Source organism: Aquarana catesbeiana, linkage group LG03, assembly GCF_042186555.1.
Source record: "Aquarana catesbeiana isolate 2022-GZ linkage group LG03, ASM4218655v1, whole genome shotgun sequence".
NCBI lineage: Eukaryota > Metazoa > Chordata > Amphibia > Anura > Ranidae > Aquarana > Aquarana catesbeiana.
In genome coordinates, this window is record NC_133326.1 from 547,288,224 (window position 1) to 547,423,880 (window position 135,657).

Sequence of the window (135,657 nt, forward strand, 5' to 3'; positions counted from 1 at the left end):
CTTTCAGCGCTGTCACAATTTAAATAACAATTGCGTGGTCATGCAACACTGTACCCAAACTCAATTTTTATCATTTTGTTTACACCAATAGAGCTTTCTTTTAAACACCACTGAGTTTTTTATTTTTTGCTAAATAAACGAAAAAAAAAAAACCTTTAAAAAAAAAAAAATAAATAAAAGTTTTTTTTTTTTTTTTTTTTTTCCGTGAGTGTTTTTATTTATTTATTATTTGGTTTCTGTCACATGAAGAGTGTCATAAACCTCAGCCTCAGGAATTCTGAATTTTCAGTATGAAGCTAAGACCAAGAAAAGACCACACACTAGCAGGAGGAAAGTTCAAAACTAACCTATGTAGTATTTTACAGAAAGAATAGTGGATGCTTTGAATGCCCTTCAGCAGAGGCAGAGAGTCAGTTAACAGTAAGTGAATTTAAAAATGCTTAGGAGAAACCTAGATCTGTGCATAGGTTTGAAAAAAAAACAATATATATAAAAGAGGAGACCCAGTGTTCTTTTTCTGCCATCACTTGTTTTCTCTATGTACACGGCTAGCATATCTTGATGTGTCTGCACACAGCTGTAATAACTGTTTTTGCCCCAAAAACCAAACTATATTTTTGCTTCCACAGAGGTGAAGAATGTAGCCATCAGAAGTCGGAGGATTTGAAAATGCGTTGATGAAATGTGCCAACAAATCTGGAGTTTGTTGGAGAGGATCCAAGTTCTATGACGAAGATTTTACCTTTCAATACTTGACTAAGTGTTGTTTGTTTGTAGCTAGCTGTGTAGATTGTAGAATATGCTTAGGAAAAAAATAATGTGCGTTGTTTTGCACGCATCACATTGCAAGCCACATTGTGCATTGAAACTCGTTGTGAAAAGCACAGGATGGGTCAGCCATGTTGTGGGACACCAGCAACACTCAGGTGCTTTTTTGTATCAATAACTTGTTTAGGGTCCACATTATACATTTACATTTTGTAGACAGTTTATGGCAAGACTTCATAGACTACCAGTTGCTGACCTCCATCTGAAAATACTAATCCCCAAAGTCATTAAATTTAATAGTCGGAGAATTCAAATTTTCAAAGGGAGGTCAGCAACATTTTCATTGTGACTGGTTTCCTTTTAAAGAAGGTGTTCCAATAGGGGAAGGGATTTTCCAACATACATATGACTTCCTGTCCAGAAAATAGAATCACCTGGGAGCCCCCTTAGGCCTAAGATGATAAATGGGGCTCTCAAGGGAACATCACAAGTCCGTTATCTCATCTTCTGTTGTGTATGGGGATTGTCTGTAGCTTTAGTTCAGTGAATAGTCTTTGTTAAGGTTAGTGGAGCTTTGAAATAGGTAGCAGTGTTTTTTGCTTAGATAAAATGCGCATTTCATGTATTAGAAGTGGTTTTATATGCAGAACATTTGTTTTTTAATCATTCAACTGTTAATTAAAAATGGGGGGAAAAAAAATTACCTTGAGTTTTCTGAAATGTGCCTTTTCAGTCGTGTATTCAACAAAATTATCTATAGATGTAATGGTGTGCTGTGGAAAAAGTAAGTACACCCATGGCATCAGAAGCTGGTATTGTCCCCTGTAGCAGAAATTACTTCTTGTAGACATTTTGTATAACTGCCCACCAGTCTCTGACATCAGCGCATTGAATACTTTGACCACTTCTCCATGTAAAATTATTTCAATTGCAAGATGTTTGTGTGTTTGCTTGCATGAACTGCCCATTTCAAAATTTCCCTACAAAATTTCAATAGGTATCAAATCGGGGCTTTGACTATAGTCCTCCATTTCTTATATTTGAGTCATTCTTTGGTGGATTTGCTAGTTTGGGTCTTTTTACACCATAATAATCAGAAGCATTTTTGTTTTAATTTTAACTTTTGGACAGATGGCCTCACATTGCTATGATGCAGAATGTATAGTTGATTGGATGACTACAAGCCTCTGAGGCCCTGAAGCAGCAAAGCAATCCAAAACCATAACATTACCACCATAATATTTCACACTTGGTATGAGGTTCTTCTCCTGAAATACTGTCTGGTTTGCAGAAAACATGTTTACTGTTACTGTGCCCAAACAACATTCTCTTTGATCAATCTTGAGCATTTTGTTCCAGAAGGCCTGGTCTTTGTCTGTATGGCAACCTGTAATTGTGTTATAATGTTCTTTCGGACAGCAACCGTTATATCTTAGCACCTCTCATGCAGGTTGATTTGGTGCATCCGCCTTCTTATTGTAAATGCATTCACTTCAGCCCACCTGTTGCAGTTACCTGAACACCCCGCAATTCCATTTTGGGGTTTTTGGAAACTTCTTTTAGCATCAGATGGTCAGCTCTTGGGTTGAAGTTGCTGGGCCTGTCAGTCCTGGATTAGCAGGTGTTTTGGAATCTATGCCCCTGTATTTAATTTTCTATGTTCTATGATTTTTAGTTTTAATGTTTCGGAAATCTTTTTACATAGTTGGAATGATTGAATAAAGACATCAGTTCAACCTGTGTGGGTGTGTGTGAGTATATGTCAATAATAAACCCCATATCCCTGTATGTTGCAATCAATCTGCCTGCAATTTTACAGCGCGGATGTGTGAATGACAAATTGCGGGACTTGCATTTGAGATGCTATTCATTTGAATGACACCTCAAATCGCGATGCAGGTCTGCTGCGATTGTTGCGCGATAATTTGCGGCAATCTGCATTGCGGGAAGCATGACGCGCCAAAGTAGCGCCTGAACTTTTTTGGGGCGACATTCTTCCTGCAATGCGGATTGCCACACAAATTATTGCGCGCCAATCACAGCAGACCCGCACTGCAATTTGAGGTGTCATTCAAATGAATAGCATCTCAAATGCAAGTCCCGCAATTTGTCATTCACACATCCGCGCTGTAAAATTGCAGGCAAATCAGCCCACGATTCAAAACTCTGTAGTGTGAATGCAGCCTTAGAGAGCTAAGTTCAGAAGGGTGAGGTGCACATCGGTCAAAGTAACAAGTGCAAGCAATCAAGCCCTCCCAAAGACTTATATTATAGGAAACGACAAAAAGGGATTGCTGCACAAAAATGTTTTAATGAAAAATGTAATCAAAATATCCAAAATATATAGGCCATCATCGTAACAGTTTAGGGTTAATGCAGATCACGCCCTTCTTCAAAACATGGTGCCTGTAAATGATGACATACATGGTACAATTTTTTTTTTTTTTTTTTAACAGAAATTTTTTATTAAACAAATCAGCATTACAATACAAGAATTTAGTACAGTCATTGCGGTGAGAATAATAACAGTGAGATTTACCCTTAAGCAATAGCCATTATTTATCATATATTCCAGATGTGCAAACGTCAGAGGTTTCACTTAACCATACCTCTCAAGGCTCAAATCATCATAAATTTTTAGATAGTATAAAGTGAATAGCCCAATATTCAACCAAACCTGGTAGGGGCGGGGGGGGGGGGGGGAGGAATGGGATGAAGGGAAACGGGCATAAGAAGAATAGACGTGAGATGTAGGATGTCCTCCACTATGTTTCACGTCCTGCTTATGGGGTAGGGGGTTCAGGGTCTCTGGAGGCATCGACCCAGGATGACCAGATTTTATCAACTTCCCCGGGCATTGCCTACTTTCATACGTCAATCTATACAGGGGGAGTACCTTTATTCACCGACCTTATCCACGAGGCCAGGGTAGGAGGCTCTACCATTTTCCATCGCAGTAGAATTTCCCGCCTAGCATAGTACAATGCGAAGGTTAGACACAATTTGCTATACCTATCACCCTCAACATCTTCCAGATGGCTGAGCAATAGTATTTGAGGATCCATCGGTAAGTTTGATCCTATGACATTGCTCAGTGTGGATGCCACTGCTGACCAAAAGAGTCGGAGTTTGGGACAAGACCAGACCATGTGCCAGAAAGTACCCACTTCCTGTCTGCATCTCTGACAATTGGGATCTCTCTGAAGGTAAATGCGCGCCAACCTCTGTGGGGTAAAATACGCTCTGTGTAGGAACTTGAATTATATGAACCTATACTTTGCAGCGATCATGGAAGGAATGTAGGATATTAAACACTCCTTCCATTCCTCCTCTTCTAAAGAGGGAATATCAACCCTCCACTTTTCCCAGGTTTTAGTTAGTTTGGCATCGTACTCCACTGTCAGGTATAGGTATAGTGTAGAGAGGGGTTTCCCCATCACGCTGGAAATCAAGAGCCTTTCAATAGAGTCTGGTTCCAGAATGAGGGGGGGCAGGGAACTGAGCCTCAAAGGCGTGCTTCAGCTGCCAGTATCTGAATTGGAAGGAGGCCGGAATAGCAAAGGATTGCCTAAGGGCTTGGAAGGTCATGAGCCTGCCATCCTTGACTATATGTTTTAATGTAAGAATTCCCTTTTTTGCCCAGAGAGAGGGGTCCGGTAAAGTGTAAAAATGAGGGAGCATAGGGTTACCCCACAGGGGCATGCGAGGTTAAATGTAGTTGGGCTTCCCATATATTTTCCTAGCCTCCTGCCAAACCCTTACAGTGGTTCGCATCAGGGTTGTCATGGACAAACTGGCCCTGAGACCACGAAACGGGAGATTGCTCAAGGCAGCAAAGGAACCCAGAATGGCTGCCTCCAGAGTGACCGCCGGATTTTGCGTGGGCTGGGAGAACCACCACCGAATCGTGACCAGAACTGCAGCCCAATAGTAGATTTGAAAATTCGGTAGCGCCAATCCCCCCCCCCCCGAAAGTGGGAGATATAAGATCTGCTTGGCCACTCTGGGTGGCCTCCCAGCCCAGACAAAGTGTATCAGCAGGCTCTCCAGCCTTCGGAAAAAAGTCCTAGGGATGGGTATGGGTGTATTGCGAAAGAAATATAGATATTGGGGAAGGTAAATCATTTTTAGCAAATTGACTCTGCCAACAGAGGTCAGTGGAAGGGAATGCCAAGCAGCGCACCTAGCCGTAAGCTGTGTCATAAGTGGACGCAAATTGTTGTCCATGTAGTCTTGGACTTTACCGCTAATTTTTATCCCCAGGTATTTGAAATCATCCACCCATTTGAGCTGCGGGTGTGGTACCCTAGGGGTCGAGGGATGAAGCGGGAATAGGACCGACTTGTCCCAATTAATGCGAATCCCCGAATACCCACCAAATCGATTAATCAGATCGAGTGCAGTCTGCAAAGAGGACGACGCATCCGCTAAATAAAGCAGAGCATCGTCCGCGTACAGCGATAACTTCTCCTCAATGGGTCCTACCTGAAGTCCCCTTACCCCAGGGTCGGCCCTCAACAATATAGCCAGGGGCTCCATCGCCAGAGCAAATAGACCCGGGGAAAGGGGACACCCCTGTCGCGTGCCTCGAAACAATTGGAACTTCCCCAAGAGGCATCCATTGGTACGTATTCTAGCTGAGGGGCCATGGTATAGCATGCGGAGTCAAAAGCCTTCTCCGCGTCGAATGAGGCCACCGTCCCGTTAGTCACCTCGTCCGCCCTGTCTATGTGAGTATGGAGGCGTCTGATATTAATGTCAGTTCCCCTGCCGGGCATGAAGCCTGTTTGATCCCTATGGATGAGAGCGGTAATTACCAGGTTAAGCCTATTGGCCAATACTTTTGCTAGTAATTTTGCATCCACGTTCAGAAGGGATATAGGGCGGTACGAGGAGCACAACGTGGGGTCTTTCGTTGGCTTTGGGATCACCACAATGAGCGCTTCGCTCATTGTGTCCGGGAGTTTTCCACGGCGCGACGACTCAGAGAAGAGGACCTGTAGTTTATCAACTAGTTCTGAAGCATATTGTTTATAAAACTCCACAGGGATGCCATCGGGTCCCGGAGTTTTCCCTGTCTGCATTGATTTAAGTGCCCGTAGTATCTCCAAGGACGTAATTGGAGCGTCAAGCTTGTCACGATACGGTACTGTAAGGGTTGGGATATCAATGTCGTCTAGGTATGCCCCCAGATCCACCCCTCTATAGTCTACCCTGGACCTATAGACGGATTCGTAGAACTCCGCGAAGCAACAATTGATCCCTTCCGGTGTGTGGATCAGCTGTCCCGAGGAGTCCCTAATATGTGAGATGCTCATTCCGCCCGCCTGTTCCCTAGAGAGCCAGGCTAACAAACGGCCTGACCGCTCTCCCTGCTCAAAAATCCGTTGGGATTGAGCCAACATTTTCTTATGAGTAAGACAAGTACGGAGACGAACCGCCTCCTTCGTCATAAATTGTAGATGCGAATAGTGCGCAGGGTCTCGGGTACGAACAAAAAGAGCCTCCGCACTACTCGCCTCCCTCTCAGCCTTTACCAAGTCTGCCCTACGTTCCCGTTGGACTCTAGCAATGATGGTCTGGTAATGTCCCCTCGTCGTGGCTTTAAAGGCATCCCACGCAACTGCGGGGTCAGCCGAGCCCACATTTACAGCCCAAAAGCCAAGCAATTCCATTCTAAATTGGGAGTCTACTGCGGTGTCTGAAATCCAAAATCTGGAGAGCCTCCATATCCTTTCTACTGAGCCTAGGGAAAGATCCAATGACGACAACAACAAGGGTGCATGGTCGGAAATTCCCCTAGGCAACATTTGTATGTTTGTGACCCGTGGGAGGACCTGGCTCCCTGCGAAGACCAAGTCTATGCGGGAAAACGTTCTGTGAGAGGCCGAGTGACATGTTTATGGCCTAGATTGGGGGTGACGCCACCTCCAGACATCAGTCAGGCCATAGGTGCCCGCCCACTCAGCCAACCCAGGGCAATGATGTCCCGCAGGAGTTAGCCTGTCTAAATCCGGGTCAGGGACCAGATTAAAATCACCCAATATGACATTGTTATCAGAGGCAAAGTCGGCCATCTTACCGGTGATCTGATTGAGCACCAGCAAGGAAGCCGGGGGAGGCAAATATAAGCCCACAATAGTCCACGTTAGAGAATATATTTTAGCATGAATAATAACATACCGTCCATCAGGGTCCAGGGCCAAATCCAAGAGCCGAAAAGGAAGTGACTTCAATACCAGTATAATAACACCCCTAGAAAATGTGGAGTGCGTGGAGTGGTAGTGGTGTCCCACTACCTAATGTCCTGTTAGGTGTGTTTCTTGGAGCACACATATATGTGGGTTATAAGATTTAATGAATTGGAACACCAGGGAGCGCTTGACCGGGGAATTCAATCCCCTGGTGTTCCAGGAGATGATGTTAAGCGAGGACATGACTACCGGGAATGTTAAGAATGTTAGAATCAATGGAATTCACGGCTCTCGGACTGGACCCCGGGACCCGAACCGGACACATCTGTAGACAGTGCAATGCTGATGAGTCAATTATTTTAGTACAAATAACAAACAAAAACAAAACCAAACTAAAAAACAGATAAAGGATACCAATAACTAAAGTAAATGAAAATAGCCCCAATAGGAGAACTTGCCCCACCCCCCACCCCACCCGACCCCCCCGAAACTGAGGCGGGTTTCAATCCTGAACTTATTCAGCTCGCCGGCTGCAACGGGGTCCGTGGAAGAGGCGAACTCACCCCCCCTCGAGACTTCACACGGGGGGGGAAGCAGCATTTCAAGTGGCTTACACACTTGAGAGCTCCGCTTGTGATACAGCAGGCTGTGAGGACTTAGAAAGTCAGATGAAGGGAAATATCCCATAGTGCAACCCCACAGTAAAGTCGATCCATCTTTGGGTGAGGATACAAAAATTTCCCAACACCCCTCAAGAAAACAAGCAAGTATAAAGGAACTTCATATTTCAACGGTCTCCTGACCAAGTTCTTTGGCAGGGGCATTATCTTAGAATTTACCTGGAAGGGATAGTAAGCGTCTCCTCCCAAGTCTGTCCACACCATGGATTGAACTGGGCATAACCTGTGCAGCGAAGTAAGTCATCCATGTGGGAGTACGTGTGTTACCTCAGACCTGGGCCAAGGCTATGGTGAGTAAACAATGAGAGGGATCATACAGTACATACCAGGTAAACCGTCAATGGATCTGTGGTAGCGAGTCCAGCCAGGCTGAGGCCTCCCTTGGAGAGGTAAAGAAACGAGTTGTCTCGCCATCCTGGACTCTCAAGCGAGCCGGGAAGAGTACACTAGCGAATGCTGCGTGATTGCAGAGCCGCCTTAACTTGGTCAAAAGATTTCCTAAGTTTCTGGGTCTCTACCGAATAGTCGGGGAAGATCATCAACTTCGTGTTCTGGAATCTGAGGTCCCCAACGTTTCTAGAGGCACGGAGAACTTCGTCTCTATCTCTGAAGTTGAGTAGACGGAGAATGAAGGTGCGGGGGGGGATCCACGGAGGCCCCGGCTTAGGCGGGATGCGGTGTGCCCTCTCCACCGTGTAGTAAGGTGACCAGCGGGCCTCAGGTAAACGGTCACAGAGCATACCCTCTATGAAGGAGGTAGGGTTGTTCCCCTCTGCCCCTCCGGTAAACCAACAATGCGAAGGTTATTACGCCGCTTCCTGTTCTCCGCGTCCTCGGCTCTATATTCAAGGGCCTTTACTTTAGTTTGGAGCGTACGGAGTGATGCCCCATGTTCCGCAATGGTGTCTTCGGAAGTACTCAGTCTTTGCTCCGTCTCAGCGACTCGCGATCTGATTTTATCTATATCTTGGCGAATTAGACCCATATCCAACTGAACTGCTTCAATCTTTGTTGTTAGCGTGGATTGGCAGGTAGCAATGGCCGCCATGACATCCTCCAGCCAGGGGGGCCGAGAGTCATCCGACTCCATAGTGTCTGTGTGCGGAGCTCTGTGGGTGCTGCGTGTGTTAAGGGCCTCCGGAGGAGGACAGGTGGGCGCCTGGGGGGAGTCCGGCTGCGGTGGGAAGGTCAACCTCTTACCCCCTTTATTATATTTTGCGCTAGAGTTCCTGCGCCTCATTCAGGTGTTGGTGGCCCAGATCTGGGCAGTATTCAGCAACTGGTTGTGGGAGCCTGTCTGCAAAGTCAGGGGTGTTCAGGCAGTGGGTAGGGTAAAGCTTGTGTCTCCTTAACAGTCCCCCCCCCTCACCTGCAAATGAATGGCACAGGAGCTGCTCGCTTCAGGCCTACACAGGCCCACAGGGATGTTCAGCCCAGCCACCTCACTTCACAACCTGGGTGAGAAGGATGTGGGCGCTCCAGGATCTGTTCCGGTTCCCAGCCGTCACAGGGCCTCCTCCACCAGGCCAGCAGGATCCAGCACTCCTCCAATCAATCCGACGGCCCCGGAGCTCCAGGAAAGGCCGCGTTCGTGGCCTAATAAATCGCGGGGGGGGGGGGTAGAGAGTTCAGGCCCAGAGCGCGGCCTAGATTCAGGGGATTCCTGGCTCGCCATGTGGCCCATCAGGAAAGGCCGCGGCTTTGGCCTAGTCGCCCGTGATAGGCCGGGAGCGCGCGGCGGGACTCCAATCTCGCGCCAGAAACCCAAAATGCTCCTCGGCAGAAAGTCCCCGGTCCCCCCCCCCCAGTCAGCAGGGATGAAATTGGTGGGTTATTAAGGTCGATGCATCCAGATTTCACATACGGATCAGCGGAGCTCTCTGAAAAAGCAGCCGCTCACAGCGCCATCTTGGCCACGCCCCCTACATGGTACAATTTATATAGAGCAAATACATCTGCATACTATTAAATAATCAACCAGCCTGTCTGGAATCCATTAATCACTCGATCTGAGACACATTGTAGTAAAAGTCCAAAATCTATTATTCAAAAAGGATCCTGGAATGAAAAAAACAACAGGTTTGACTGTTTTCCACATTTCACAGAATATATCAATCGATTAAACTCCTGAATAATAAAAAAGAACAAAAAGAGACTAACAATAATAATCTTATTGATAATAAAGGGGATAATACATGTGTGTAAACATATGTGAATGTGCGTGCCTAAAGATGCACACACATGCACATATGTGATAAAGTGCAATCGATCAAAAATTACACACATGATTTATGACCAAAAAAAAAACAACGTAAAACGAGGAAAAAATAAGAAAAAAGTAAGAAAAACTATATACAATAACTAAAAAAATTAAAGCAGTAAATACAGATCAAAATCTGAATTTAACCCCTTAGGTTGAAGGGTATCAAGCTGATGTATTCAATGGACTTCTTTCTTCTTAAGCTCTAATTCTCTATTGCCACCCCGTCTATTTTTTTGGAACCCCGTCAAACACTATGAATCTAAGTTGGGAGACTGTATGGCCCTTATCTACAAAATGTCTCGATAAAGGCAGTTTCTCTAGTTTGTCCCTGATGGAGTACTTATGTCTCGCAATGCGATCCTTCACTTTCTGTGTGGTTTCCCCCACATAGAGGAGACCACACAGACATTTAATAATATAGATAACATAGGTAGACTGACAGGTGTAGTAATCTCTAATGGATATATCATAGCCCTTTTGGGGATAAGAAAAACCTTTGCCTTTCATCATGCTAGAACATTGTATACACCAGAGGCAAGGAAAAGATCCCTGGTTTTTAGGGCCCAGAAAAGTCACACGGGGGATAGGAGGTGAAGACTGATCTGATTTTACCACTCTCATAAATGCTTTTACCTCTGCGATACGATGACAGAGAGGGATAGTAAAACTCCGGCACAGATGGATAGCTGTTCTTTAAAATAGACCAGTGTTTTTTATAAGGCAAACATCAAACAGTGTAAGTGCATCCCTGGGCTACCTATACACCAAATGAGACTTATCCATACTATATGTGTAGCAATACACTGGTTGATCGCATATCATTGGAAATCACCAACGATACCTCTAACACATTTAAAAACTAGAATTAATAATATAAATCTCATGGAAAAAATATTTCACACAGTACACAATACGTATCATTTATACGATAAAAAAATGGAACCCATGGTTTAACCACTCCAATCATTTCTTCAATTCAGAATAATGATACCTCTCAGAGACTTCAATAAAGATGATATTTTACGATACTAAAGCTATATTACTAATTTACATTTAATAAAAACTTCTTTCAAATATTGAATACATTATGACAATATAACGTATTTGTAATTTTCTTTAATATACTTTCATGACATATGTAAACAACTTTTTTGTACCAATGTTTTTACACTCAATAAAAGTTTGTAAACAAAAACAGTGTAAGTGCATCCTGTATATTAATAATACAAGTGCAAAAGTATGCTGCTGCATATGATGTTTTTTTGGAGGGTTTAATAACAACACTTTACCCCCAACATGTCATGTGAATACTAATCCAACCAAGATCCACACCACCAAGAGATCTGGCCAGGGACACTCTACATCCAAAACCTCTACAATCCCCTCAAAAATCAGCTGCATCCTTTATATAAAAATATATTGTTGAAGCATATAAATGATACATTTTATATTAGTGCTGTGACTGATTGTTCCTTGAGGGGATTGTGAGTACACACTAATAATATTGACATACAAAACCTCCTGGAAATTATTTTCTGTGCACTCAGGGAGCCCCTAACCCCAGGAGTGTTGTCTTTAGTGTCACCTCTGACCCCTGCAAATTTAGGTTTCTGCAAGCACGTTGAACTGTATGAAACCCTGTCGGTGCCACAGATCTGAGTCTGTGCCTAAAGTGCAACTCTAGGCTATTTATTTTGTTTCTTAAAATGTGTGCCCCAAGCAGTGTTAAAGAAAAAAAAAGCTTAAGGTGCAATATTCATCGCCAAAATGATGCCACCCCCTGCAGTACCTCTTCTCTGCTGTAAGATGTCCCCAGTCTTACAGCTTAAATGATGCCCTGTGTCATTTATTCTTGAAGATGGAGGGCATACTGTGAAGGTTGTCAAAGAGCAACCCCTGAAGGGTGCACCAAGAGAAGAGGGCAAGGCGGAAGAGGACCCAGGAGCTAGAAAATGTAAGTGTAAGAAAGGTGATTCTAAATTAAAATTAAAAAAATATACAAGGGGGTTTTGATTTGGGTGATGATTGAGGGAGGAAGGGAATGGGTGAACAGAGTTAGGCTTTATGTCAAGGGCTATATGGGACTAGGGAGTATATGCTACAGGCATTGGCAGAACTTTCACGGTTGCAGCAGTCGCATTTGCAACTGGGCCCTGCCGTTCTTCCGCTGTGGGGGGGCCCCAAGACCCGGCATCTCCCCTGCACCTCTGGCTGTCTGTTTAGAATGCAGTGGAGGGGAGGTGGGAGGTGATGATCGGCAGCTCTATGTTGCCCGTGGGTGGCGGGATCTCCCTAGGGCTAGTAGTTCTCTTCCCCAGTGTATACAGTTTCACTCTCCAGTGTACAAGTGATTCGCTCTGCTTGTACACTCTTGCTAATACATGCTCGGGTCAGAGGCCCCACCCCTCTCCACGGGAAGAGAACTACTAGCCCCAGAGAGATCCCGCTGCCCGTGGACACCATAGAGCTGCCGATTGCCGCCTCCCACCTCCTCCCAGGTTGGGGGCACAGAGATGTGCTGGGGGTTTGAGGTGCACAGACAGCGGAGACCAGCCAGGTAAAAGGGGAACCTCTGGAAGGGGGTTGGGAGCTGCTGTTTGGGGACCCTGATGTAAGGAGGGGCTTTCTGGGGACACTGATGTAAGGAAGGGGCCCTCTGGGGACACTGATGTAAGAGGGGGGGCTCTCTTGAAACACTGATGTAAAGGGGGGGCCTCTCTCTGGGGACACTAATGTAAGGGGGAGGGGGGCTCTCTGGGGACACTGATGTAAAGGGAAGGCTCTCTTGGCACCCTAATGTAAGGGGGGCTCTCTGGGGGCCCTGATGTAAGGGGGGGCTCTCTGGGGACCTTGATGTAAGTAAGGGCTCTCTGGGGACCCTGATGTAATGAGGGGGGCTCTGGGGACCCTAATGTAAGTAGGGAGGCTCTCTGGAGACCCTGATGTAATGAGGGGGGCTCTGGGGACCCTGATGTAAGTGGGGGATCCACACTCAGATATGCAACGATAACATATATATATATATATATATATATTATATTATTATATACATGTGTATGCCCATCCAAGTGTATGACTTTCTTTACTTCGCTGCTATGGGCTCTAGCACAAGATCTTTTGTAGACCTAGCAATACCCCTGGTGAGGGCCTTTCATGGTTTCTTGCACTGGGGCCCTGAAGATTCTAGTTAAGTCTCTGGCTACAGGTATAGGACACTTACAGGTGCCTCATGATGTCACCCTTTGAGTCATGTTTTTAACCCCTTCCCGCCGAGCGTACGCAGATGTGCGTACTCGGCTTTCCGGGGTTATACCGGGATGATGCCCGCAGCTGCAGGCATCATCCCAGTACTGTTTTTTTAGAGCGGGTGAGCGGCTTTCCTGGTATAACAACCGATGCGGCTAAAAGCCGCTCGGCTGTTATACCGGAGGAGCGGGAGGGGACATCCCCCCTCTCCCGCCGCTCTTACCGGGCCTCCCATTCCATCAGGAGGCCCGGTGACCAATCGGCTGCCTCTGGCGGCTGGGAGCGGGCTGGAATGAAGCCGTGGGCGGCTTCGTCCCAACCTCCTAATCGTAAACACGGAAGCGACGTCATGAAAACTTCCAGTTTACTCGGCTGCCAATGGCGCCTGTTTTAAAAAAATACACAGTATTCAGAATCGCCGTTTTCAGCAATCTGAATACTTTGAAGTGCAAAGGAGGGATCGGGGGTCTTTTAGACCCCCGATCCCTCCATAAAGAGGACCTTTCACCACCTATTACTGTCACAAGAGATGTTTACATTCCTTGTGACAGCAATAAAAGTAATCAAATTTTTTTTTAAACACAATTTATAAATATAAAATAAATAAGAAAAAAATTTTTTTTTAAAGCGCCCCCGTCCCCGCGAGCTCGCGCAGCAAAGAAAACGCACACGGAAGTCGCGCCCGCATATGTAAATGGTGTTCAAATCACACATGTGAGGTATCACCGCGATCATCAGAGTGAGAGCAATAATTCTAGCCCTAGACCTCCTCTGTAACTCTAACCTGGTAACCATAAAAAAAATTTAAAGCGTCGCCTATGGAAATTCTTAGGTACCGTAGTTTGTCGCCATTCCACGAGTGCGTGCAATTATAAAGCATGACATGTTTGGTATCTATTTACTCAGCGTAACATCATGTTTCACATTATACAAAAAAATTGGGGTAACTTTACTGTTTGTTTTTTTTTAAATTCATGAAATTGTGCCTTTTCCCAAAAATTTGCGTTTAAAACACCGCTGTACAAATACCGTGTGACATAAAATATTGCAACAATCGCCATTTTATTCTATAGATTCTCTGCTAAAAAAAATATATATAATGTTTGGGGGTTCTAAGTAATGTTCTAGCAAAAAATACGGATTTTAACTTGTAAACACAGAGAAAATTGAGTACTGTCCGTGATACTTTTTTTATTTGCACTAACATACAATTTTTCAGGACAAGCTTTCGGGGTATGTCCCCTTCTTCAAGGTCCAAGCAGTACTGATTCACAAATTTTTAAGCAGAATGTTAAAGAAGAAGAAAAAAAAAAAGAGAAAACCAAACACATACAAATCAATGGTAATAAAGATAGCAGTTAGCAGATAGTTTGGTTTTCTCTCTTTTTTTTTTTTTTTTTTCCTTCTTCTTTAACATTCTGCTTAAAAATTTGTGAATCAGTACTGCTTGGACCTTGAAGAAGGGGACATACCCCGAAAACTTGTCCTGAAAAATTGTATGTTAGTGCAAATAAAAAAAGTATCACGGACAGTACTCAATTTTCTCTGTCACAATTGCACTAATACGGCTACAATCAAATCAAACTTGTAAACACCCAATTTCAAAAATAGGCTTAGTCATGAAAGGGTTAAACCTTATTCGCATGACAGGTTCCCATAAATAAAAATAAAAAATTCCCAGTGCAGTGGAATCAGCTGACAATTCCCCAAAGTTGAGCAAATCATCTGTACAGCTTTCATATCTGATTCGGACACAATTTATTAGTCTCTACGAAAGGAGTGTTTGCATTATCTGTAACAAAAGCAGATGGGAATCTGAAAAGTTTTCTATATGCTGTTTTTTTTTTTTAAGCTGCAGTAACCTTTTTGGAATATCACTTTTATTACTGCACAGCTAGAACGGTATTAAAATATTTCAGGAACTCTGCTGCCATCTTGTGGTATATCACTAGCTGCCAGTGAACTGATAGTCTGCTGCATACGAAAGCCCTGTACACATGGGTCGAATGTCGAGAGACAATGGCCGGTTAAAAAAAAAAATGTCCGACATTTGGCCCGTGTGTATGCTGGTCTGTGCTGCATGCTGAAAAACCAGCAGCCGATCGACTCCCAATCAGCACTCTCAGCCAATGGCAGAGAGCGCTGATTGGAGTGTTCTGGCGGGGGGGCCGTCCCCCTGTCAGAACACAATAGCTCAGCGGGGGGGATAGTTAGCATGGTTAGTACAGCGGCTCCGTCCGGAGCTGTCAACTTAAGATAGTATACAATGTGGTTGCCCCTGGTCTCCTTGTTTGCTAAAAGTCATTAAATAGGGTCTCCACAATGGAAAAAAAAATAAGTCGGCTGCTACAAATCCTGTAGTTGCTGACTTTTAATAACAAGACACTTACTGTCCAGGGATCCAGCGCCAACCTCATCCCTGCCAGTTCTTCACTAGCCTTTAGGTTAAGGTGACCAGATTTTTAAAATGAAATCTGGGGATATATATATATATAGATATAGAGAAAGATATATATATATATATATATATATATATATATATATATATATATATATCTATCTATCTCTATCTATTTTTTTTTTTTTTTTTTTATTGGCAAATAGTAAACAATTTTATAAGCATATTTTCCTCAAATGATATATGCAGTGTATGTGGTATGTGTTTATGTAATGATTGTATGATATATACGTTATTTCTGGAAATCATTTCATACTACCGCCATAGCATTATTATACCAGCCCAGCCGCATAACGTCATTTTCTTGTTTTCATAAAAGGGAAAACCATGCATTTTAAAGTGTATTTCAAGAGTGTATTATACTCACCAGTGTCCATCAATGCAGCCTGTTCAGTGCCCGACAGCTCTGCCTGTTCAGTGCCCATAAGAAATGCAGCCTGTTCAGTGCTCATAATAAATGCAGCCTGTTCAGTGCCCGGCAGCTGCCTGTTTAGTTCCTGGCAGCTCAGCCTTACCTAGAGGAGAGGAGACTGATTACGCAGAGCGGGGATCTCCTGTTTGCCCCACGTGGCCGCTGTCCTCAGACAAAGTCCTGCCTCCTATGATAGACGTCACCAGTGTGCTGCCTATCATAGGAACCAGCCCAGGAGATAGGACTTTGTCTGACAGCCGTATAAGCGTGAGATCCCCGCTCTGCCGCCTCACCAGATTGACATTTCACAGCCCAGGCAAAAAAGAGAGTAGGGTGACCAGATGTCCCCGGCCCTGCAAAGCGGGGACAAAACCGGGGACAGAAATATGGCCTTATTCCATTGTTGCGGGAGTAAGGGGAAGTAAATTACCAGTGAGGTTAGAAATAAATGTTGAAACTGATTTCCAAAATCTACTAAGATATTTGCAACTCCATAAAATATGATAAAAGGAACCAGTTTGTTCATTGCATCGCCAGCAAGTTGAGGAGAGTGATGGAAAGATTTTGGAAAGTTTATATGGTGTAAGGCAGTGTTTCTCAACTCCAGTCCCCAAGGCGCCCCAACAGGTCATGTTTTCAGGATGTCCATTATTTTGAACAGGTGATTTGATCAGTTTCACTGCCTTAGTAATTACCACAGCTGTTTCATCTGAGGGAAATCCTGAAAACATGACCTGTTGGGGTGCCTTGAGGACTGGAGTTGAGAAACACTGGTGTAAGGTACCATCTGTTTAATATCTTTTGGGCATCATCCCAATGTTCAATGCAAGATGATGCCTTAGTGCCCAGAATAAAAAATAAGGATATAGCTTTAATATCACAAGCGTATTTGTTCAGTAGGTACCTCCAGAGTATTGATAGGATATCCATGCTCGATTCCGGGTCAAATTCCTTTAATCTTTCAAAATGTCTACGTTTTTTTTAGCACCAACTCTTTATAGGCTAGGGGTAGGTGAAATCCAATTATTCACCGAGATACGGGCTCTAGAGTAGTCCAGCACTCTTAAGGGCACGGGAATTTTAATTAGTTCACCTAGTTCTTTTGATAATATGTGTTTCCAAGCTATCAACGTGGATTTAATAGTGATGAGTTTTGGTATTACGACTTTAGGAAGCGAAGCATACGCTATAGCTAATGCACACGTCATTGCCTTTGGTGACTTCTTTTTCAATATTCACCCAAAGTTTCTCATCTGAATTAGAAAACCAAAATTTCATTTGATCAAGGAGTGGCGCATAGTAATACTGTTGAATATTTAGGAGACCCATTCCACCTTTATTCTTAATAGTGGTAAGAATTGAGAAGGCTACTCTAGGTTTTTTTTATCATTCCAAATACATTTTTTAAGCTTTAGATTCACTTAGTTGAAAAATGTATTGTTCACCTAGATGGGGAGAGAGTGGAAATAATAAAGAATTTTAGGGAGGGTCTACACTTTAAAAGCCACTATTTTCTTACTATTTTATTACTTTTTTGGAGATATATTCATAGGCAGGACATAACATTTATTATTATTATTTAGTAGTATGAGATTTTCACAAAGGATTCTAATATATTTTGCACATTGGTTTCAGAGAGGTTTCAGGATTAGATAAGGAAAGTATTATATCATCGGCGAATAATCCTAGTTTGTGTTCAATATTTCCCACTTTAATACCTGTAATTGATTCATTAGAACGGATTAGTTCTGCCAAAAGGTTCTATTACCAATGAAAATATTATAGGCGAAAGAGGGCAACCCTGTCTTGTGCCATTAGAAAGTTTATGGACAAATTTCATGAAGTGAATACTTTAGCAGAGGGCTTCATATAGAGGGACATTATGGCTGAATGAATGAAACCTGTAAATCCGAATTTCATAAGCGTTGCCGATAGATAGCCTCAATGAGCTCTATTGAATGCCTTCTCTGCATCTAAAGCAAGAAGCAGAGAAGGCACTCCACTATTCTCCGTCTGTTGAAACAAATTAATCATACGCCTTGTTCCATCGGGGGCCTGCCCACCTTTAACAAAGCCCACTTGATCCAATAAGATAGGGAGTAAATTTCCAACAGTCTACTAGCTAGTATTTTAGCATAAATTCTAATGTCAGAGTTTAATAATGATATTGGCCTATAATTGGCTGGTGCAGTAGTATGCTGGTACCCTTGATAATCTAAATGAGAGACATTTTTAATTATATAAAATTTTTTAAAAATTTTTTTCATTACTGGGGGCATATATAATATCCCATTAATGTGTATAGCATAAATATCTTTATATTAGGAATTGATGCTTCCTGTGGTACATTCATTTTTATTGTACTTCATCACCATTCTTTCAATGGACTACTAGAATGGGTTGATCTGACACATTACTGAGCAGAACATCGGATTCTAAGTGCATTTTAACATTGCAGAAGGCAAAGTACACCTATAACCTGTGAAAACCAGAGTCCATCTTACTGATCTGGTTAATTGTTCATCATTCCTGCTCTTTATAGAGCCTTGTAAAGAGGCCATGTGATGTGAATTGCCTGTAAAGAGCTGACAATGACACTGGTATGCCAGCAATAAAGGTCAGCCCTGTGTAAAAATCCAATAACTGAGGCTGGAACTGGATTGTAAAGACAACAGAAGAGACACTAAGGCTAGGTTCACATCTAGCCATTTCCTGTGGGACGCCTTTGCATGGGCACAGCAGCCCATTTATTTGAATCCTTAGGAAACGCAACAAAAAGTTCCCTGCACCTTTCAAAACCACAACCTTACTGAACTCACATTGTGCTTTGCACCAATCGGTTTCATGCACACGAAAACCCACTACATTTTCAGATGCATAGGAGTGCCATTAAGAATGAATGAATAGTGTGTTTTGCCTGCGGGTGCGGGAACGTATTCAGTACACACATATTCCCACACCCACATAACTGAACCTAACCTAAACACACCAGCCAGCCTGAACCAGCCAGCTAGCATTGGATAGAGCAGGAAAGGGTTAAAACATTTTTGGGACAATTACCTGCACCCGTCTTGTAGACACAACACGAAATCACAGGAAATATCTCTCTAATGTGAAGAAACCCTATCTACAGTAGGACAGTTGTCACCAGAACAGGTGTCCTTATTGGAAAATTTCCTCTCTATTCCAGTTCCGGTGACAATTCGACATTCTAGATTTCCCATCGCTTTCTGCCTTCCCAGCAGTAACACAGACAGCAATAAAAACCTACCAGAGGGGCTAACCCTTCCCCTACTAGATCCTCCTATTTCTCTAAGCTGATAGAAGAGGGCAATCATAGACACCAAATCAGGCTGGGTTCACACCTCCGATGGATGTGGCTCCCAGCAGGGGTCTGGTGCGTCCTTGTTCTCCATTTCAGCACCAAATTTTTGCCTGAATTCGGCCCTGGACTCCTGCTCCTGTGCAGCTACGTCATCCTACATCAATGAAGAGGCCCGAAGATTGGCACTTGGGGAAAAAGATGCTCACATCAGTGAAGGATACCTCATGGACTTCAGATGTTAGGGAGGAGGTAAGTATACTGACTTAAAGCGGAGTTTCGCTAAAAAATTTTTTTTAGATGTCAGCAGCTGCAAATACTGCAGCTGCTGACTTTTAAAATAAGGACACTTACCTGTCCCGGGGTCCAGCGATGTCGGCACCTGAGGCCGAACCGTCCCTCGATCCTCGGGTGCTGCTGCCGCCATTCTCACTGAGGGAATCGGGAAGTGAAGCGTTGCGGCTTCACTGCCCGGTTCCCTACTGCGCATGCGCGAGTCGCGCTGTGCGTCTACACTGGTCCCCGTTGTGTTGTGGGAACTATGTATTTCCCACAACACGGCGGGGGACTCTGCGGCTAGCTATAACCGGAAGTGGGTGCAGATACCTGTATTATACTATATATATTATATCAACCTGTCATGTGTTCTATCTCTCTTCCTGAGAAGAAATCCAGGACAAGGGGAAGATCCCACTTGGAAAATCTCTGCTTTCTCTGAGGTCCGAGCCTTATTGCTCCTCTGAAGAACTGCCTAGTAAGAGGGCGTCTAGCCCAGGATAGGCCTGTGAAGGCAGAAGTTGCAGAAACAGCTGACTGACAAGGAAAGAACCAGGCCCAGCTGTAGAAAACCTAGGATATCCTGTATCTTTGGGTTATTGCAGGAACCTTCAGTGGTGATCATGTAGTCTGCAAATTTTGACCAGAGCCTTTGGTAGACTCTGTTGGTACCTGCTCTTCTGGCATTCAGCAACATAGAGATAGCCCAGCTTGGACAACCTAGGGCCTCCAGCCTTCCCCTCTCAAAAACCAAGCCATCAGGTGCAGATGGGCCGGGTATGGATGTAGAGTCGTCCCTTGTGACAGGAGATCTGGCCTGGAGGGCAGAGGAACTGGGTCCCAGAAGCTGAGTTGCAGCAGCAGAGGAAACCATGGCCTGTTTGGCCAGTACGGGACTTTTGCCACTATCTCCGCTTCTTCGCACCTGAGTCTCAACAGAAACTGGAGAATGCCAGGAACCAGGGGAAAAGAATAGGCCCTGTGAAATCTCCACTGGTCCATCAGGGCATCCACCCAGAAGGTCTGGGAACAATGACACCTCATGTACCACCTCTTCAATTTGGAATTGCACGGGGAGGTAAACAGGTTCACCGCCATGATGATTCCCAGTGACAGGACCCAATTGAAGACCTCAGTGTGGAGAACCCATTCGTTGTTGTCTAGAGATACTCTCAAAAGAAAGTCTGCCTGGACATTCTGATCTCCAGGGAGATAGACAGCTGTCAGATTTGTCAAGTTCACCTGGGCCCAGGTCATGATAGGCTCCACTTCCTTCAGCAGTGAGAGACTGCGAGTACCTCCCTGCCTCTTGATGTAGGAAACTGCTGTTGTGTTGTCCAGTCTTAGGAGGACTGAGGCTCCTGCGGTCAAGTGGTGAAATGCCTGTAGAGCGCAGAACACTGCCTGGAGCTCCAGAATATTTGAGACTACCCCTCGGGATGGATAGCTCCATTTGCCTTGGGCTACCTCTGCCAGGCAGAGAGCACCCCAGCCTCTGTTGCTGGCATCCGTTGTGACCGTAATCCAGGAAACGGGTGCTATAGAATGACAGTTGAGGAGATTCTCCCACTGCAGCCACCAAGGGAAGGCTCTCCCGGCAGGGTTATCTGCATGAACGGTGTTATCCAGACAGAACGATCTCAGGATCCCGGATCCCACTGCTGGAGGAAACCCTTCTGGAAGGGCCGCATCTTCCACTGTGCCCATTTCACCATAGGCGCTGTGGCCACCATGGTGCCGATGATCTTCAGACACTGTCAGGCCCTGAGATGAGAAGAGGACATTGTGAGATGAATTCTGTCCCAAATCACCTGAATTTTCTCCAGGGACAATGAGATGGTGTTCTTTAGTGTGTTGAATTGAGCCCCGAGGAATATCAGGGACTGTGTAGGTTCTAGGTGGCTCTTTTCCCTGTTTAACAGCCAACCAAACTCGGTCTGAGATCAATGGAGTAACAGCAGCTCCCTGTCTCGAGAAAGTAGCAGTAGGTCGTCCAGATAAGTGATGCAGCCCGATACCTCTGATCCTGATTAGTGCCACGACAGCCAATAAGAGCTTTGAAAATACCCGAGGTGATGTTGTAAGCCCGAATGGGAGACATGTAAATTGAAGGTGGACTTGGTCTACGGCAAATCGAAGACACTTCTGTAACTCTTCTGCTATCCGGGCATGAAAATAGGCGTCCTTCAGATCTATGGACACAAGCCAGTCGCCTGGCTGAATTGCCTGACAGATTGTGAGCAGCATCTCCATCTTGAAATTTCTCCTTCTTGAAAGAATTCAAGTGGGTCAGGTCTATGACTGGCCTACAGGAGCCATTCTTTTTCAGGACCATGAAGAGGGGCGAGTAGACCCCTTGAAATCTTTCGCCGGTTGTAACTTGTATGGCGACGCCCTGAGCCACTACAGAGTCTGTGTATGACAGAAGGACTTGCTTTTTCTCTTCTGAGTGAGGCAAGACTGTGGGTACAAACCAGAGGGTGGGTGGAATGCTGAATGTCCAGGCATGTCCTGAGGAGACAGTAATCTTTGATCGAGGCTGCCCAGAAGTGTTGAAAATGGAGTAAACGAGCCCCAACTTGCTCCGCCTGGACAGGCCCTATATCAAAAGGACTTCGAGGCTTCATGTCCACCGGAAGATGCTCCCTTTGAGGATTTTTGGCCTGAAGGCTGGTTTCTCTTCCAGTTCTTCCTGAACTCACAGCCAGGTCTATAGCGGCGAGCGTTTCTTGCACAATCCAGGTCTTGCCTGGGTTGAGCTCTTCTCTGACCTAGCAGGCGACGATCCTGGGGTAAGAACCCTGACTTGCCCCCCATGGTATGGGTGATGGCACTGTCTAGCTTGTTCCCAAAGAGAATCCTGCAGCACGCCTGCTTAGGAGGCAGGATCAGCTACCCACACGGGCGCAGCCACAAGGCACACTTAGTCGTGACTGATGAGAGCATGACTCGTGCCACTAAGTGAATTATGTCAAGGGCGGCTTTCCCCAGAAAGACGGATACCAGCTTTAGTTCATGTACAGGTGAACTCCTGACCTTCTCTTCAGAGACGCTTCCTAAGGATGCATCCACTTCATCCGTCCAGGCCTCCATCGCTTTGGACAGGGCTGCAAGGGCCAGGGCTGGTTTACAGGCCATACGTGCTGTCATATAAATGCGTTTGAGGTCAGTATCTATCTTCCGCTCCAAGCCATCTCTGAAAGAAACAGTGTCCTCCAGTGGGAGCGTGACGTGCCTCACCAATCTCATTAGGGCTGGGTCAATGAGATGTTTCACATCCTCGCTCTTGAATGGGTAAATTTTTGCTATTTTAGTAAGTAGCAAATTTTTCCTCTCAATGCCACCCCATTCATCTGTAATAATTATGCCAAATTCACCCAGGAAGGGGAAATTTGGGCGCTCTTTCTTGAGGTGTTTGAAATACTTCCTCTGCTTAGAGGGTGCTTCCACTGGCTCTTCCCACCTCAAAGCTTGTTTGACTGCTTTGACCAACTGTGGTACTAGGGTGAACTCCGGTGAAACCCGCACCAGGGTCATCCACCTTCTCCTCACTGTCTGAGGCTTCACTTGTGGCTATGATGAGAGGGACCCGGACTCTCGGGGTCGTCCCCCGCAGGGGCTGACGCTGTGTCAACAGAAGGATTGATGGTACGACCGGAGTCCGTTCTACTCAGGGATTCCTGGACCACCCTTCTGACCAGTGCTTCTACTTGTTGGTCTCCACCTTCTTTCCCTTACAGCTCAAGTATAGCATGGCTCACAGAGGGATTGACCCTCGGGGACTTGAGCCCCACATCCCCAACAAGCTTTCTTTTCAGAGCGGCTGGAATGGCGGTGAGAATGGTGCCCAGACATAGCTTTAGGCTCTTCCCTGTGACATCCAGATCTAGAGGATGATCTATGGCATCTGTAACTTGACTAATGCTCCGTACACACGAGCGGATTTTCCATCGGAAAAAAAACTTGAGTGTTTTTTCCGACGGAATTCTGCTCAAGCTTGCTTTGCATACATATGGTCACACAAAAGTTCTCTGAACTTTCGACCGCCAAGAATGCGGTGACGTACAACACTACGAGCCGAGTAAATTAAGTTCAATGCTTCCGAGCATTCGTTGAATTGTTTCCGAGCAAGCGTAGGAATTTTGCGCGTCGGAATTTGTACAGACGATTGCATTTTCGGATAGGAACTTTTCCTATCCTAAATAGAGAACATGCTCGCAATCATTTTCTGGCTGGAATTCCACCAGCAAAAGACCGATGGAGCATACACACGGTCGCATTTCCCGACAAAAAGCTCTCATTGGAGTTTTGCTGGTGGAATTTCCGATCGTGTGTACGCGGCATTAGAGTGACGGTGTTGTGACCTAGGGTGGTCTTTATCTTCGCGTGCCGCATGTTGGTGTTTAGACCTAGAAGGGCTGAGAGGAAAGGAAGAGATAACACGCTCCTGGTGAATATTCCCATACAGGCAGGATAAACCAAAAAAAAAGTACTTTTTTTTTTTTAAATCAATCGTATCTGCAGCGTAAGGGTTGGCCACAGGGGGGCGATGACACATTCATGGCAGAAGGTAAACAGGGCTGTAATGCAATCAGACCATCAGACAAGGAATATGGAACAGGCAGCAGCAGCTAAGCCTGATTACCTACCTCAGCTGTAGAACCAGAGATGCCTGGGAAAACCGCCCTCTAAGCCCACAGTCAATCCCAGGAATCAGCTGCTCTGACAGCTGTTTAAATCTGCCACCTGATGATGACGTCACCATGCCCCGCAACGCACCTGTGCCGGGACCATCACCGCCCGGTAGCAGGCATCCGCCATCTTGCCAGTACCGCGCATGCGCGAACCAAGCCTCCACCCCACTTGCGGCCAGCGGCTGCACAGAGGGCCCTGAGGACTCAGGAGCGGCGGATTGGAACGCAGATGCATTCCAGCCGCCACAGCAATGGGCACCAGTGTTACTCCTGTAAAAGAAAGCACAGACAACAGCTGCCATGATACTAATACTTTACCACTATCTGCACTATCGTGACCAGACCTGGAACTGGGAGCTGATGCTGTACCCACTGCACGACCGGGGCGTGTGGTAAGGAGGCCTCCTGCTAATAGCTGGGATGTTTGGCCATATTGCTGTATGCCTGCCAATGGCCACACTAGTAAGCTCTTCGTGGCATCGCAGATATCACCCGTAGCCACCCTGCTCATAGCTAGGGATTGCTGGACTCAAGAGAAAGCACTGCCATAAAGAGATTGCGTGCACACCACCAGGCGTGAATCGCAGAATCTTCATAAAAGGTATGACTTCATTATGGTCCTAGGAGGAGGACAAAAAAAAGAACACGGCCTCTGGCTAGGAGCAAAGATTTATGGGAGAAGGGTCCTATGAGGTATGAGAGGTGGGATTAACCCATACGTAGGCTGTCATGGAGTCTGTCAGGAAAAATCATTTTCATTACACACCTTATTTGAGACCCAGTGGTGTCATCAAGGGGGCTCTGTGCTTCTCTATACAATATAGGCAGATCATAGCTGGTGGGAGGGGGGCAGCAGGGTGCTGTACATAACTTCTTGAATACATTATAGCACCCTGTCTCAGTACTTCTCCCAAAAACTCTCAACCCTGATGCCACAGTAAACTGGCTCTTGGGAGGCGTTATGCAAATATAAAAACTACTTAATGGGCGGATATCAGCCTGGCAGAGTGGGTGTTCCTAGGCAGGTGTTTGCATACATGCCACCATAGGTGATGCTGAGCCTCCATGATTGAAAGAGCTAAAATCCAATAAATGAAAGGGGCGAGCCAGACAAAATTACACCAGCCATAGACAGTTCAAACCATGTATGAGCAAGGCTGATTGTACCCAAGTTAATCAATTGATCAACATGGGTACAACCAGCATGTCAGCTTTTTCTACATATAGTAGGGATGCACTGATAGCATTTTTTTTTTAGCAACGAGTACCAATACTTTTTTTTTTTTTTTTTTAAGTACTTGCCGATACCAATTACCAATACCTATTTCTGGCATTTGGGGAGATCAAGATGAGGAGGAGCCGGGAGGGGGTCTCCATCATCAGCTCACACAGCACATGGAGGTGCCCACCAAAATGGTCACTACAGCCTGTCAGCCTTCCCAAATTGAGGGGGAAGGAGAGCGCGAAGTGCCGAGAGAGAAGGAATGACCAGCTGCACATCTACCTCCCAGGAGGGCTGAGCAGTGGAAAAGCTGATGAAGGAAGCGTTCCTGCATACCCACACTCCCCTGCAGAGGTACATCCAGGCTGTTCCTTCCTCCATGCATGGTCGACTCCACAGGTTTGGCTCCTTCACAAACACTGATAGCTAGAGGTTGTGTTTACATTCATCTGTCAGCAGGAACCCCCCCCCCACCGCTGACAGATGAATGAGTCATTGGTTGTTAAGGACAGGGTGGCCCAGCTCCTTAAAGTGTTACTAAACCCACAACAGTTAAATCAGTCTGTATATGCAGTAAAGCATGCTTGTTATACTCACTGTGGCACCTAAGGGGTTAATCCTTTGCATTGTGTATAAAGGCCGTTTGATCCTGTCTCTCTGATCCTCCTCTTCTTCCAATCTCCAAAAAATAACCTGATATTTACAGAGCCAGGGGACAGGCTGCATATGCTCAGTTTGGTGTGTACTGCTAAAGAGTTTATTTTATTTTTTTTTCTTGGGAGAGTGCATGTGATCACTCGGCCCAGGGCCAATCAGCACTGTCCAGAGACAGGGTCAGGGGAGAACGAAAACTCCTCCTACAAGCTTTACTAGGAACTGATACAAGTCTGCTATATACTGCTGATGAGAAAAAGTAATTATCAGTTTATATATTTAATAAAATATTTGCATTTCCATGTTCTGTGTACTGTGGGAAACCAAATATAGTGAATGCAGGTTCTGGGTTTAGTAAGACTTTAACAACCGATAATTGCCACATTCTTTTGTGTACATTTCAGTTGTCAGTGGCAGAATCCTGCTGACAATTGAGCCAGAAGGTATCGGTGAATTTTCACGAGTAACGACACTTGTGTAAATTCCTAGTATTGGCACCGGTGCAGTCCTAACATACAGTTATTGCCAGCGGCTAACAGTAATCATTGTACTCTGCCGACGGAAATGTTCCCTGCACCCTCCGCTGGTGCAATACAATAGCGCAGCATTAGGCATTCCCCCATCAACACTGACTGTGTTGATGGGGTAGTTGAGCGATTTTCTTTCCTTCCACCCATGGTGGAAGGAAAGAAAATCATATAATTTATGGCCAGCATTAGGCAGAAAAGGAAAGGGTTGGATGATGTTGCATGTCCTCCAGCCAGGAAAGAGGTAGGCTCTGACTTGCTGCAGCTTTCAATGCACACTGAAAGCTCATGGTGTACAGTGAAATATAATGCAGTATTTGAGGGACCCATAAATCAACAAGCTTGACTGAGTGATCAGGGCACATTTGTGGTATATAACAAGATTGGTCTATGATATGTTTTTGTAGCTTATGTTGATAGGCATTTAAATGGCAAACATGTTTGGCATAAAAAGCTGCATTTGACCTGCATTGCCTGCACCTAAGACATGCTATGCCCAAAGAAGCACAACCCAAAGCAGGTCAAGCGTAGCCTCCGGACTGCCATGTTTACCACCTAAATAAAGTCAATGGAATTTTCCTGACCTGCGTTTGTCACGCTTTCCAAACACAAGGAAACAACGCCCATTGACAAGAGCCCTTAACGCGAGCAACAGACTCCTCTGTGATCAATATTTCTATCCTCATCACAGACTGAATTTTTACTGAGGCCTGAGTGCAGCAACCCATAGAAACCAATCAGAAGTGTGTGACACACATAGCCACCCTCTAGAATCCCAGAGTAGACCTAAAGCCAGAGCTAAACCAAACTGAAAGAAAGTAGAGTCTCCTGAGACCAGAAAGGATTTGTTCTCTTTGTTTTAATTCTCTACAATTTACAATGTGGTACTCCATAAAATAAGTGTTTTCTCTTGTTAAAAATAAAATAGAGATCTTTGCAGCAAACTTTCCCAGAACATTGGCAACTCTCATCTCTCCCAATGTGTGCAAGACATTTCATCAAGAGGATTGAAAAAAAAATAAAATCTATAAAAATTGTGGGGTGGGGAATAGTCAGCATGTCTTGTGATTGACAAGGAAAAAAAACATTAGAGGCTCGCTCATCCTCTCCAACATAAAACCCAAAACTCTGGGCTTTCTAAGCTAAACTAAGGCCTGTGTAAGGTTGGCTTGATTTTCAGCTCTGTGTGTTGGGGAACTACAACTCCTAGTGTGCCCTCAGTATCTGGTGAGCTGCAGACTGCTTACAGCAACCTCCTCGGAGATTCAAATTGCATGGGGTTGGTTGACACAGTTAAAGCCCTTTGAGGCAGGATTATCGCTTCTACTAGGTTATAATACAACAAAAGAAAGGAAAAAAAAAATAAATTTGAGGCTGCAGCGATCTGCAGAAAAGCATAAAGAGGAAAATGCATTATAGAAATATAACTAATTATGTGCATTTATATTGCAGTGTCAATTTATGTAGCACTGTACATACTGCATATTCACATCAGTTCCTGCACCCTCAAGGAGCTTAAAATCTGAAGACCCTCTCTTACATACAAGGGCCAATTTAGACAGAAACCAAACATACCAGTAAGTCTTGGGAGTGTGGGAGGAAACCAGAGTTCCCTATGGAAACCCAAACACAGGGAGACTCCAAGCCGATACTACCCTGCTTGGTATCTGAACCAAAGACCACAGTGCTGCAAGTGCTGGTAACCACTAATCCACTGAGCTGCCCTTTAAAAGATACATAATAAAATCAATAATAAAAACACCCATCACCTAGGTACGTGTCTATATCACCACTAAAACGATATACTAACCCAGATATTGATCAATAAGTGGAATATTGATCTGCCCTTGTTTGTCTTTTACTCACAGTGACATATTTTCCTCTTCATGATTTTATGTACGTTGCAGTAGCCCCAAATTGTGTTTTTTATTTTTTTTTAAAACACACACATTTCCATACAATTTTCTAGCATTATTTAAGAAAGCCTGGTTACGTCTCAGCGGGCTTTCTTTCAGAACTAAAACGGCACCCATGTAGGGACATGTGTGTGCCACTCAGTCCTGGGGTACTGTAAGCCCAGCCTGTGTGATGACATGCCGAGCTTGCAGGAGATGGACAGAATGACATACTGTATATGTTAAACTGTTTGCATAATTATATATCCAGGGGCTCAGACTCTTATTTTTGGTCTAAAGTCACAATTCATTGACTGTTTTTATAATCATCTCTGAGGCATTCAGGAATCTCTTTTCAGGAATTTTAAAGTGGAACTTTTAATTTTATAAGCCTCCCCTGCCATGAGGAAAAAAAAAAAAAAAGCCCGTCAAGCTTTCCTTATACAGTACTTCATTCTGTCCATCTCCCGCTAGCTCAGCCTGTCATTTACACACCCACTAGGGGAATGTCATCACACAGGCTGGGCTTAAAGTACCCCAGGACTGAGTGGCACCCACATGTCCCTACATGGGGCGCTTTTAGTTCTGAAAGAAAGCCCGGTGCAACCAGCGATGGGGAACCCTCATGAGACGTCACCAGGCTGGCCTAAATAATGCTAGAAAAGGGTATGGAAATTTGTTTTTTATTTAAAAAAAAAAAATCTGGGGGAGGCTTTGCATGGAGAGGAATCCGACATGCTTGGAGTTCCGCTTCAAAAGTTGAATGACTTCCACCTCAAATTTGATGCATTGTTGCAACGAGAATGACTACCTCTAGTGACAATCTGCCACCATATATTTTATGATGTTCAAACAACACTTGCTTTTTGGCATGGAATTAGATTCCTGCTAAGGCCTCACAAGCTAAGCCTTGTGAAGACAGAATAACAATCTTTTTTATTCAGATTAAGTGGGCATTGTACAAAAATAGTATTATATCTGCCCCCCTTCCCATCCATATATCTCTGGCTATAACTTTCTGTACCTAAAATCAGACCTAAGCCACAGGCCATTCAAGACTTTTCCTCTATTAAATATAATTTTCTTCCAACTTTTTGGTATTTAAAGATGGCCACTAGCAATATAGTACTGAGACACTGTGCCGCCATGTTTTTGTGCCACAGTGCTGAAAGTATACAAAATAGGCCTGGCAGTGATGGTTGCAGCCATAGGCAAGCCTGTGCGGTCAACAGGGGGATTATTGCCGATAGCAGGGAGGTCTTGTGTAATTCAGAGGAGCCCCTTGCTGTATAAGAAATTTGCTTTTTATCTTTGTACTGGCAGGGGAACGAGCATCATAGGCATACAAGAAGGGACACTGGTCACAGACTTTTATTAGAGGGAGAAGCAAAACTTCTGTTAACCTGGCCAGGCTACTTCTTTCTCAGCGCCACCACCATACCCACAGCTACTGCCAAAATGGCCACAGCTGCTGCTCCCCCATACAGCAGGATTGATTTGCCCTCAGGAAGTAAAACAGGTTTCTCTTCTATCTTGGGTGGAGGCAGAAGGGGGGAAATGGCAGCTTCGATTTTTTCTGCCTCTGATGGAGGGGTGACCTGGATCTCCTCTTTGGATTCCTCCAGAGTGGCTGGGGGCTCCTTTTCTGAAACTCCCTTTATGGTTATATCCACTTTTGGGGGTTCTGGTTGTGTTACAGGAGGAGGGGGGATCTCTTCTTCAGTTGGAGGGGTTGCAGCATGAGCCATCGTCACAGCTGCAGGGGCATCCAGTATTTCCCTCTCCTCAGCTTCTTGTTGCTCCAGTCTTTGTTCCACCACAGCAGCCTCCTCGATGACTTCCGCAATCTCCTCCTTCTCCACATGGACAATGTCAGAGTTTGACGAGTTGTTCTCGCTGCGCTCCTCTGCCCCGCCATTGCTGTCCAGGCTCTTCAGCTCCTCAGGATCCATCGCCACCTGCTGCCAGGACTCAGGCCCCAGGGAGGTGGGAAGGCTCTCTGTGTGCCAGGAAGAGGAGACAGCCAGGCTCTCAGGGGGACTGACCTGCTCAGAGTGGTCACTGGTAAGAATGTAGATGTCGTTGCTGTCCTCGGCTATTAGCCCCGGGACATCGTCTTCCTCAGTGTCCAGGCTGAAGACTGTGCCCTAGAAACACACAGAAAACAATAAAAAATACTTATTAAAAAGCTTTAGTTCATTGGAAGAACACTTGTTGATTAAATAAAATGCCACCAAAATGCCCTAGGCACTTTACTACAATTTACAAATTTATGTTACAGGTCAACTCCACCCAGGCTAACTCAAGTCCTTAAAAAATCTCCCAATATTGCCCAACTGATAGGAAACCAAACAAACAATGGCGTCATCCTCGTCTAGATGGAGATATAAAATAAACAATTTTATGAGACTGACACCTTTGTTAAGGGTTTTTGGGAGGGGCAAAAATACAAACAATTGCCAGGAAATCTCACCACTGGATGCTTCCAGCTATTTAAGGAACCTGATCGAAATGTAAACTTTACAAAACTAAAAAAAAAAAATGTGTGAATTTGGCTGGAGATGGCCTTTAACCCAACAGTTTCCACTAAAACTGAATTGTCAAGTTAGGAAAAAGTTGACCTTTACACACTCCTGGATTATTAGCATACATAGATACATTCCTTTTAAGACTCTGAATCAGACTTTTTTTGCTGGTTTTGGGGCTATGTGGGTTGAGTGTAATATAAAAACTCTTTGGATTTTCTCAATAAGCATTGCTACTTCTACTGCCTTTGAACCAGCCTGCGGCCCCAGAGAATGGCAGGGGCTTCCAAGACAGACATTAAACTCCATAGAGTAGCTTTACTCTCCACTTTAGTGCTGGAATTGCAGATTGTGAAATGAGACACATTTTGGAAACCATCAGATGCGGCATTATCCCAGGCAGAGATGACACATTAATAATGATGAGATGGCCTCTTCTCTCCCTGGACCCAGCTGAAGAAGCGATTATGTGTTTTTTGGTGCCTCTCAGGACTGTTTGGAGTTTCAGCACCAGTAATTGTTTACTGGTTTTGTTCATCAGCCTGCCGCAGGGACCGAGGAGCATTAGAAGCTTGAAAAACCTAACAGGAACTCACAGCAATATTCATAAGAGGGAAAAAGTAATAGTTTTATTATTAGTCAGCAGTTTGCCTAAGTGTTATTTGTATGCAAACAGCTACAAAATATAATTTTTGAAAGATCGCGCACCTTTCCACTGCAAAGAAATACACTATATGTGTGAGAGCCTGATCATTACACCTACACTATATGGCCAAACATAAGTGGATCCCCCTCCAAATGACTGAGTTCAGGTGTTTCCAGCAAAGGGGACTGTTAATGCTTCAGCAAATACATTATAGACACTTGTGCTCCTCCAACCTGTGGTAACAGTTTGGGAAAGGCCCTTTTCTGTTTCAGCACAACTGTCCTCTTGGTTACAAAACCAGCTCCATAAAGACATGGCTTAACCAGTTTGGAGAACTCAAAGGGCCTGCACAGAGCCCTGACCTCAGCCCTACTGAACACCTCTGTGATGAACTAAAAAACTTCAGTCAAAACTTCTCATCCAACATCATCTGCATTTGACCCCATCAATGGGCACAAACTCTCACAAACGTACTCCAAAGTTGTGTGGAAAATCTGCCCTCAAGAGTGGGCTTCAAACTTCATACTAATGGCCATGGTTCTGGAGTGGGATATCCAATAAGCTCATATAGGTTTGACAGTCAGGTGTTCACAAACCTTTAGCCATAAAGTATATTTTCTAATGTTGCCTGCATGTCTAATCTCAGGTACAAGAGAAGAAACCTGAAACTTAGAAAAGGATGAGTGGCCACTTTCAGAGGCTAACAGTGGGACCTCCGTGCCACTGTTCCAGACTCCGCTGCTATTCACCTAGAAGTTTTGGCTGTTCCCATCCATATGTGTTCTAACTCCTCATTTTACATTCTTCATATTATGAAATAAATAAAAACCTAAAAAGGGATGGTGGAAAACCCTCATAATGGGCCCAGCAGTAGTGCATACACATGGAACTCCACACAGGGTTGGTAGGAGCTCATAATGGGCACAGCAACTGAGCAGACCTAGAAGCTCAACATAAGGTTGGTGGGAGCCCCTTTGAATGGGCAAAGCAGGTGTGCAGATTCAGGAACTCAGAAGGATAGTACCAACCCCTCACAATGGGCATCCAGAAACTGAATAATTTTTTTGCATTGACTGACCCTTTAAACATGTCAGACGGGTTTGAGCCAACACAACATAGTAACGATTATTAAATTAGGTCCCCAATTAAACACTGGGTGGACTACTGACATGCTTGTCTAAATGCTGCTGTACATTGCTGTGTCACTATGGTGGAGTGCTGTATTTTCCACTATACCCCACCCCTCCCCAGCACTAAACACTCAACTAAGCTACCACCTGACAACAGGTGAAGGATGGAGAAACTTCTACACTGTCACTAACTGAAAGCTCAATTAAGAGCCGGTTCACACTAGAAGCGGCACGACTTGCAGGTCGCCTCACCGGGGCGACCTGCACACGACTGCCACGGCGACTTGCAAAACGACTTCTGTATAGAAGTCTATGCAAGTCGCCCCCAAAGTAGTACAGGAACCTTTTTTCTAAGTCGGAGCGACGGAACGGTTCCATTGTACAGAACGGGAGGCGACTTGTCAGGCGGCTAGGTCGCCTGACAAGTCGCCCCCGTGTGAACCAGCTCTTACAGTGGGGACGGAAAGTATTCCGACCCCCTTAAATTTTTCACTCCTTGTTATATTGCAGCCATTTGCTAAAATCATTTAAGTTCATTTTTTTCCTCATTAAATGTACACACAGCACCCCATATTGACAGAAAAACACAGAATTGTTGACATGTTTGCAGATTTATTAAAAAAGAAAAACTGAAATATCACATGGTCCTAAGTATTCAGACCCTTTGCTCAGTATTTAGTAGAAGCACCCTTTTGATCTAATACAGCCATGAGTCTTTTTGGGAAAGATGCAACAAGTTTTTCACACCTGGATTTGGGGATCCTCTGCCATTCTTCCTTGCAGATCCTCTTCAGTTCTGTCAGGTTGGATGGTAAACGTTGGTGGACAGTCATTTTTAGGTCTCTCTCCAGAGATGCTCAATTGGTTTAAGTCAGGGCTCTGGCTGGGCCATTCAATAACAGTCACGGAGTTGTTGTGAAGCCACTCCTTCGTTATTTTAACTGTGTGCTTAGGGTCATTGTCTTGTTGGAAGGTAAACCTTCGGCCCAGTCTGAGGTCCTGAGCACTCTGGAGAAGGTTTTCGTCCAAGATATCCCTGTACTTGGCCACATTCATCCTTCCCTCGATTGCAACCAGTCATTCTGTCCCTGCAGCTGAAAAACACCCCCACAGCATGATGCTGCCACCACCATGCTTCACTGTTGGGACTGTATTGGACAGGTGATGAGCAGTGCCTGGTTTTCTCCACACATACCGCTTAGAATTAAGGCCAAAAAGTTCTATCCAGGTCTCATCAGACCAGAGAATCTTATTTCTCACCATCTTGGAGTCCTTCAGGTGTTTTTTTTTTTTAGCAAACTCCACGCGGGCTTTCATGTGTCTTGCACTGAGGAGAGGCTTTCTTGGGGCTTATGGCCGAGTGGCCCAGACTGGTGGAGGGCTGCAGTGATGGTTGACTTTCTACAACTCTCTCCCATCTCCCAACTGCATCTCTGGAGCTAAGCCACAGTGATCTTTGGGTTCTTCTTTACCTCTCTCACCAAGACTCTTCTCCCCTGATAGCTCAGTTTGGCCGGACGGCCAGCTCTAGGAAGGGTTCTGGTTGTCCCAAACGTCTTCCATTTAAGGATTATGGAGGCCACTGTGCTCTTAAAAACCTTAAGTGCATCTGTGCCTTGCCACAATTCTGTCTCTGAGATCTGCAGGCAGTTTCTTTGAGCTCATGATTCTCATTTGCTCTGACATGCACTGTGAGCTGTAAGGTCTTATATAGACAGGTGTGTGGCTTTCCTAATCAAGTCCAATCAGTATAATCAAACACAGCTGGACTCCAATGAAAGTGTAAAACCATCTCAAGGATGATCAGAAGAAATGGACAGCACCTGAGTTAAATATATGAGTGTCACAGCAAAGGGTCTGAATACTTAGGACCATGTGATATTTCAGTTTTTCTTTTTTAATATAATAATAATAAATCTTCAAAAATGTCAACAATTCTGTGTTTTTCTGTCAATATGGGGTGCTGTGTGTACATTAATGAGGAAAAAAATGAACTTAAATGATTTTAGCAAATGGCTGCAATATAACAAAGAGTGAAAAATTTAAGGGGGTCTGAATACTTTCCGTCCCCACTGTATACTAAACAGCTTGTAATTTAGTTCTGTGGTCTTTTAAAAAGAAGCAGTGACAGAAATCCATATTCAAGCTGGTTTGGACATAAGAACGTTAGCAGTTATCGCCCTTCTAGCCTGTGCAGGGCTTCTGTATACAGTCAGATGGTTATATAACAGTATGTCTGAGTGGTTTTGCAGGAGGCAGGGACTGTGTAAAGCATGGCTGGATAATAAATGCCATCATTCTTCTGTGCCACAAGTCCTACATTCTGCAGAAGAGAAGACTCAGCAAAGAGAATTTTCCAGTGCAGAAACCCAGAGCAGCAAATCAGAACTCATGTTTTCCTGGTGTGACCTCAGCAAAGTGAATTGATTGGTTGCTTCAAAATTATTGTTCTTAGTAACTAGTAGGGGTGCACCGAACGGAAATTTCGGTGCCCAAACCGAAAATGAATGATGCACTAGGCCGAAAAAACAGTTTTTAAAAAATATTTATGTACAATTGTATTGTATTCGACCTTTTAATTAATATCATCATCGTTGGCCATTATTGGCACCTTTGATGCAAGAAAAGCTCAAGAAAATTCAGTCCACAGTCTGATCATCTCCTCAGTCTCTAACCATCTCTTGTATCATGTCCCCAGTCTCTAACCATCTGATACAAGAGATGCTCAGAGACAGCAGACATAATAAAAGGAGATGTCAGAGATTGCAGACATACTACAGGAGACAGTTAGAGACTACAGACATACTACAGGAGATGGTCAGAGATTGCAGATATACTACAGGAGATGGTCAGAGACTACAGACATACTACAGGAGATGGTCAGAGATTGCAGATATACTACAGGAGATGGTCAGAGATTGCAGATATACTACAGGAGATGGTCAGAGACTGCAGACATGATACAAGAGATCAATGCAGCCTCACCAGTGCCCGTCAGATGCAACCTGCCAGTGCCCGTCAGATGCAGCCTCACACGTGCCCGGATCAGAGCGTCGATCTGTGTGTGTCCTGGAGCTGTGAATTGAATTGCCCGGGCCGCAGTAACAATGTCCCGCCTCCTGTGATTACGTTACGCTGATTCAATGTCCCGCCACTGGATCAGTGTGTCGTCTGTCACAGGAGACGGGACATTGTTACTGCGGCCTGTGCAATTCAGCTCTGTGACACATGAAGATGGCTGCTCTGTGGGAAGGAGGAGAGGACTGGGGCGAGCCAGGAAGACGCCCCCATAATATTCGGCACAAGGGGGCCCCACCCTGTTTTCGGCTCTATTATCTGCAATATTTTCCTATGGGCAATGTGCTGAAAACACCATTTTCGGCAGTTTATTTTTGGCTGCTGAAATTTCGGTGCATCCCTAGTACTTATCGCTAATTACTGAATAAGGCCGCAAAACAGAACATGATATGTACGGCCTAAGAGAACAATGAAATACTAGCAGTATAACTACAGAGAACTGTGTTCTTCTGGGGAGAAATGCAGATGTGCTTCATCAGGAGTGATTACATCTACCTGGAAGGGTTATACAGACGAATTACTTAAATTTACATATATGATGTTAGCTCCATGTTGAAGTAAATCTACCATAATGAAAACATGAAAGCTACTGCAGAGAGGGAAAATTAATTGCCCCATTAGTAGTGTGGGGTTGTGACATCAGTGGCAGGTGGATGAAACCCCAAGGGAGGAGCCCAATGTGATGGTGTGCCCCCTTATGTCCACAATGCAACCTTCCCAAATCCCAGATCTGAATACAGCCTCTGGTGTACACGGATCCCGTGTCTGTATAAAATCCCCTGGGATTAAACACCGTACAGATAACAGAAATGGCACAACAGTTGACAGCACATTGCTTCTGGAAATTCGGACATATTGGCCTATTAACGAGTGAACATTCAGCTCTGATAAAATAAATGATAAGCAGGCTTAAGAGAAAGCACCATAACGAAAATAAGGTTATCAGCTGATTTCATTCAGGTGTATAGCTAAAAAAAAAAAAAAAACCCTCAGCCTGTACATTCTAAGGGGTTAACGCACAAGCAGTATGTGACCACCTTGGGGATGGGCGTGTGAAAGCGCAGGGTCACTGATGCAGAAGACATGGAGCTGGCATAAACCAGCCCCAAGCAGCTATCACCAGGAATGCCCAACCCCATTCAACACTTTTTAGAATAAAGTGTCACTTTCTCTTCATGCTATTAAAGGCCAGCTCCTGACTAACGTGAGAATAATACACAATAAACAAACTGATGGGTCATGGCCTACCTTACTGTGGGTCTCCAACTCTCATTCTGGTATGCATCGTCTGCACCAGGCTGCCCTCTCATTTAAACTGTCCCAATACAGAGCCAGTGAAAAGGCTGTAAAAGTGTGCTCTCTGATTTCTGCACTGCCACCTCTCTGCATCCACTGAAGCTTTCTATAGACACACTGAAGCATGAGAGGGTGGTTGCACAGTACAGTATCCTTCCTGCCCAAATAAGTAAATTCTATAAATTGTATTATTATTATACCTGTAGGCAGTGGCGGCTGGTGCTCAATTTTTTTGGGGGGCGGCAAACAAACCTGGCCCCCTCACTCGCACTACCCCTCCCACTGGCGCTCAATCGAACGAACAAACTGGAAGACGGCGATCCGTGGCCCTACCTTATCCTTAGCTGTCAATCTGGGCGGCCTCCTCTCGATGTTGCTGCGGTAGAGTTGCAGGGAGGACGACGATGACGAGGTGGTGGTTTTGGTGCACTGCTGGATCCAGGGTAAGGCTCCTGGAAGAGGCTGTTGCTGCCCCTCCACCTGCTTCTCCTCGCTGCACCTGGCCCGCAGCTTGCAAAGGGAAGAGCTGTAGCCGTTGCTTCTCCTCCCGGCTGAACAGAAAGAGGGTCCCGAGACCCGATTGGCTGGGAGTCCTAAGACTCCCTGGCCAATCGGGTCTCAGGAACTGCTTCCTGATTGGCCAGGAGGAGAAGCAGGAAGACATTAGCGAAAATTAATTTGCTATTGTCACACAAGTGGGTACGAGCCCACCCTTTTTGAAGCCAATTAGAGCCTCAGACTCTAATCATGGGCTTCAAAAAAAACACCCACATTGAAATCCATGCATTCAGCACCCTGTATGCCCGCGTTCTGCCTTGTTGCTACGACGTGAAAACCGCTGATTGCTCACTTCCAGGATTGCAGGAGTGAAACAATTTTGTGTCCTAGCAACAAGGCAGGACATGGGTGTTGCTAACTGGCAGTTTTTTGGCCAAGTTTTCTAGGAGGCCCAAATGGCTTACAGGTATAGTAATAAAGATACTCAACATTTTACAAAGTTGTACAGTTTTTTAATACCTACTGGGGCCCCTTGACTTCTATTTTCTAGAAAAGGTGAACTTAGCCTTTAAACTGTCTCGTCTGACTAAGTGAGGGCCACATGGGTTCAGCTTTGCATCCCAGGAAGAGGTTGCATTGTCCACCATACCCAGAACTGGGTATTTACAGAGGGCTTTGATGGAGCAATGGATAAACGGCGGAGCATGGAGAAGGTGAGCGTTAGTGGGTGTGGTTATCCTTACAAGAACACCTGTCACTTCTTCCCGAATTAGCAAAATTACCTTCCACATGATTCCCAGCTGCCTCTATCTGGTCTCAGATGGCTCAAGATTCCGCCATCACCTGCAGAACAGACTGTTTGAAGTCATTTAAATAATGAGAGCCTGCAAAACTGCTCAACAAAGTACTTATTCATGTTAAAGGAGGCTTAGAACATCCTTCAAAACAGGAATACCAGGGCAGAAGAAAATGGACAGGTGGGAAGGTACCTGCCTGTACTCACATGTATTTTTCCATGTCCAAGAACCACTACAATATTCAGCAGCAATGGCAGTACATGTCCATATTTGTGATCTTACCGTCTCTCCCTGACCACTGCAGGCACTGTGAAAAAATTCACAGCAAAAGCACTGAAATTGCTCCAAGCAGGTCAGCTATTCCTGCTCCCCTTCCCAGCAGTGACTCAGCAGCTCAGCTTCCCTCTCCTACATGTGAATACCTACCTTCCCTGCTCCGACAACCAATAGCGACTTAGCAGTTCAGTTCCCCCTGCCCCCCCCCACCAGTGACACAGCAGCTTGGCTTCCCCTCCCAACAGTGACACAGCAGCTCAGTTTACCCTACCCACCAGTGAACTTAGCTGCCTAGCTTCCACTGCTCCCCCGCCAAATAGTGACATAGCAGGTCAGGTCACTCTGTTCCCCCTTCCAATAATGACTTAGCAGTTCAGTTCACACTGCTTAATTTTCCAGCAGTGACTCAGCAACTCAGTTCCTCCTCCCAGCAGTGATTCAGCAGCTCAGCTCATACTGCTCCGCTCTTTCTACAGTGTCTTGGCTGTTCAGCACCACCGTTCCAACTCCTATTCTCCACTTACATTAGCAAGTAAAAGGCTTGTGACTCACAACTGGGAGGCATGTGCGCTGAGCTGCTGAGAACTTGGATGATTTCAGTGCCACTGCTGCCAAATTTGAGGGTAAATTTCTTTACAGTGCCTGCAGCTACAGAGGACAGTGAAGGCGTGTTGTAAGTCTCCCTTACTGCTTGCTAAGAATGTGTAAATATTTGATTGCCCATAGATTTGACCCATTTCTACATTCATTAAGGTTTGTGTAGATGGATATGAATGCTGGAAGCGCAGTCTCAGAATGGTCATCCACACTGCTCAATCAAAGTGAACAGTAGTGAGGTGTCATGGGAATAAAGCTTGAAAGTCAAATCACAAACCCGGCCTGCAAGAGCACTGAATGGATCATAACTGATAATGGCAACAAACTCCAGAAAATCTTCACACAATTCATTATTGTGTACGTTATTGTTTTTGAATACAGTTTGCTTTTTTTTCCCGCAATGAGAAACAAAACACCTGTTAACAGAACAGCGCTTGCGAAAAACACACATAAAAACAGTGCACTTAAAGGATCTGCTTTTTTTTACTTGGAGCATGAAAAGAATTGCACTCCTGCAGACTTGTCAGTGTATTTGTCTGCCCACACCTCGTATGGGCAGGCAGATTGACAGGAAGAGACCATGAACTACCAGAGTGCTCAACAACGCTGTGGTAGTTCATTGAGAACTACAAGCCGACAGCCACGAAGGCTGTCGGTACTTGTAGTTTCCCATTCACAGAACTCTGACTGAATGACGTGGACGGGGAGGGGGGGTTGGAGCCCACTTTTTCTTTTTTAATTGTGACAGCAAATGGGGAGAAGATCCCCCGCTTGCTGTCACTAAAGACAGCGGAGGGGGCAGCGGCTGCAGAAATGGGAACAGGTTACCAGTTTAAGCCTTTAAGCGTGTCTCTAGTTCACCTCCCAAAGAAGTAGGACCTTCCCTAAACCCCCTGGGATGCAAGGCTCCTGACAGGCGCAAGACACACTTGTGGTCCACCTAGCCAAAAGGCCTGGCAGACCCCCTCCTCTCATTGTCAGCCAAAGCCAACTCCCGAGTTCTAGGTTAGGGGCTCTCCCGGAGAGAGGACCCCCCCCCCCCAGTTCAGGGGAAAAAGGAACGTGATGGCCACATATCTCTCTAGATTTCAGGGTAGGCCTTAGGACCAACACCATCCATCCAGGTGAAAAAGAACACAAAAAAAAGTGCAAGTTTAACACATGGAAAGAAAAAAAGTTATAAAAAAAAAAAATAAATGCCAGTGCAAGTGCATTGGCTAGGCCTTGTGCCCTGGTAACAAAAATTGCCCCAGTCTCAGCCAAAAGCCCTAGCCCAAGAGGTGCAGTGCAGAAAAAGCGACAGGTGATTTGGCCATATGCTTGATCTCACCATGGGTTTCCCCAAGCTCAAGTTATACTAAAAGCACCCATAAGGCAACCAACTACCAGGGGCACCGATACCGTGGCTTCTCTGCCTTCCCAGCTGATGACTTGACCAGGCAGCACCATTCAAATCAGGAGGCACCGAGTCCCTCAAGTACATCACAGCGAAATTACTGCCCCATCTTATCCAGTGCCCTAGTTTCTGTTCCTACAGGGCAAATCTTCAGAGGCCCCATCATACTAGCATGGATACCATACAGCCAGCCATTCCTACCAAAAAGCCATGGCGGAGCACCCCTACTGGACACTGATAGGAACAGATACTACGCTTGATCTTAGCCAAAAGGCCAAGATGAATATTGAAGGGAATTGTTAGAAGTTCTGTTCAGTTGCTGTCTGTATCCCCATTGGGAAACTTTTCCCTTACTTCCTGAAATTTTCCCTTAATGGGGACACAGGCAGCAATAAAAACATGAAAGAGGTTCTAACCCTCATCCCTTTATCCAAAACTTAAAGTGCTCTTAAAGTCACTAATCACAAATCCTTGAATCCCCTCTGTTACAGAAAGATATACTGTATGCAGTATCTGTGTATCTTATTCCAGAGCACTGCTGTGCACTCACGTGACCTCCATGTTCGTTTGTCATCTGATTGTTTGTCATTCAGCCCACTGGCTGAGCAAAAAAAATGAATACAACTAAATCGGCTATGGCCAGCTTGAGAGCCCAGCTTCACTCACACCCTAGAATTGTGAGAAAGGCTCAGGCTCATCTCCATTTAATTCTCAAAGAATGCAACAGGAGGAGTGAGACCTCTGAGGGGCAGAATCACGCTCAACACTGAGGCCTATCGAAGGAGTTTTAGACAGTTTGACCCTTTAACTCTATTCTGCCCTAGAGATAAAATATGTAAATAATTTCAGACCCCGTCAATTGCTGTCAGGAATACGAGCCTCTGCTTGTATAATGCAGAATTACCGTAAACCCTTGAAAACAAGAGCAGCCCTGCAGGTTAACCCTTTAACTAGCCTGCGCAGCAATGAAAAAAAGGAAATGCGCAGGCATGAAAATCAATGAAAGCAGTAAACACTGAAATATCAAAGTTCCTAATATATATGAAAAACGCACAGTGTTAACGTTTGGAACATTAAATCCCCAGTGTCCTTAAATGATAAACCAATATACATTTTAATTGCATCCCCAAAAGAAAGATGTTTTTGTTAAAAAATAAATAAGCTGATGACATGTTAAAAATCACAATCTACAGTATTTCTGGTCTATCTATCTATATATAGAAAAGTTTTTAGGTTAAAGATTCAAGACAGATTGCGGTGTATAAGCAGGCAAATTATTATCTATGCCAGCCTTTCTTAATCTTTTTAACATGAAGGAACCCTTGAAATAAACTTTCCAGGCTCAGGGAACCCCTACTAATGATTACTATATCTACAGCTCACAGTACATTAGTACGATGGTCATTGGGAAGGATGATCCTTATATTTGTGAATAATCTCCCCTTACAGATGGCTAAACAGATAATTGGTGTCAGGGGTTACTTAAATGAGAAGCAGGACTTGCCCATTGTTTAAGGAACCCCTGGAAACCTCTGGAGGAACCCTGGTTGAGAAAGGCTGATCTATACTATGCACAGGAAACTGCAGGCGATGACAGAAATTAGCTATTACTTTAGGATCCCCAGGATAAGTTGGCTTGATTAAAATTTTGCTATTGGGATTTAAAGCCCTCAAATATTGCCCTCATGCTGCTTATTATCAATTAAGTAATAAACATCTCAATACAGGGTGGTAAGGGGTTAAATGCTGCAGGTGACAAGGACACTGCTAGCAGAGACCGCTGGACTCCCCCCTACTAGCCAGCTGTACATTCCCTATAATGAGAGAGACCCTTACCCAGTGAGACAGCTGCAATCTTGCAGTTCCCAGTGTTGAGAAGACCGTCACATCTGCTCTGAACTAGAGACTAGTGGAGTGCACGGGACGGGAGGCGCGTGCATGGATCACACAACATGTAGGGGGCGCGCAGAGCGACCCAGTTTTGTTTAGACTCTGACTCGGCTGCAGGGCAAAATAGCAAACGCATGCCAAAACAAAGCTGGGGAAAAAAAAAAGGAGAGAGAGCGAGCGCGCGAGAGAGAGAGAGAGAGAAAGAGAGAGAGGAAGATAAGAGGGACATATTAAATGTAAAAGATGGGAGAGAGTGAGTGAAGTAGACAAAAAATAGAGGAAGAGATAAAGAGAGCACGAAAGCACAAACAAGAAAGCGTGCAAGAGAGACAGAAAGAAAGAGCGCGCAAGAGAGACAAAGAAAGAAAGAGCGCGCAAGAGAGACGAAAAAAGAAAGAGCGCGCAAGAGAGAGACAAAAAAAGAAAGAGCGCGCAAGAGAGAGACAAAAAAAAAAAAAAGAAAAAGAGTGCGCGCGAGAGAGACAAAAAAAAAAAGAAAGAGTGCGCGCAAGAGAGAGGCAAAGAAAAAGCGTGCGCAAGAGAGAGACAAAGAGCACGCGCAAGAGAGACACAGAAAGAAAGGAGCGCGCAAGAGAGACATAGAAAGAAAGGAGCGCGCAAGAGAGACACAGAAAGAAAGGAGCGCGCAAGAGAGACATAGAAAGAAAGGAGCGCGCAAGAGAGACACAGAAAGAAAGGAGCGCGCAAGAGAGACATAGAAAGAAAGGAGCGCGCAAGAGAGACGCAGAAAGAAAGGAGCGCGCAAGAGAGACACAGAAAGAAAGGAGCGCGCAAGAGAGACACAGAAAGAAAGGAGCGCGCAAGAGAGACACAGAAAGAAAGAGTGTGCGCAAGAGAGACACAGAAAGAGTGCGCAAGAGAAAAAGAGAGAAAGGAAGAGGGAGAGAGCAAGAGCAAGAGAGAAAGAAGCCGGGGAGAGAATACAAGGTACTGATCAATATGTTGTGAATCTGATACCCATCATGTGACGGTCCCTAGCATAATTTCTGTATTAATTGACGCGCTGCAAAAAACTAACAGCAGCTTGGAGAGCGACAGAAAGCTGGCAATCAAAGTCTGAGTCCTACCATTCCCACATAAAGCGAGCTGCAGTTTTAGTGCTGGGCTAGATTTTCTTCGCAGCTACAGCCCATTTACCGGCTTTTACTATAGGCAGAAATAAAACTAAAGCTGCTCATAGATGGATTAATATTTCGATCCATCTATGTCTATTCATGTCACTATTCAATCTAACAATCAACTTCTATCGAAGAAAACTGGTGGAAAAATGTTCTTAATCAGCCAGGAAAAGCCGTTTATAGAGTCCCGCTATAAGAATACAATGGCACAGTGGGGAGGATTCCTCCATCCACTTCACATGTGTAGATAGAGGAATTTGTTTGTTTTGGTTTTTTTTTTTAAATCAGCCCTCTGGTTGATCAAAACAAAACGAGGCATCTATGGCCAGCATATCCCTGAAGACTAGGGGGGATTAGCGGCCCCCTGGATGAGAGGGGTTTGGGAAGGAATTCTAATATTAACAAAAGTTAAATCCTTAATCTTACACATTAACGGTTCCCAGCCAGTGACTATACCAGTAAAGGCAACCCCCTTTTAGTTCGCCATCACTTCTGCCCAGCCAAAGCAGAGCTTAGCCCAGAAATGGAGGAGAGGGGTTTTCCTGCACAGAAAGCAGCATAATCCCACCACCCTCAGCTCAATGTCAGAAAGCCACATTAGAAACCGATTGAGGGATATTGCCTATTAAACATTAAATGCCTGCTAGAAAACCGAATCTGTCCATCGCAAAGGATGAAAATATGAAAGCCAATAATTTCCTGCAGATCAGATTCACAAGCAGCTCTGGACCGGACAGATAGCTGCAATAGATGGGCAAGATAGCCCATAATGCAAAGTACAGCCAAACAGGCCAAGTTTGTGCACATTAAAGTTGGAGATCTAGTCCTAAAATCCACATACACATTAGTGAAGTTGTCCTTTAAATGCTTCCTTCACCCCACCTACCTAATGGCGTAAAGGAGGAACTGCAGTCTGCTCACATAATTTGTAATAAAAACATCTTTGCCATTCTGAAGCTTCCCTCCAACCACTTTGCATATTTATACTGTAATTCTGTACTTGCCAAATATGCTGCAGAAATCTCCCTTCACTGAGTCTGGCTGCAACCATTGTAACTGTGGGCAGCTGAAGCTGCTGCCTGTTCACTTTCTGGATTTACAGACACACAGAGGCACACCCCCAGCTTTGCAGCTCTCATTGGCCCACTTATGACTCATCCCCCCTCCCTTCTTGGCAAACTCTCACAGAGTGAGAGAGTGAGAGCGTGAGAGCATGATGTCATAAGCTTAGGCCAGGGGTGTCCAACCTTTTTTCAAAGAAGGCCAGATTTGATGAAGTGAAAATGCGTGAGGGCCGACCATTTTGCCTGACATTCTTTAAATCATTAAAATTCGGTCTAAGTGTGTTCGTTCGAGCACTAATACACAGCCCAACAAGAATTCACTTGCCTTTGTGGCTATGTGTGGTGAAGAGATGAGCTTGGGCGTGTTATTTGGATATACCGTATTTATCGGCTTAAAACACGCACCTTCACTTTAAAAAAGGAAGTTTCAGGAAGAAATCTTACATTTTAAATAAAGAACTGTGAAGCAAAATAAGGGTCAGTGACCATCAATGCAGCCTAATCAGTGCCCATCTGCAGCCTCACAAGTGCCATGAATGCAGCACCCGCCATATTGCCATAAATGCAGCACCCGCCATATTGCCATAAATGCAGCACCCGCCATATTGCCATAAATGCAGCACCCGCCATATTGCCATAAATGCAGCACCCGCCATATTGCCATAAATGCAGCACCCGCCATATTGCCATGCATGCAGCACCCGCCATATTGCCATGCATGCAGCACCCGCCATATTGCCATGCATGCAGCACCCACTCCACTGCCATGCATGCAGCACCCACTCCACTGCCATGCATGCAGCACCCACTCCACTGCCATGCATGCAGCACCCACTCCACTGCCATGCATGCAGCACCCACTCCACTGCCATGCATGCAGCACCCACTCCACTGCCATGCATGCAGCACCCACTCCACTGCCATGCATGCAGCACCCACTCCACTGCCATGCATGCAGCACCCACTCCACTGCCATGCATGCAGCACCCTCCCCACTGCCATGCATGCAGCACCCTCCCCACTGCCATGCATGCAGCACCCTCCCCACTGCCATGCATGCAGCACCCTCCCCACTGCCATGCATGCAGCACCCTCCCCACTGCCATGCATGCAGCACCCACCCCACTGCCATGCATGCAGCACCCACCCCACTGCCATGCATGCAGCACCCACCCCACTGCCATGCATGCGGCACCCACCCCACTGCCATGCATGCAGCACCCACTCCATTGCCATGAATGCAGCACCCACTCCATTGCCATGAATGCAGCACCCACTCCATTGCCATGAATGCAGCACCCACTCCATTGCCATGAATGCAGCACCCACTCCATTGCCATGAATGCAGCACCCACTCCATTGCCATGAATGCAGCACCCACTCCATTGCCATGAATGCAGCACCCACTCCATTGCCATGAATGCAGCACCCACTCCATTGCCATGAATGCAGCACCCACTCCATTGCCATGAATGCAGCACCCACATTATCTAAATGCAGCACCCACATTATCATGAATACAGACACATCATCGCCGTCAGTGCAGCCTGATTCATGTCCATCTGCAGCCTTGAGGAGACAGGGAGGGGGTGGGACGAGCGCCGACAGACATACAAAAGAAACTCCTGTTTTCTCGGTGGCCTCTTTAATTGAAAGTCCCGCCTCCTGTGATGGACCATAAATGCAGCACCCACCGTATTGCCATGAATGCAGCACCCACCGTATTGCCATGAATGCAGCACCCACCGTATTGCCATGAATGCAGCACCCACTCCAGCGCCATGAATGCAGCACCCACATTCTCTGAATGCAGCACCCACATTATGAATACAGACTCATCATTGCCATCAGTGCAGCCTGATTCATGTCCATCTGCAGCCTTGAGGAAACAGGGAGGGGGCGGGACGAGCACCGACAGACATACAGGAGAAACTCCTGTTTTCTCGGCGGCCTCTTTAATTGAAAGTCCCGCCTCCTGTGATGGACAAAACAGTTATCCAATGGCAGCGCAGGAGACGGGACTTCCTTTTACACAGGACGCTGTGTAAACAGGAAATACTCCTGTATGGCACTCGTCTCGTCCCCTCCAAGGCATTTATATCTTTTGTGGCCCCGGCGCTTGGGGATTCGTTGAGGGCCACAAAAGATACATATGTCAAAATTACCAGGTGGGCTGGACATGCCTGGCCTAGGCTTTTTACCAGACAAAAAACAGGAACTGGGCTGTATAAGGTATTTACTGGCAGAAAAAAAAATGTTTTACTATCCAAAGTAAAAACAACAAAGGCAGAAGATTTAATAGATGGAAAGATAAAAAAAACCACTGAAGTTCCGCTTTAAAGAGTAACTCCATTTTTGTTGAGAAGAAAAAAAAAAAAAACTAAAAAACAAAAACATTCCCCTCCTGGTGATCTATGCACATTGCAGAGATTTTAACAAATTTTGTTTCAGATTCCTAACTTGTGATTTCTGAAGAAATAGCGGTTTATCTGTGTCCATGTGGAAAGTGAGTTTTATAATTAGCAATCAGCTGCTGCTCTTGCAGAGCTCTGAGGAAAGTTGCAGGGTCTGCATTCCTTTAGATGCGATTTCCCTTTGGGAGTATCTCACAAAAAATGCAATTTTTGATGCAGGGAATGTCCGAAATCTAAATTGTATCTTAGTGCAGACTTCTGGGAAAATCAGTAAGCCAATTATGCAAGCAGGAAATTGCATATCTGGGAGGTGTTCTGTGCAACATCTGTGTACAGAACGCCTCCAGGTTGCCATATTGCATTGCATTTTACATAAAATTACAGCACTGCAGATTGAAAAGGAAAGGTAATTTTTAATAAAATTCAACAACATGACTTGTATAGCAATTTTATATACCTTTTTTTATTTTCTACTTTATCCCCACAAAACTAAAGTTACCCTTTAAGGGTTTTTTTTTTATTCTCTGTATCAAGGTAAAAAACAAAAAAAAAACAAAAAAAACTGCTGTGCCACAGGATCCCCCCCTATACTTACTCAAGCTCCATTTTCGATCCAGCATTGTGCCCAAGAGCATAAACTCTCGGCTGTCTCCCTCCTCACTGGGCTGATTGCCAGCTCCCACAACAGTCAATAAAATCTTGTGACTGGAGTGTGTGTTGGGGGGGGGGGGGCAGGATCAAGCTGCGCCATCTGTGTCTATAGGATCGAGCCCACAAGAGTGCCTCCATAGGAAGCTGCTTGTACTTCCAGCACTTGCATGAAGAGGTGGAGCCAAGAGCACTGGTGGGGGACCCCAGAACAGGAGCATTGGTGCTGCTCTGTGCAAAACCATTGGACAGATCAAATATGACATGTTTCATTTTTTTTTTTAAACAAAAAATAAATGAAGATTTACAATCACTTTAAGGCTGCTGTACACAGCTCAAATTTCTAATAATTCTTGCTGAACTGGCCAAAATTTGAGTTCTGGATGCCCCGGGAAGCACCACCTAGCTCTAGAAAAGTCAATTGTTCAACCGTCGAAAGAGCTAGGTGAAAAAACGGTTGTCCGAACAGCACCTACATCCAATCAGATACAGGCACAGTTTGGGTATTCTGATGGAGGGTGGTACCAGCTGTCAAAATACAATAGACAGCAGGGGAGATTTGTATATCCACACTGTTAGCAGGCTGAAAAAATGTTTAAAAAACAAAGTGTATGGCCTGTAAGTGTAAGTATAGGCTATACCCTCAGCCCTGCTCCCTCTTCACTGTATGGCCCTGCTACCCCACTTGACAGTCTGCAGAAAATGGTTTTAATATCATCAAGCTGGGCTCAGCCAGTCCTATGGCTGGTCCCAACTCATGGAAGCCATCCAGAAAAGTATGGCTCCAGCCAAAGGAAAGAATGTCAAACGGTTTACAAGCAGCTGAACACAGCCAAGATGTTTTCTGCAAAGTTTGTGTGGAGTTAGGGCAGTGCCAGAAGCTGGGTATACACACACAGATTATTTTCATTCAATTTATGGGCTGAACAAAAATAATCTAACAGATTCCTCCATACACACTATAAAATGCAGACGCTGTGGCAATCGTATTCGGACAGCTGCAACCAGAACCTGTAAAAATAAACGAACAGCAGCTGCATTTGATTGGGTGTAGCTGCTGTTTGGCTGACAATATTCTTCTCAGCTTCTTTGATCTCTATTGAATGATGTCCGACCAGGCCACCCATGAAGCAATTTTGGGCCATTCCTCAGGATAACAAATCCACATAACAGATTACACTGCCTAGAAAAAATATTCATACACCTTGAAATTTTCCACATTTTGTCAGGTTACAACTAAATGTATTTTATTGGGATTTTATGTGATAGACCAACACTAAATGGAAAGAAAATTATTAATAGTTTTAATTTATTTTTTTTTACAAATAAATATGTGAAAAGTGTGGCATGCATTTGTATTTAGCCCATACTTTGTAGAACCACCTTTCACTGCAATTACAGCTGGGTAGGTCTCTACCAGCTTTGTACATCTAGACAGTGACATTTTTGCCTATTCTTTTTTGCAAAATAGCTCAAGCTCTGTCAGATTGGATGGAGAGTGTCTGAACAGCAATTTTTAAGTCTTGCCACAGATTCTCAATTGTATTTAGGTCTGGACTTTGACTGGGCCATTCTAATACAAGAATATGCTTTGAATCTAAACTATTCCATTGGATCTCTGGCTGTATGTTTAGGGTCGTTGTCCTACTGAAAGGTGAACCTCCACCCCAGTCTCAAGTCTTTTGCAGACTCTAACAGGTTTTCTTCTAAGATTGCCCTGTATTTGGCACCCTCCATCTTCCCATCAACTCTGACCAGCTTCCTTGTCCCTGCTGAAGAAAAGCATCCCCATAACATGATTCGGCTATCACCATGTTTCACTGTGGGGATGTTGTGTTCAGGGTGATGTGCAATGCTAGTTTTCCGCCACACAGCATTTTGCTTTTAGGCCAAAAAGTTCAATTTTGGTCTCACCTAACCAGAGCACCTTCTTCCACATGTTTGCTGTGTCCCCCACGTGGCTTCTCACAAACTGTAAACTGAACTTCTTTTGCTATCTTTCAATAATGGCTTTCTTCTTGCCACTCTTCCATAAAGGCCAGATTTGCGGAGTGCATGACTGATAGTTGTCCTGTGGACAGATTGTCCCACCTGAGCTGTGGATCTCTGCAGCTCCTCAAGAATTACCATGGGCCTCTTGGCTGCTTCTCTAATTAACGCTCTCCTTGTCCGGCCTGTCAGTTTAGGTGAACGACCATGTCTTGGTAGGTTTGCAGTTGTGCCATACTCTTTCCATTTTCGGATGATGGATTGAACATTCGTGAGATGTTCAAAGCTTGGGATATTTTTTTTATAACCAATCCCTGCTTTAAACTTCTCCGCAACTTTATCCCTGACCTGTCTGGTGTGTTGCTTGGCCTTCATGATGCAGTTTGTTCACTAAGGTTCTCCAACAAACCTCTGAGGAGTTCACAGAACAGCTCTATTTATACTAAGATTAAATTACACACAGGTGGACTCTATTTACTAATTAGGTGACTTCTGAAGACAATTGTACCACTCAATTTTGGTTAGGGGTATCAGAGTAAAGGAGGCTAAATACAAATGCACGCCACACTTTTCACATATTTGTAAAAAAAAAAAATTGAAAACCATTTATAAATTTTCCTTCCACTTCACAATTATGTGCCACTTTGCGTTTGTCTATCACATAAAATCCCAATACAATACATTTACGGTTTTGGTTGTAACATGACAAAATGTGGAAAATTTCAAGGGGTGTGAAAACTTTTTCAAGGCACTGTAAGTGTATTCTGACAGAGGGAAATTCTCCCCACTGTAATGCCCTGTACACACGGTCGGACTTTGGACATTCCGACAACAAAATCCTAGGATTTTTTCCGACGGATGTTGGCTCAAACTTGTCTTGCATACACAGGGTCACACAAAGTTGTCGGAAAATCCGATCGTTCCAAACGCGGTGACGTAAAACACGTACGTCGGGACTATAAACTGGGCAGTGGCCAATAGCTTTCATCTCTTTATTTATTCTGAGCATGCGTGGCACTTTGTCCGTCGGATTTGTGTACACACGATCGGAATTTCCGACAACGGATTTTGTTGTCGGAAAATTTTATATCCTGCTCTCAAACTTTGTGTGTCGGAAAATCCGATGGGAAATGTGTGATGGAGCCTACACACGGTCGAAATTTCCGACAACAAGGTCCTATCACACATTTTCCGTTGGAAAATCCGACCGTGTGTACGGGGCATAAGAATACAAAGGCTCAGTGGATGGGGTTCCCCCACATCCACATCAATTGTGTGGATGGGGAAATCAAGTAATTTTCTTTTGTTCAACCAGCAGGCTGAACAAAAGACAAAGACTTGGTGTACGGCCAGCCTAATATAATAACTGACAGTGTGCAGTGAAATCTGGGTAAGCAGTTTCAGTACAAGAGAGGAGCCTGTACAACTGTGCAAGACTGCAGGGAAGGCTGGAGTTCAGCTTTAGGTAGCAGCGATGTCACACCAGGACAGAGACAAGGCCAGAGGGCTTGGGCACCTTACAACATCTGCACAGAGAGGACAGACCGGGGAAATGAAAACGCACTTAAACTCTCCATTTCCTGAAGGATTACCTTCCATGCAGTGAAAGCAGATGGATGGGGACGCCTGTAATCCTGCCATCTAATCTGCAGGGAAGACAGAGGACGATCTGCCAGTGAGTACACAGCCAGAGTTCAAAGTGCAGCAGACACAACAGAGAAAAGGGCGACATGTGACACATTCAAAGACAGTCAGCCATGCAGATATTCTGGCCTGCGGAGGGACACTTCAACAAAACAAAATAAAATGATTAAACTGTGTATTAACACTTTTCAGTATTGAATGTTATAGAGCTGCTCCCTTTCTGCTTCTGGTTAAGTTATCGCTTGAAAAAAAAACATTGCAAATCTATACTGAATTACAGTTCTCCTTTCGAGGGGCTCCCCTTAGAAGCTAAGCTGATTTGGGCATGGACCCCTTTTGTGTCCTTTATCCCAACTTGTTTAAAGGTTACCAAACAGCAGAATTTTTTTTAAACGTTTGTATGGAAAAAAAAAAAAAAAAAAAAAGTTTGTCAGAGCAATCAATATGGACTTATATTATTGACTCGACAGATTTCAAAAGAAAACCATGAAACATGTTGTTCGATTGCCATGCCAATGTTCTACATTCTGCATACAATTTCAGGATGCACAAGCACAATACAGCAAATACAACACGTTTTTTTCTGAGCAAACCACATTCCATTACAATTTCGTTCACCCAAGAAGAAGAAAAACAAAAATCAAAAAAAAAAAAAAAAAAATCATCCTTCTTTGATTTTTCTTGTCAATTAACCACTTCAGATCTGGAAGGTTTTACCCCCGTCAAGACCAGGCAATTTTTGCTATTTAGCACTGTGCAAAAAACTCCCCACAAATAGAGCTCTCTTTTGGTGGTATTTGATCACCACTGGGTTTTTTATTTTTGAATATATAAATGAAAAAAAAAAAAAAAAAAACATTTTTTACATTCATATAAAACATATCCAATAAAAAAAAAAAAAAAAAAAAATAATCTAATCTAATTGCTTCAAAAATTTAGGCCAAAATATATTCTGCTACAGGTCTTTGGTAAAAAAAAAATCCCAATAAGTGTATATTGACTGTTTTGTGTGAAAGTTTAGTGTCTACAAACGATAGTATATACAGTGGGGACAGAAAGTATTCAGACCCCCTTAAATTTTTCACTCTTTGTTATATTGCAGCCATTTGCTAAAATCATTTAAGTTCATTAATGTACACACAGCACCCCATATTGACAGAAAAACACAGAATTGTTGACATTTTTGCAGCATTTATTAAAAAAGAAAAACTGAAATATCACATGGTCCTAAGTATTCAGACCCTTTGCTCAGTATTTAGTAGAAGCACCCTTTAGATCTAATACAGCCATGAGTCTTTTTGGGAAAGATGCAACAAGTTTTTCACACCTGGATTTGGGGATCCTCTGCCATTCCTTCTTGCAGATCCTCTCCAGTTCTGTCAGGTTGGATGGTAAATGTTGGTGGAAGGAAATTTTTAGGTCTCTCCAGAGATGCTCAATTAGGTTTAAGTCAGGGCTCTGGCTGGGCCATTCAAGAACAGTCACGGAGTTGTTGTGAAGCCACTCCATTATTTTAGCTGTGTGCTTAGGGTCATTGTCTTGTTGGAAGGTAAACCTTTGGCCCAGTCTGAGGTCCTGAGCACTCTGGAGAAGGTTTTCGTCTAGGATATCCCTGTACTTGGCCCCATTCATCTTTCCCTCGATTGCAACCAGTCGTCCTGTCCCTGCAGCTGAAAAACACCCCCACAGCATGATGCTGCCACCACCATGCTTCACTGTTGGGACTGTATTGGACAGGTGATGAGCAGTGCCTGGGTTTTCTCCACACATACTGCTTAGAATTAAGGCCAAAAAGTTCTATCTTGGTCTCATCAGATCAGAGAATCTTATTTCTCACCATCTTGGAGTCCTTCAGGTCTTTTTTTAGCAAACTCCATGCGGGCTTTCATGCTTTCATGTGGCTTGCACTGAGGAGAGGCTTCCGTCGGGCCACTCTGCCATAAGGCCCCGACTGGTGGAGGGCTGCAGTGATGGTTGACTTTCTACAACTTTCTCCCATCTCCCGATTGCATCTCTGGAGCTCAGCCACAGTAATCTTTGGGTTCTTCTTTACCTCTCAAATCAAGGCTCTTCTCCCCCGATAGGTCAGTTTGGCCGGACGGCCAGCTCTAGGAAGGGCTCTGGTCATCCCAAATGTCTTCCATTTAAGGATTATGGAGGCCGCTGTGCTCCTAGGAACCTTAAGTGCAGCAGAAATTTTTTTGTAACCTTGGCCAGATCTGTGCTTTGCCACAATTCTGTCTCTGAGCTCTTCAGGCAGTTCCTTTGACCTCATGATTCTCATTTGCTCTGACATGCACCGTGAGTTGTAAGGTCTTATATAGACAGGTGTGTGGCTTTCCTAATCAAGTCCAATCAGTATAATCAAACACAGCTGGACTCAAATGAAGGTGTAGAACCATCTCAAGGATGATCAGAAGAAATGGACAGCACCTGAGTTAAATATATGAGTGTCACAGCAAAGGGTCTGAATACTTAGGACCATGTGATATTTCAGTTCTTTTTTAATAAATCTGCAAAAATGTCAACAATTCTGTGTTTTTCTGATGGGGTCCTGTGTGTACATTAATGAGGAAAAAAAATTAACTTAAATGATTTTAGCAAATGGCTGCAATATAACAAAGTGAAAAATTTAAGGGGGTCAGAATACTTTCCGATATATATATATATATATATATATATATATATATATAGCGAATATATAATTTTTTTATTTATTTATACTAGTATGGCAGTGATCAGGAACCTTAAAAGGGACTGTGGGGGTTGGGGGGGGGACTGACACCACCAGTGACACTAATACAGTGATTGGTGCTAATAATATACAATGTCACTGTACTAATGACACTGGCTGGGAAGGGCTTAACATTTAGGGACAATCAAAGGGTTACCCGTGTGCTTAACAATGTTTACTGTGCTGTTTTCAATAACCAATGTGCTAATTTGCAGGGAGTAAAAAAACAACACATCGCTGCTGTCTATAGAGAGCCCTGTGTTGTTTACCAATACAGGGCTCTCTTCCGTCTCTCGTTCAGCAGATCAGCAGGTTCTGCCCATAAATCATCGTGGAAATGCAAATCACCTATATTTAGCAAGTGGTTAAATGTTACAAAAACTATTTTTCTTTCTAACAAAATTCTACTGGCTTATGGCCAGTTTTAGTCTGGAGTTTGTCATCTGCACAAGTTTATTAGATAAAACTGAACTCCAAGCGCTTCAAAATGAACATAACTCCCCCTTCGGGAGTAACAGTTGTTACTCCTGAAAAGGGGAGCAATTCTCCCTCCAAATCCTGTTGATTTTTAACTAGTCTTTTTTTATTTATGTAACCTGGATGGATCGAGTTCCTCTAGTTTGCACCCCAGGGACCTACTTGTACATTAAAGTGGTGTTCCGGCCAAAATTATACTTTTTAAATAAAAATAGCCATATAATACACAAGCTTAATGTATTCTAGTAAAGTTAGTCTGTAAACTAAGGTCTGTTTTGTTCGTTTATAGCAGCAGTTTGTTATTTTATAAACTTACAGCAGGCTTTGGCCATCTTAAGTGTGTGCATCTGAAGCCAGACTGTATTTCTTCCTGGGTCTCATCCTTGCAGATCTCGCATATGCTCAGTGCAGCACAAGCAGTGTAATAGGTTTCAGGTCAGGTTTCCATAGCAACGGCAGTGTCAGAGGAAGTTGCCGCCCCTTCCCAGAAGCCATTGCAAACAGGAAATGATGCAATGAGCCACGGCTAGGGAGGAGGAAGTGAAAAATGAATACAGCAGATATACAGTAGGTGCTGAGAAAAAAAATTTAAAAATATCCAATTCATTTGCAGTGCACAGTTTAGTGAGGGATGCTGGAGAGTTGTAAAAGTGGGTGGAACTCCACTTTAAAGCAGAAATATGGCAAAAGCTCCTTTGGTCACACTTCTCCTGTGAGTCACAGGAGTGCACTTAGTTCTGCGCTCCTTTGATCCAGATTCAGCACAGATGCCTGAATGGCAGCTGGCTCAGCCTCTCAACGTGCCAATGAGAGCCTGAGGCAGTTACTTCCACCCTCCAATGAGGAGTTCATTACAGAAAGATGCAGAACTGCAACAGTCAATAGTGTTGCTGCCCTGCTAGTAATGAAGCATACAAATACAGTGCAAATCATAAAAGCAGCTGAACAGAATTTACTTACCCATCCTCCTTGCTGGATGATGTAGTCAGAACACATTTCCTCAATATACGATACTCCAAATTGTACAAGATTGTTTAGCTGACGATCCCCACGCCTTGTGAGCTCCAGCAGGAGGCGCTGTAAGAGGACCAGAGGGACCAAGACCTGCAATACGACAACAGGTGACATTTCATTATACTTTCCATAATCAGTTGCAAATCAAAATATCAAATTACATTTTACACTGAATTATAATAAAAGAGGGAATATGGACAATCAGGTGTTCCCAGAAAAAGGATATGAAAGAATCCCTGTAATCTCACATTCATCTGCCTTGAGAGTAGTTGTATGGTTCATGGATGGCCAAAGCACCAGTGACAAACCAGATGACAGCTATGTAATGACATTGAATACAGGAAGAAGTCCTTAAATATTTTTCCTGTGCACCCAGCAATTGACACTGTCAGCTGCTTTTCACATTTTCCAGGCTCTTCTTGGCTACTTTGCTTGACTCCTGTTTACAGGGCTCAATAGCTCAACACACAAGTGAATGAGTCAGAGCAAGGTCCATATCATACAAGTAGCAGTGTTCCTGAAAGGAGATCACTAATTGCTTAGTTATCTCTTTTGGAAAGCCACCAGGGAGCTTTGGAAATACCAAGTGGGTGTATCCTATATATGTCCTCTTCTTACATAAAGACAAAAAAAAATATGTATGTATGTAAGTGTTGAAGGTGAAGTACACACGAACCAAATGTGGCAGTGCTGAGCAATCTCTCTCTCTCTCTCATATATATATATATATATACATACCGTAAATAATTGACCTGTGCAAGGGTCTGATTGCTCTGAAAAGGAAACAGTATTTTTAAAATAGCTTACCTGTTAAATCATTTTCTTTGAAGTACATCACAAGGCACAGAGCCATAGTAGTTACTATGTGGGTTATAGGTCACCTTCAGGTGATGAACACTGGCACACCCTAAGACAAAAAGTGCACTCCCTATATAACCCCTCCCACTACTGGGAGTACCTCAATTTTGTAGCAAAGCAATACACATGTATACCAAGAAGGTAGGGATCTCTGTTTCCCCAGATGTACTTCAAAGAAAAGGATTTTACAGGTAAGCTGTTTTAAAAATCCTATTTTCTTTTCATACATCAGGGGACACAGAGCCATAGTAGTTACTATGTGGGATGTCCCATAGCAATGCCAACTGAAGGGAGAGAGACACAACAAAAGTAGGGCACCAAGAGACTAGAGGACTTATACTGCAGCCTGCAGTACACTGCGCCCAAAGGCAATATCCTTATGACCTTTTACATCTACTTGATAGAATCTGGTAAATGTATGGATTGAAGACCAAGTTGCGGCCTTGCAGATCTGAGCCATGGAGGCTTGGTGATGCACTGCCAACCCTGGTGGAGTGCGCTTTAATATGAAAAGGAATTTTCCTTTTTAAACCATAAGCTTGAACAATCACTTGACGAATCCATTTAGAAATGGTAGATTTCGACGATGCCTGTCCTCTTTTAGGACCATCTGGCAACACAAACAAAACATCTGTTTTACGAATCTGAGCAGTCGCTTTTAAATAGACCTTGACCGCTCTCACCACATCAAGAGAATGTAGTGACTTTTCTTCCACAGAATGAGGTTCTGGAAAAAATGAAGGCAGAAAAATATCCTGGTTTAAATGAAAACTTGACACTACCTTCAGTAGAAAATTAGGATAAGGACGCAATACAACCTTATCCTTACGAATAATCAAATATGGCTCTTTACAGGAAAGAGCAGCCAACTCTGATACTCTCCTTGCAGAAGATATGGCAACCAAGAAAACTATTTCCCTCACCAAGAGGATCAAGGGAACATCTTGAATTGTAAAGCCGACAGGGCTAAATTTAAGTCCCAAGGGTTCAGGGGTGACTTAACTGGGGGATTAATCCGCTTTACCCCCTGGATAAGGTTATGAACCAGAGAGTGTGAAGCAAGTGGTCGTTGAAAAAACACAGATAAGGCGGACACCTGGCCCTTGATAGTGCTCAAGGCAAGCTTCATTACTGATCCCATCTGTAGGAACTCAAGGATCCTACCTATGATATATTTCCTGGGGTGTCAACCCCTGGATTCACACCAGGAGACATATGCCTTCCAGACTAATATATGGATTCTGGAAACCAGCTTCCTAGCATTAACCAAGGTAGAAACTACTGAAGCTGACAGCCCATGGTCCTTTAGAATGTGGGTCTCAATAGCCAAACCGTTAAATTTAGCGTTTGTAAGGTAGGATGGAACACCGGACCTTGCGAGAGAAGGTCTGGCCACAGGGGCAGGGTCCCCTACTGCCATCCTTATGATCTCGGCAAACCAAGATATCCTGGGCCACGCTGGGGCCACCAAAATCACCTCCTTTCCCTCTTGCTTGATCCTGCGTAGGAGATGCAGAAGCAGCAGAACAGGAGGGAACGCATCAGATCCCTTGTCCTTGACACAAAGTTATCGATCTTGTTGTTGAACCCGGACGCAAACAGATCCACGTCTGGCACTCCCCTTTTTTGGCATATTGACAGAAAGATGTCAGGGTGAAGGGGCCATTCTCCCGGGAACAATTGTTTGCGACTCAAGTAGTCTGCCTGCCAATTCCCCATCCCTGGAATGAAAACTGCTGATAGGCAAAGGATGTTGTTTTCTGCCCAAGACAGAATATGATTCACCTCTCTCTGGGCCGCACAACTTCTCGTGCCCCCTTAGTGATTGATATAAGCCACAGCTGTGGCATTGTCAGATTGGATCCCGACAGGATAATTCCGTAGTCTGAGCGTTCAGGCCTTTAGGGCCAGGTGTACTGCCCGAATCTCTAGAATATTGATGGGCAAGGTTAACTCTGATTTGGACCACTTCCCTTGGACAGACGCTTCGTCCAGGACTGCTCCCCAGCCCAAAAGGCTGGCATCTGTTGTTACTACTTTCCAGGCAACCGGTAGAAAGGATTTTTCTTTTTGAAGATTTTTGGATATTAACCACCAATTGAGGCTCTGACGCACTTTGGCGGATAAACGCATCAGGAAGTCCAAAGTTTGGCCCTTCTTGTTCCAAGTGGACAAGATACTGTTTTGCAGCAGTCTTGAATGAAACTGTGCATAGGGAACGGCCTCGAAAGAAGCCACCATTTTTCCCAATAAACTCATGCAAAGATGAATAGAAGGATTCTTCTTTGTTTTGACCAACTGAATCAGTTCCTTTAAGGAACCGATTCTTTCCTGGGGCAAAAATACCCTTTTCTGGACTGTATCTATGATCAGCCCTAAGTACTGCAATCTCCTTGGTGGTTTTAAGGAGGATTTTTCTAGGTTGAGGATCCAACCTAAAGTAATCCAGGTAGCTGACTGCGGTGACCAGACTTTGGTTTAAACGGGTTACCGATTGATCCATCAAGAGTAGATCGTCTAAGTAGGCTAGTATCATTATACTTTGATCCCTTAACCTGGCTAAAGGAGGAGCCAGGATCTTCATAAACACTCGAGGTGCAGTAGCTAGCCCGAAAAGGTAGAGCTACAAAACTGGAAATGAAGTTTTTCTACCTCGAAGCATAGAAATTTCTGGTGAGCAGGGAAGAGTTTAGATCTTTGAGATCCAGAATGTCCATTTGGATTTAACCAAACCCCAACCTCTGCTCTTACATGGGGACCACCTTGACCACTTTTGCCTCTCTGCGACAATTTTGCAGCCAGCACAAGTTTTTTTTTTTCCGTGTTGGAGGACGCCAAGACCGCGCTAAGCCTCACCCTCACCTCGCATCACGCCCCCCTCCCCCTCCTTTCTCTTTCAAAAACAGTTTTCCTGCGCAAGCACGGACCTCCAATCCAACGGGATCGGCTTGTGAGTGAGGGAGGGATGGTGTGGAGGAGAGCTGGAAGCCGCCCCGTGTAGGGGCGGTGAAAGAAAAAATGGCATAGCCGATAGTTTTCAGTTCTCCCTTATACTCAACCTCGTGAAGAGCTCAGCCCAGGTGGGGGTGTCTGGAGGAAGCAAAAACCCCCCAAACTTATTGGAGGTCTGCCTGCTGGCTGGAGAAAAAGTCTGCTGCTTCTGTGACACAGCGTGATCTCTGAGCAAAGCATGACTTTTCCCACCACAGGGTTTTCTGTGGTAAACCAACAGACCCAATCTTCACCCTTCACAGCGGGTTCCGTTAAACCTTCAGGAGCCAGGGGATCCTCGAGGAAACCCACAATCCTGGACCTGCAATAGCACCACCGGCAGTAAACTTTATGGCCTTAATACCAAAAAGTACTGGATTCCGGGGTCCAGCTCTCAAAAGAGAAGCATTCACAGGCAAAAACCTTGTTTCTTCGGACACGAGGCCCAGGTACCATTCTATTCGCCCAGAAAGACACCTTGAATGGATCCGTCTGCATAGCTTGCCCCAGCAAGGGGCAACAAAAAATGTTTATGAAAAAAAAAGAGATTATATATATTATATAAAATTACTAAAAATAAAAAAAAAAGAAATCAAAGAAATAAATATAAATCAAAATCAAGAATTCAATCCATTGGGCCATAATGAATTTAAACAGTGTATCCATTGAACTTCCCGCTTTCTAAGGGTCCCCATTTCCTCCACATCTGTTCTTACGTATACCATCTATAACCATGAATCTTAATTGAGAAACAGTATGTCCTTTCTCAGTAAAATGTTGGGCTAAGGGTAATTTGTCTAATTTATCCCTGATGGAACACTTACGTCTAGCAATCTTTCACCTTTTGGGTGGTTTCTCCCACAAATAACCCACATGGACATCTGATTATGTATACAACATAAGATGACTGGCAAGTATAATGGTTTTTAATGTTAAATATTATAGCCTCTATGTGGATGGAAAAAGGATTTCCCTTTTATCAAGCTATCAAGCTGTTACATTGAATGCAACACAAACAGGGCAATGAGACAAAATTACGTGGTCCCAGAAACATTGTAAGAGGCGAGGGAGGACGATACTGATCAGATTTAACCAATCTGTCATATCGTCCAACCTCGACGGTAAGAAGGTAGGGGAGGACACTGAAATTCCTGCACTGAAGGATAACCGTCACGCAGGATAGACCAGTGTTTCTTTAATATATTTTAAACCCTAGTGGAATAAGGATGAAATTGTGAGATGAAATGGAGACGTTGAGTGTTACTATGTGCGGATCTGTGACTAAGCAGACTGTCTCGATCCTTTTTAATAAATTTCTTGGGATAACCTCGTAATTTCCCCTCCATCTCATCCAATCCGATTCTCATTAAATCTCGATCACTAACAATCCAGGACACGCGAACCAACTGGCTGCGAGAAATGGACTTGTTGGATGAAAGCTAGAATATAATAATAGCTGATTACGATCTGTAGGTTTTGTGTATAAGTTACTGACTATGTGCTGGTCATTAGGGATGGGTGACCGGTTCGGGCCGAGCATAAGTTCTGCGAACACTGAACAATATGCTGTGTTCAGGGCAAATTCGAAAGCCGCCAGAAAACCATTAAAGTCTATGGGACATTAACATGAAAAATCAAAAGTGTTAATTTTAAAGGCTTATATGCAAGTTATTGTCATAAAAAGAAGTGTTTGGGGACCCGGGTCCTGCCCCAGGGGACATGTATCAATGAAAACATTTTTTTAAAAAACAGCCGTTTTTTCGGGAGCAGTGATTTTTTAATGCTTAAAGTGAAACAATAAAAATGAAATATTCCTTTAAATATCGTGTCTGGGGGGTGACTATAGTATGCCTGTAAAGTGGCGCATTTTTCCCATGTTTAGAACAGTACCACAGCAAAATGACATTTCTAAAGGTAAAATTGTCATTTAAAACTGATCGCGGCTGTAATGAATTGTAGGGTCTCGGCAATATAGATAAAAATCATTGAAAAAAAAAAAGAAGAAAAAGGAGCATGGGTCCCCCCCCCCAGTACATTACCAGGCCCTTTGGGTCTGGTATGAATATCAAGGGGAACCCCGAACCAAAATTAGAAAAATAAATAAAATAACAAAATAAATAAATTGCATGGGGGTCCCCCTAAAATCCATACCAGGCCCTTCGAATCTGATATGGAAATTAAGGCGAACCCGGCGCCAAATTTGATGTACCCCTACCATTTCACAAAAAAAGTGTCAAAATGGTAAAAAAAACACAATAGCCGGTTTTTGACAGTTCCTTTATTAATAATGTCGTCTTCTTCTTTCCCCTCCTTCTTCCTCCGGTCTTCCTTCGGTTTTCTCCTTCTTCCTCCATCTTCTTCTTCCCCCGCTTCTTCCTCCGGTCTTCTCCATCTTCCTCCGGCTTCTTCCCCGCTTCGTCCTCCGGACGATCCGCTTCAATGGGAGGCTCCCGCCATGTGACACTTCTGTGCTTGCAACAGTTCTTATATAACTGAGGGCGGGGCCACCCGGTGACCCTGCCCCCTCTGACGCCACGGGGACTTCCCTAGGCGTCAAAGGGGGGCTGGGTCACCTGTTTACGTAAAGTTGTAAATAGTCTTTTTTTTTTAAAAGAAAACATTTTCCTCCAAAACGATCGGCAATAATTGTATCAAAAAAGGTAATATGTGTGGATGTATATTTATTTGAGTGGATCAAAAGTCAGCAGGCCTCTATGCCCTAATCATAGGGCATGTCATAGGCGACATGCAGAAACTACGTGGCCGGGTTACTGAGACCGAGCAACGTATTAGTGACCTAGAAGACACCATTAACGCCATCCTGCCCAAACTTAATACATATGGGGGGAAGATTGCCACCCTGGAGGATAAGGTCGATGACCTCGAGAACAGTCTCCACAGGAATAACCCACATCTGGTTGGTCTCCCGGAACGTGTGGAGGGTCCTGATCCCGTAGCCTTCCTTGAAAGCTGGCTCCAGCAAGAATTTGGCCGCACTCAACTATACCCCTGTTTTGTGATTGAGAGGGCCCACAGAGCCCCTGGGCACCCCCCTCCCTGAAAGAGGCCCCCCACGTACTGTGGCGATTCGTCTCCTCAATTACAGGGATCGTGACTCTATCCTGGGGGCTGCCAGGAAGAAGGGAAGTCTTTGGATTAATAACTCTGTGGTGTCCCTCTTCCTTGACTACTCTGCGACAGTCTGTAACTGAAGAGCCAGTTACCAGCATGTCGAGCAGAAACTCTGGGAGCAGGATATCCAATACTCCATGCTGTTCCCTGCCACCCTCCGGGTTACCTACCAGGGGAATGTCGAATTTTTCCAATCCCCACAGGATGCCCTGGCCTGGTGGGAATCACTACCCCGCCCTCCCAAACCACCTGCCTGATGGAGGTTCGCATGTTTTGCTGGAAAAGCTGGATAACCCGAATCTTCTTTCTCCCCTGGCCCATTCCTATTATCCTTTGTTAATCACCACTGAAGTACTACTAAGCGACAAGTATGGTTGATCATACACATCTCCTGTTAGGAGAGTACCTGGCCCTCAGTTTTGAGCAGGCCTGAGCTGCCTTGGGGTTCACCCCCCCCTTTGATATTTGTTGAACACTGACTACCTTTGTTTTTCTGACGTCTCTCTTACTTCCTGTTGCCGGCCATGCGCCCCACGCATGGTACAAGTTTTGGGTATAGGCCCTCTCCCCTTTTTTGGAGCTTGGCAGGGGTAATGCTACCCTTACTGGGTAATGTTACTGTACATAGTTTTACTGTTGTGTGTATGATGTACGTGTGTTTTTATGTTTTTGTAGCACTGCGACCCTCACGACCTTCTGTAGCTGTGACCGGGGATGGAGAGCCCTCCAGAGGCCCCTTCACTCCCCCCCTTCCGTGCCCTAGTGGTTTCTACACTGATCCTATGTCTCAGGTAAACGTTTGTTCGTGGAATGTCCGCGGACTGAACTCTAAAATTTAAAAGAGCTTCTATTTTTGAGGCCCTGAGGCACAGCAAAACGCGTGTTCTGTGCCTTCAGGAAACTCATCTCATGGGATCTAAAATTGTCTAAAAAATGTCAAAAAACATTGGGTGGCCCATAACTACCAATCTACTTATTCTAACTATGCGCGAGGGGTTGCGATTTTAATCTGTAAGGGGTTACCTTACTCAGTGTGCATTTTGCCTCTTTACCTAGTTGTCCCATGCTCATCCTTGGGGATTTTAACTCTGTGTTGCAGCCTGCCTTAGATAGGATGAAACCTCTACAGTCTGAGTCCAAATTATTTTGTGTGTGGTGCAGTGCCTATAGATATGTAGACATATGGCGCTGGAAATATTCTAATGACAAAGTGTTCTCCTGCCAGTCCAGGTCTTATGCAACCCTCTCCAGAATAGACTATGCCCTGGCCACCCCATGTCCAGTCCATAGCATATTTATCCCAGACGGCCTCTGATCATTCTATAATACAGGGTTTGACTTTGGGCCACAGACCGTTGTTCCGGGCCTGGAGACTCAGTCATCTCTGGATCTCCACACTGTAAATGTCCGAGTCCATCCCAACTGACATGACCAATTACTAGTCCTTTAACACTGACTCTGCAGCCGGGGGCCCTGTCTGGGACCCCTTTAAGGCGGTAGTCAGGAGCTCATATCTCACGCATTAAACGATACAGATCCACCAGGTGGGCAATGCAGGAAGCTCTCCAAAATTCGTTGGAGGAGGCACGTAGCCCGTCATACTGGTAGCCCCTCCTCAGACTAGAGGTATGCTGACAGACGCTCATCAGGCGATCCAGCTTCATATGGTGGATTTGACCAGGAAGCAACAACTATACCTCTCTGCTCGTATTTATGAGCATGGGGGGGGGGGGGACGGTAGGCTCCTTGTGTGTCTTCCCATACAGACCTTCAGGATAGTTAGATTGCTGAAATTCAACTCCCGGACAGGTCAACTACTACTGACGCTCTGACCATTAACCAAACCTTTGCAGATTTTTATAGTACAATATACGAAAATACATCTATCCCTTTAGAACAAGCCTTTCTAGGCTTCTTTGAATCACTTGACTTTCCAGCACTTAGTACCCCCAAGCAGCTTTCCTTAGATAAGCCTATTACGCTGGAGGAGGTAACTACGGCCATACGTCTATTACCGACCAATAAAACTCCAGGCCTGGACAGACTCCCCTCAGAATGGTACCAGACACACATAGCATAACTGGCTCCTAGGCTCCTTAAGACATTCCAATACACTCTTAAGCTGGGAAAACTTTCAGACTCTGAACGAAGCACTTATAGTGGTCATACCTAAACCTAGAAAGGACAAGCTCCAGTGTGGGTCCTACTGTCCCATATCCCTATTAAATAACGATGCCAAAATCCTAGCAAAAATTCTTGCCCTTAGACTTCAGATGGTCATTCTATCCCTCATACCGCCGGACCAATTCGGCTTTATGCCTGGCAGGAGCACATTTGACAACATTCATAGATTGTATTTACATATATAATTTGCAGCACAAGCGAAACATGGTGGATTGGTCCTATCCCTAGATGTGTTAAAAGCTTTTGACACAGTGAGCTGGCCCTTCCTTTGGGAAGCTATGGCATGGGTGGGAATTGGTCCACACTTTGTTCAGTGGGCCCGCTTATTATATGCGGACCCAAGGGCCAGAGTCCGCACCATAAGGATATCTCTGAACCATTTTCCTCGAAGAAGGGTACCAGGCAGGGGTGCCCTCTCTCTCCACTTCTGTTCGCACTGGCCATTGAGCCGTTGGCCCTGGCGCTGCGACAGACGTCAGAGATAGGGGGCATCCGATCTAGTCTATTAGAGAAGATCTCTCTCTACGCGGACGATGCCCTTATATATTTGGAAGGTAGAGAGAGCTCATTTAATAAATTGTTGTGTGTTGTGGAGGAGTTTGGCGCGGCTTCGGGACTACAGGTGGGTTGGGAAAAATCTCAGGCCTTTCTTATAGGCCCCCCTTTCCCATTGATTATCTACAAAGGTCACATATGCAATTGACGTCCTCCTTTAAACACCTAGGTATTCAAATACATGCTGATATCTCTAAATACGAAGAACTTAACGTCACTCCTATAGCCAGATAATGGATAGGTTCCATACCTGGTTGTCATTGCCCCTTAATCTAAATGGCCGCATAAACATATTTAAAATGATTTTTCGACCAAAATTCCTCTATTGTTTTCGAGCTGCCCCGTCTTTTTCACTAAAAAGTTTTTGGAAGAATAGACTCCACCCTTTCCACCTTTGTCTGGAATGGTCACCAACCTCGTATAGCCAGGTCCTCCTCACAGGCGGCAAAGGCCGCGGGTGGCCTGGCATGCCCAAAATTTAAGAAATTATTTCCTTGCTTCCCAACTCACCTATGTCCATGCTTGGTTACACTCTGACACCCTGACTCCCTGCCACGGCACTTTTGTTGACTCTTTGGACCTCCTACCTCTCTAAGGGACGAAATCCATAGATCGAGGAGATTGGGTGGTTTCAGATTCTCCAGTTGAGGTTAGTTTTATGGCCTGGGGGGGGGTATCCGACACAGTCTTCTCTGGGTATCTCACCACAGGAACTCCAACCTCCCTGAGCTCCTCGGTCACCTGGACTCGACATGGTGGAGCCGATTTGGCATTACACACCTAATTCATATAGTTGAGGAGAATACCTTACTACCCTTTGATGTACTCAGACTTAAATATGGCCTGGACAATAAATTCTTTTTCAAATATCTTTTACTAAGACACGCCATCCGGGCACAGTTTGGGTCATTGACCATTGAGCTCACGGAATTGTCTATTGAAGACCCCCTGTCATTCCCAGAAATTGCCAAACTTGTGACGACCTTTTATGGTCGCTTCCAGCTGGTGGGAGCAGATCCTTTCCATAACTCTCATCGCAAATGGCTATTGTCTATGCCTGAGCTTTCTGAAGAGGACTGGGAAGAAGCAACCAAGATATGTTTTCAGGATATAATTAGCACTGCTGACCTACTGGTACAATTTAAGTTTATACACCACCTGCATTACACCCCAGCTAGGCTGGTCCGGATGGGTCTGGGACAGGATATTGCATGTGCTAGATGTGAAATGATTGCTGCCGATTTCTTTTATGTCACAAAATCAAAATAAAACCTTTATAAAAAAAAAAAAGAGAAGAAGGATTCATGGTTATAGATGGTATATCTAAGAACGGAGGTGGAGGAAATAGGGAAATTAACCCTTAGAAAGCAGGAGGTTCAATGAATAGAGGTCGACCGATATGGGTTTTTCTCTGGCCGATGCCAAAGCCGATATTTAGAAATCGCAGTGGCCGATGGCCGATATATGATGCCGATTTTTTTGGGCCGATATATTAGGCCGATTTCTTTTTTTTTTTCCCTTCATCGCATAAAATCTAACAGTTAGACCCCTTTCACACTGGGGCGTTTTTCAGGCGCTTTTGGGCTAAAAAATAGCGCCTGTAAAACGGCTCCCCTGCAGTCTATGTGAAAGCTCGAGTGCTTTCACACCGAGACGATGCGCTGGCAGGATGTTAAAAAAAAAGTCCTGCAAGCGGCATCTTTGGAGCGGTGTATACCGCTCCTCCACCACTCCTGCCCATTGAAATGAATGCGCACCGCTGCCGAAGCGCCTGCAAAGCGTTTCGGCAGCAGCGCTTCAGGGGCGCATTTAATCCCTTCTTCGGCCGCTAGCTGGGTTATAAGCACCCCGCTAGCAGCCGAATAGCGCCGCTAAAATGACGGTAAAGCGCCGCTAAAACTAACAGCGTTTTACCGTCAACGCATGCCCGCTCCAGTGTGAAAGCAGCCTTAAGTAATAAGTGATACAGAAAATTTTTTATATTTAAACATTTATTAAACAAAACAAACCTCCAATCAGTTCACTTGTATGTATAATTTAGATTAAAAAAAAAATAACTAACTATCTTAAATATTAAATACACAAAAACAGGTAATCAAAACTTTTGGACGAAAAAAAATGGGCTAACTTTACTGCTTTTTTTTTTTTTTTTTTTATTTCATTAGTGTATTTTTTCAAAAAAAATTGCGTTTGAAAGACCGCTGCGCAAATACCGTGTGACATAAAATATTGCAACAACCGCTATTTTATTCCCTAGGGTCTCTGCTAGAAAAAATATATATAATGTTTGGGGGTTCTAAGTGATTTTCTAGCAGAAAATACAGGATTTTTACTTGTAAGCAACAAGTGTCAGAAAAGATTTAGTCTTTAAATGGTTAAACTGAGAACTTCTCCACTGAGTTCAGTCTATTGATAAAAGAACCTGAAAGAGATACAATGTATCTTCTTATCAGACTTGGCAGGCTGCCCAGAGGAGGAGAGAAGATAACTTCAGAAAACTTGCATTGACTTCTATTACAGAAGTCATTTGCAAGTCCCGCTGAAGGTATAATCGGTTTTTTTTATCAGCACAATCGGCCGATGCCGATTAAGTAAAAAAAGCCAAATATCGGCCGATATATCGGTCGACCTCTATCAATGAATACACTGTTTAAATTCATTATGGCCCAGTGGATTGAATGCTGATTTATATTTATTTCTTCGATTTATTTTTAGTAATTATATATATTAATATCAATGACAGCTTGAAGTCTTTTGTGGTATTTGTGGATGAGGCTCTTTATCTTCTCAGATGGTAAAGCTGCCCATTCCTCTTGGCAAAATGCCTCAAATTCCTGTAAATTCTTGGGCTGTCTTGTATGAACTGCACGTTTGAAATCTCCCCAGAGTGGCTGAATGATATTGAGGTCAGGAGACTGAGATGGCCATGCCAGAACCTTCACTTTACTCTGCTGTAGCCAATGACAGGTCGACTTCGCCTTGTGTTTTGGATCATTGTCATGTTGGAATGTCCAAGTACGTCCCATGCGGAGCTTCCTGGCTGATGAATGCAAATGTTCCTCCAGTATTTTTTGATAACATACTGCATTCATCTTGCCAACAATTTTGACCAAATTTCCTGTGCTTTTGTAGCTCACACATCCTCAAAACATCAGCAATCCACCTCTGTGCTTCACAGTAGGAATGGTGTACCTTTCATCATAGGCCTTGTTGACTCCTCTCCAAATGCAGCGTTTATGGTTGTGGCCAAAAAGCTCAATTTTGGTCTCATCATTCCAAATAACTTTGTGCCAGGTTTGAGTCTGGTCTCTGTGCTGTTGTAACTGGGATACTTTGTGGCATTCGCATAGTAATGGCTTTCTTCTGGCAACTAGACCATGCAGTCCATCTTTCTTCAAGTGCCTCCTTATTGTGCATCTTTAAACAGTCACACCACATGTTTTCAGAGAGTCCTGTATTTCACCTGAAGTTATTTGTGGGTTTTTCTTTGCATTCCGAACAATTTTCCTGGCAGTTGTGGCTGAAATTTTAGTTGGTCTACCAGACCGTGGTTTGGTTTCAACAGAACCCCTAATTTTTCACTTTTTGATTAGCGTTTGAACACTGCTGCTTGGCATTCTCATTTCCTTGGATATATTTTTATATCCCTTTCGTGTTTTATACAGTTCAACTACCTTTTTCTGCAGATCCTTTGACAATTCTTTTGCTTTCCCCATGACTCAGAATCCAGGAACATCAGTGAGGCACTGAATGAAAGATGCAAGGGTCTGTCAGGAGTCCAGAAACTCATTGAACTTTTAGCCCAGGTTCACACTGAGCTGCGGGAATGAAGCCATGCGAGTTCAGCTGAACTCGCATGATTTCACTCCCGCATGTCAGTCCCGATTTTGGCTGCGATTTTGCAGACAACTGTGTGGGCTTCTGCACAATGAAAACCCTGAAATCGCAAAAAGTAGTACAGAAACTACTTTTTGAAATTGGTGAGGCGCCGCAAATGCAGCGTAACATTGATTAGGACAGTGCCATTGCCAGCATTTGCCGCCGATTTGACATGTCAAATCGCACCAATGTGAGCCAGGGCTTATATATATACACATATACACACACACACACACACACACACACACAGACACACTAATTACAAGCAAACAGATCACAGGTGAGGATGGTTACCTTTAACAGCCATTCAAACCCCTTTGTGTTAACTTGTGTGCATGTTATCAGGCCAAAATCACCAGGGTATGTAAACTTTTAAACAGGGTCATTTGGATAGTTTCTGTTGCCATTATGATTTAAAAAGAGTAAACACAGTTGATTGATAATAGATGGCTTCAGCCAAACACTAACCATGAGTGAAAAATGTTTGTGTGTTACCATTCATATTCTCTGAAAAAATGGGCAAGAAATCATAAATTCTGCCAGGGTATGTAAACTTGTCAGCACAACTGTGATAGATGTTTATTAACTTTTTTTTTCAATGTGACATTTTATTGCCTTTCCATATTTACATTTCTCATACATATTTTTATTGGCTCTCTGCATATCCTGTGACTGCATGTAGCATACTATCCTTGCAGAGTAACTGCAAAGCTAAAACTATTTGCAGGAAAAAAATCACCTAGAAAGCATTTAATTCATTTTTAGCAGACTGAAAAAGCTGCACTAAGAGAGCAACAGGAAAGTACAATCACTGTACAGAAGGTGGAAAGAAAATGTATTTGTTTAATAAGGGATTTCAACAGCTTGCCATAAGAGCGTTATCAAATGTGTCTATGTAATAACCAACCTTGGATCACTCCCTTGTAAGTAAATATTTACAAATTAATAATAATAATAATAATAATAGAGATTTCTAACCACTTGTGGACAAACTGGATGTACTACACACTCCCCCACAAACCATCATGGAAGCACACAGGGCTTGCGTAGAATGTCCTATCCTTCCACTTAGCTGCAGCCCCACCTCCCTCCTGCCAGCAATTAACAACTCAAAATGATAGCCAGGAGTTGCTGTGTAAATAATACAGCTGCAATAGCTGCTGTGAAAAATAAAACAATTTTTGCAAAACAATGTCACCAAAAGAAACATATGCATTTATGCTTTTTTTATCTTAGATAATGAAATGGCCCATAGCAGAAATGTACAAGCTGCATTGGTGTTTAGTGGATATACAAGTGTGAAAGCTGGAGGTGCCTAAGACATGAATCAGAACAGTTGTTTAAAGATTAAAGATTATTAATGATATTCGTCAGGGCCAGTCCTCTGCCTGAAGCTTGGGTGGATTACTACAGCAGAGATTGGGCACCCCAGACAGCCTCCCACACCCCAGGACAGGTGAACTGAATATGTTTCCACCAGAAGGGCAGATCATTTGCAAGACAAACGAGTGAAAATCAGTCTTATTACCACGTTAACCACATAATTCTCTCAACACACACCCCCAACTGCATCCCGGTGTCTTACCTTGTTCCATCCAGTGGCGTGCAGAGCTGCGGCTTCTGCCTCCTTCTTTAACAGGTCAGAAGTCAAGTTCCTGCAGGGATGAAGAAAAGAGATCACCAATCTGATCTTGTATATTCTCTGGCTGTACATTCACTATTTTTTTCTGAAAGCTGTAGTGGGCTGGCAAAAAATTAAATCTGAAAACATCAATCCAAAAGCAATGGAGTTGCCTTTAAACTTTATACTCTTTGCCCAACCTGACTTTTTCCCCAGGTAATTTAAAGCTTAAAATTTGGGCCCTTTATTCCAATTGCCTAACTCCAAACTGTTTTTTTCTAGTGTGAATAGAATGGTGACGAGTTAAAAACTCTCTTGGGTTTTAAAATCTGTTGGTGATCCCATTTGGGGGTCACATTACTTCCTGTCACTGTGACACCTATACAAAATATGGGCGGTTGCAGTTGTCACTGGGACAGAAAGACACAATTAAACTCAAGAACAAAAAGTAATGTAAAGCAGCTTACAAATCCCTGGAAGTGATGTCTACATTGTTTTTTTCCAGGCCAAGGACATTTTAAACAAGTACAGGAAATACCCATTGATCCTGCCAGAAATGCAATGTGCTTGTCACTTCCTCTAAGCCTTCTGTAAACGATTAGCTTTTTTTTATTCTGGACAGGCAAAATACTCTCTTTTGGATCTACTGGTTGTTTGGGGCATAGAATGAGCCCCTGCTTGGCTACAGGCACCTGGTCAGCCAAGGGGTAACTCAATATGATGGGGCTAGGAGTGGCGAATACATATAATCACTTAAGAAGTCTAGCCTGGGGGACAGCCATGGCTCTCTTGACAGATACAATACAGTGATGGAAGTGTGTCACTAGGCAAAAAAATAAGGAAATGTAAGCTGCATTATATTAAATGTTTTTGTTTTGGGTTCATATATTAAACATATTTAAATGATCGGAACTGCCAGTGCTACTAAATAAGACAAAATGTTTTGGTTTTTTTTTTTTGTTTGTTTTTTATATAGTATGAAAAAGAGGTGGAGCCATTTACTTTTTATTATGTTCCGTGTCCTTCTTCACTAGTTTTCCACTCATGTCATGTTCCGGAGACAAAAGTGAAGGACACAGAAAAACCCATAACCAAGAGGTGGGGTCCCGCTTTAACATATTTTACCTGTGTAAAGCTTTATAAGCATTTGTCAAATCTAAATGCCCAGAAAGGCTGCTGCCATCGACTGCTGAAGAGGGAAATTACCCCCATCACAGGACTGAAAGCAATGAACTCTGCTGCACCTAGATTGTCTTAATGATTCAGCACTGTCTAATTGCCATACTAAGCAGAATGAAATGGGTGGAGCAAACTTCATTACACCAAAGGCATAATTGTAGCACTGACCTCTGACTCACCTTGTGAAAACTACAAGAGGGGTAAGGCAGGCCATACCCGGTGCAAATTTCTTTCCTGCAATCACGGGTTGCAGGAAAGAAATTTACACGATTTCCCCATCAACACAGACAGTGGTGACAGGGGAAACACTCCCGCCGAGTGGGGTGAGGTGGGATAATCGCAAGAGAATCCAGCAGGCTGGTTGTACCAAAGTTGATCAATCAACTTGGTACACTCAGCCTGCCTATTAATGGTTCAAATCATGGCCAGTTCCTGTTGAACCAGCCGAGATTCAAACAGTGTATGGCCAGACTTAGATCCAAAGAAAAACACTAAAATGACCATTTAAGCAAAACTACTATTTGTTAGTATTCTTAGATTCACAGATGCAAGTAGTGCAACTATATTCACCCGCTTAGGAGGTTCTGGTAGGCTTGGTCCAATTGCTCTGGGATCTCAAGACACATCCTCTCCGCTAGCTGTGCTAGACAGTCTTCAATGGTGCTCTCAGGGCTAGCAGGACTGAACACCGGGGAAGTGTGCATGTCAAAGCCAGTGCTGGGGAAGGCTGGAAAGAAGTACAAAAAATGTTAAGGGCAAAATCGTTACCTTACAAAAAATACAATTTTGATACTGCTCTGGAGATTACCCCAATGGTCTCTACTGGTTTACTGGATTTGGTAAAGAGTAAAGCTCCAACCACTGCCTCCAGGACTTTACCCATGACTTTTTCATTCAAGACAGGCCACAAGTCTGAGTTGGAAGAAACTGGACCCTCCGCCATCTTTCTACTGGAAAGGACTGGTCAACGCCTCAGTGCATTTTTATAAAGCCACTTAAGAGCATTGAGCTTGCCCAACTAAATTCAAAGTTGAGCAGAGAGCTGCTGACTACCAGTCATGCTGAAGATGGAGAACTGAGTGATCAGCTGTGTTTGAATGCTCAGTTCTCAGTTTTAGCGGTGGTGGGGGGACAGCTGCAGTTGGGATCGGTTCTGCAGTCATCTAGGCAAATATGGCTGTTTGTTTTTTTTTTTTTTTTTACATTCCCTTACTTCTTGTATTAATATTGTTAAAGAATATGTAAACCCAACATTTCATATTCCTGATATGTGCCTGCTGTACCATGTACTTTGTATTGCTTCCTTTGTGTGAAATCCCTGGTCTCCCTGCCAGTCCCTCTGCTTTCCTATGAAAAACTGACCACACTAGGCATGAGAGCACAGCGTGGCAAGTTTTCTGTAAGTGCTGGGAACTCGGCCTGCTCTCCGCTAATGATTAGACTTGTGCTGGGAAGACCAGTGTTCTGCTGTTATTCCTACCCTAGCTGTCTGAGCTCCTTATGCAGTTAAGAATAAAGGGAATGTGATCACTTATGAAAAAGGGAGAAAAGGGTATTTATAAATTCTTTTAAATCTATACCTAAATGTTTTGCTTTTCATTTCAATTTTAAACTGAATGGTTGTTTTACAAAAGGAGGGTTTACATATTTTGGAAAAAAAATAAGAAGAAAGAAAATTGGTAAAATAATGAAATGCTCTTGATAGACATATGGTCTGAAATCTTTTTTTAGATGGTGCATATCCACCTAGCTGTCATTTCATTTTTTGGTTACACTACCTACTGAGTCCCAGACATGAACATGTTCATTGGAAGTAACCTGCATACTGTATAACAAAAAAATCTTTATCAGAGCACTGCTGCTCTACTACGTGGAAAGGCCAGTGGATAGCCTTAACAGGCAGAAAACTAGCAGATTCTAGGCACTGCATCACAATTATTACAGGTTGACACTAAAACTGAACTTCAGGCAAACTACTAAATACATTAATAGTCAATATATCCCCCCCCCCCCCCCCAGAAAACAAACCTGCAGATATCTCCTCCTCCAATCTTTTCAGCTCCTCCTCTATCTCCGTCTTAACTTTGTCCAGATCATCTCTGGCAGATAGTGGGGGCGCATGCTGCTGGGTGTCTGCAGTGGAGACCAAGGCAATAAGTCAAGACAGGAGGGGTGTTCTCAGTAAAAGGACTGAAAATATAGGATAAAAACCAGCAGTTAAAGTGAAGTCTCTCTTTTTTTTTTTTTCTTTTTTAAATAACAAACACTTTATACTTACCTGCTCTGTTGCAGTGAATTTGCACAGAGCAGCCTGGATCCTCCTCTTCAGTGCTCTTGGCACCTCCCTCCTGTCAAGTGCCCCCCACAACAAGCAGATTGCTATGGGGGCACCTGAGCCGAGCTGCAGCTCCTTGTGTTTAATCAGACACGGAGCTGCAGTTCGGCCCCGCCTCTCTCTCGATTGGCTGGCTAACTGACTTTGATTGACAGCCAAGGGAGCCAATCACGCTGCTGCTGTGTCTCAGCCAATTAGGAGGGAGAGTCTCGGACGGCTGAGGGACTCGTGAACATTGCTGTACAGAGATGGGCTTAAGGTAAGTATTAGGGGGGGCTGCTGCACACAGAAGGCTTTTTCTCTTAATGCATAGAATGCATTAAGATAAAAAAAAAAAAAACTTTCTGCCTTTACAACTCTTTTAATCAGAATTAACTATGGGTAGAACTAGGCAATCCAATCTAAAAGCAGTAAGCCTTTTAGGGTTAACCTGTGCAATTCCTATGTTATTGAGATTTTTTTCTTTTAACCTTAATGCCAGTTCAATCTTGCTGAAGGACTGATTATCTAAGAATCTACCAGATTGTTTTAAACTATTCCTACCAACCCAACAGTAACTGACAGCTGAAGCTTTACTCCAGCCTTCCCTTCAGTCTTGGAAAACATAAATCGCGCTAAACATATAAAAATAGATATAAAAAAATTATATATAAAATAAAAGTGCTCTCATGCACCAAGCCTGTATATAATAGGCCCTCCAGAACGTGTCAGGTGCACCAACTGTCCTCGGTGTATTGGGGGTGATAAAGGGATCTCCAGAACCGCCCAAGGGCCCTCATAACATTTCAACACTTCTCATTTCATTCCAAACTCATGAATGGATGTATATGGCATGGAAAGATAAAAAGTGCTCCATAGTGTAAACCTTCAAGTTTATTGAGTATAAAAACAGTATTGCACTTACATAAGCAAGCAGAAAAAAAACGCCTTGATGTCTGGTGCGCCGGCCAGTAGCACACAGACCAACCCGTCCTTCTGGAACCGACAGTGACAACACGAGGTGACGTCAGCGCGTCGCTTCACCCTACGCGTTTCGTAATAGGTTATGTCGTCCAGGGGCACCCTTCAGTCTTGCATAGTTGTACATGCTCCTCTCCTGTGCTGAAATCACTTAAGCCTCGTACACATGGGCCGAATGTTGGGCGGCAGCCGCCGTTTCAATAGAAACTGGCCGATATTCAGCACATGTGTACTCCAGCCGGTCCAACAAAAGCCATCCGCTCAGCCGTCTTTTGTCGGAGGGGCATGACCGAAAAAGGTCTGCTGATCAGCTCCCGTTTAGCGATCTCAGCCAATGGCTCAGAACGCTGACCGGAGTGTTCTGGCAGGGGTGCTGTCCCCCTATCAGAACATAATAGCACAGCAGGGGAGATTGCTGTATGCACATCGGATGTTAGTACAGTGGCTTTGACCTGAGCTGTCAGTTTTTTTTTTCTTTCACCCCGCTGTGTTGAACCAAAAAAACTAGCAGTGTGTATGAGGCTTTACTCTGAGGAGCTCACAGCATGCACTGATTGGATTTTAGTTCTTTCAATCACTGAGGCTCAGCTTCACAAGTGGGCATTATCTAGGGTGATCTGCATGCAAATGTTGTCTGCTTATAAATATCTTTTCTTCCAGACGGATACCCACCCATCAAGACATTTGGATATCTGCATCTCCAAAGAGCCAGCCCACTGCTTGCATCCTGAGAGAAGCACTGAAGCAGAGTGCTATGATTTTTTCAGGAAGCTGTGTACAGCGTCCTTCCAGCCCCTTCCACCAGCCATGAACTGCCTGCATTCCACTGAGAAGCAAAGAAACCCAGTAATGATTTCACCAAGTGAAGGTGACCATCCCCACAGTGCACAGTCCGGATAAGGTTATACCGAGGTTGCACTGATCCAGATGCACTGCTTCTATTCTTGTATTAGATGACAGGGAAGAGTGGATTAAAGAATACGAAGAGAAAATAATAAACTAAGCTAAGAGTGATTTCTCTGTAAAGGTTGAGGGGACAACTAAGTGAGCATGTCCTCAAATGCTTCCCAGTATCCAATCATGTAAGGGTACCAGCCTACAACCATACTCAAAGTCTGTGTCCTATATTGAATGATTAAGATTAGATGAAACCTGTTTTGTACCCGTCCTGACAAAGATGCAGCAAGCACAGAACAGCTGTTGGGTCCTCGCACCTCTCATGACTCTCTGGAATTTCTCTCTACTGTATTGTACTTTTTGATGTTTAGTAGGCCCAAATCTGATACCCAAAGAACCAAACATCAGCCATGTTCCATTCCCTAGCAGAGCTAAAATAAGAGAACGATACTCTCAGAAGACTGGGCAGGTCTTGTGCTCACAGTTCCAGCTTTTCATGAGAGCTTGATTTTACCCGACAACCTGTCGGACAGAATTAGAAGCCAAGCGGAAAACACGGGAGAGAGCAGAAGCCGCTGCCGTGCCATGCACAGTGACGTTCACTAGTTACTGGGCAGGCCTAAATATCTGTAGAACCAGCCAGAGACGCTGGGCGGAGCGCCAGCTGTGCACGCGTCGCTTACACAACCCAACATTTTACAGTAACGCCTTGTCAGCGTGGGGCCACAAGAGACCTTAATCGAAATTAGAAAACGAGTGGATGGACCAGGACTGAAACCGATCCATGGTATAAAATGAGGCGTAAAGTGGAAGTGAAGGAATGCACATACTGTATGCTTTATAATGAAAACATTCAAAGTTAAATGTTCTGTAAGGAGTTCCTCTTACAAAAAAAAAAAAAAAAATGTGCAACCTGTAATGTTCTTGCTCCTAATTGTGTCCCCTAAGCTATAGGGCAGCTTTATGCTGAAGAGCATGCATAGACAAAATTGGGTCAGGAGTGGCGCTGGATCCTAATGTCATTTAAATTCCCAAAACACTAGCAGCCATTATAGGTCTCAGACAAACCAGCACAGACCAAGTCTTCATAAACTGGTGTCCTTTTTACCCACTAGGGAGCCTTGGCTAAAACTGGAACTGTAAAAAAAAGAAGAAAAAAAAGTGGAGTGGAGCAGAACAAGAATTAATTGGTGAAGTTGGTAGCCAACGTGTTTGAAGGGTTTCCAAAGCACTCTTCTTCAAGGCTTCAGATAAAGACAGTTCCTGGCAGATTCTGAGGCTGTTGAACTTTTTTTCCATTCACAGGTGTGACTTGTCATGCGACTATGGGCATCAAAAGTTGCATGACAAGTTGCAGGCCATTCTTTTCAGTGGCCCCTGTTCAAAATCGGTGGACTTAAAATCGCAGAAAGTTTGAAAAGGTGCTGCACTACTTTGGTGCGACTTTTGATGCGAGAGTGTAAGGTCGGATCAAAGTCATACTCAGTCCCTCTAGTGTGAAAAGAGCCTAAAACAAAGTAGATAAAAAGTACCAATGTTACTTTGTATTTCTATTTCCTGTCTGTAGAATGTTTATTAACACTGTGCGAGATGGTCCATTTTTTTTACAGTAGAAGTTTCTACAGCTGTTGTATTTACACAGCAACTCCCAGCTGACATTTTGACAGCTTGAAATTGGCAGCAAGTGCATGCGGGAGGGGATGGGGCTGAAGAATAGGGCTTACTACACACATCTTGTGTGCCTTGATGACGGTTTTTCTGCATTTGCAGAACATTCAGTAATCACAACTGGTTAAGGCCCATATGAGCAAAACCTGTTAGAGGGAGGAGTCCTAGCGGGCCATGCAAGCCAGCTAAGAGTAAAACGTTTTACAGCTCTTCAATGTGTGTAGTCTCCACTTTTGTTTTCTGGATATACGCTAAATACTGTATATGTAACTAGGTTGGCGAAAGCCAAGGGGTTTACCTGCACCTGTGCTGGGAGTGACCTAGGGCAGATCAGTGAATTTTTGTGCACGGTGTTGCATGTTAACAATTTACATAAGGGCAGCCTATTTATTTGAACAGGCTGCTTATGCATCACAACGAACCTTAACCCCTTGGCGCCTGTTCCCGCCGGCCCTTTAAATGTTTGAATGTTTGGAGACCGCGGTGATTGGCTAGCACAGCGATCGCATGATCAAAAGAAGCTTTCCTTGAGCTGCCGGTCACTGTGCCGGGTGCGCACTCTATGGACGCTATCGCACGCAAATATGCGGGCGCTCAGAGCCAATGCCCGGCCGCCAAGAGGCTGCATATTCACATGCGGTGTTAAACTAAGAACAAAAAAAAAATTTACATATTGCAGCTTACCAATCATGGGATGTGGTGCCTACATTAGTTTTCTTTTTTAAGCTTTTTGCCCTCTGTTCTCATCTGGGGATACGGCCAATAACACATCTACTCTATTAAAGTGCCTACACTCTGGATGAAAGAGCAACAGAAACACCTTTGGAAAGCAGCATTGTTAATCTGGGGTGAGGGAAGTGTAAGATGCACTAACAGATTTAGATACACTAACACATTGAAGCCAAACTTCAGCTAACAATTTTTAAGCAGTTACAGCAACAGTTTTTTTTCTTTTGGGATAAAGGTTTTACATAAATAAAAGCATTGTAAGCACCCCTGTCAGTGGTAAATGGTTTGTATCAGCCTTATAACTGCTGCCGGACAGCTTGTTCAGTTGCAAAATAGCATACTTACTGGCCAGGATGACATGGTGAAAATAAAGGAAATTAAGTTCAAAAACGAAAACTTAGTCAGCCATCACATCTAAGAATAGGTAAGCTGCAATGCAAGTGTATGTTAAAGTAGAACTTCACCCAAAAAAGGGAAGTTCTGCTTTAAGGCCTCCTCCCCCACTCTTATATCACATTTGGCAATTTTTTGGGTGGGGTGGGGGTACCTTATCTGGTTTTGAAAGGTTCCCACTTCCACTCGGATCGCCTAGGGGATCAGAGCAGGGGTTCTCCTTTCCCCCTCCCTCCTCGCAGTCTTCTGGGACACATCACAGGTCACAGAGGACTATGGGACCATTCGCAATGCTCAAAGTTGCTCGCACATGCGCAGTGAGCACCTAGCTGTTAAGCCCCAAGCTGTCACAGCCCGGCTCCCACGGTTAAGATGCCAGCGCCGGGGACCGAAGACGATCCCCGGCGCTCCTTTGGGTGAGCACAGCGAGGGATCCTGGAAAAGGTAAGTGTCTGCTTATTAAAAGTCAAATTGATTATGCCAGGCATGGAAGCAGATCCATGCTGGTATGATCATTTTGGACATCTGTTCCTCTTTGTAAGGCTGTGAGGTCACAAGACCACACAATAAAACCATCTTTAAAAAGTTATAAAGCATTTGTTTATTAAAAAAATGCAGTTCTCAAGTCAAGCCTTATTGTCATTCTACTACACGTGAGGACATACGGTAGAACAAAATGTCATATCTCAGAGGACCATGGTGCTACATACGAATTAAACATAATTATAAATATACAAAAGCAAAAAAACACAAGAACTTAAAAAAAAAAAAAAAAAAAATTAAACAATTCATATTTCCTGTATCACAAAGTGCTATTGGGCAATCACATATACTTTAAAATGGACCAACGCATGGTAGTGTGCTACAACACAGATGTGTGCTGGCTTAGCAGGTTGAGGTTCCACTGATAAGGCACCACGCTACTTTAGGTGTGTTGCTGTGCATTTTACTGTGGCTCAGATGTCTCAGCAGTCTATACCAATTTTCAGAACAAATACATACAGCATGCTGCAAGAGATTTTTGTCCTCCATGTAGAGCATGCTGGGACCAGCAGTTCTAAAGACCCCAATGAGTCACTGCTTACAATGTCATCTACTTACCAGCTCTAGTTGTGGGGGGTACTTCCCTCGTACCCTCTTGTGAGGTGAACCCCAGGTAGCTGAGCACAACGTACTTAGTTTCATAATGGAATCCAACAGGCACTGAGGATGCTGACGCCATGGGCTTGGAGAGAGAGGTATGCGGGAGAGCAGAGGTCCTGCATGGGAACACAAAGGGAATTTTCAAAGAGCTGTTATTGTCACATTTGCCTGAAAGTAAAAGTTGGATGCAAGTTTCACATTTTACACCGGTCAAGTTATATTCCTTGTCTATTGCATATCGACCTGAAAAGGCTCATGGCAAGTTTCAGCATGAAGTGTAAATTTTACAGCAGTTACCCCTGCAGCAAAATAAGACACATGCCAGCTAAAACCAAAAAAACGCATTACGGGAGCTTCACAGTAAACTGTTTTTTTTAATATTCATTTATTATTATAGTGGTTAAAAAATATACATTCAGAATAGCATACTACAAACTAAATATTCCATACAATAACACTTTTGCAAGAAATGCGTAGTCATGGACCAGAAGACTGTAAAGGAGGTATAGATCGCTGTCACAGGAGTAGCACACACACAGTAGCAGGGAATTGTATTGATTAATGCAGAAAGTTTGGCATTTAAGTGATCCTCTTAGGTTACGAAAAACAGGCAGAGAGGGACCGGGGCCCCGGATTGATTCTGGTCTGATAAATGCATGCTGACCCCCAGGGATGCATGTATGTATCAGACCAAAACCTGGACACCCCGGCCGTTTTGCACATCTTTATTAAATTAGGATAGCCAATAAAGTACATCACTTAAACTCCTACACCTAAACACTTTCCAAAACTAAACTAAAAAAATCTGTCCTCTAAGGACAATGAACCATCAGCAAGACTTTAGGAAATACAGCTGCTTTTATTATTCAGAAATATTTTCCATTATCATCTAAAGACGGTTCAGTTGGCAATGTTCCTCTATATAATTACTGGACAGCAAGTCACATGTGTGCTGGAAAACATTAACTTCATTTACTCTGATGCTCTATAGTCAATTAAACACCGTCAACATTCTTTTACCTTGTGCTGGGAAATTGCCTCTAATTCTTCTTTACAATAAAGCCTTGCTTTCTCCTACCAGGGCCAGGCTTAGGCTAAAGTGGCACCTGCCTTGGGCACAGTGGGGAGGGGTGCAGCTGATGCGGGTGCATTTCTTGCCTCTGCTTTGCCCAGCCAAGTCCTGCTCTGTGCAGTACTGATAGCTCAACCTACACAGTGCACATTACAAAGTGGGATTTATATTCTCCTGATTAGTTGTGCACCAAAATGAAAATTTTGTTTATCGAAACTGAAAATTCAGGATGTACTTGGCTGAAACCGAAATGGACCCCTTTTTAAATATATATATATATATATATATATATATATATATATATATATATATATATATATATATATATATATATATATATATATATATATATATATTTATTTATTTTTTTTATAAATAATTGTATTATATTCAATATTGTAATTAATATCATGAATTTAAATATGAATTTATTGACGGCCATTATCGGCACCTTTTTGAGGCTTGCTGCATTTTTGGTGCATATTTAGTCAGTAAAAAAAAAAAAAAAAAACGCACCTTCCCTTTGAAATGCATTGAAAACGCAGCAAGAATGCATCAATAATTCCACAGCTCACAACAGAAAAGGATTGGTAGCACTCGTCACAGCTTGTGCAGATAGATTGGGGACAATGGGCTGTGTCACCAACTGCTGTGGTGGCATCATAGTAGGCAAGCTCATAGGAGGTACACCAGGAGGCACCGCCGTAGCTGGGAGGCCACTCATTCCAGCAACAGGCTGCATTCCAACCACTGGTGACACATTGGCTATAGGAATTCCTGGGGCTAACGGGGATACTGACACCATTTTTGATGCATCACACGACCAATGAAAAATACACCATAAGCAAGGTAAAATTGCAGGCGGTTTCAACAGCCATTATGGGCACTTTGTTTTCTTTCAGGACAATGCTGAAAACCCTATTTTTGGTTATAACTTTCGGCAGCCGAACTTTCAGTGCATCACTACTCCTGCTAAACAGCTGTCATAGGACTTCAAGGATTACACAGGGAGAGCAACATTCTCCTAATAAACAGAACACAGTGCCTGGTTGTCACAGAGCCCTAAGAATTACACAGGGAAAACAGCATTCTCCTGATAAACAAAGCACAGTGCCCGGCTGTCATGGAACTCCGATGATTACACAGGGAGTAGTTAGTAAAAGTAGCACACTGTACACATATTACACATAGTTTAACACACTTCTAATCCCCCTAGATGTTAAACCTTTCCCAGCCAGTGTCATTAGTACAGTGACAGTATATATTAGCACTGATTACCAAATTAATGTCACTGGTGATATCACTGGCAGTCAGTTCCCACCCAGCATCAGATTGCCCATCACAGTACCTTTATTGGGTGCCATTCATTTTCAATGTAGTGTAGTTTTGCTGCGATTATCACGGGGCAAAGCGCAATGTGTGAAGCTTGCCTCCCAAAATAGGAGCAAGAGCTCTTAAAATCCTACTAAAATGAGGGCAAAGGGATCTGGTATGGGTGACGGACACAACATTACACTGGAAGTCATCCGTATCTGAATTAGTTTCACATCGACATCCTCGCCAAAGGTGCCAGAGAACCTTCCCCAAACAATGTCCCCTACACACCAGCCAACAGTGGAGATCAGGAGCGCAATAACTACTAAAATGAGGGAAAAGGCATTTCGTATGGGTGACAGACACAACATTACACTGGCAGTCTGTCCCATCTAAATGAGTTCCATACAAGCTCCCCTAGGTCAGTAATTGACATCCAAGAAAATGGCATGTCAACCCCAGTACTATTTTGTAGAGCCAACGGTCAGCTCTCTCGTGACTAACTAGGCGCTGGATTGCCATTACAAGCCATCCTTCCCGCCGCCTTCTGCGGCTTACTCTAGCTCTCCAGTCCCACCTGGAGACCCAAGCAACCAGCTGGCACGTCTGTTGGTTAGTCGGCGACCCATACAAAGCTGGGATTGTCTTTGATCAGGTCTCCACTATGATAACCTGGAAGCAATGACATGACATCATTTCAGGGGTTACCTGGATGTCAATGGCGCCATTTTTTTAAATTTGAAAGTATTCTTAAACACAGATCTTGGTGTTTTGAATGCTTTTAAGGGCAGAAGAGGGACTTGAGGTCTTATAGACCCCAGATCCCTCCATAAAGAGTACCTGTCATGTGCCTTTTGCTGTCACAAAGGATGTTTACATTCCTTGTGACAGCAATGAAAGCGCTAAAAAAAAAAAAAAATAATAATAAAATAAACTTTAGCGCAACAGTGTAACAAAAAAAAAAAAAAAAATTTTAAATGCACAGAGGCAAACATGCGCGTCGGTCCCGCACGAACACAAACAGCGATCGTCCCACATGTGAGGTGTTGTTGCAAACACCAGACCTCCTCTGTAAATCTAAAGTGGTAACCTGTAAATGCTTTTAAAGCTTTGCCTATGGATAGTAAAATGGTGTGTGCAATTTTAAAAGCATCACGTCTGGTATCTATTTACTTAGTGTAGCATCATCTTTTACAAAAAATATAAAAAGGGTTATGTATTGTGTTTTTTTGCATTCAAAAAAGTTATTTTTTTCCAAAAAAATTGTGTTTGAAAAACCACTGCGAAAATACCTTGTGACATAAAAAAATTAAAAAAAACCCGATTGCTACACGTAAACAAAAAGTGCCATCAGAAGGACTGTCCAAAGCAGTGATAAGATGGCTGAAAAAGACAGAAGGAGATTCGTAGCACTGAGACAAAAAAAAAAAAAAGGTGAAAACAGGATTTTATAAAAAAAATAAATAAATAAATAAAAACCTGCCAATGGTTTATGACACACAGAACAAATCAAATGTCATCTGCTTTTAGTTTCCTGCGCAGTGACCGAGCTTCACAGAACTTCCAGGGTGACCTGTTGCACCACCCAGGCGAGGAGCTGAGACGTGACACCCTCAATGGCAGAAGGGAAATCGTTCACCTTCCTCCGTCAGCAAACCCCACAGAGGACACGACCTTCAGTGACTAGCGGAGCCGGTCTCAGGTTTAATTATGGCCCAAAACATTTAAAGACCAACGTGCTGGGCCACTGAGGACACCACCACGCTGTGCGCACAAGGGGGCTAATAAAAATCTGAAACAGAGCAGAAGTCTCAGATGTCATTTTTCAAATGCAGGCTAATTCATGGAAGAAAAGATCTGATTGGTTGCTGAGAGCAACAGGGAAGCATTTCTTTCTGGCTTCTGTATATTGGTCTTGTTCACCTCAAGTGATGCACTTCACCCTCTCTTAAGCCATCGGAATATTAATATTTTATTATTAAAAATAATAAAATATTTATTAATATGCAAAGTGGTTGGAGGGAAGCTTCAGAATGACAAAGATGTTTTTATTACAAATTATGTGAGCAGACTGCACTTCCTTAGAATGCATGAAGGTAAAAAACCTTCTGACTTTACAACCACTTTAACCACTTCAGCCCCGGAAGGATTTGCCCCCTTCCTAACAAAGCCATTTTTTGCGTGCGACGTTGTACCAAAATAAAATTTATGTCCTTCCCCCCCCCCCCACAAATAGAGCTTTCTTTTGGTGGTATTTGATCACCTCTGCGGTTTTTATTTTTTGCGCTATAAACAAAAAAAGAGCGACAATTAAAAAAAAAAAAAAAAACAATATTTTGTACTTTTTGCTATAATACCCCCTAAAAAAAAATATTAAAAACTAATTTCTTCCTCAGTTTAGGCCGATATGTACATATTTTTGTTAAAAAATAAATTAAAATCGCATATATTGATTGATTTGTGCAAAAAAGTTATAGCGTCTACAAAATAGGGGATAGATTTATGGCATTTTTTTTTTTTCACTAGTAATGGTGGCAATTTGCGATTTTTGATCGGGACTGTGATCTTGCTAGGGACCATTGACATTTATAAAGTGATCAGAGCTAAAAATAGCCACTGATTACTGTATAAATGTCACTGGCAGGGAAGGGGTTAACACTAGGGGGCAATCGAGGGGTTAAATGTGTTCCCTCACTGTGTGTTCTAACTGTGGGGGGATGGGAGTGACTAGAGGAGGAGACAGATTGTTGTTCCTACTCAGTAGGAACACAGGATCGATCTCCATTTTCCTGACAGAATCGGGATTTGTGTGTTTACACACACACACACACACACACACACACACACACACACACACACACACACACACACACATCCCCGTTCTCGTTCTGTCACAAGCTATCGCGGGTGCCCGGCAGCCATCGTGCCCGGGCAATGGCTTTGGGGACACGCGCACGCCTGTAATAGCATCTTAAAGAGCCAACGCACATCTAAGGCGATTTGCGCAGACATGCCAACCTGACGCAGTATAACTGTGGCGGCTGGTCGGCTAGCGGTTAATGATTTATTAAGGAATACAGAACTGTGCTATTTTGTATCTTTTATATCTGCCTGGAGTTCAGGTATAACAAACTTTGATTATTTGCTCCCTTTTGGTCTATTGAATACACAGCTGAAAACTTTTCTTATATCTGTTCCATAATTGCAAAGAAAAACCTGTTGATCCTGCCAGGAATATTGCAAGCTGAGGACTTCCTGTGCTGCATTCTTATCAGTTACATTTTTTCTATCTATCTCTGTGGACTACAAACACTCTCCTTATGTTATGGAAGAGAAGAGAAGGTACCAATGGTGCTCCTCCCTAGGTACAGTGCAGTGAACGAGTGTTGTCACTCTAGGACAGGAAGTGTGTTACTGGCAGGATCATCGGGTGAGAAAAAAGGGAGAAAAAAGCCAGAAAAAATGTAAACTAATGCAGCCATCACATCTAAAATGCTGGTAAACTGAAATTTATGACATTTTAGTTTTTTGGTTTTAGAAACACTTTAAAATATTTTTGTATAACTTCTCCCAAGAGCCAGCCCAATGCTAATTCAGGGTTCTTGTGGGGAGTACTGAGGAAGGGTGCTGTGATATATTCAGGAAGCTATGTACAGCACCCTGCCAGTTCCTCCCACCAGCCAAGATTTGCCTGCATTGCAGAGAGAAGTACAGAGACCCAGTGATGATGTCACGAAGCCCAAAATAAAATATGTAATGAAAAGGGAAATTAATTCGTTCATTAGCATGTTGATGGAGAGGGGGGGGGGGACAAAGAAGACAATATATAAAACAAATTAATCACTTCAGCCCCGGAAGAATTTACCCCCTTCATGACCAGAGCACTTTTTGCGATTCGGTACTGCGTCGATTTAATTGACAATTGCGTGGTCGTGCAACGTTGCTCCCAAACAAAATTGACGTCCTTTTTTCCCCACAAATAAAGCTTTCTTTTGGTGGTATTTGATCACCTCTGCGGTTTACAAACAAAAAAAGGAGCGTCAATTTTGAAAAAAAGCTATATTTTTTACTTTTTGCGATAATATCCCCAAAAAATATATTTAAAAAAAACATTTTTTTCCTCAGTTTAGGCCGATACGTATTCTTCTACATTTTTTTTTTTTTTTTTTTTACCAAAAATATCAAAATAAGCGTTTTTTGCTTGGTTTGTGCAAAAGTTATGACGTCTACAAAATAGGGGATAGTTTTATTGCATTTTTATTACTTTTTTTTTTTTTACTAGTAATGGCGGCGATCTGCGATTTTTATCGTGACTGCGACATTATGGCGAACAGATCGGACACTTTTGGCGCTATTTTGGGACCATTCACATTTATACAGCGATCAGTGCTTTTAAAAATGCACTGATTACTGTGTAAATGTGACTGGCAGTGAAGGGGTTAACCAGGAGTGGGCGCTGCAGGTGTTAAGTGTGTCCTAGGGATGTGTTCTACCTGTAGAGGGGGATGGGCTAGCAGTGACACATCACTGATCACCGCTCCCGATTACAGGGAGCGATAATCAGTGTCCTGTCACTAAGCAGAACTGGGAAATGCTAGTTTACATCAGCATTTCCCCACTCTTCCTCTCCGTGAGACAATCGCAGGTATCTCTGCAGACACTGAGTCCGTGGGACCCGCGGTCGGACTCACAGAGCTCGCGGCGTGTGCGCGCCTGCTATGGGAGCCTCGTGAGGTCACGTACATTAACGTGATTTTGCGCAACGGAGCCAACCTTCCGCAGTAAAACTGCAGCGGCTGGTTCGCAAGCGGTTAAAGTGATTGTAAAGTCTCTTTTTTTTTTTTTTTTTTTTAGGTAAAAATGACAAACATGTTATACTTACCTGCTCTATGCAGTTGGTTTTGCACAGAGCAGCCCAGATCCTCCTCTTCTCGGGTCCCTCTTCGGCTCTCCTGGCCCCTCCCTCCTGTCGAGTGCCCCCCACAGCAAGCAGCTTTCTATGGAGACACCTGAGCCGAGCCGCATCATCCTGTGTCCATTCAGACACGCAACCGTGGCCCGGCCGCCTTTCTCTCCTCATTGGCTCACTGACTGAATGACAGCAGCGGGCAGCAATGGCACCACGCTGCTGTCTCAGCCAATGAGAAGGGGAGTCCCAGCCAGCCTAGTGTCTCGTGCAACACTGATGGATCTAGACGGGGCTCAGGTAAGTATTAAAGGGGATGCTACACACAGAAGACTTTATCTTAATGCACAGAATGCATTAAGATTAAAAAAAAAAAAAAAAAACCTTCTGCTTTTACAACCCCTTTAAACGTCAGGTTTAACCTCTTAATCCTTACCTTCATCCCAACATCTAAACCTTAAAGTGAAATGCCCCTTTTTATTTTTTTGGGGGTTTAAATAGGCGTTAGAACCAGTGTTGTACTTGCCTTGTGTCCTCGCTGGGCAGATTTTCCCTCACTTCCTGCCCCAGTGACCACAGAGGAAGGGAGCAGAACCTCAACCAAAGAAAAAAAAAGAAGGAGTAATCTTCCTCACTACTCAGAGGTGGTTTTGCTTCTGTGTGACCTTGTGGAGAGATTCTCCCCTCATTTCTCATCTCTGATTGTCTCCAGACAATTACATGAAAGAAAACACCACTTTGCTTGATAATGAACTCTTTATTAGGTTCTGAAATATTTATACTGGCTGAACTGAAAATGAATGTGAAATGTCTCCTTATTCTATGACATCGCAGCCTTGATGGAAAACTAAAATCAGGTTTTTGGTGGGAGCGGCTATGTAGCTCATGGATGGGAATGGGAGGTACCTAGGCGGATCTCGCTCTGTGTGGTTAGAATCACTGAATGAGACCAGAGAGATCAGGGTGATCGTCACCCATGTGATCATGAGCACGCTAAACGTCCGTTCACACCATGAACCGCATTCCTCTACAATTCACATGCGATTCAGTGCAGTGCCAATTGAGCCCATTGGATTTGAATGGCCTCCAAATCGCACGCCATTGCACCAAAGTTCTGCATGCACCAATTTTTGAACCGCACTGCACCTGATTGTATGGTACTTTTGTACCTTGCAATTTGGTGCTGCCAAACACACTGCATTGTTGTTAAGATTACACTGACAGCCACTGTAGAGGGCAACGGTAGTTCAATTTGAATGTGCTGGGGGAAAGCGCAGGTATTAGTGCGAAACTAGGCTAAAGGTGGCCATACACTATACAATCACCTTTAGATTTACCAAAATGTATTTAATAGAAGGACACATCGAGTTGATTTACTAAAACTGGCGAGTGCAAAATCTGGTGCAGCTCTGCATAGAAACCAATCAGCTTCCAGGTTTTTTGTCAAAGCTTAACCCCTTCAATACCAGGCACTTATACACCTTCCTGCCCAGACCAATTTTCAGCTTTCAGCGCTGTCACAGTTTGAATGACAATTGCGCGGTCATACAACACTGTACCCAAACTAAATTTTTATCATTTTGTTCCCACAAATAGAGCTTTCTTTTGGTGGTATTTGATCACCTCTGCGGTTTTTATGTTTTGCTAAACAATTAAAAAAAGACCGAAATTTTTGAAAAAAATAAAAGTTTTGCTTTTGTTTCTGTTAAAAAATTTTGTAAATAAGTAAGTTTTCTCTTTCACTGATGGGCACTGATAAGGTGGTACCGATGAAGTGGCACCAATGAGCGGGCACTGACGATGGGCATTGGTAGGCGGCACTGATGGGTGGCACTGATATGCAGCACTGATGGGCATTGATAGGCGGCACTGATGGGCACTCATGGGTAACACTGATGAGCACTGAAAGGCGGCAAAGATGGGTTCTTATGGGTGGCACTGATGGGCAATGATAGGCGGCACTGATACGCATCCCTGGTGGCACTGGCAGTGGTAGGCATTGTGAGTGGGCACTGATTGGCAGCTGCCTGGGCATTGATTGGCAGCTGCCTGGGCACAGATTAGTATTTCCCTGGGGGTCTAGGGGGCATACCTGGTGGTCCAATGTGGATGGCTTCCCTGGTGGTCCTGGGTGGGATCCAAGGGGGGCTGTGCTGATAAACAATCAGCACAGACCCCCCCGTCAGGAGAGGAGTCGATCGGCTCTCCTCTACTTGCGTCTGTCAGACGCGAGTCTCTTCCTATTTACATCGTGATTGGACACGGCTGATCATGTGGTAAAGAGTCTCTGTCAGAGACTTTACCTAGATTGGTGTTGCGGGATGATCGCCGCAATGCGCGCCCCCGGGGGCGCGCAGCGGCTCAATATCCTGCAGACGTCAGTCAGGGTATTGAAACCACTTTGCCGCCGTCATTCTGCTATATGGCGGATGGCAAGTGGTTAAAGGAGTTGTAAAGGCAGAAGGTTTATCTTAATGTTTTCCATGCATTAAGATAAAAAACCTTTTGTGTGTAGCAGCCCCCCCAGCACCCCCCTAATTACCTATCTGAGCCCCTACTCTCTCCAGCTATGTCCATGATCCCCTCAGCCATCCAGGACACTCCTGAATGGCTGAGACAGAGCAGCGGCGCCATTGGCTCCTGCGGCTGTCAAAGTCAGTCAGCAAATCAGGGGAGAGAGGGAGCGGGGCCAGGTCGGGGCTCCGTGTCTAATGGATACAAGGAGCTCTGACTCAGCTTGGGTGACCCCTGTAGCAAGCTGCTGGCTGAGGGGCACTCAAGGGAGGGAGAGGCTAGGAGCAGAAAAGAGGGACCCGAGAAGAGGAGGATCCAGGCTGCTCTGTGCAAAACCAACTGCACAGAGGAGTAAGTATAACATGTTTGTTTTTTTTTGTTTTTTTTAAACGAGCCTTTAAAATAACTTTAAAGGATAAGTTCGCCTTTGGGAACATGTAACATGTCCCCACTCTGTTGCATTTAGTGACAGCAAGCGGGGGATCTTGCATTCGCTGCCATTACTTTAAAAAAAAATGCTGACGTGTGGGCTCTGCGCACCCAGCCGTGTCATTTAAGGAGTTCTGCGAATGCCAAACCACAAATAGCGACAGCCTTTGTGGCTGTCGGCTTAAAGTTCTCAATGAACTACCAGGGAGCTGTTGAGCGCTGATTCTTCCTGTCATTGTGTAATTGCTTGCGTGTATGACAGGGGTGTCAAACTCAATTTCGTTGTGGGCCGCATCAACATTATGGTTGTCCTCAAATGACTGGTTGTATCTGTAAGGCTAGATGTCCAGAACACCCCACTCCCTCTTACATCAGATATTAAGAGCAGTGCCAGGACAAGGGGTGGCCAGGAGGGACGGCTGCCCTGGGCACTGTGGTATCGTCTGAAGTGGACGGATGCCACAAGGAGCATCAGGGGAGGAAGAGGAAACATGGGGTGGTATCAGGGGGTAAGTATTGTTCTAGGAGGGATTTTTTTTTTTGGGGGGGGGGGGGGGGGGGGGGGGGGGGGGAGTTGCTAAAAGTTGTGATTTCTGGGATTTGTGCTAGGAGGTGTGAATTTTTTTTTGGGGGGGGGGCAAAGATACGTGCTGGAAGGGCAGAGTTTAGGGGGGGGGGGGGGGGTTGTACTAGAAGGAGAAGGAATTTATGCTTAGGGGGTAAGCATGCAGATTAGCGCTCAGTGTTTACATACTGTACATCATAGAAGCCAATTGTAAAATCTGGTGCAGCTCTGCATGGTGTTCACTCTCCAGTATTAGAAGATCAACCCCACCTAGTCTATCCAATCTAGCAGGCCCTTGTGCTACATGAGGGTAGATCCAAATCAGATTGGAAGTTGCAGTGACACATACTACAGACCAAAAAGTGCTGCACCTTCCATATGCTATGGTTACATACAGCTTACCAGAGCATGTACATTGCTTTACCATCCTGTCCTTACATTTACAAGGTTTACAGTTGTAAGAATAAGCATTTGTTTTTTTCCCCCTTTACAGCAGCCAATAGCAAAACAAAAGAAAAAAAAAGCACAAGAAAATACAGCGCAACCACAAATTGTCTGTACTAGGCAGCAATCAATATGATTATTTTATTATGCTCTAAGTATTGAACTGATCTCCCATGATGCTGTGTTGAATTGCAGTGCCATGGATAAGTGACAATAGAGAGAATACGCTGTGTAATGCTGTATATTCTCAGCTTTATTCAATTCTGAAACTTATGCATTTAACTCCTTTGCCTGGACTGAGTCATGCGTAAGCTCAACGGAACACAGAGATTGGCTCTGGAACAAGCCCACAGTAGTGGATTCCTGTGTAGAGGTACAATAAGTAGTTAAGTCATTCTTTTACCATTTATTTCCATATCTGAAAGGGCAGGAGGGGGGGGGGAACGAACGGCGCTACAGGGCAGGAGGGGGGGGGGAGCGAACGGCGCTACAGGGCAAGAGGGGGGGGCGAACGGCGCTACAGGGCAAGAGGGGGGGGGCGAACGGCGCTACAGGGCAAGAGGGGGGGGCGCGAACGGCGCTACAGGGCAAGAGGGGGGGGCGCGAACGGCGCTACAGGGCAAGAGGGGGGGGCGCGAACGGCGCTACAGGGCAAGAGGGGGGGGAGCGAACGGCGCTACAGGGCAAGAGGGGGGGGAGCGAACGGCGCTACAGGGCAAGAGGGGGGGGAGCGAACGGCGCTACAGGGCAAGAGGGGGGGGAGCGAACGGCGCTACAGGGCAAGAGGGGGGGGAGCGAACGGCGCTACAGGGCAAGAGGGGGGGGAGCGAACGGCGCTACAGGGCAGGGGGGAGCGAACGGCGCTACAGGGCAGGAGGGAGCGAACGGCGCTACAGGGCAGGAGGGAGCGAACGGCGCTACAGGGCAGGAGGGAGCGAACGGCGCTACAGGGCAGGAGGGAGCGAACGGCGCTACAGGGCAGGAGGGAGCGAACGGCGCTACAGGGCAGGAGGGAGCGAACGGCGCTACAGGGCAGGAGGGAGCGAACGGCGCTACAGGGCAGGAGGGAGCGAACGGCGCTACAGGGCAGGAGGGAGCGAACGGCGCTACAGGGCAGGAGGGAGCGAACGGCGCTACAGGGCAGGAGGGAGCGAACGGCGCTACAGGGCAGGAGGGAGCGAACGGCGCTACAGGGCAGGAGGGAGCGAACGGCGCTACAGGGCAGGAGGGAGCGAACGGCGCTACAGGGCAGGAGGGAGCGAACGGCGCTACAGGGCAGGAGGGAGCGAACGGCGCTACAGGGCAGGAGGGAGCGAACGGCGCTACAGGGCAGGAGGGAGCGAACGACGCTACAGGGCAGGAGGGAGCGAACGGCGCTACAGGGCAGGAGGGAGCGAACGGCGCTACAGGGCAGGAGGGAGCGAACGGCGCTACAGGGCAGGAGGGAGCGAACGGCGCTACAGGGCAGGAGGGAGCGAACGGCGCTACAGGGCAGGAGGGAGCGAACGGCGCTACAGGGCAGGAGGGAGCGAACGGCGCTACAGGGCAGGAGGGAGCGAACGGCGCTACAGGGCAGGAGGGAGCGAACGGCGCTACAGGGCAGGAGGGAGCGAACGGCGCTACAGGGCAGGAGGGAGCGAACGGCGCTACAGGGCAGGAGGGAGCGAACGGCGCTACAGGGCAGGAGGGAGCGAACGGCGCTACAGGGCAGGAGGGAGCGAACGGCGCTACAGGGCAGGAGGGAGCGAACGGCGCTACAGGGCAGGAGGGAGCGAACGGCGCTACAGGGCAGGAGGGAGCGAACGGCGCTACAGGGCAGGAGGGAGCGAACGGCGCTACAGGGCAGGAGGGAGCGAACGTCGCTACAGGGCAGGAGGGAGCGAACGTCGCTACAGGGCAGGAGGGAGCGAACGGCGCTACAGGGCAGGAGGGAGCGAACGGCGCTACAGGGCAGGAGGGAGCGAACGGCGCTACAGGGCAGGTCACCTTAAAGCTGAATTCCTGGATAAGAAAATATTGTCTAGATACCTTCTTGCGTTTTCTTACTGAAATCTTGGCGTGCTTTGTGTATTTCTTCCAGATCTGTTCAAGAACTTCCTGTAATAAAGACCGGTCACTGCTGCTCTCTCCTTGTGCAGGGTGACTGGTTTTGTCTCCGCCCCTTCCTGTAGTTTCTGCAGGTGGCCTGTAGTGGGTGTAGCCTGCTGGGCCCCTCCTACAGCTCTGCTCTCTGCACAGACTATGTACAGCACTGTGGTGATGTCACTGCTACTTTCATAAGGTAATATCTGGCCTCACAAAGGCATAAAAATGAACACAAAGTAAATATACATCCTATCTGGCTATTGAGGATTTATTTTAATATGATTTTTCTTTTGTGGCTGGAATTCACCTTAAAAGCCTTACAGTCCCTTCTTGCAGTAACCATCAACCGTGCAAGCTCAGCAACAGTTACTACAAGGCACCCCCAGCCATACTAGAGAAGGGAAAGCAATCTGTAGTCATACGGTTCCCCGACTACCAAGAAACAGGATTGGTGGAAGTTAACCTTTGTGTCTGGAATGGGAGCGGTTCTGCAAAAGTAACAGCACTGGGTATAGAAAGCAAACAGGCCGAGCAGAAAATGTTTTAAATCAAACTGGACAGTGAATTTAGCTTCTGTCTGCAGAAAAAGAGCAGCAGGGGATTAGCTTAGAATAATAGGGCCCCATTTCACCCGCCACGCCTGCCTATTACACTGAGCATCTGAGACACGGAAAACTGGAGAAAGGAAACCAATTCAAATGCGGTTGTATCGCTGGGTTTGCCTTATTTGCTACATATCGGGACAGCACAATGAAAAAGAACGTTTGTTACTTATCAAATTCCTTTCACTGGAAATAAAGAATTCTGAAGGAACTACAGAGAACTGTAGACACATGGAACCCTGTGACAATAAGCTTACATAGCAGTCTTAAATTCCACAACACAAAACACCTCCTTTGAAAACCAGACAGGCTCTTCTTAAAATATAGCTGGTCATACACTAGGACATTTTCTTACAAACGTTCATACAAAAAACCTCATCAGTACGTTCGATAATGCCAACAGGGACTTGACGAATGCCATTCAAAACTACCTCCGTTTCGCTTTCATTTAACATTGGATTTTGAGAAGTATGGAATTTCCTGAAGGAGAACAACATGTGCTGCTAGAAATGTCTCAAAGAAAATGTAAATAACACTGCGCTGACCCAATACAAAAAGCAGCTACATAAAATATGACCAATATTGTAAACAGAAATAAAAGTGAAATGCAGCGCTAATAATGATGGCAGATGGTAAAAAACACGTCAGAAATGGTGATCATTACCAGTATACACATAACTGAAAAGCATGAAACATAGTCCAAAGGTTTGAGTATTGGACGGGATGTAGTAAAGTCCCAATGTATGGCTATGAATCTGATACAAGAGAGTCCCAAACATAGGTTAAGTGTAAATGTTGGACTGATGTAGAAATCTTCTCCTGTATATCATGGGTTATACGATCATGAAAAGTAAATAGATGGAATACGCTTACCAACAGAAGTGGGTTCGGATGCCGGTGACACCGAACCAAACAGGCTCTGATATCCTCAGTGGACGATGGTTGGTCAATAGTGCAGATCAAACGATGTATTTTATTGTCTATTATTGGTTATATCCAATAAAATACGTCATTTGATCTGCACTATTGGTGTCCTATCTATCTTTTTGGGAACCATCCACGCTTTGGAGACCTGTTTGTGGTGTAGAATTCCCCCTCGGGCCTTTGGAACCGACAGCCGTGACGTGGACCATAGAAGATAGATCCCCCTTGAGATCTGGGGTTTCCAGGACCAACCACCGTCCACTGAGGATCTCAGAGCCTGTTTGGTTCGGTCTCACCGGCATCCGAACCCACTTCTGTTGGTAAGCATATTCCATCTATTTACTTTTCATGATCGTATAACCCATGATATACAGGAGAAGATTGCTGCTAGTAATGTGTTCAAGAAGAATTTTCCATTCTGTCCCTTTGAATTTTCCTCTTCACTACGGTCTAAAACAAATGTCAGTTTTACCCCATTAACCATACCATAGAAAAGTGAACAAAGCTTCCAAAAATGTAACTTTTTGGAGCAAATTCTTCTAGTGTATGGCCAGTTTAAAGTATAACTAAAAGGCAAAACATTATTATTATTTTTTTTGGATATAGTGGAGAGGGATTAGAACCTCTACCAGGTTTTTAGTGCTGCCTGTGCCCCTGTTAAGGAGATTCACCCTCTCTATTTGTCCAGTTTACCGTCATTAAAAATGAAAGAAAATCCAAAATTTTGCATTGTCCCAGAATAAAAATAGAAGGTAAAATCTTCCAATTGGGACACTGGTTCTGGTGACAACCAGGGATCCTCTCACTTCCTGTTTTAGCTATGAGACAGGAAGTGAAGGGAATTCCCCCCCAATGGGTCAACAAAATCTTGACAGGGCATTATAATCCTCCGCTATGCTGTCCATAACAAATAAAAGTTTTGCCTTTAGTTCTACTTTAAAGTGGTTGTAAAGTCACTTTCTCTACCAATTAGAATACTTATGTTATATCAGGTTAAATCACTCACTGCAGTAAAGTAGCAAAACAGAAAAAACGACTCCTGCGCACAGGTGGATCACCACATAGCTAGTACGTCAACACAGGCCTTGCTGCCCTCAAGGATGGGGAATCCTAGTAGAGACCAAAAGAAAAGAGAAACAGGGGCGCACCAGCCTTGTGCATTATCTTTTAAAACATTTATTGAATACAAATAGTAAAAAGAAACAACTCACAAGCAATTGGTAGAGGAGGCACAACATGAAAGTGCACCGACAAACAGCATGCGACTTAGGATGAGCGATACCTTCCAGGGATCGTGGAGGAACGCACAGGCATCACAATCAGCTAACGCGTTTCGAAGGGAACGTCCCTTCTTCATCAGAGCTATGCCGTAAACCCTCCTTCAGCAGTCCCCATTTATAAGTGCCTGAGTGTCAGTAAAACAAGGATGGGATATGGGGCTCCTCCCCCTCAAAAGATCCCTCCCTCCTGTGCCCTCCAATCATACGGGCAACACTCCAATTTGTATACAGAGAATTGGATCGTGGCTTGCAGTGCACACAGAATGCAGAGACGACAAATAACATAAAATGTATCAAACATACCAGATATAGACCATAGTGAACAGTACTAGCCCTGGTAAGTGGGAACTGGTGATTTCTAAGTGGGAGGTTCCCACTTACCAGGGCTAGTACTGTTCACTATGGTCTATATCTGGTATGTTTGATACATTTTATGTTATTTGTCGTCTCTGCATTCTGTGTGCACTGCAAGCCACGATCCAATTCTCTGTATACAAATTGGAGTGTTGCCCGTATGATTGGAGGGCACAGGAGGGAGGGATCTTTTGAGGGGGAGGAGCCCCATATCCCATCCTTGTTTTACTGACACTCAGGCACTTATAAATGGGGACTGCTGAAGGAGGGTTCACGGCATAGCTCTGATGAAGAATGGACGTTCCCTTCGAAATGCGTTAGCTGATTGTGATGCCTGTGCGTTTCTCCACGATCCCTGGAAGGTATCGCTCATCCTAAGTCGCATGCTGTTTGTCGGTGCACTTTCATGTTGTGCCTCCTCTACCAATTGCTTGTGAGCTGTTTCTTTTTACTATTTGTATTCAATAAATGTTTTAAAAGATAATGCACAAAGGCTGGTGCGCCCCTGTTTCTCTTTTCTTTAAATCACTCACTGCCTTTGTTTTCTAAAAATGATGCGGCGCAATACCTTATTTTGAAGCGCCGCTGTGCAGTCAGCTGATGTCCCGGCGCTGTCCTGCCCCGTTCCGAGGACTGCAGAAGGAGGGGCTGAGGTTCCCTCTGAGGTCACAGGAGGAGAACCTCAGGCGGTCACGTGACCGCTCATCGGTGGTCTTTCATAAGGTATTGCGCCACATCATTTAAAAAAAAAAAAAAAAAGGCAGTGAGCGATTTAACCTGATATAACAGAGGGGATTCTAGTTAGTAGAGAAAATTATTGTACATAGTATGGCAGCAGCGGGAAGGGGGGGCGGAGGGGAGGACACGGCTCGCACACATGGAACTGACAGGCAGAGATTTTTTTTTTTTAGGGTTACAAAAGCTTTAACAATAAATAGATTGTTGAGAATAAATCTATGAATGTTTTCTGTATCCAACTGGACATATCCATGGTCATTGGGCACAATCAAAAAAAGGAGTATGCTTTCTCTGTAAATGTTAGTTCAGAAACCTGACTTTGCACAAAGAAAGCAGAAAAGTAATAAACTGTATTTAAAAACTTGATGATTTTCCTAATACTCATATCATGGTATTAAAACAGTATGCCTTCTGTTGCTTTAGGTGTTACAGTAAGGAGATGAGGAGAGAGGGAGGTGTTCTGTAGTCCAATTTAGGAAAGCAGCCTAGGGTGACAATGCTACTTCTCTATAGACACAGTACAGTGAGTAAGCAATGTCACACTAGTGCGAATTGGATGTGGATTTCTCTGCATCTAATTCGCATGACATGAGATTGTGAGAGTTTCTCTATGGGGCCGGTTCACACATCTCTGGAGCGGCTGCTAAACGGATCACACAGGGGTCCTGTGGGTCTTTGGCTCCATTTCAGGTCCAAATTCAGGCGAAAACAGAGAACAGGATCGCACTGGTCTCCTGCTGTGAGCCGCTCCGTCCTTCAGTGTGAACCCAGCCTTAGCCTTTCATGTGTAAAAAGTGAAGAGTTCCCTTTTATCACTTTGTGTGCTATAAAATGTATTCAAGGATGATACTAAATGTTTTATCTCTCTTCATTTTTTCGGTACTCTAAACCCTCGATGATTGCTCCAGAAGCACATTACCAATCTTCAGAAAAGAACGCATGGCTCGTAGTGGTGGACTGATAAGTACAGGATAAAGGAGGCGATCAGACTGATGTGGAATTGACTGGCAATAGTCTAACAACAGCTGTACTTTTTCCAGTCTGGCTACCTGTGATCTGCAATCGGTCCAGCCATGAGCTATTGTAATGCTAAAAATACAGCCATTACTCTCCAGCCACCAGTTCACCGTCAGAAATCCCAATTTAAACTGGGAGAATTCAAACCTGAACTCTGGGCTAAATGGAAAAACTTTCCATGAAAGAAAACACTACTATTATCAGGACACCAAACACATTACTTGGTTACTGTACAATGCAGACCCCGACAGTCAGGACTACAACTCCCATCAATCCTTCCTTTTATCCGGGAACATGGATTGTCAGGACAGTGGGGTTTATTTACTAAAGGCAAATCCACTGTGTACTACAATTGCACTTGGGAGGTGCAGTCGTTGTAGATCTGAAATGAGGGGAAGCTCTGCTGATTTCTATCATCCAATCATGTACAAGCAAAAATGCAGATTTTTATTTTCCTTGCATGTCCCCCTCAGATCTACAGCGACTGCACTCCCAAGTGGATTTGCCTTTAGTAAATAAACCCCATTGTCTACTCACCTCTGTTCCTCAGCATGCTAGAGGCCTGAATGGTATACAGATCTAAAGTACAGGGTTCTTCAGTTGAAAAGCAGAAATTAATTACATTTTGTTTATTCGGTGCATCATAACAACTGCCATGTTTATATTGCTGCTGATCTCCTTCAGCAATTTGCAGCCACTTCCTGTCTACATGGTGCTCCTTCCAGTATCAGCTGTACATCCTTGCTACCAACTTCCAATGTGTGTCTGCACAGCCACTTGTCTCCACCAGGGGCACTTGTGACAGGGCGACAACGCAGCAGCACAATTGGAAGACAGGTGTCACCCTAAAACAGGAAGTGCCTGAACTAAGGCATTCATGGAAGGATCACCAGGGATTAGTTTAATGAAAGCTACAGATGACTTTTGACATGAACCTGTAAGGGATTATATGAGATTTCAAGGATTGGATTTACACCTACTTTACTATCTCCCCACTCTCTAGGTCTGGCTCAGGCTGTGCAGACAGTGAAACGGCTCTGTCCATGTCCCCATGATTATTGGCCATTCTCTTGTCTAACAGAAGCTCTGTTTTTGCCAATTGCAATGTTGTAACAAGTCAAAGAAATAACATTTATATAAAAGCATAGTGTGTGTACACAGTATATATAAAGCACACACACTGAATCTGTATGAGAGCAGCAATTAGGGAGTGGATGAAGCATGACAAAGCAGTAATCTCCCTTTAATTAACCTTCGCTCCTTCTGACATTACAGGCCAGGCTGATAACACAGAGCAATGACTGCTCTGCACTACAACACATGGCAGATCACTGTGCAGGAGAGATATTTATTATCAGCTCAGGGACACCAGCAGACTGACAGCAATGTATATGGAGGGGGAGGGGACATGGCATGTACAGAATGACAGGAGATACAGACAGGTTTAAAAAGGGACTGTACACCTCAAAGTAATACTTCAGTGTCTGATGGATTCTGGAGGGTTTGATCCCCTACAAGTCTCTTATCTGCCAGATTCTATTGGCGAGATCTCGGCACAGCTGCTGTGCCCATTGTGAGGGTTCCCACCATCTCTATGCCGAGTTCCCAGCTCTGCATACCTGCTGTGTACACTGAGGGGTTCCCACTATCCCTGCTGGATGAAATGGAGCCTAGGAGCACAGGGACACCATTAGAGAGGTGACTGGATCCACCATCAGGCCTTACTGAAAATGTGCTTTCCCTACAGTAGGGGGCAGATTTTACATTGAAACGGGTTATGGCAGGAGAGATGGGCGTAGACAGAGGACCATTGCCCTGAACCTCCACCCAAGGGCAAGGCTGGGGGTAGATCACTACTGGAGATCAAAGTGTCCCTCCTGTAGGGCAGCCTTTGTTAGAGGGGGTAGGATGACACTGTTCCCTCAATCTTTCCACTAGGGGGCAGACACTACCAGAGTACTATAGATCCGGTCAGTTTTATTATATGGGAAGAGGGGTAAGTGGTTTGTACCTCCATTAGGGGGCAGACACTACCAGAGTACTATATCTCTTCGGAGAAGCCTACCCTGCCTCCACCTAACAACTGTTCTTTTATTTACTTCATCAGCTCATCCCCCACAGTTATTACTCTTTCATATCACTTGACCCTCCTAGATTGTAAGCTCTAACGAGCAGGGCTCTCTGATTCCTCCTGTATTAAATTGTATGGTTTTCCCTACTGTTGTAAAGCGCTGCACAAACTGCCGGCACTATATAAATTCTGTATAATAATAATAGGTCCGGTAAGTTTTATTATGTGGGGAAAGGGGTAAGTGGTTTGTACCTCCACTAGGGGGCAGACACTACCAGAGTACTATAGGTCTGGTCAGTTTTATTATATGGGAAGAGGGGTAAGTGGATTGTACCTCCACTAGGGGGCAGATGTTGGGTGGTAGCAGTATATTGGGTTACATATTCTGGTTCTTTCCACAGGGGAATAAACAGGACAGGAAGAAAACAAATGGCACAGAACCTCTAGTAGCAGGTAAGTGTACACATTATTTCATATGGATGGAACAGATATGGGGTAGGTAGTCCCCTGTAAAGGAGTAGTGAGTACCGGGGAAGGAGGGGTTAGGTTGCCCCCCTTTTTATTTTGAGAAGTGAAAAAAAGGTTAGTATTTGGAGGTGGATAGGTAGGTATAGGAGTAGTAAGCACACTGGAGGGGTTTGGTAGTCCCATGTATAGGAGAGGTGAGGATTAGGTAGTCCATCATGTAGGAGAGGTGAGGGTTAGGTGGTCCATCATGTAGGAGAGGTGAGGGTTAGGTGGTCCATCATGTAGGAGAGGTGAGGGTTAGGTGGTCCATCATGTAGGAGAGGTGAGGGTTAGGTGGTCCATCATGTAGGAGAGGTGAGGGTTAGGTGGTCCATCATGTAGGAGAGGTGAGGGTTAGGTGGTCCATCATGTAGGAGAGGTGAGGGTTAGGTGGTCCATCATGTAGGAGAGGTGAGAGTTAGGTGGTCCATCATGTAGGAGAGGTGAGGGTTAGGTGGTCCATCATGTAGGAGAGGTGAGGGTTAGGTGGTCCATCATGTAGGAGAGGTGAGGGTTAGGTGGTCCATCATGTAGGAGAGGTGAGGGTTAGGTGGTCCATCATGTAGGAGAGGTGAGGGTTAGGTGGTCCGTCATGTAGGAGAGGTGAGGGTTAGGTGGTCCGTCATGTAGGAGAGGTGAGGGTTAGGTGGTCCGTCATGTAGGAGAGGTGAGGGTTAGGTGGTCCGTCATGTAGGAGAGGTGAGGGTTAGGTGGTCCGTCATGTAGGAGAGGTGAGGGTTAGGTGGTCCGTCATGTAGGAGAGGTGAGGGTTAGGTGGTCCGTCATGTAGGAGAGGTGAGGGTTAGGTGGTCCGTCATGTAGGAGAGGTGAGGGTTAGGTGGTCCGTCATGTAGGAGAGGTGAGGGTTAGGTGGTCCGTCATGTAGGAGAGGTGAGGGTTAGGTGGTCCGTCATGTAGGAGAGGTGAGGGTTAGGTGGTCCGTCATGTAGGAGAGGTGAGGGTTAGGTGGTCCGTCATGTAGGAGAGGTGAGGGTTAGGTGGTCCGTCATGTAGGAGAGGTGAGGGTTAGGTGGTCCGTCATGTAGGAGAGGTGAGGGTTAGGTGGTCCGTCATGTAGGAGAGGTGAGGGTTAGGTGGTCCGTCATGTAGGAGAGGTGAGGGTTAGGTGGTCCGTCATGTAGGAGAGGTGAGGGTTAGGTGGTCCGTCATGTAGGAGAGGTGAGGGTTAGGTGGTCCGTCATGTAGGAGAGGTGAGGGTTAGGTGGTCCGTCATGTAGGAGAGGTGAGGGTTAGGTGGTCCGTCATGTAGGAGAGGTGAGGGTTAGGTGGTCCGTCATGTAGGAGAGGTGAGGGTTAGGTGGTCCGTCATGTAGGAGAGGTGAGGGTTAGGTGGTCCATCATGTAGGAGAGGTGAGGGTTAGGTGGTCCATCATGTAGGAGAGGTGAGAGTTAGGTGGTCCATCATGTAGGAGAGGTGAGGGTTAGGTGGTCCGTCATGTAGGAGAGGTGAGGGTTAGGTGGTCCGTCATGTAGGAGAGGTGAGGGTTAGGTGGTCCGTCATGTAGGAGAGGTGAGGGTTAGGTGGTCCGTCATGTAGGAGAGGTGAGGGTTAGGTGGTCCGTCATGTAGGAGAGGTGAGGGTTAGGTGGTCCGTCATGTAGGAGAGGTGAGGGTTAGGTGGTCCGTCATGTAGGAGAGGTGAGGGTTAGGTGGTCCGTCATGTAGGAGAGGTGAGGGTTAGGTGGTCCGTCATGTAGGAGAGGTGAGGGTTAGGTGGTCCGTCATGTAGGAGAGGTGAGGGTTAGGTGGTCCGTCATGTAGGAGAGGTGAGGGTTAGGTGGTCCGTCATGTAGGAGAGGTGAGGGTTAGGTGGTCCGTCATGTAGGAGAGGTGAGGGTTAGGTGGTCCGTCATGTAGGAGAGGTGAGGGTTAGGTGGTCCGTCATGTAGGAGAGGTGAGGGTTAGGTGGTCCGTCATGTAGGAGAGGTGAGGGTTAGGTGGTCCGTCATGTAGGAGAGGTGAGGGTTAGGTGGTCCCTCATGTAGGAGAGGTGAGGGTTAGGTGGTCCCTCATGTAGGAGAGGTGAGGGTTAGGTGGTCCGTCATGTAGGAGAGGTGAGGGTTAGGTGGTCCGTCATGTAGGAGAGGTGAGGGTTAGGTGGTCCGTCATGTAGGAGAGGTGAGGGTTAGGTGGTCCGTCATGTAGGAGAGGTGAGGGTTAGGTGGTCCGTCATGTAGGAGAGGTGAGGGTTAGGTGGTCCATCATGTAGGAGAGGTGAGGGTTAGGAGGTCCATCATGTAGGAGAGGTGAGGGTTAGGAGGTCCATCATGTAGGAGAGGTGAGGGTTAGGAGGTCCTTTATGTAGGAGAGGTGAGGGTTAGGAGGTCCTTTATGTAGGAGAGGTGAGGGTTAGGAGGTCCATTATGTAGGAGAGGTGAGGGTTAGGTGGTCCCATGTATAGGAGAGGTGAGGGTTAGGAGGTCCATTATCTGGTCTAAAATGTCCCTAGTATGTATGAATGTGAGTTAGGGACCTTAGATTGTAAGCTCCTTGAGGGTAGGGACTGATGTGAATGTACAATGAAAATGTAAAGCACTGCGTAAATTGACAGCGCTATAGAAGTACCTGAAATAAAAATAATTGTAGGAGAGGTGAGGGTTAGGAGGTCCATCATGTAGGAGAGGTGAGGGTTAGGAGGTCCATCATGTAGGAGAGGTGAGGGTTACCGCCGGTTCACACAGGGGCAACACGACTCTGGCCGCGACTTTGCGAGGCGACCTGGACGCGACCCGAGGGCGACACCACAGCGCGACTTGGGGCGACTTGGGGCGACTTACAAGGCGACTTCAAGTCGCCTCCAGGACAGGCGACTTTCCAGTGGCCAATCAAACTACAATCCGCTCTGGGGGAGGGAGGGGTTTGCTTGAAAAAAACATCTTCTCTTCCTGTGAAGTCGCTTCAGTATAGATCACGATCCGACTTGTAGGCGACTTACATTGAAAGCAATGGGTACAAGTCGCCTACAAGTCGCCTTGAAGTAGTACAGGGACCTTTTCTGAAGTCAGAGCGACTTCAGTAGCGTACATATAGACGGCTCTCATTCACTTACATGGACTTTCAGATGTCAAGCGACTTGGGGCGACTTGAGGTCTGACAAGTCGGATCCCAAGTCGCGGTAGTGTGAACCGGCGCTCAGGTGGTCCATCATGTAGGAGAGGTGAGGGTTAGGAGGTCCATTATGTAGGAGAGGTGAGGGTTAGGAGGTCCATTATGTAGGAGAGGTGAGGGTTAGGAGGTCCATTATGTAGGAGAGGTGAGGGTTAGGAGGTCCATTATGTAGGAGAGGTGAGGGTTAGGAGGTCCATTATGTAGGAGAGGTGAGGGTTAGGAGGTCCATCATGTAGGAGAGGTGAGGGTTAGGAGGTCCATCATGTAGGAGAGGTGAGGGTTAGGAGGTCCATCATGTAGGAGAGGTGAGGGTTAGGAGGTCCATCATGTAGGAGAGGTGAGGGTTAGGAGGTCCATCATGTAGGAGAGGTGAGGGTTAGGAGGTCCATCATGTAGGAGAGGTGAGGGTTAGGAGGTCCATCATGTAGGAGAGGTGAGGGTTAGGAGGTCCATCATGTAGGAGAGGTGAGGGTTAGGAGGTCCATCATGTAGGAGAGGTGAGGGTTAGGAGGTCCATCATGTAGGAGAGGTGAGGGTTAGGAGGTCCATCATGTAGGAGAGGTGAGGGTTAGGAGGTCCATCATGTAGGAGAGGTGAGGGTTAGGAGGTCCATCATGTAGGAGAGGTGAGGGTTAGGAGGTCCATCATGTAGGAGAGGTGAGGGTTAGGAGGTCCATCATGTAGGAGAGGTGAGGGTTAGGTGGTCCATCATGTAGGAGAGGTGAGGGTTAGGTGGTCCATCATGTAGGAGAGGTGAGGGTTAGGAGGTCCATTATGTAGGAGAGGTGAGGGTTAGGAGGTCCATTATGTAGGAGAGGTGAGGGTTAGGAGGTCCATTATGTAGGAGAGGTGAGGGTTAGGAGGTCCATTATGTAGGAGAGGTGAGGGTTAGGAGGTCCCATGTATAGGAGAGGTGAGGGTTAGGTGGTCCCATGTATAGGAGAGGTAAGAGTTAGGTAGTCCATTATGTAGAAGAGGCGAGTACTCTGGGGGTGGAGGGGTAGGTGCTCCCAGTCCCCTGAACAAGGAGAGTACTCTGGTTGGGGTGGGTCAAGTACAGGAGAATTGAGTACCCTGGGGGTGAGGAGGTGGGTAGCTAATCATCTCTATAGGACAGATTATTGCTCTTGCAGGGATAAAGATAGGTGGTCATTGCTATACAAGAGGTAAGTGCTCTCTGGGGAAGGAGGAATTGGACTCCTTGCAATGTCCTTTGCCTCCTCTAGGGGGCAGATTTTACAGGGTGCAGCAATATGTTAATGAGGTGGGTGTGTCCTCCCCGGGGCAGTTGTTCTACAGAGGGACAGATGTCACTTTGGAAGCGGGGTGACAGAATACAGACGGCTCTCTTGGAGGAATACCATACCCCATTTCCTCCACCCAGGGACAGACCCCGGGCCCCCGCCCCGCTCACCTGTGGCCGCAGCTCGGGCTGAGCGGTCCCTCCTGTCCCGGCTCCGCTCTACACAGGAGCCGCAGCCATGATGGGGGGCGGAGCTATCAGCGGCGACGTGCGAGGGCGACCGCTGGAGCTCAAAAACCACGCCCATTACCGCCGGAGGGTTAAGGAGCAGGCCAATCAGACAAGGCATCACACGACATAGGCGGTGCCAATGGAGGGCAAGATCAAAAACGTGTGAGCGGAGCCTGAGGTCAGAACGAGGCTTGGAAAGCAAAGCTGACCGCTGTGGGTTGGTCTGTTTTGCAGTAGGCGGGGTCCTACCGGTTGACGGGGCGTGTCCTGTTAAAGGGACACAACGTCCTCTGACACTGAGTCACCTTTGAATGAACTACTGTGTATAGAGAATTTATACCATTATACAGAATATCCCTCGTTTTATAGAGAATATTTAATATTTGACAGTAGATCTCCCTGTGTACAGTATAGATAATATATATCATTATACAGAATATCTACCTGTTATAGAGAATATACAATAGATATAAAAAGTCTACACACCCCTGTTAAAATCTCAGGTTTCTGTGATGTAAAAAATTAGACAATGATAAATCAATTCAGAACTTTTTCCACCTTTAATGTGGCCAATAAACTGTACAACTCAGTTGAAAACAAACAGAAATCTTTTGAGGGGGGGAGTAAAAATAAAAAATAAAATAATGTGGTTGCATAAGTGTGCACACCCTCTTATAACTGGGGATGTAGCCGTGTTCAGAATTAAGCAATCACATTCAAACGCATGTAAAATAGGAGTCAGTTCACACTTGCCATCATTTAAAGTGCCTCTGATTAACCCCAAATAAAGTTCAGCTGTTCTATTAGGTCTTTCCTGACATTTTCTTAGTCGCATCCCACAGCAAAAGCCATGGTCCGCGCAGAGAGCTTCCAAAGCATCAGAGGAATCTCATTGTTAAAAGGTATCAGTCAGGAGAAGGGTACATAAGAATTACCAAGGCATTAGATATACAATGGAACACAGTGAAGACAGTCATCATCAAGTGGAGAAAATATGGCACAACAGTGACATTACCAAGAACTGGACGTCCCTCCAAAATTGATGAAAAAGACGAGAAGAAAACTGGTCATGGAGACTGCCAAGAGGCCTACAGCAACATTGAAAGGGCTGCAGGAATATCTGGGAAGTACTGGCTGTGTGGTAAATGTGACAACAATCTACCGTATTCTTCATATGTCTGGGCTATGGGGTAGAGTGGCAAGATGGAAGCCTTTTCTTATGAAGAAAAACATCCAAGCCCAGCTAAATTTTGGAAAAACACATCTAAAGTCTCCCAAAAGCATGTGGGAAAATGTGTTATGGTCTGATGAAACCAAGGGTGAACTTTTTGGCCATAATTCCAAAAGATATGTTTGGCGCAAAAACAACACTGCATATCACCAAAAGAACACCATACCCACAGTGAAGCATGTTGGTGGCAGCATCATGTCAAGGTCAACCTTAGTCAAGGTAGAGGGAATTATGAACAGTTCCAAATACCAGTCAATATTGGCACAAAACCTTCAGGCTTCTGCTAGAAAGCTGAACATGAATAGGAACTTCACCTTTCAGCATGACAATGACCCAAAGCATACATCCAAATCAACAAAGGAATATCTTCACCAGAAGAAGATTAAGGTTTTGGAATGGCCCAGCCAGAGCCCAGACCTGAATATGATTGAAAATCTGTGGGGTGATCTGAAGAGGGCTGTGCACAGGAGATGCCTTCGCAATCTGACAGATTTTGAGTGTTTTTGCAAAGAAGAGTGGGCAAATATTGCCAAGTCAAGATGTGCAATACTGACAGACTCATACCCAAAAAGACTGAGTGCTGTAATAAAATCAAAAGGTGCTTCAACAAAGTATTCGTTTAAGGGTGTGCACACATATGCAACCATATTATTTTAGTTTTTTTTATTTTTACTTCCCTCCACCTAAAAGATTTCAGTTTGTTTTTGAACTGAGTTGTACAGTTTATAGGTCACATTAAAGGAAATGTTTTTTCTTCATCTTATTTTTTTTTTTTCATTAAAGAAACCTGACATTTTAACAGGGGTGTGTAAACTTTTATATGAACTGTATATCTTTATAAGAAGATCTCCCAGTGTATAGAGAATATCCATCATTATATAGAATATCTTCCTCTGTATAAATATATATCATTATACAAAATATCTCCCTCTTTATGGCAAATATCCATCATTATACAGAATATTTCACTGTGTATAGAGATTATTCATCATCATTATACAGTAGATCTCCCTCTGTATACAGAATGTATATTAGTATACAGAATTTCTACTGAGTCCCTCTTTGTAGAGAATATCCATCATTATACAGCAAATCTCTCTGTGTATATAGAATATACAGTATATAATTTTACAAAATATCTTCCAAGTTCCTATTTATAGAGAATATCCATCATTATACAGAATATCTCCCTTTCTATAGAGAACATCATTATATACAATATCTCCCTGTGTATAGATAATATATATCATTATACAGAAAATCTCTCTATGTATAGAGGATAATATATTCATCACTATACAGAAGATCTCATTGTGTATAGAGAATATATATATTTATACAGAATATCTCCCTCTTTATAGCAAATATTCATCACTATACAGAATATCTTCCTCTTCATAGAGAATATACAGTTTTTCATTGTACAGAATTTCTCCCTGTTTATAGAGAATATATACCACTATACAGAATATCTTCCTGTTTATAGAGAATATATATCATTATACAGAAGATCTCCCTCTGTATAGAAAATATATCATTATATAGAATATCTCCCTGTGTATACAAAATGTTTATTATTATACCAAAGATCTCCCTGTGTATAGGGAATATATAGAATATCTCCCTGTTTACATTGGAATATTGATCATTATAAAGAATAGCTCCCTGTGTGTAACCAATATAGGAAGCATATCATAATCTGGTAGATCTGATATTCTACGCAATGGCCAACAGAGGGAGCTCACATGACAGGCTGACAATGCTGCTTCTAATTGTGAATCAGTATGCTTAGGGTTGTCAGTCTGCAACAAGAAGTGCTGTTACTGGCAGGATCTCCAGGTGAGACACTTTACAACACAGTCACAAAACAATTTTTGTTGGAGAAAACTGTATACAGTGAGACAATGCCAGACATGCTGAAAAATGATTTTGGGCTTGCATATACTGTACAGGTTAATGTGAACGATACAGGAATTTCCAGGAGCACATAAACTGAGAAGCTCCTGTATTATATACAATGAAACTGCTGTATACAGAGATTACATATAGCATACCTCCCAACTTTTGAACTTCAGAATGAGGGACACTGGTGGAAGGAAAAGACCCACGGCGCAATAAGTGCATGGTGATAAAATGTGGGCGTGGTCAAACTATAAACAGTGGGAGGGGCTTATGGGATGTGGTTTAACAAAAAACAGGTGTCCTTGTACCTATAAAATATGCTTTGATTGCTTTGCCTAAGTCTAATTTAAAGAAGAACTTTATTAAAAGTCAGGGACTGCATAGCAACCAGCAACTGTTGAGACAATGAACATGGGTCCAGGGTGTGTAATGCAATGTGTCCAAGGATAAGGTGTATGTAACACACTAAGGGCTGTAGTCAGTACTGAGTTTAGGAGTACATGACACACAGAGAGCATGGTCCAGTGGTGCATAATGCACAGAATGCAAACATTTAAATGGGCCCTAAGGCATTTTATAGAGCCAACTCAATGCACCAAAATATCCAGAAAATAAGTCGGACTGAGAGCTGCTCAACCATTCACTGGAAGCTTTGTATTTTTTGAATGATGTCTTGATCTCCACCTCAGCCAATCAGAGAAAGCCTTGTATTCATTTATAAAATACAAAGCTTCCTATGAATGGTTGAACAGCTCTCAGTCTGACTTGATCTTGTTCTGAGATGGGAAATCTCCATCCCACTATCAGAAACACAGTGCTGTATACTGTATGTAGATGAAACAGTTTATAGAGCGTCAGCAGGCACATCTGTTATTAAAGTGCAAAGCTCATTTGGACCAATATGGTCCATAGAGAGAGAGAGAGAGAGAGAGAGAGAGAGAACATGAACGTGCAAATGCTTTACTATGTTTGTTTTTTTTTTTTTTTTGGAACCATACTTAGGTGGATGCAGCATTGGTCCTCTGCCAACTCTAACACTGAGAACTGAGTGATCAAAGACTGCTGATCGCTCTGTTCTCAGAGCTCTCTGCTCTGCCCCCCCCCCCCATGCTCACTGGAACGATGGGCTCTGGAGGGGGCGGGAGAGGCCGGCTCAAGCTCTCAGTGGCTCACTAAGAGGCTAGACCAGCTAATGGTCCAGGCTCCTGGGTGGATCCCTGGACCGGCTCTGTGACGTCAGCCAACAGCGGAAAACAGTCTGCTGATAACGGGTCACTGGAGTGCAGAATGAACTGCACTCCTATGATCCATAGGAGAAGTACAGTCAAGCAAGCTTTGGCTGTACTTCTCCTTTAGGGCTAGTTGCTTCAAAACATGGCTTCAGACATGCTTTGTTGAAGATCTCTGAACACTAGTCAAAGCTCCTGTCACTAAATAAAATGGTTAGCTTACAGTCCTGTTTACACCTTGCTTTTGCTTGGTGCTTCGATGAGGCTTTGATGAGGCTTTGGTGGAGCTTCGATGAGGCTTTGGTGGAGCTACGATGAGGCTTCGATGGGGCTTTGGTGGAGCTTCGATGGGGCTTCGATGAGGCTTCGGTGAAGCTTTGAATGGACTTCGATGGGGCTTTGGTGGGGCTTCAGACGAGCTTTGCCATAGACTTCTATGGAGGCTTTGAAGAGCTTGAAGCACAACTAAAGCTACATGGTTTTTGAAGCAAAGCTGAAGCAAAGCAAAGCAAAAGCAAGGTGTAAACAGGACTGTAAGCTAACCATTTTATTTAGTGACAGGAGCTTTGACTGGCGTTCAGAGAGCTTTAACAAAGCCCGCCGAAATCTTGTTTTGAAGCAAGTGTAAACTAGCTGTTAATGTATGTTGAAGCCTAAGCGAGTGTAAACAAGACCTTAAAGCGGAGTTCCACCCAAAAATTGCACTTCCACTTTTCTGAACCCCCCCCCCCCCTCCGGTGTCACATTTGGCACCTTTCAGGTGGGGGGGGGGGGGAGAGCAGATACCTGTCTAATCCAGGGATTTGCTCCCACTTCCGGGCATAGATAGCCACAGTATCCGCAAATATCTACGCCATGACCGGCGCCTCCTCCGTCCCCCCTGCTGTCTTCTGGGAGACACACAGGTCCCAGAAGACAGCAGGGACCAGTGGGATCGCGCAGCGCGACTCTCACATGCGCAGTAGGGAACCAGGCTGTGAAGCCGCAAGGCTTCATTCCTGATTCCTTTACTGAAGATGGCGGTGCCGAAAGCCGAGGGACAGATTGGCTTCGGGTGCCGACATTGCGGGCGTCCTGGACAGGTAAGTGTACATATTTTAAAAGTCAGCAACTGCAGTATTTGTAGCTGCTGACTTTAAAAAAAAATACAATTTGGCAGAACTCCGCTTTAATGTACAAGCCCCAACAAAAGCAGTTCTGTGCCTGGCTAAAAAAAATAGGATGTACCTGTACAGCTTGGATATCCCTGCATGTCCCAGAAGATGCACTGAGCAGCAGCTCCTGCATGACAGACTACATATCAGTAGCAGTGTCACGGCCGGTGTCTTGCCGAGAAAGTACCCCTTGTGGATAAGGACCACCCCTGTACTGCGCATGCGCTGCAATTGCGCAGTACAAACGACTACGGAGCCGCCGAAAGACTCCGAAGTTGAACAGCTGATCGTCAGCTCTACACAGCGCCTACGCACTGAATCCAGGTTCAAGCCCCACCATCCAAGTGGACATAGAGTTTGAATAAAACTATGACGAGCGAAGTGAGGCCGTGCCCGAAGCATGGCGAGCAAAGCGAGCCAGTGAGGGGCCCTGTTACAGGTGCTGTGTACAGCTGACTTTCAGCTGTTCAGCTTCGGCTATTTTCAGCGGCTCGTACTACGCAAGCGCTGCTCCTGCGCAGTACAGGGGAGTCCTTATCCGCCGGGGGGAACTTTCTCGGCAGAACATCGGCAAGAGAAGACCTTAAATAATCCACCGTGACCCGCCCTGTGCAAACTCCATGCTGTTTGGACCCCCCCTAACCCTCCACCCTTATGTACATCCCTGCAAACTCCAGGTCAGCGCTGCTCAGAATGGTGTGCCTCCTCTGGGAAATATCACAGGAGGAGGGGGCGGGTTCAGTGTGCTCCGCTCAGCTCTGTGTCAGATGCAGCCGGCGGAGAGAAATGTCGGTTGTTGTTGAAAGCTTTCCTTGTAGCGTGTGGGACCTGGACACACCACACAAGCCGCGGGCGGGTTGTGACTGGTCCTGCGCTAGTGCGCCCCTGCTAGGCGAGTCCCTGAAACCCAGTACCGAACTTGTTCCGGCACTGGGCTCCATTCTGGGACTCAACCCTGATTTGCCTGGACTCCGGGACATACATCAATGTCCGGGACGGTCCCGGCGAATCAGGGGTGGTTGGGAGGTATGCATATACACAGACAGAAATAAGATGGCAGTCAGATGATTATAAAGAACAATATAGAGGTGACTTGCTGGCATTGTACATAGGCATATACAGTATGTGGAGGTATGGATGTGTGGATGTAAGGAGGTATATAGATATATATGTATCAGGTGTGAGTGTATATAATACACGGTATATATAAGTGAAGAGAACTGATTATAGAGAAGATGTGTGTGAGAGAGGAGATCTATATTTTATTTATTTATTACAGGTACTTATTTAGCACCATCAATATCTAGAGCGCTTTACATATATATTTACATTCACATCAGTTCCTGCCCTTACCTGCCCTGAGCTTATAATCTAGGAGCCAATTAACCTACCAGCATGTCTTTGGAGTGTGGGAGGAAATGAGTACCCGGAGGAAACCCTCACAGGCTCAGGGAGAACATGCAGACTCCAGGCAGGTAGTGCTGTGGTTGGGATTTGAACTGATGACTCTAGTGCTGCCAGGAACTTAGCCAAATGTGAGAGTGTGGAAAGATTGAAGTATGGTATAAGGCCGGGTTCACACTGGTATGATGCGACAGTTGTACGACTGTGGATCCGACTTTGCCCTGCAACTTCATGCCCAACTTCCATCCGACTTCAATGAAGGGGATTCGACTTTGATCCCTACACATACCAGGCCCTTTGAGTCCGGGGCATGATGGGGCGGTGACATCACAAGGGGTGGAGTCTCCAGATGACCTCACAGAATGGCCACGCCCCATGGCTATATAAGTAATGGCACACGCCGCAGCTTACATTTACATCCGGAGCTAGCGTTGAGAGAAGATCGGAGAAAGAACTGGCAGAGGGAGAAGACAGCAGAGAGACAAAGAACCCGAAGAAGAACTGGCAGAGGAAGAAGACATCAGCGCAGCAAGAAGAACCACAGAATGAAGACGCTGGAGCTGCTTTAATAATGGACTTTGTCAAAAGTGCTGGTTTTATTTATTTGACACTTTTTTAGGTGAATGGGTAGGGGTACACTGTACCCCATACTCATTCACATAGGGTGGGGGGTGGGAATCTGGGGGCCGCCTTGTTAAAGGGGGCTTCCAGATTTCAATAAGCCCCCCTCCCGCAGACCCTGACAACCACCACCCAGGTTTGTCAGAAAGAGGCCCTTTCCCCCATCAACTTGAGGGCATGTGGCCTGGTATGGTCCAGGAGGGGTAAGGGGGTGCTCGCTCGTCCGTCCCCCCCCCACCAAAGGGCCTGGTATGGAATTGGGGGGGAAGACCCTACTTTGTTTTTTTAATTTTATTCTGGTGTGGGGTTCCCCTCCAAGATCCTCAGAGCACAAGTCGCATGCCAAAGATAATATCAGTTAAGATGATGATCTGAATTTGATTGGACTTCAATGATATTCAATGGGCTGAAGTAGGATCAAAGTCAGACCAAAGTAGTGCAGGGAGCATTTTCAAAGTCGTGTAGGACCAGTTAAGACAGCTCTCATAGGGAACCATTGCTTTATACACGTCATGCTTTTGTCTCCTCCAGCCTGGACTACAATAACGCACTTCTCATTGGGATTCCTAGAAAGAGTCTGCAGAGGCTTCAGTACATCCAAAACTCTGCAGCAAGGATCCTGATGAGAGTGCGGAAACATGAGCACATTACCCCCATTCTTCACTCACTCCACTGGCTTCCTGTCTCTACCAGGATTGAGTACAAGGTTTCCCTCCTCACACACCAATGTATCCATGGACATGCCCCCACCCCTACCTCAAAGAACTTTTCAAACCACAAAACACAACACGTCCCCTCCGCTCCATTCACTCAAACCTTCTTCATATACCCATAACTAGACTCAGGACAATGGGAGACAGGGCCTTTTGTGCAGCTGCCCCGCACCTGTGGAATGTTTGTTTCATCGTATAAACTGCTCATTTTTCTTTTTTGTTTTTAACCTGTAGCACTTTGAGATGCTTTGATGAGAAGGGCACTATAAAAAATGTATTTATTATTATTATGTGCTCCCCTTTTCGGAGCATTTGTCGTAAAAGTGTGAAGCCGGCCTAAATGTGTATGGAAGTATAAAAGGAAAAAACATATTCCTGTGTCTATATTTTATACAATAAAAATGATATAGACATTTAGTTTGTACTTCTTCAGTACAGGTTTCCTTTATATAGAGGTAGGTATGTGGGTAGTATACAGAGGTATATGGGAGTTTATAGATGTAAGTGGGATGGTATACAGAGGTAGAATTGGGTGGCAGTGGTAGGAGGGGGTATATACAGGGAGGTGTTGGTATACAGAGGTAGGAGGGGGTGTATAAACAGGAAGATTTTGGTATAAAGAGGTAGGGGGTGTATATACAGGGAGATGTTGGTATACAGAGGTATGACGGTGTATATACAGGGATATGTTGGTATACAGAGGTAGGAGGGGGATTATACAGGGAGGTGTTGGTATACAGAGTTAGGAGTTGGTATATACAGTTGTGCTCATAAGTTTACATACCCTGGCAGAATTTATGATTTCTTGGCCATTTTTCAGAGAATATGAATGATAACAAAAAACTTTTCTTTCACTCATGGTTAGTGTTTGGCTGATGTAATTTATTATCAATCAACTGTGTTTACTCTTTTTAAATCATAATGGCAACAGAAACTACCCAAATGCCCTTGATCAAAAATTTACATACCCCAGTTCTTAATACCGTGTATTGTCCCCTTTTAACATCAATGACAGCTTGAGGTCTTTTTTGTGTTATTTGTGGATGAGGCTCTTTATCTTCTTAGATGGTAAAGCTGCCCATTCCTCTTGGCAAAAAGCCTCCACTTCCTGTAAATTCTTGGGCTGTCTTGCATGAACTGCACGTTTGAGATCTCCCCAGAGTGGCTCAATGATATCAGGAGACTGAGATGGCCACTCCAGAACCTTATTCTGCTGTAGCCAATGATAGGTCGACTTGGCCTTGTGTTTTGGATTATTGTCATGTTGGAATGTCCATGTACGTCCCATGCGCAGCTTCCTGGCTGATGAATGCAAATGTTCCTCCAGTATTTTTTGATGAAATACTGCATTTATCTTGCCATCAATTTTGACCAAATTTCCTGTGCCTTTGTAGCTCACACATCCCCAAAACATCAGCGATCCACCTCCATGTTTCACAGTAAGAATGGTGTGCCTTTCATCAAAGGCCTTGTTGACTCCTCTCCAAATGTAACCTTTATGATTGTGGCCAAAAAAGCTCAATTTTGGTCTCATCGCTCCAAATGCCTCCTTATTGTGCAACTTGAAACAGCCACACAACATGTTTTTAGAGAGTCCTGTATTTCACCTGAAGTTATTTGTGGGTTTTTCTTTGCATCCCGAACAATTTTCCTGGCAGTTGTGGCTGAAATTTTAGTTGGTCTACCTGACCGTGGTTTGGTTTCAACAGAACCCCTCATTTTCCACTTCTTGATTAGAGTTTGAACACTGCTGATTGGCATTCTCAATTCCTTGGATATCTTTTTATATCCCTTTCCTGTTTTATACAGTTCACCCACCTTTTCCAGCAGATCCTTTGACAATTCTTTTGCTTTCCCCATGACTTAGAATCCAGAAACGTCAGTGCAGCACTGGATGACAGATGCAAGGGTCTGTCAGGAGTCCAGAAACGTATTGACCTTTTACACACACACTAATTACAATTAGGGATGAGCTTTCTGTTCGGGTCGAACATGAGTTCGACTGGAACATTGGCTGTTTGCCCGTTCATCGAAAACCAAAAATTATGGGCCGTTTGCGCCAAATTCGAGCGGCGCGTAACGGCCCATAATGCACTGGAGCGCAGTGCATTGCTGTATGATGATTGGCCAGAGAATGCACCATGACCTGCATGCTTTGGCCAATCACAGCGCCCTCAGCTAAGAGAGCCACAATTGGCCAAAGGCAGGGTGCCTTTTGCCAATCATGGCTCAGGGGGACTAAGTCCACGCCCCACACTATTTAAGGCCGCCTGCACGTCGGCCTTGTGTAGTGTGTCATTGCCGGCGTGGACGGAGAGAGAGTATCATTTAGATTGAGCAGGCAGGCAGGTTATTCAGTTAGCTTCAGTGTATTTTATATATATATATATATATATATATATATATATATATATATATATATATATATATATATATATATATATATGTATATGTATGTATATATGAAAATATATATATATATATATATATATATATATATATATATATATATATATATATATATATCTCCACTGCATACAGTTTAGCTATATCTCACTGCAGGCCGTTCCTGGTGTACTCTTTCTAATATACTTTTCTAATTTTTCTGTTTCTAATTTTCTAATATACTTCTGGCAGGTGATTCAGTTAGTTGCAGTGTATTTAATATATATATACAGATAGTCTTGTGTATATCTATATAGATATATATAGATATATATCTATATATCTATATATATATATATATATATAGATATATAGATATATATCTATATATATATATATATATATATATATATATATATATATATATATATACAGTATATATAGATATATATATATATAGATAGATATATATATCTATATATATAGATATATATCTATATATATATAGATATATATCTATATATCTATAGATCTATATATATATATAGATCTATAGATATATAGATCTATATATATATATATAGATATATATATATATATCCACTGCATACAGTTTAGCTATATCACACTGCAGGCCGTTCCTGGTGTACTCTTTCTAATATACTTCAGGCTGTGTACACAGTACACAGTACCATGCACCCCTAGTGCAGTTGCTACTACTTTTCTGGTGGTGTACACAATACATACAGTGTACCTATAGTTGCTATTAGACTTCTAGTGGTGTACACAATACCGAGCACCCATAGTTGTTATTACACTTCTGTTGGTGTACACAGTACCATGCACCCATAGTGCAGTTGCTACTGCTTTTCTGGTGGTGTACACATTACATACAGTGCACCCATAGTTGCTATTAGACTTCTGGTGGTGTACACAATATCGTGAACCCATAGTGCAGTTGCTACTACTTTTCTGGTGGTGTACACAGTACACAATACAGTGTAGTGTGGTGTTGCAAAACAAAATCCCCATCATGTCCGGAAGGCCACCAAGGAGAGGTAGACGCTCACATGCCACTAAAAGAGGGCAAGCAGGCTCGGTGTCTACAGTCCACGGTGCTGGTCATGGACATGGTGCATCTTCTGCAGGTGGCCATGGGGCACGCTTGTCCTTTTTTTTCTGCTGCTGGGACAGGGGCAGAAAAATTGGGCCTTTGGTGGTGGTGCCACAACACTGTAATCCCTCACAGATACTCTTGTTGGGCACAGGAACGGGCCCTGCTGTGAAATATTAGATCAGAAATTGTAATTACATGCCCCTGTTAAACAGGGACAGAAAAATTGGGCCTTAGGTAGTGGTGGTGGTGCCCTAAACCAAAAATATTGTTGGAAGCTAGCACCATCAAGATTGAGGAGGAATAGGATAGTCACTCAACATAGGCAGTCTTCAAGTGATCCCACATCCATAGAAAAATCAATCAGTTACATCGGCATGAGGTGCTTGGTAGCTACTGCTGATCCAAGACTGTTTCATTTTTATGAATGTGAGCCTATCACGGGAGACTGTGGACAGGCGCACTCTATGATCCGTTACAAACCCTCTAGCAGCACTGAATGTGCGTTCAGAAAGAACGCTGGATGCAGGACAGGCCAGTAGATCAACTGCATATTGAGCAAGTTCTGGCCAGTGGTCCATCCTCAAGACCCAGTAACCCAGTGGATGCTCTGTTAGAAAGGTCTCCAAGTCTGCTCTTGCCCCTAGATATTCCTGCACCATGTAATGCAAACTCTGGCGATGGTTGCTTGAACCGATCAGACCTTGGCACTGAGGACTGAAAAAGTGTCTAGAGGCATCGGTCAACCGGCCACCTTCTCCAATGTTCTTCCTCTGACTGAACGAAGCTGTCATGGTTATGCAGTAATCTTTGTCTGTCAGCTTACCTCTCCTCCATGTGTTCACCTTTAGAAGCCAGCCACTCTCACCTAGCTACTTAAATAATCTCTCCTCAAAGCATGGCTTCACCCCAGCCCCTATCAGGGAACTCTATATTAACATGTGCAATGCAAGCCTGCCTTGCTGATAAACCTTTGTGTGTTTAGCTTCCATGTGCATCTTGCTGTGTCTTCTACGTCTGATTACAGTTACCGATCTTGGCTTGTTCTTGACTATCCCTGCCTGCTTGTGACCCTGACCTTTGGTGTGTTCTATTTTTATCCTTGTCTGCTAGTCGCCCCGACCTTTGGCTTATTCCCTTACTCTCTCTGTCCTCCTGTAGCCTAATGTGGGTGTGAGCTGGGAGACCCTGGGGGTTGCGACCTGGAGCCAGTTGCAGCCCAGTCCATCCTCACCACTAGATGCTCTGGTGAACACCTGCTGGCTCTTAGACTCCGCGCCCTGAGGAATTTTACGCTCTAGCCCCTGTGGGATCCGTGTTGGTGTTCCAGCGGACCTGCCTTCCTTAATCACCTAGACTCCCATCCGCAGCAGTCAGCCATAGATTCCACTACCTTTGCGGTGCACTCCTGACCTCAACAGTGTGCGTCTGTCACCTGGCCTCAGGTGACCTGACAGAAGCCTCAGCAACACATTGTCCAACACCAGGAAATTGTAACCTCACAGGGTCTGGAAATGCATTGCACAAAACCTTCTTCAAGGCCTCCTGAAGATGTTTCATCCTCTGCTCCCTCTGCAAAGGCAGGATGAGTTCTGCAACCTTACCCTTGTAACGTGGATCAAGAAGGGTTGCCAGCCAGTAATGATTCCTTCTGTTTGATACCACGAATCCTAGGGTCCTTAAGCTGCATTGCCTTCCTGATTTTGCAAAGCCTGCAAAAGTTTGCAGAGGCACTCGATTCTGAGTCCTCTGGGTCACTAAGGATCACATGATCCGTAACAACCTCCTCCCAGCCACGTACAACTCCTTGGGTTTCTGGGGACTAAAAACCATCCCTTGAAGACTGCTGCTGAGTTTTATTCTCCACGTCCATGCTGACACAATCCTCCTTCTCCTCTTCTTCCTGTGTGTTTGGTGGGCCTGCAGGAATAATATCTGGATAAAGAGGGACTTGAGAGGTAAGGAAGTCCTCCTCTTCCTCACACTGTTCTGCCTCAAGTGCCCTGTCCATTATTCCAAGAAGCGTATGCTCCAACAGGAAGACAAGAGGGATCACTGATGTATGCATTGTCGCCATCCTTGTGGCCTCATCAAATAGTGACAGGACAGTGCATGCATCCTTGATCAGTAGCCACTGGCGTGGGGAAAAGAAGCTCCCCTGACCCTGTCCTGGTGCCATACTCACACAGGTACTCATTGATGGCTCTCTGCTGCGTGTACAGCCGCTGCAGCATTGCCAATGTTGATTTCCACCTGGTGGACATGTCACAAATGAGGCGGTTCGTGGGCAGGTTGCATTCCCTTTGAATGTCAGCCAGCCGAGTACTGGCATTGTATGACCGTTGGAAATGACCACAGACTTTTCTGGCCTGCCTCAGGAGATCTTGTAAGCCTGGGTACCTGCTCAAGAACCGCTGCACCACCAAATTCAGGATGTGTGCCAAACATGGAACATGGCACAAGTGTCCCTGTCGGAGGGCGGAGAGAAGGTTGGTGCCATTGTCGCATACAACCATTCCTAGCTGAAGCTGGCGTGGTGTCAACCACCTCTGAGCTTGCCCCTGCAGAGCTGACAGAATCTCTGCCCCAGTGTGGCTCCTGTACCCTAAGCGGTGGTTTAACCTTAAACTACGTAGAGGGTTCTTTACTGTAAGAGTGGCAAGGATATGGAATTCCCTTCCAGAGGCGGTGGTCTCAGCGGGGGGCATCGATAGTTTCAAGAAACTGGAAAGAAACCTGTAGAAACACAGAGGGTGGACTTTGAGTGAAGCACCGGACAGCAAATATTTAGATGAAAAAAGGGGAATTTTATTAAAGAGCTGGATAAAAAATACATATATAAATAGTTCTGGTGGCAATGATACAAAGTAACATATATATATATACACACTGATTGAGCCATTGAAGATCTCATGTAAACATGTATTAAGGTAACAGCAATATATACCGGACAACATGTAGACAATGATGGTAATCTCACATATTATAAAGCATCAAATTCCTCAATTCATCACAAGACAGATGAGTATAAACAGTAAATCACATGGTATTACTTGCGGGACCTATGGTCTTACTAGGTCTCACTAGACCTGAAAAGGTAAATACATGATAGCTTGAAGAATCTTGATAAAATTGGTAAGGACACGGCAATCGATAGCTCTACGCGTTTTGTGGCTTTTGCCACTCGTCAGGAGCAAGTCCCACCCTCTGTGTTTCTACACGTTTCTTTCCAAATGTATATGGGATGGATATGCATGATCTTACCAGACCATGATATCAATTAAAGTCCCTAGGGATGGAAACACATGACCCTACCATGTCATGCATTCCTGAAAGTCCCTATTTCCCCAAATCTCTTTGAAGTTTCAAGAAACTATTAGAAAAGCACCTGAATGACTGCAACATATATACAATGTAATACTGACATATAATCACACACATAGGTTGGACTTGATGGACTTGTATCTTTTTTCAACCTCACCTACTATGTAACTATATAACTCATGCACCGCATGGCATCTTTTTGCCTGAGTGCTTGCGTAGCCCCTTGAATGCTTATGGAACACCGCTGGTTCAGAGAACAAATCTGCAGAAGAGGCCATAGAGGAAGAAGAAGAGGAGGGGGTGGAGGAGAGCCCTGTGGCAGAATCACCGCTAGCATTTTGGAGGCGTGGTGGCGGAACAAGCTCCAACAATACTGAACCCTGTCCTGCATCCTTCCCAGCTGCCAGCAGAGTTACCCAGTGCGCCGTGAAGGAAAGGTAACATCCCTGCCCATGCCTGCTAGACAATGAGTCTGCAGTAATATACACCTTACTGCTGTCCGCCCTGTCCAACAAGACAAAAACATTAAGAAAAGACAGACGTAGGTCTGATTCATGGTATAACACCTAGTTTTAAAGGCACCTCATCCCTTGATATAGACGGATGATAGGAACAAGGTAAAGGGGACTTTTACGGTGCCAACAAAACTCATAAGAAAATTTTGAATAAAAGATTAATTTTTATTTGTACAAAAAAAGTTTAAAACAGATTTGTTTACAAAGAACATCTGAATTTTCATAGTTAGCAATAACAAGGTGGTTATAAAATGTGGAGGTTTGAACCAAAAAGAAGAAAATGGAAACACTAGCCCAACATGCTTCGCTGATTGCTTCTTCAGGGGATGTGCAATTCAAAGAAAGATTCGTATTACAGACTAGACAATGCAAAGAGAAAAAGGTATTAGAACAGGTATCATTGTTGTTAAGTTTAATGAGATAGATTGATGTATTATAGATGAGCAGAGTCACCACTACAAGACGCATTGACATAACCACTCACCCCACACAGTATCGCCACCAGAGCAAACGATTGCCAGATCAAAGACTCCCTCCCAAATACCCCCAAAATCAAAGGAGATGGTCAAAGTTGTGGTCATAGAGGGCAGAAGGATAAGACTGCGAAACAAAATATATTTACAATATTAAAGGATGATATAAAGAATGGATAATTTTAACCAAAAAGAAAAAAGGGGTACACCTGTCTCCTATAATGTTACTTACTTTAGGAAATGTATTGATTTAAAATGGAGTAAGTGAAAATCAAAGCGGTATTGAAGCAGCTGTAAACTACCCAAACATTGTTGGGTGTATAGAGATGATGCTACAAACAAGAAAAAAAGATGATTTAGAACCTCATTTTTGGAAGGTAAGAGTTGTAGTAAAGATAATATACAGAATATGTGAGTGAATTGGTAACAATAATTATATAAAAATTATTTATATAAAAAATGAAGGAGGGCAGACCATTAATATAGAGGTTCAATTCCAGGGACTATGTCTCCAAATCAGCCAAAGCATGAGGAGAAAAATGCTTTAGATTAAAAGGCTCAGACCAGTTAAATCACTGCACATATATTAGGGAAAAAGAATATCATAGTAAACGATTAGCAGAGAGCGCGGGTGAGTGTGACCAGCAGTTTGGAAGAATACCTGCGATGTAGACGCCGCTTGGTGGGGTCAGATCCTCCGGCTCTGGCTGAAGGAGACAGCCAGACAAGCCGGTCTATATCTACCCTCCATCAAGCCTGCATCTGACGTCACCGGCTCGATGCGGACGAGAAAAACGCCAGCGAGCATGCTCGAAGCGCCGGGTCGATTCCTTGGTACTATGATACCCACGGGCTCTGCGCTACCCAAGGTGCACAAATCCCTAATTGAGCCTCCGGGATGTCCAATAATTTCAGGCTGTTCTAGCCTTACAGAAAATGCTAGCTCTTTAGTAGATAGCTATTCCAACCCCATGTTACCTCACTTTTTTTGTATATCAAAGATACGATTGATCTCCTTAGAACTATTGAGGATATTACCCTCCCCCTAATACTTGGCTTGTTGCTCTTGATTAGGGATGAGCTTCGTGTTCGAGTCGAACCCATGTTCGACTCGAACATCGTCTGTTTGCCCATTCGCCGAATTGCAAACAATATGGGCTGTTCGCGCCAAATTCGTGTGGCGCATCACGGCCCATAATTCACTGTAGCATCGCAGTGCATTGCTGGCTGATGATTGGCCAAGCATGCACTATGACCCGCATGCTTGGCCAATCACAGCGCCATCTGTAGAGAGAGCTGTAATTGGCCAAAGCCATGGTGGCTTTGGCCAATTATGGCTCAGGGGGTTTAGTACACACCCCACACTATATAAGGCCGCCTGCACGGCGGCCCTGTGTAGTGTGTGTTCCAGCATTGAGAGACAGTGTCATTCGATTTAAGTTTGATAGATTAGGCAGGACAGTCAGTCAGTTAGCTGCACTTACAGTGTATTGTGTATATATATATGCACTGTATTCAGTTTAGCTAGATCTGTTCCTGTTATTATCTTCCTACTGACAGACAGGCTTGTGTTGTTACAGTATTTACAGCTACCTGAAGAAAATTGCTGGTGTTCTTCTGATCCTATTAGTACCACAGTCAGGCAGCTAGACTATTTACAGTTAGTGTAGTGCGTCCTCCTCACAGTGTTCAGCTAAAGCTACAAGTTAGTGCGATCTCTGCACAATGTTCAGCTAAAGCTACATGTTAGTGTAGTGCGTCCTCCTCACAGTGTTCAGCTAAAGCTACAAGTTAGTGTAGTGCATCCTCCTCACAGTGTTCAGCTAAAGCTACAAGTTAGTGTAGTGCATCCTCCTCACAGTGTTCAGCTAAAGCTACAAGTTAGTGTAGTGCATCCTCCTCACAGTGTTGAGCTAAAGCTACAAGTTAGTGTAGTGCGTCCTCCTCACAGTGTTCAGCTAAAGCTACAAGTTAGTGTAGTGCGACCTCTGCACAGTGTTCAGTCAAAGCTACAAGTTAGTGTAGTGCGTCCTCTGAACAGTGTTCAGCTAAAGCTACAAGTTAGTGTAGTGCGACCTCTGCACAGTGTTCAGCTAAAGCTACAAGTTAGTGTAGTGCGTCCTCTGAAAAGGGTTCAGCTAAAGCTACAAGTTAGTGTAGTGCATCCTCCTCACAGTGTTCAGCTAAAGCTACAAGTTAGTGTAGTGCGACCTCTGCACAGTGTTCAGCTAAAGCTACAAGTTAGTGTAGTGCGTCCTCTGAACAGTGTTCAGGTAAAGCTACAAGTTAGTGTAGTGCGACCTCTGCACAGTGTTCAGCTAAAGCTACCTGTAGAAGGTTGGTGGTGTTTTCCTGATCCTATCACTACCGCAGGCAGCTACATTATTTTAACGTTAGTGTAGTGCGTCCTCTTCACAGTGTTCAGCTAAAGCTACCTGTAGAAGGTTGGTGGTGTTTTTCTGATCCTATCACTACCGCAGGCAGCTACATTATTTTAATGTTAGTGTAGTGCGACCTCTGCACAGTGTTCAGCTAAAGCTACAAGTTAGTGCAGTGCGTCCTCTGAACAGTGTTCAGCTAAAGCTACAAGTTAGTGTAGTGCACAGTGTCACGGAACGTCCCACACTCCGCTTGAGTGCTTCCGTCATATACCACTTCCTCCCAGTCTGTATACAGATATCAGATATTCCAACCTCTCTGAGCACAAAACAAGGCGACACTTGCTTGTTGCTAACATGGACTGACTTTATTCAGAACCAGAATACAGTCTTATATACAGGAGAAGATGAGGTTCCACCCTCCTGCTCATATTACTCTAACAATACAAATGTAACCTAATTAACCTAATTAACATGAGCTGATTAACTAATCCTTTATACCGCCTAGGTGACTGAGACATGACCTTTTGCCCAGACTGAGTTAATTATCACAGGTCATTTTCTCACAATAGCAGCAGCTCCAATAGGAGTTGTCCCGTCTCCTACATTGTATAGAGGACAATGTGATCAGCTCATTCAATTAACATAAACACAGGTAGTTGGAGTTGATGACACCAGCATCTCCTCACAGTATGTGTCCCAACAGTATAATTCAGTCTTATCAGCAGGGGGCTGCTGGAGGAATCCCCCCTCCCTCTTTAGGGACACAAATCCCAAATGACCACAGCAAGGAGTCCCCAACCGAATCAAACAACATACAATATATACATATATACACGACTGAGTCCGATTGGTACAGTTCAGACTGGATTTCTAATTCACCTTACAAAGAGTATTGTTCCATTGAAAATCCAGGGCCCATAATCAAAAGGCAAGAGGCTTGCATTCAGTCCTCTCCAACAGCCTCTGTCCCGGCTAGGTCTGTCACACACAGTGTTCAGCTAAAGCTACAAGTTAGGGTAGTGCGTCCTCCTCACAGTGTTCAGCTAAAGCTACAAGTTAGTGTAGTCCATCCTCCTCACAGTGTTCAGCTAAAGCTACAAGTTAGTTTAGTGCAACCTCTGCACAGTGTTCAGCTAAAGCTACAAGTTAGTGTAGTGCATCCTCCTCACAGTGTTGAGCTAAAGCTACAAGTTAGTGTAGTGCGTCCTCCTCACAGCGTTCAGCTAAAGCTACAAGTTAGTGTAGTGCGACCTCTGCACAATGTTCAGCTAAAGCTACAAGTTAGTGTAGTGCGTCCTCTGAACAGTGTTCAGCTAAAGCTACAAGTTAGTGTAGTGCACAGTGTTCAGCTAAAGCTACAAGTTAGTGTAGTGCGTCCTCCTCACAGTGTTCATCTAAAGTTAGTGTAGTGCACAGTGTTCAGCTAAAGCTACCTGTAGAAGGGTGGTGGTGTTTTCCTGATCCTATCACTACCGCAGGCAGCTACATTATTTTAACGTTAGTGTAGTGCGTCCTCTTCACAGTGTTCAACTAAAGCTACCTGTAGAAGGTTGGTGGTGTTTTCCTGATCCTATCACTACCGCAGGCAGCTACATTATTTTAACGTTAGTTTAGTGCGTCCTCTTCACAGTGTTCAGCTAAAGCTACCTGTAGAAGGTTGGTGGTGATTTCCTGATCCTATCACTACCGCAGGCAGCTACATTATTTTAACGTTAGTTTAGTGCGTCCTCTTCACAGTGTTCAGCTAAAGCTACCTGTAGAAGGTTGGTGGTGATTTCCTGATCCTATCACTACCGCAGGCAGCTACATTATTTTAACGTTAGTGTAGTGCGTCCTCTGCACAGTGTTCAGCTAAAGCTAACTGTAGAAGGTTGGTGGTGTTTTCCTGATCCTATCACTACCGCAGGCAGCTACATTATTTTAACGTTAGTGTAGTGCGTCCTCTTCACAGTGTTCAGCTAAAGCTACCTGTAGAAGGTTGGTGGTGTTGTTCTGATCCTATCACTACCGCAGGCAGCTACATTATTTTAACGTTAGTGTAGTGCGTACTCTGCACAGTGTTCAGCTAAAGCTATCTGTAGAAGGTTGGTGGTGTTTTCCTGATCCTATCACTACCACAGGCAGCTACATTATTTTAACGTTGGTGTAGTGCGTCCTCTGCACAGTGGTCAGCTAAAGCTACAAGTTAGTGTAGTGCGACCTCTGCACAGTGTTCATCTAAAGCTACCTGTAGAAAATTGGTGGTGTTCTCATACTACAGGCAGGCAGTTGATTTTGCTAGCTGCAGTATCAATAAATATATATATATATATATATATATATATATATATATATATATATATATATATATATATATATATCCCAGCTTAGTGCAGCTACATCTCACTGCAGGCCATTAGTATGTCTGGAAGGCCAACAAGGAGAGGCAAACAGTCACAAGCCAATAAAAGAGGGCAAGCAGGCTCTGTGTCTAGAGGGAATAGTGCTGGTCGTGGAGACGGTGCATCCTCATCAGCACGTGGCCGTGGGACACACTTGGCCTTTTTTTCGGCAGCTGGCCGCGTTGAGCCGCAACATGCCATCGAGTGGATGACCAAGCCGTCCTCATCCTCTCTCACCCATGTTCAGAGTACTTTTTCTGGCAAAGCAGCTGCCAACGCGGCCTCTTCCCTCGGCTCAATGGCATCAGTGACTCCTTCCGTAGCCCCACCATGTCCTCCTGAGGAGTCCCTCAAACTGTTTAACCAGTGTTGGGTACATGCTCCAGGAGGATGCCCAGCGTTTAGAAGGCTCTGATGATGATACTGAGCTAGATGAAGGCAGTAACGTGAGCACGGACAGAGAGGGTGCCCAAGAAGGACAGCAATCTGGCAGTCATGCTCCCCCTGCTGCAGCATACTGCCAGGTTTGCTCCAGTGATGAGGAGGGAGGGGATGATGACTTCACTGACTCAATGTGGGTGCCTGATAGGAGAGAGGAGGAGGAGGCACATCACCAACGAGGCAGGATGCCCTCCAGGGGCCAGCCTAAGTGCAGCACACTGACTGCATCACACCGCAAAGCTCCGCATGTGCAGGGCGCTGCTGTCTCTGCGCGTTATTCCAAAAGTTCTTTGGTGTGGGCCTTTTTTGAGACGAGTGCATCAGATCGCACCACTGCTATTTGCAACATATGTCTCAAGCGTATCTCGCGTGGCCAAAACATCTCCCGCTTGGGCACCACATGCTTGACCAGACATATGTTGACCTGCCATGCAGTTCGTTGGCAAGCGTATCTAAAAGACCCACACCAAAGAACAAAGAGGACCTCTCCTTGCTCCTCATCAGCTGAGATCTCCAACCCCACTATACCTTCAGTCCTCTCTGAGACCTGCACTGAGAGGAATGAAGGTGTAGAATTAGGTGTGTCACAGCCAAGTACTTGTGGGAAATCTGCTTTCGGTACACCGACGTCAGATTGTACCAGGCAAATTTCCCTGCCCCAGCTGCTGCACCGCCGAAAGAAGTTCGCTCCCAGCCATCCACATGCCTAGCGGTTGAATGCTAGCTTGCTAAAATTGCTAGCACTTCAACTGCTACCTTTTCAGTTGGTAGACTCTGCCCCCTTCCGTGAGTTTGTGGAATGTGCGGTTCCTCAGTGGCAGGTTCCCAAACGCCACTTTTTCTCACGGAAGGCGATTCCGGCTCTCTACCGGCATGTGGAAGGCAATGTCCATGCCTCACTGGACAGGGCGGTCAGTGGTAAGGTGCATATTACCGCTGACTCATGGTCCATCAAGCATGGATAGGGACGTTACCTAAGTTTCACGGCGCATTGGTTGACTCTGCTGGCAGCTGGGAAGGATGCAGGACAAGGTGCAGTAGTGTTGGAGATTGTTCCGCCACCACGCCTCCAAAATGCCACTACTAATGATTCTGACACACCTCTCTCCTCCACACCCTCCACTTCTTCTTCCTCCATGGCCTCTTCCTGTGCTTTGTCCTCAGAAACAGCGGTGCTCCGTAGGCGTTCAAGGGGCTACTCAAGCATGCAGGCCAAAAGATGCCATGCGGTGCTTGAGCTGGTGTGCTTGGGGGACAGGAGCCACACTGGGGCAGAGGTTCTGTCAGCTCTGCAGGGGCAGGTTCAGAGGTGGTTGACGCCACCCCAACTTAAGGCAGAAATGGTGGTTTGCGACAATGGCACCAACCTCCTCTCCGCCCTCCGAAAGGGACAAATGACCCCTGTGCCCTGTTTGGCTCACGTCCTTAACTTGGTGGTGCAGCGGTTCTTGGACAGGTACCCGGGCTTATAGGATGTCCTGAGGCAGGCCAGGAAAGTCTGTGTGCATTTCCGCCAGTCATATAATGCCAGTGCTTGGCTGGCAGACCTCCAAAAGGAATTTAACCTGCCCAAGAACCGCCTAATCTGTGACATGCCCACCAGGTGGAACTCAATGTTGGCCATGCTGCAGCGGCTGCACACGCAGCAGAGGGCCATCAATGAGTACCTGTGCGACTATGGCACCAGGACAGGGTCAGGGGTGCTTGGTTTTTTTCCCCACGCCAGTGGGCCATGATCAGGGATGCATGCACTGTCCTGTCACCATTTGAGGAGGCCACGGGGATGGTGAGCAGTGACAGTGCATGCATCAGTGACACTGTCCCCCTTGTCCACCTGTTGGAGCACACGCTGCGTGGAATAATGGACAGGGCACTTGAAGCAGAACAGAGGCAGGAAGAGGAGGACTTCCTTAGCTCTCAAGGCCCCCTTTATCCAGACAGTGTTCCTGCATGCCCGCCGATCACACAGGAAGAGGACGAGGAGGTGGAGGAGGAGGATTGTGTCAGTATGGAGGTGGAGCCTGGCACTCAGCATCAGCAGCAGTCTTTAAGGGATCATTTACAGTCCCAAGAAACACATGGACTTGTACGTGGCTGGGAGGAGGTGGCTGCGGATCATGTCATCCTTAGTGACCCAGAAGACTCTGGACCGAATGCCTCAGCAAACCTACGCTACATGGCCTCCCTGATCCTGCAAAGCCTGTGGAAGGATCCTCGTATTCATGGTATCAAGGAGGGGGATCGTTACTGGCTTGCAACCCTCCTTGATCCAAGTTACAAGGGTAAGGTTGCGGACCTTATCTTGCAAGGATGAAACATCTTCGGGAGGCCTTGCAGAAAGGTCTGTGCAACGCGTTCCCAGAGACTGGGAGGTTACAAACTCCTGTTTCTGGACAACGTGTTGCTGAGGCTTCGGTCAGTCAAAGAAGGAGCGGTGGAGAAGGTGGCCGTCTGACTGATGCGTTCAGACAATTTTTTAGTCCGCAGCCCCAATGATCGGTTCCAGCAACCATCACCAGCGTCTGTTTTACATGGTGCAGGAATACCTAGGGGCAAGATCTGACTTGGACACCTTTCCCACAAAAATCCTCTGGGTTACTTGAGGATGGATCACTGGCCAGAGCTTGAGAGCTTGCACAGTATGCAATTGAGCTACTGGTCTGTCCTGCATCCAGCGTTCTTTCGGAACGCACATTCAGTGCTGCTGGAGGCTTTGTAACCGATCACAGGGTGCGTCTGTCCACCGACTCGGTCCATCGACTGACCTTCATAAAAATTAATCAGTCTTGGATGACCACCAGCTACCAAGCACCTGATGCTGATGTAACCGAATACATTTTTTTTTAAATGTCAGATCCCTTCAAAGACTGCCTATGCTGATGCTGAGTGACTATCCTGTTATACTGAGTAATTATCCTCTTCCTCCTCAATGATCACGATGATAGCTTGTAAGAACATTTTTGGTTCTGGGCGCCGCCAGTCCCAGCACCAGTGCCTAAGGCCCAATTTTTCAGCCCCTGTTTAACAGGGGCATGTACCGTATTTATCGGCGTATAACACGCGCCGGCGTATAACACGCACCCCAAGTTTAGGAGGGAATTTTAAGGAAAAAAACTTTTAGGAGGGAAGTTTAAGGAAAAGAAACTTACATTTAAATGCCCATCAATGCAGCGTTATCGTGTCCATCTGCAGCCTTGTCAGTGCAGCCTTGCCCCATGTCCAGTGCAGCCTTATCAGTGCAGCCTTGTCAGTGCAGCTTTGCCCCAGTGCAGCCTTGTCAGTGCAGCTTTGCCCCAGTGCAGCCTTGTCAGTGCAGCTTTGCCCCAGTGCAGAATTGTCAGTGCAGCCTTGTCAGTGCAGCTTTGCCCCAGTGCAGAATTGTCAGTGCAGCTTTGCCCCAGTGCAGCCTTGCCCCAGTGCAGCCTTGCCCCAGTGGTCAGTGCAGCCTTGCCCCAGTGCAGCCTTGCCCCAGTGGTCAGTGCAGCCTTGCCCCCAGTGTACATTACATGATCGCTGCCGACATACACAAGTTTAGTGTGTAGTTTTAAATATGGCGCCGCGGAGTTCGGAGGGACTCGGCGGAGCTGAACGAGCGCCCCCGAGAACACAGTGACTGGGCGGAGCCGAGATACACATAGCCGAGCCTTCTCGGCTCTTCTCGGCGCCGTTCACAGTCACGCCCAGTCCCTATGATGGACTTAACACAGGTCCAATGGCGGGACTAGGCGTGACTGTGAACGGCGCCGAGAAGAGCCGAGAACCCTCGGCTATGTGTATCTCGGCTCCGCCCAGTCACTGTGTTCTCGGGGGCGCTCGTTCAGCTCCGCCGAGTCCCTCCGAACTCCGCGGCACCATATTTAAAACTACACGCTATGTGAATGTCGGCGGCGATCGCTCCGATAGATCACAAAATAGCGGGGATCAGCGTATAACACGCACCCACGATTTTCCCCTGATTTTAAGGGGAAAAAAGTGCGTGTCATACGCCGATAAATACGGTAATTACAGTTTTTCATGCAATTCTTTGCAGCAGGGCTAGTTCCTGCGCTCCAACTAGAGTATCTGTGAGGGGTTGCAGTGTTGTGGCACCAGCACCAGTGCCGAAGGCCCAATTTTTCAGCCCCTGTTTAACAGGGGCGTGTAATTACAATTTTTGATGCAATTCTTTGCAGCAGGACTAGTTCCTGCGCTCCAACTAGAGTATCTGTGAGGGGTTCCAGTGTTGTGGCACCAGCACCTAAGGCCCAATTTTTCAGCCCCTGTTCAACAGGGACATGTAATTAGAATTCTTGATCTAATATTTCACAGCAGGGCCCGTTTCTGCGCCCACCAAAAGTATCTGTGAGGACTTACAGTGTTGTGGCACCAGCACCACCACCACCACCACCACCAAAGGCCCAATTTTTCTGCCCCTGTTCAACAGGGGCATGTAATTACAATTCTTGATCTAATATTTCACAGCAGGGCCCTGTGAGGGCTTACAGTGTTGTGGCCACAACAACACCTAAGGCCCAAATTTCTGCCGAGTATATAGGGCAGGCCCCTACTTTCAAACATCTAACTTACAAACGATTCCTACTTGCAAACGGAAGGAGACAACAGGAAGTGAGATGAAATCTACCCCTAGGAAGGGAAATTCTCTCCTGTAAGAGTTAATATGGGAAAAACTTTTTTCCTTTCCACTGATGCTTTATCACCAATCCTTGTTTCACAAAAAAAACCAAATTTTCAAAAAACATTTGTCATTGGGACAAAAAGTGAGGTAAAATCTTCTAAAGAGGAGCACAGACAGCAAAACAAATGTCACAGGGGTGATAACCCTTCCCTAGGTTTCCAAAAAACTTAAAAAAGATTTTTTGGCTGGAGCTAAACACGTTAAAAATGTACCAGTTCAAAATTACAAACAGATTCTACTTAACAACAAACCTACAGTCCCTGTCTTGTTTGCAGAGCCTGTATACTGCTGTTCAGAGTATATAGGGACTGGGGGCCCCACACCTTTCCTTTTTTAATTTGGGTGCAGGGTTCCCCTTAATATCCATACAAGACCCAAAGGGCATGGTAATGGACTTGGGGGTGCCCATGCCGTTTTTTTTAATGATTTTCATCCATATTGCCAGGACCCGACATTACTTTAAAGCCGCAAGCAGTTTTAAATGACTTTTTTTCCTTTAAAAATGACATTTTGTGCAGGGACTGTTCTAAGCATGGGAAACACGCTCCACTTTACAGGCATACTATAGACACCCCCCAGGTACGATATTTAAAGGAATATTTCACTTTTTTTCTTTACTTTAAGCATCATTAAAATCACTGCTCCCGAAAAAAACGGCCCTTTTTAAAAGTTTTTTTTGCATTGATACATGTTCCCTGGGGCAGGACCCGGGTCCCCAAACCCTTTTTAGGACAATACCATGCAAATTAGCCTTTAAAATTAACACTTTTGATTTTGAACGTTCGAGTCCCATAGACGTCAATGGGGTTCTAACGTTGGTGCGAATTTTCGGTCCGTTCGCAGGTTCTGGTGCGAATCGAACCGGGGGGTGTTCGGCTCATCCCTACTCTTGATGTAGAAAGCCTCTATAATGCTATCCCCCATGAAAAAGGAATTGAGGTGATAAAGCACCATTTAGACGAAAGGGGCCCCTCCTCTGCTGAATATAATAAATTTGTTTTGGAACTGCTTGACTTCATCTTGAAAAATAATGTATTTCAATTTGACTCTTCCCACTACCTCCAGGTGCAGGGAGTTGCGATGGGGACAAAATGTGCCCCATCGTACGCTAACCTGTACCTGGGGGGGTGGGAAAAGGAGATTTTTTCCAGAGAAGATCTGAATCACCTTCATGATAAGGTCATCGCCTGGCATCGGTATATAGACGATGTCCTTATCTTCTGGTCAGGCACTCAATCTGAATTGAATAAATTTCTACGTATAATCTCAATCAACAACTTCAATTTAAGGTTTACCATGCATTGTAGCCAGAGCAATATTAGCTTTTTGGATTTGGTCATCTCAATTGATGCACAAGGCAAATTAGGTTCTTCCTTATATAGGAAACCTTCATCCTCCACGCCAAAGCTCCCATCCGGCTTCTCTAGTCAGAAGTATTCCATACAGTCAGTACTTACGGCTAAAACGTAACTGTAGCAAAGACTCTGACTTCCAAAGTGCTGCCAGGGATCTCTACAATAGATTGAAGATCCGAGACTATAGGCATGTTTGCCTCAAAAAAGCGTATAATCGCGCCAATGCAAAAACTAGAAGCACTTTGATCTTCTCGAACAGACAGGCCGTGAAATCTGACACAGTAAGAGTCATCACTCGCTATTCAAGCCAACACAAGGAGATTAGACAAATACTGACCAAATATTGGCCACTTTTATCAGCAGATCCAATTGCTAAGAAATATATTAAGGACCTTCCTGAAATTACATTCAAATGAGCTCCCTCCCTAAAGAACCGCTTAGTCCACAGTCATTTTGAAACTACACCTGCACTCACCACCCAAGCCAATTGGGGTACGTTCCCCTGTGGGTCTTGTGATGTTTGTGAATTTGTCAATCGAAAAACTAAGTTTAAACTTCCAAACGGTAAATGGCATTCCACCCAGTGTAGGGTCACCTGCCAAACCGCAGGGGTCATTTATTTAGCCCAGTGTTTGTGCGGTGGCTTTTACATTGGGAAAACAAAGCGACAGTTCCTTAAAAGAATCAGAGATCATATTAAACCTATTAAAAAAAGCAAGATGGACACAGCCATTAGCTGTCATGTTGGTATATATCATGAATTTGACCCCCACTTTATCAAATTTCTAGCACTTGAACATGTCCCTCTAGATTCCAGAGGGGGTAGTGTGGACCGCATTCTGTTGCAACTTGAGGCTCGTTGGATCTACGACCTAAAAGCTACAACATTTCCAGGGTTCAACGAAAGTTTAAGTTTCAAGCCTTTCCTCTAACTCTATTCAATGCCTACTCTCCCTGAATTACTCTCCCTGGGTTCGTTTCTATGTTCCCCCCCCCCCCCCCCCCCATCATTCAACTTTCTATTTTTAACCTTTATTATGCATTAATCTTTATATATATAACATTATGTATAATGTGTATTTTTCCTTTGTTTTATTGGTTCATTTTTGACTACACTAGTATGTATAATGACTGTATTATAATATTGTTTAAATCCATCCCTATGTGTATTAAGAGCAGAGCCAACACTCAGACTCATAGACAAGTTAGGGTGCTATTTAGTGGTTTAGCTCCCCTTTTGACCATTTGGGTCCCCTCTCCTTTCCATTTTCTCCCCCGTCCATTCGTGCCGGTTATCTGATTTTCCCCTCTTTTCTCTCTTGATTTAGGGGTTTGGACTCAGTGGTCATACAGACGCCCAGGGCCTGCATTTTACAAATGCACGCCCGTTTTACACCATCAAGCGCCCCAGGTTTTTCCCCCTGAGTGACAGATCATTGCACTGTCACCATTAGCAATTCCATCCTTTGCTTTCCATCAACTGCCTCCTCAGCGTGTCTCTGCGTTCGGATCGGGCTGTTGTGACGTCTGTCCAATGTTTAGACTGGACGGACCTGGCTCCTCCCCCCTTCCTCGCAGAGCCCCGTGGATATCGTAGTTCCAAGGGATCTCTTCGGCTCTTCGCGCATGCGCGCTGGCATTTTTCTCGTCCGCATCGAGCCGGTGATGTCAGGCGCCGGCTCGATGGAGGGTAGATATAGACCGGCTTGTCTGGCTGTCTCCTTCAGCCAGAGCTGGAGGATCTGACTCCACCAAGCGGCGTCTACATCGCAGGTATGCTTCCAAACTGCTGGCCACGCTCACCCCCGCTCTCTGCTAATCGTTTACTATGATATTCTTTTTCCCTAATATATGTGCAGTGATTTAACTGGTCTGAGGCTTTCAATCTAAAGCATTTTTCTCCTCATGCTTTGGCTGCTTTGGAGACAAAGTCCCTGGCATTGAACCTCTATATTAATGGTCTGCCCTCCTTCATTTTTTATATAAATAATTTTTATATAATTATTGTTACCAATTCACTCACATACTCTATATATTATCTTTACTACAACTCTTACCTTCCAAAAATTAGGTTCTAAATCATCTTTTTTTCTTGTTTGTAGCATCATCTCTATACACCCAACAATGTTTGGGTAGTTTACAGCTGCTTCAATACCGCTTTGATTTTCACTTACTCTATTTTTAATCAATACATTTCCTAAAGTAAGTAACATTATAGGAGACAGGTGTCCCCCTTTTTTCTTTTTGGTTAAAATTATCCATTCTTTATATCATCCTTTAATATTTTAAATATATTTTGTTTCGCAGTCTTAGCCTTCTGCCCTCTATGACCACAACTTTGACCATCTCCTTTGATTTTGGGGGTATTTGGGAGGGAGTCTTTGATCTGGCAATCGTTTGCTCTGGTGGCGATACTGTGTGGGGTGAGTGGCTATGTCAATGCGTATTGTAGTGGTGACTCTGCTCATCTATAAAACATCAATCTATGTCATTAAACTTAACAACAATGATACCTGTTCTAATAACTTTTTCTCTTTGCATTGTCTA

At 44.8% G+C, this 135,657-nt stretch overlaps 2 protein-coding genes and 1 pseudogene across 2 annotated transcripts in view; 1 reads left to right on the plus strand and 2 right to left on the minus strand.

Moving 5' to 3' along the window:
* The window catches only part of BID (BH3 interacting domain death agonist), a 97,181-nt gene extending 87,222 nt beyond the window's left edge, over window positions 1-9,959 (plus strand). The window contains exon 5 of the mRNA XM_073621561.1: window positions 630-9,959. Within this exon, the coding sequence (XP_073477662.1) occupies window positions 630-635 (6 nt within the window). The 3' untranslated portion in view covers window positions 636-9,959. The remainder of the gene's footprint in view (window positions 1-629) is intronic.
* A 20,007-nt stretch (window positions 9,960-29,966) lies between these two features.
* On the minus strand, window positions 29,967-105,907 carry BCL2L13 (BCL2 like 13). The gene is made up of 7 exons (XM_073621562.1): window positions 105,753-105,907; window positions 80,346-80,503; window positions 74,291-74,395; window positions 72,833-72,989; window positions 71,048-71,117; window positions 55,810-55,953; window positions 29,967-30,758 (listed from the first exon to the last, which is right to left on the minus strand). Exons 2-7 carry the CDS (start codon window positions 80,464-80,466, stop codon window positions 30,024-30,026), a joined length of 1,332 nt encoding a protein of 443 aa, XP_073477663.1. The 5' UTR covers window positions 80,467-80,503; window positions 105,753-105,907; the 3' UTR covers window positions 29,967-30,023.
* LOC141135984 (U2 spliceosomal RNA) lies at window positions 40,995-41,137 on the minus strand (annotated as a pseudogene).
* Window positions 105,908-135,657: the final 29,750 nt, after the last annotated feature.

Coding starts and splice junctions, on each gene's coding strand:
- BCL2L13 (XM_073621562.1), bottom strand. CDS start 80,466: ATGGCGTCAGCATCCTCAGTGCCTGTTGGATTCCATTATGAAACTAAG. Junction 72,990..74,290: donor GGAGGAGGAGATATCTGCAG/GTTTGTTTTCTG, acceptor ACTTCTTTCCAG/CCTTCCCCAGCACTGGCTTT. Junction 30,759..55,809: donor TCATCCAGCAAGGAGGATGG/GTAAGTAAATTC, acceptor GTGTGTTTCTAG/GGCACAGTCTTCAGCCTGGA.